At 32.4% G+C, this 107,488-nt stretch overlaps 4 protein-coding genes across 8 annotated transcripts; 2 read left to right on the forward strand and 2 right to left on the reverse strand.

The window, feature by feature from the left end:
* Positions 1–849: 849 nt before the first annotated feature.
* On the forward strand, positions 850–15,903 carry LOC113523299 (probable phosphorylase b kinase regulatory subunit alpha). Of its 4 annotated transcripts, none has more exons than XM_026909201.3 (18): positions 850–1,216; positions 1,342–2,327; positions 2,638–2,851; positions 3,334–3,443; positions 4,323–4,470; positions 6,525–6,689; positions 6,836–7,000; positions 7,464–7,596; positions 7,674–7,744; positions 7,944–8,123; positions 8,694–8,950; positions 9,733–9,861; positions 10,184–10,322; positions 10,904–10,948; positions 11,615–11,719; positions 12,444–12,559; positions 12,852–13,109; positions 13,400–15,903. In XM_026909201.3, the coding sequence occupies exons 1-18, from the start codon at positions 958–960 to the stop codon at positions 13,619–13,621; spliced, it is 3,702 nt and encodes a 1,233-aa protein (XP_026765002.2). In that variant the 5' UTR covers positions 850–957; the 3' UTR covers positions 13,622–15,903. The 4 variants fall into 4 exon arrangements, with proteins under 4 accessions (XP_026765002.2, XP_026765001.2, XP_026765006.2 ...); XM_026909200.3 differs by lacking the exon at positions 4,323–4,470 and adding an exon at positions 5,496–5,643; XM_026909205.3 differs by lacking the exon at positions 10,904–10,948.
* Positions 15,904–16,961: 1,058 nt separating this feature from the next.
* LOC113523371 (39S ribosomal protein L28, mitochondrial) lies at positions 16,962–21,052 on the reverse strand. Its single transcript, XM_026909318.3, has 5 exons — positions 20,872–21,052; positions 20,515–20,782; positions 19,897–20,216; positions 19,466–19,647; positions 16,962–17,115 (listed from the first exon to the last, which is right to left on the reverse strand). Exons 1-5 carry the CDS (start codon positions 20,890–20,892, stop codon positions 17,058–17,060), a joined length of 849 nt encoding a protein of 282 aa, XP_026765119.1. The 5' UTR covers positions 20,893–21,052; the 3' UTR covers positions 16,962–17,057.
* Positions 21,053–21,621: 569 nt separating this feature from the next.
* LOC113523396 (protein lava lamp-like) lies at positions 21,622–37,811 on the forward strand. Of its 2 annotated transcripts, none has more exons than XM_026909354.3 (10): positions 21,622–21,958; positions 22,186–22,327; positions 23,193–23,309; positions 23,721–23,884; positions 24,710–24,908; positions 25,298–26,476; positions 26,571–26,678; positions 27,320–33,923; positions 34,926–35,080; positions 36,636–37,811. In XM_026909354.3, the coding sequence occupies exons 1-10, from the start codon at positions 21,836–21,838 to the stop codon at positions 36,716–36,718; spliced, it is 8,874 nt and encodes a 2,957-aa protein (XP_026765155.2). In that variant the 5' UTR covers positions 21,622–21,835; the 3' UTR covers positions 36,719–37,811. The 2 variants fall into 2 exon arrangements, with proteins under 2 accessions (XP_026765155.2, XP_031763296.2); XM_031907436.2 differs by having other exon boundaries at positions 23,196–23,309.
* A 77-nt stretch (positions 37,812–37,888) lies between these two features.
* On the reverse strand, positions 37,889–62,116 carry LOC113523364 (G1/S-specific cyclin-D3). Its single transcript, XM_026909307.3, has 5 exons — positions 61,723–62,116; positions 56,432–56,653; positions 48,252–48,414; positions 42,145–42,266; positions 37,889–41,067 (listed from the first exon to the last, which is right to left on the reverse strand). Exons 1-5 carry the CDS (start codon positions 61,948–61,950, stop codon positions 40,882–40,884), a joined length of 921 nt encoding a protein of 306 aa, XP_026765108.2. The 5' UTR covers positions 61,951–62,116; the 3' UTR covers positions 37,889–40,881.
* Between the last annotated feature and the right edge of the window lie 45,372 nt (positions 62,117–107,488).

Genomic DNA, 107,488 nt, shown 5'->3' on the forward strand with positions numbered 1-107,488 from the left:
AATAGTTTCTGATTCCAAGAGTGTATTGGAATCTTTATGTAATTGTAATTACTCATATAAGCAAAATTATTTACTTTATGAAATTAAAGATCTGTTGCGAACATTGAGTCAGAGTAAAAACATAGAATTTGTGTGGGTACCCTCGCACAGTGGCATACTAGGGAATGAAATTGTGGATCGAGCAGCTAGTCGAGAACACGATGAGGATCACTCGGAAATGTTGAAAGTTCCGTTCACAGATTATTACCGACTACTTAAAAGTAATTTAGCAAAAATATGGAAAGACCATTGGGATATAACAACTGAAACTAAAGGTAAATGGTATGCGGAGTTACAGAGAGACTTACCAATTAAACCTTGGTATAGCAAATTTAAATACTGCGGCAGGAAGTTTATTACGATCATCAATCGTTTTCGTTTCGGGCATTGCTTAGTTCCAGTTCACCTCAACAGACTCAATATTATTAGTGACAATAAGTGTAAATACTGTTTTCAAGACAATGCAGACATAAAACACATTATATTTGACTGTCAAAATTTCAACATTCAACGGCTGATACTTGTTAGTGATATTAGTGACATTGCGAAGGAACATTCACAATGCGTTCCCCGCCGCGTTCAAGATTTATTATCCAACGAAGCTTATTTTACGTCTGTTTTTAACTTCATTACTAATACTGTAGATAAAGTCTAAGAATTTTTTATGTTATCAATATTGTTAATTGCGTTTATATAGTAATTTGTTCTACATTCCTTTTTTTTGTAAATATCATTTATGTCTGCGACTGAAGGACTTGTATCCATGGTCATGAATAAATTAAAAAAAAAAAAAAAAAAAAAAAAATTGACATTCTGGATGACATTGATAAATGAAAATTAAAAATTATTCTTTTAATTTTTCATTATACGTTTATTGTTATTGTTTGAAAGTTATTCAAATGAATATTTAAATTCAAAATGAGAACCCGCAGTAATTCTGGGGTTCGACTTGATTATTATCAAAGAGTCGTACATAAACTAATTTTAGACCATCAGCAACCAGTAACGGGATTGTTTCCAGCTAGCCCACATAATGATCATGCTTGGATCAGGGATAATTTATATTGTATATTGGCAGTATGGGGACTATCGATGGCCTTCAAGAAAATTGCTGATCAAGACGAAGACCGTGCTAAAACGTATGAGTTAGAACAAAGCTGCGTTAAGCTAATGAGAGGTATTATATGTTTCATAATACATTAATAAATTAATATTAAGTAATATACCCTCTTAGACAATGAAGATACTTTAATTTTTTTGTAGATGTTCGTTATACACAATTTTTTTATCCTATTCTTGCAGGGCTTCTAATGGCTATGATGCAACAAAAAGATAAAGTAGAGAAGTTCAAAAGCTCACAGAACCCACTTGATTCGCTTCATGCCAAATATTCATCAGCTACAGGCCGTACTGTTGTTAAGGATAATGAATGGGGTCATTTACAAATTGATGCCATATCACTGTATTTGTTAATCTTAGCTCAAATGACTGCTTCAGGACTGCAGATTGTTTTCTCACTTGATGAAGTTGCATTTATACAGAATTTAGTATTCTACATTGAATCAGCATATTGTACACCTGACTATGGCATTTGGGAGAGGGGTGATAAAACTAACCATGGCCTACCAGAATTAAATGCTAGTTCTATTGGAATGGCCAAAGCTGCTCTTGAAGCTATGAATGAATTAGATTTATTTGGTGCTCGAGGTGGACCCTCTAGTGTAATTCATGTACTGGCTGATGAAGCTCAGAAGTGTCAGGCTGTGCTACAGTCCATGTTGCCAAGAGAATCCAATAGCAAAGAACTTGATTCTGGCTTGTTGTCAATTATTAGCTATCCAGCATTTGCTGTTGATGATCCACAGTTAATTGCTAGGACTAGAGAAACAATAGTGACAAAACTCCAAGGCAAATATGGGTGTAAAAGGTTTCTTCGAGATGGCCACAAAACTCCTAGAGAAGATCCTAACAGATTGTATTATGAACCATGGGAGCTAAGAATGTTTGAGAACATTGAGTGTGAGTGGCCATTGTTCTTTTGTTACCTTATTCTTGACTACTGTTTCCAAGGTGATAAAGCTAATGTTAGTGACTATAATCACAAATTAGAAAAAATCATGATAAGGAAAGATGATGGAATAAAACTGGTGCCAGAGCTATATTCTGTACCACCTGATAAAGCTAATCAGGAGCAATGTGACCCAGGTAGCCAGGAGCGCATACCTTTAGGTCGATGCCCTTTCATTTGGGCACAGTCATTGTATATTCTTGGGAAATTGTTACAAGAGGTGAGTTTATATTTATCTATTTTAAACCTACTAAAAATCACTAAATTTAGAAATAAAATTAGAAAATGATATATTTTAAATATGATGAGATCAACTCTGATTTGACATTCTATAAAACATTCTAAAAGTAATCTATGTTAATCATACTTAATACAATTTCTATGCCAATTTTTGTGGAAATTGGTTTAGCCATTAACAAAATAAGGACAGGTGCATAGTAATATTGTAAATGTAATAATTTATAATAAATTAACTTTCAAATTTATAATACTAGTAGGAAATAAAAATCACAGATTTTTACTTGTTTCAGGGTTTCTTAGCTGTAGGTGAACTGGATCCACTTAACAGGCGACTTTGTTCAGAAAAAAAACCTGATGTTGTTGTCCAGATAGTAATATTGGCGGAGGATAATGAAATAAGGGATAAATTATTAGAATATGATCTACATGTACAAACTATTAGTGAAGTTGCACCTATTGAAGTTCAACCTGCCCGAGTTTTAAGTCACCTTTACACATATTTGGGTAATATCATTATTTTGTTTACATTAACTGCTAAGCTATATAAAAACTTTCCTAAAAATTTATATACTATAATTATTATCATATATAATTATAAAAATAATATATTACATAATTTTCTTGGGTCATGTTTGTTAAAAGGAAATTAAAGATTAAATTAGGAAGTTAAGCTCTGAAATCATTTAATTGATTTTAATGAAATTGTTTAAATTTAAATTTTTTTATAGCACTAAGGTGGCAAACAAGCATACGGCCCACATGATGGTAAGCGGTTGTATGAGTTACTAACACAAAGAAAAAATTATAAACAATAAATTCCACATAAGAATTGTTGAACTGATTGTGATACAATTATTACATTATTGTAATAAAATTTTTAGTTTAAAATATATCTATGAAATAATCCTTAAAGTTTTATGTACCTGTGCCACATTTTAAACTAAATATGTTTTTTTTAGTAAAATTTTGATGTTTCTCAATTACAGGTAGGAACAAAAAATTGGGTTTATCTGGAAGAAAGTCTCGTGATGTAGGAATACTCAGTACTAGTAAATTGTATTCAATAAATGATCGCATATTTGCTTTTACGCCTCAGGTATGTACTATTAGATTAAACATATGAAACCTTTAGTTCCTTATGAAATAGTTACAGAAACCAATTTTTTACATATATGGTACAGGTATGTTTGATGTTGTTCTTTTACTAAGCACTTTCATCAAATATTATTAGAATTCAGAGTGTATAGCAATGTTAGGAAGTCGTATATTGTTAGGTAATAACTATTGAATTAACAAAAGATCTAATTGACAGATTGATAGATGTAGAAGGTATACAACTTTCAAACAAGCAATACTCACTTCCACTTATTACTTCATTTGTAATTACTCTGGCTACAAACATTATTATCTGCTTAGTATAATATAAAAAAAATATTAATATGAAATTTATTTTTCTTTTTATAATTTGTTTATTATTTTATTTTTTGTTTTTTATTTTGTTTTTTATTTTGTTTTTTTATGATTAAGAATATGATGTGCTTTATCATTTCTATCTACACTCGAGGATTAAATTTTAATTTTTTTCTTTGCAATACAATCTTTGGTTCTTTTAGTATAATTAATTAATCTTACAGATATGTGCATATATATATTTGTATATTTCCCCTTTCCCAATCCCTTTTGTAATGATGAAAGAATCTTTCTAATTTTTTTTAAAAGGATTAATAGGTATTGATAAAAAAATTATATTGCAGACAGTAATGTTACTAAATTTCTTAATCTTAATTGCTTTAAGGTGTTACGGTTTTACAAGGAACTAATTATTTTTTCATTTTCAAAATGACTTTCTTGTCATGTGTTAACATTTCTAATTACATAGTATTTTTTTTATACTTTATTATACGCCTTGTAAATAATTTATATTTTAACACAGCGTTTCTACTTACCTTATAATAATATTGTTTATTTTTGTTAGTTTTCTGATATGAAACGTTTCTACATTGCTTCTGACTATGAATTGATGGTTGATATACTCAAAGCAGAAATTAATTTCTTGAAGTCTTCTTGGCAAAACCTTCTTGGGCGGCCTCTTGTTGTTTTGACATTGAATCAAACGTATTTAGGTACCTATTAATTAATTTGTTTTTTTTTTGCTTGCTGGTTTGTTTCATTCTTTCTTGTATTACATATTAGTTATACGTGTTCCTTCGACAATTAATATTTATTTTTTACTAATTATTAATGGCAATACTACCTATTACTTAGATTTACCATGTTTAAGTTATGACGATATATACGCATTTGCCTAACAGGCATAATTGATATATTTTTATAGCTGGAAAAAAGTTTTAATTTACTATAAAACTTTTAGCTATTCTTCATGTGCCATATCGTAATTAAATTTCCTTAGAATATCTCAAAGAAACAATAAATTTAGTAACTTTATGCCGCCCTTTGTATAAATAAAAAGAGCTGTATAATTTGAGTTTAATCTAATTAATTTTAAAATTATTTTAAATCGGCTTTAGTTTATCCCTTTCTGCGAAAACATTGTTTATCGGTATAACTTATAACATGGCCTAACTAAACATAGATATTTTATTAAAATACATAAATGTTTTAAGTTTTTTTTAGGTACTTATAGCTTCTTCTTTTTTTTGTTATATATATTTAAGACTATTTGGAAAGGGTAAATCAACTCTAAACTATTAATAGTAAATATACTTACTGATGCACTGAACATTTTCCAAGGAAAGATAGTCGAAATATGGAATTTTTTTTCAAACCTTTTATAATAATTCGATTAAGAGATCATATCATTTGTATTTTTATAAGTGGTTCAAAAATTATTTAATTCGACTGTTTTTGGAGCTGAGTGTTTGTTTTGTTAATACTATTACTGGGCTTCTGATTATTATGCTCTTTCCAACTAAGTCTATATAAAATTAAAAATGTTAGATACTAAAAATACAATATATTATAGGATCACTTCCATGTACATTTTATTCACACTTTGTATTTTATATGTATTATGTTATGAAAAAACATAGACTAGTATTGAAATACCATTCTAACATGTACAATGTAGACTCATTACCCGATAGAAATGTTCCCCCCTGGTATGATAACCTGCATGGGTGTGCCATAGAACTTCGACTACGAGGAGTACTACATGTCTCGCGACCCGGCTCTCCTTGCGAGCACGTTCATGGCCAACGTCGCATTCCTGGGCATGAGCTGGAAACAGATGTTAGGCCGTCCTACCATCACATTACTCGCGACGCAGTACCTGTTAGGTAAACAGACGCTATTGCCATTATAAATGTGCAATAACAATTTTTATATTAATATTAATTAATTTATAATAATATATTATACTAGCAATGATTGATGTATTTCGCATAGCGGATTTTTCTATTCCCATGGAAATGAGATATTTAACTTTCTTAAAATTTCCTATATGGTCACAAAATAAGAAAAAATGGTCCAACAGTTTTTCGCGATGTGTGCACAAACACGGATATACCTAGTTACGGTTTTAATATGAGTTTTATTTACTACATACTGTTTCATTTTAATATCTAAAATTAAGCACTGATTACATCAAACTCAGCAGAAGATTCAATAGTCGAATAAAGTATTTGAACGCACCAAAAAATTTATTACATTAAAAATTCAAGCAGTCTGTTTGATTGATCTGGTGTGTTTACTGTGTGGAAACACACTATATTTATTACGTTATATAATAATTATATATATTAATATTAATTTCCGCCTTTTTATCACCATCTTCAACTGATAATCGATTACTTTGTCTGAGTAAACCGTCACTCAGGCAAACTTGGGGGATTTTCACATTACATTTTCTAATTATGTTAAAACAACATCATAAAACGTTCATTCAATTAATTTCGTTAAAGATTTATTAAGATACCGTTTTGCTTAGTGTTCGTGCACAACTCTTTTTTTATTCAGCCACTATCTTTAAGGACTATGACATTTATGGGCTATACACACATATATTAACTATGCTTAATAAATATTAACTTTCAAACAATGTATCATTTAACAAACTACTAACAAAATATCATGCTATTTGTTTTGCTTATAAATAAATAAATAAGACATGCGATTATTAATATATTTACATTCTAACTATTATTTTGTATAATCTCAGATCAAGGCAAGATACCAATGGCTATGATAACAACTATGAAGAAACTGAAGTCGGGATATATTAACGGCACTCGGGTAACACTCGGGAATCTGGGAGATTTTCTCAGTACGTCTGCCATAACGAACTTGAGTTTCCTCGGCAGCCAAGAGGACGGTTACCCTGATAGTGAGTAGACAGTGAAAATTTGAATTTATTTTGTTTGTTTTTGTCTCACAAGTTTTGAGCTAAAATTAAACGTTCAGTTGTAAATTTTCAATTGCCAATAGATTGCGTTATATATTTACTTGTATATGTACTTTTTGTTGTTATAGAGCTCAATCCTCAAGTGCAGAGCTACCTAGAAGAACATCTGTTGAAATCATTCAGTAACAAGGTGTCGGTGCTATCAAAACCGATGGCGGCGCGCGGCCGTTCTATGCGTCGGCGCATGTCCGTCCGGGGCGCCATCAAAAAGACGCGCTCTATCAACGTCGATTGTACGTATATTTCCATCAAATTAAATTTACTAAAAATGCAATGCAATGTAAACTCATATTTGTCCTGTAATTTAAAAGTAGAATGACCTTTTACTTCGAAACATGGCTACCAAGGAGGTAACTAATAAAAGGTTTTATTTAAATTTCGAACTGGCTTGCGAATAGAAAGCTGTTTATTAAAAAAAGCCAAAGGAACATTATGGCGCGTGAAAAATTATTATTGTTGGTTATTCGTCATTGAACTTAAAAAGCAAAATTGTGTTTTTGATTACCGCGCATTGTTTGAGAAAACTACTATACAAGCCTTGGCCACAACTAGCCGTTGATGGACTCACGTATGTGTGCCTCGGCTACGCCTTGGCCCACATTTGCACGTTCGTCTATCAATGCCTCAGTTGCTGGCCACTGCAGTAATGTGCTATTTATTACATTTATTTCATATTTGTGAATAATGTTTATACAGCGGAAACTCTTGGCATGGAAGGCGAATATGTCGGCCCACCAGTCGAGAGAAAACCATCATGGCTGGAAGTGGACCCCGCGCAAGCATTCGGACGCAGCCCGTCGCCAGAGGATAAGAAAAAGGCCTCCACCAAGTAAAGATAAGATGGTTTAATATCTTTTATTTTGAAATTGAAAACCGATATATATAATGTAGTTTGTTTTATTCCAGTGACCCATCAACTACAATTTCGGGCGTCGAATCCGGAATGGAGGAGAAAGCTCCATCGCCACCAAAAGAAGGTAGTTTTCTTTTTTATTCCTTAATAGACTAGAGAAAGCATTGGTAATATAATTTTATTATGAATAATACAATATAGATAGACGGATTTAGTTATATACTAAGAATACAATAGGATGAAATATACCTATATATTACATACTATGTTAGTAATTTTTTTCTTTGCAATTTATGTGCGATAATGACTATGGTTAATTTTAGTGAATAAGAACATCCCCATAATAGTTCGCAACCGTCCTACATCTGAATCTCAGAACTTGTTGTACGCTGAGGCGGAAACCGACGAACTAATGGCTATGCTCCGAGAAACGGAAAGCTTGGATGAGCAGGGAGATATCTTGCAATACTTGGTCGACACGCAGGGACTTGACTTCAACACGGGTATATATGTATTTAAAATCTAATATCATAAAAGCAAAATCACCACCCTGTCATATAATAATATCATAACTTGTTTTTTCTTTATTTGTATATTTAGTAATAATTTTGTCTTTTTATTATCAAAATTAGTTACTTAAAAATAAGACAGAAAAATATATAATTTTGTAGAAAAAATTTGTCATGTTGTGAATGTGAATGTGAAAAGGACTCCATTTTCCGCGCTTAGCCTCTCATTTGGGCCATAATTTGTCATGTTATAATTAGTTAATTCTTTATATTTGTGACTCCCGTAGAAATGAAACGGTTATCACATGATTGAAATCGTTGTATTTTCTTATAGTTATGTATACTACAATGTATCCTTTTTTAATCGATAACTTTTTTTTATGAAAGCGTAAAATTCTCGAAATGTACAAAAAAGTGCACATAAAACTTTTCTAAATACTACATTGTAATAAGCAAATCTCTTATAATTATACATTAATATTCTAAAAAATAATTTTAGTTTATGTATTTACTGTTTATTTACTGCTGACACCACATTTGTGACCATTCAACTCCTTATTACAGGCATGTTAGAAAACGGCAAAGTGGTGACTGTAAAAGACTTACTAAAGGCTCTATATGAGAAAGCGTGCACTCAAAAGTTATGGGGACTAGTCAGGCATACTGCTGGCATGCTTGGCAAGCGAGTGGAGGATCTAGCTAAAGCTGTCACCGATCTGCTTGTACGTCAAAAGCAGATTACCGTTGGAATGCCACCCAACAATGAGCATACAATTACAGCCCCACTGCCCGAGAACGAGTTGAGACAGCTTATTCACCTGGTGAGTCGAGATATTTAAAAATACATGAAACCGAACGATTTTAGGAGAATGATTTGAAAAAAGGTTTTAATATTTTATTAATGTTATATCAAATACAAATCCTAAACTCTCAAGCTATTTATCTACAAAATTTCTTATAAATTAGTTCACTCGTTTCACTCTGATAATATAGAAATTCGTTTTCATATCTTCAGAGGTATTATGTATGTAATTCAACATATATAAATTTTATTAGTTTCAACTTTTGAAGATTTTTCTTAATAAAAATTGTCACAAACACTTAAATCTCCTTATATTATTCATTTATAAATAAATATACATTTAATATTTTTTACATGCAGTCATTTAGCCGGCAAAAGTCTGATCATGAACAGAGAAAGGTAAATTTTAATCAATAATTATAACAATTGTCAAATGAAGACTATAGGACAACTATTAGTAATATATACTTATTGAAAAATAACTTACTAATATTTTATGAACTACTGAATATTATAGGAATTTAGAAGATAGTTTATTTAACAGCACCCTAAACGTAATTGCAGAGAAGCCACAGGAATGGGAATGCATAAAGGTATTATAGACGTCACAGTGTACTCTGTCCATAGTGTTGTTCATGTATATAGGCGACAGTTATCACTCTCCATCAAGTGGAGCAAAAGCTAGTTTCGCAAGTTCCAAAAAATTCTTAGTATAATAATAAGGATATAGACTTTAGTTCTAATTTTTATTATTTGTATACTTGTCGCGTCGACTTGTTATAAATGTTATGTTTACCACAGGCTTACGGAGACGACGAGAGCACAGCGATGTTGACGCAAGAGTTGTTGGTATATTTGGCCATGTTTATCCGTACTGAACCTCAGTTGTTCCTAGAGATGTTACGTCTCAGAGTTGGCTTAATTATACAGGTATAATTTATTTATATTTTATCAAGTATTCTAAGTTTAAAAAATATGTTATATATTTTTTCGTTATTCATAAAATAGGAACACTTTATTACCTTTATTATCTCTTTTTTTATTTGGCATCCATTATCAGCCAATGTTTAAAATATCGATAAATTTCAGTGAAATTTAATAGATTGGAAGGTCATACCCTAAGGCTATATAAAGATTCTTTATAAATTAGGATAAGTTGCACGGGAAAATCCATTGTTTACAATTAGGGTTGCGTACATGAATTTGTATGTCACATTTACATTTACATTACATCCCTAAATTTGTTACACAGGTAATGGCGACGGAGTTGTCACGAACATTATCGTGTGACGGTGAGGAGGCGTCCGAACATTTGCTCAATCTGTCGCCGTTTGAAATGAAAAACTTGCTGTACCATATCCTCAGTGGAAAGGAGTTTGCTATTAACAGTGGTAAGTATAAACAATTTAACAATATATCGACAAGAACAGAACCACTCATCAAAAACTATTAAATCTGTAAAAATTCTGTCTTTACCATATTGGATTGTAATATGCTCGGCTAAATATAGGCATGTTTAGTATTATGTTCACTACAATAGCAACAGTTGACAAACCTCTGACTATCCCACAAAGGATTTAGTCGTGAGTATATTTTATTTTTATTAAAATAAATTCAAATTAATACTCTCCCACTATACATTTTATCTAATAAACAGTTATTAAATAAAATGTTTACAGATACAAGTTTGCTTCTGAAAATCTAATCATTTATCTCTCACCAAGTTTTTTCTGTTTTTTCTACACAATTAGAATAAACTATGTATTTATTTAATTTACTATATTACACTAAAATTAAAAATATTTTATAATTTCAACCACTATCGAGTATCTCTGCACATCCTAAAGTTTGACTGGTATAGAATGCCTATAGCATTAAGCCCGTCTTTTGTACCACATTTTATTAGTCAATAAAAATACATTACATTTCAAAAATTATTATTTTTATATAAAATTAAATGTTTTCTTTACAGTTAATTCACTATATGTAATAAGGGAAAAGATCAGTAAAAGTAAAGGTTCGAACATTTTGCTTTGCTATATATTTAGTGTACCCTGTACAATCCTGTGTTGCCTGTTTATAACAACATGCCCCTCATATGTATCTAATTGATATAAAATGGGGATTTCACATTATATGTTTCCGTCGTATTATGTTAATACTGTTTCAGTAAGAAGCTTGCTTTCAATTATAATTTGTCTTTGTATATGCAACTTCAGAGCATTAGTTTATGTTGCTATGGCCATATTTTATTTATGTCCACACACCTATTAACTTATTATAGTCTAGTCATATATACATCGATTAATAGGGCTAAAATTATTATTCAATTGTTATTATTTATTATATTTGTAATAATTTTAATTTGTTTTGGAAATATATTTTTGTTTTTACGTAATAACTATGTATTTCCTTGGGTTTGTTTTATGGTAACATCTTTAGCGTTAATGTGTTTCTTTGTATACATTAAGAATACGAAAGAGCACTTTTGTAAAGTATAAAGTTGATGGATATTCAATATATCAAACTGGCTCAATCGCCATTTTGGTGGTTTTTTTCAAAATGATTGTGTTCGTCAAATTCCGTTGTATGAAAAAATAGATATTTGTCTGTCTGTTCATGCACTTTATTGTTGTATTAATATTAAAAAAGGAATGTTTTTAATTAGTATTATATTTTGCAGTAGGGCGCGGCAACTTTTCAATAATCAGCAACAAATCTAACAGATATGGGAAGAAATCACAGATTATGTTAGAAGGACAATCACTTCAAGGGACCATTGACGATAGTAAGTAATTCTGAAAGATATAAATTGAAAATAATTTTTAAAGAAATTCTATTTGTGTTTGAAAATATTGAAACTTCAAATATCATCAATATGTTTTGTTGAATAAAGAGAAGAGTTTTACCTAGAGACTACAGTATGGGGTTCTTCAAAAAGGGTATATTAAGGTTTCTTCAGGGTCAGCTTCCCCTACTGTTGCAGACTTCCATAGGCTAGAAACCGTTTACTATCAGACATGATAGTAACCATCCTTATTTGCCACTAATACTGTAGGTATTCAATATGTGTTCGTATTTCACTCAAAATACCCAACACTTATGTTGATTTGCTGTTGTTTTATAAGATGATGCGCTGAGATCGCGACTGATCAAATTGTACGTAATTGATGGTGATTTGTTATGAGATTTTAGCAGGCTTTGGTCTGCTCGACATGCAGTTAGACGACAGAGCCATTGTTTTATTATTTATTATCTACCTCCAGATTTGGTGGGAAAGATGCGTAAGGAGGGAAGAGAAGAGAAAAATATTACAGCATTACGTTCAGAAATGATTTTATATTAACCATGTTTATTTTATTTTTTAATTTAAATATAAAAGGAATATATATTAATATAATGCAATAAAATAGAAGATTGATAAACAGTTCTTATTGTATAATTCCCAAACATTGAAGTATTCCTGTTTGTTTTTTTTTTTTTTTTTAATTTATAAAAATATGTTTTTGTAGCACCAATAGTCGAACCTGACCGCCAGGGGCAATGGCTCCGTCGGCGAAGGTTGGATGGCGCCTTAAATAGAGTTCCACGTGATTTTTATCCACGTGTATGGGGAGTGTTAGAAAGGGTACGTAATTAATAGTAATAACAGTTTAGATGTTTCTATACAAATATATAGATTAAAATAAAAATAATTACCATCGTTTTACAAAAGGTTTTCTAGTAAAATTAAATGTTTTTACAAAGAAACAAGTCCAAAATCGACAATGTTGAAAAATTTTACCTATTAACTTGACAGCCAAGATGCTCTATGTAAATAGATAGCAATTTTTTTTAAATCTCATACACTTGGCTGATATCGCTTATTTACACTGTTTTGTCTATAAACTCAACCTTTAAGATATATTTATTATTTTCAGTGTCAAGGTTTAATAATCCAAGGCAAAGTTCTCCAGCCAAATTTGACTCAAGAGATGACTTCTGGAGAATTAAAATTTGCACTTGCAGTGGAAACAGTATTAAATTCGATCCCGCAACCGGAGTACAGGCAACTAGTCGTAGAAGCATTGATGGTTCTGACCCTCGTGGTGGAATATAAAGCAGTCAGCCACCTTGGTGAAATGATCGGCGTCGAAAATTTAGTGCACAAAGCTAACCAGATATTTTTGGAAGATCAAGTGGGTTACTTGCTGCATTATTGATATTAAAATTTATATGTACCTACCATACCAAAACAAAAAAAAACTGAATTGACAATCTCCTTTTTGAAGTCGGTTGAAAATATTACATACTTTTTCTACCTCTACTAAATTTATAAATAAATACCATTGGATATGTTAGATAATATCATCTAGTTCTAAACTGAGTATTTATACTGAGTACTTATTAGATGTTAATGAAGATTAAAAAATATAAGGTAAGTTTGCAAACCACTGAGATAAACTTACATAGAGGATGTTGTATGCAGATGCGGTGTAACGGGGATGCTACTCTGTGCTGTGCCAAGAATCCATCGGAGTCAACAGGCGGAGCGCTCGTGTGTGGCGGCGCGGCGGGCGTGTGCCAACATTTATACGACAGTGCGCCCAGTGGTAGCTATGGCACCATGACCTACCTAGCACGAGCTATCGCCGCGCTGCTTACTGAACGTGTGCCTGATGCCCCGCCCGTGCAGTGTGCCATTTCGTAATATTTATTCTCTCAGCAGCAGCTGCGGCACCATGATCTATTTAACATGTGCCATCGCCGCACTATTTGCGAAACGTGTTCCTAACGCCCCGCCTTTGCAGTGTGCCATCTCATAATGTACACTTTCTCAGCGGTATTAACGGCACTATGAACTATCTAACACGAATCACGTCATACTACTTGTTAAACGCTACACCCGTGCTGTGTCATCTTGTATTGTTTATTTTCCCAGTGGCATCCACGCCACTGTGATGCGTCTGGCATTCTAGGTTCCTAGAGCTTATCATATGCCTTATAAACAGAGGCGACAAAATGCATACGTGACGTGGACCCACGATCTTGCAATTTGAAGGTCCTCATGTTCCATGGACTTCTGTTTTTTCTTTTATTAGAATTTTACACTTAGATTTTTTAAACCGTCTTTTAGCATCACCAAAGGGCCTCGCTCAAAATGTATCTTTCTTGCATCTAATTTAGGTTTTACCCCACCACTGCTGGTGGGCATCAGGCACGTGCCATCTCGTAATATTTATTCTCAACAATTACGACACCATATCTAATACGTTCCATCACCGCGATATTTGTAGAACGTGTGCCCCACCCGTGGTATTTTGTACTTAAAATAAACCGAAAACGATATAGTACCGAATTTTTACTAAACACCGAGTTAGTAGAAACTCGGTACTATATCGTTGTACATGTAGAGGCTTAATACTAAGCAGCACACATTATGAATGTATCTTAAACTACGAATCCATCTCTTCTATAGTTATGAATTGGCGTGGTTCCCAATTTGATGTTTTATATAATATGAGCGTCTGTCTATTCGTCCTTATATATCAACATTATAAGTGTTTATTATTTAGTCATAGGTCAGCATTATTTAAACTGATTAGTAAATAATTCATATGCCGAATCGTATTATGTCCTGATTTGGTTGATATAAGTATATTAATATTTATTCAAATGAGTGAACAATCCTTAAGCTGATGTGTTCAGCGTGTGCGATCGCCTATGGCAAACGTGGCACGCATATTTACGATATGGTGGGGATGGTCCAATAAGTGCCTCACGTTCTGACTCATACATGTTATTACATATATATAAACTTAGTGATTTTTTATCAATATTATTTTAAGCGTCTTCAGGGCTATGACTGCGTACTATAATACATTTTTATAAGTACCTACTTAATACTTCTCATTTTTATTACCCAACTGTGCAACGCAAAATAAGATATTGAAAATATTGTTATATATATTATTGTTAATATTCATTAATTAATAACAAAATAAGTACTGACAAAGATTAAAATGTAACAGTTGTCGATACCAATACCGATATAATAGATACGATCCAGAAATTAGTAATCTTGAAACTGTATAACTTTCTAAAATTAACATAGACTGAAGTGTAAAAATATTTAAATCGTTCATACAAAATGGATCAAGTATTCGCATAGTTTGTATGGTTTTAATTTTCGTTGATTCTAAATTTTCTTTGTTAAAAGTTGTTTTTTAAATACTATTAAAGCCATAATAGAATTTAAGAAAAATGATGAACATTTATACTATAGTCTGTTACAAAAAAAGGTAATTAGCTTTTATTGAAATTGTCAACAGAAATTATCCCTAAATAAATAATAATAATATCAGATTGAAACATTTAATTAATAGATTTTAGATTTGTACAACTATTAGACATTAGTTTTCATTGAGGTCTTTTGAAACATACTAAAAATCAATTAGTTTCCAGAAAAGTTCCGTTGTTATAATCCCATTTTTCTATATTGCTATATTTTGGATTACTGTACTCAAAAGACATTAAAGAGTGAAACTTTTCAATATTATGATAAAAAATAATTGCAATTTGAAATAAAAAGAGATAGAACGTTGTTTTAGTTGATGTATTATTAAATATATTAGAATTTGAAGGATTTAGTTTAGGCTATATGTTTTGTCACAAAGTTATCAGATTATTACTATTAATACAATTTAATAATATTACATAATAAAAAAGTATATTTAAATAAAAAAAAAATATTTCATAACAATTCTTTACAAATATCTCAAAATAATTAGAAGAATGCACAATTTCATTAAATAGGCTCTATTTTCAGTTTTTAGTCTCTTGATTGTACATCTGAGATATTTTTATAATTATTAAAACAAAAATATTGACAATACAATTGTTTCTCGATTGATAATAATTGAAATTGCTGTTTGTCCATCTTTTGGGAAGAATTAATTTTATATATGTATATATAAATAATAATTTAAGACATTTGTGGTTTCAATATTGCAATCCCTATTCCCTAAGCACACGCTTGATTAGCCTTTCTGTTAATATAACAAACCCTAAAATATGACGGCTGGCATATCACTCATACTCACGGGTGATGCTTATGAGATACTGGTCTACTCATATTTACTAATGATTAATTATGAAATTTTACTCGAGTATTCTGATACTTCCCTATGGTTGACTGGGAGAGAATGCTTTTAGCATTAAGTCCGCCATGTACACATATTTGTACTAATAAATAAATAATTAAAACAATGTCAATTATAGGCATTAGGTACAATACAAATATAAAATTCTGTTGTACATAAGGTCATTGCTAATGCTTAGTTTCTGGCAAGTTTTCACTAAATAACAACATTCGGAATCCAGCTGTAGAAGCATAAAATATTTATTATATATTTTTATACAGGCGTTCCAGGTAAAGAAATAGTAGATAAGGCAGCCAAACAGGCTACCGAGGATGGAGCATAAATTATATGTAACCCTTATACAATTGAACTCATTTGTAAAATTAGGAATGATTGTGTTACGAAATGAAGAAACCACTTTGAAAACTACTCAGATTCAAAGGGGAAATGGTATAAAACTACAGCAAATGCCTTCATTAGTACCCTTGTTTCAAACAACATGTCTCTCGACATCCAATTTAGTTACAGCATTCAGGATGCGATCTAGCCATGTTCCACTTATCAACAACAAATTTTATCATCTTGTGGGATTTAAGTAATTGTATATATTATATTAAAATAGAAGACCAATATAGTTGCTCGTGGAATGTGGTCTGAATTGCAACCTGAAAGTGAATTCTGGAGGATATACCTTTATATAATGGTAATTAAAGTAATACTCAGTCAACCTGGTCGTTGCGCTGTCTATATCTGTGGGTAAAGATGTTCCTGACGAATTTACAAGCCAAATCAGACATTCCCTATAAGGCTAGCAGTCACCCAGGTGTACTAAAGCCTTAACAAAAATTAGAAAAAAAAGATAGGTAACAAACCAAGGAAGAAGAACGCATAATAATTAAAACGACAATATCAGTAATTAAACACGTCTATCTACTTTAAATATTACATCAAGTCTAAAACAACATTAACAATTAGTTTCTCAATTTAAATTCACTACCTTTGTTACTAAGCTTCATCTTTTTTGCCAAAGGGGTTCATCTTTGCTAGCCAAGATGTTGTGTTTCTGAAAATAGTTCAAATAAATATTAATATTAACAAAATAAAATTTATAGTTCACAAATAAAATAAAAAAAATATCTTGAATTATGGTATTGGACAGATTCAATCATTATTTAGAATATTCATAATGTTTTAGTAATATGAAGGAATAAATATGGTATATTATTCCCAGATTTTTTTTTATAAAAATTAAATTTTGATTTTGATGATTTATAAAAAGTAAATATTGTCTGATTACAACTTGCATTTTTTATGATACTTAGAATGTCAAGCTGATGGCCCACCCAATGGAAAGTTGCAATTGTCACCCATAGACACAAACAGCACTATGGACATCATACATACATTGTGATGGCCATGGTACCTCTCTCATTAACTTTACTGCCTTTCAAAGTGATCACATACATATATACTGTAATTGTAAAAGTCTTATTCATATTTTCTATATATATATCACACATATGTAAATGAAAAATAATAGATATAATATATTTTTTTTATACAACTTAGAATGGCAAACAAGCTGACGGCCCACCTGATGAAAAATGGTAACCGTCGCCTATAGACAGGAGCAGTACCATGGACATAACAGAGTATACTGTTACGCCAATGATACCCCCCATGCATTGCCATTCCTGAGGACTCAGATGTTATTCCCTACTCTGTAAATTCACGCCATATTCCACCCTTCAAACCGAAACACAGCCATGCAAAAACAACTGCTTCACGTTAGAAATACGAATGGGACAGAGGTACCCAAACAATCGACTTTTTTACAAAGTCTCCCTCTGGTAACATGTTTAGTACATGATAATTATGCTCATAGTCAGGATGATAAGTTGTTCTTAAAATTGCACAAAAAAATCTAATACTTACACATATAAAAATATACACACAAGGTATTATGATGAATCCAGTAAAATATTACAGAAGAAAGAAAAAGAGTAACTACAATTGACTTGTTCTTTAAATATAGCTAAATACTAAATAAGCTAAGACTGAGCACTCTGTACAGACAGCAGCAATGAGTTCCATAGGCACACAGCCTTAACAGAAAAGGATTTGGTATAGTACATGCAGGCATGTCAGGGGGTTTTTAGACAAAGTTTACTTAAGATATGCAAAGCATGATTTCACTTCACCAAGAAATATGAATTTGAGTTAGTAAAGTGTGAGAGGATTGAATAGAATACGAGGTTTGTCCGGAAAGTACGTATAAAAGTTTTTTAAAAATTTTATTTTACAATTATTCAGGTAAATCAATTTTATCCCCTTCAAAGTACTCCCCCTGTGACATAATGCACTTGTGCCAACGCCGTTTCCACTGTGAGAAGGCTCCTTGAAAGTCCTCTGGTTGTAGGTTTCTCAGCTGCCCCGTCGTAGCTTTTTTTATCTCATTTATGTCCCCCAAATGCCGCCCCCGAAGTACCAATTTGGTTTTTGGAAACAAGAAGAAGTCACACGGGGCCAAATCCGGCGAATAGGGGGGGTGTTCGGTCACCGTAATGGAATTTTTACTCAAAAACTCACGGACAACAAGAGAGGTGTGGGCAGGGGCATTGTCGTGGTGAAGAATCCAACGCCCCTCTCGCGCCAATTCTGGACGAACTCGTGCCACACGAGCTTTGAGGCGTCTGAGCACATCGACGTAGAATTTTCCATCAACTGTCTGGCTTGGAGGGACGAATTCTTGATGGACAATCCCCCGAACATCGAAAAAAACAATCAACATTGTCTTGACATTTGAGCGGGATTTTCTTGATTTTTTTGTTCGTGGGTCCCCGGATGTCTTCCACTCTTTGCTTTCACGGCCATTCTTGCCGAGTTTCGAGAGAAACTTGATTACGACGCGCTGCTCTTCAACGGAAGCGGGCTCCATGCCGACGGGGTTTCGTTAAGAGGTAACTTCACAGATGGCGTGACAAGCCAGTTCGCACCGCACGGCGGTCAGACCAGAACTGAAGCATTGTTAGGGACATAAGGAAGGGGTCCTGCGCTTACCTGGCCTCCCCACTCCTCTTTCTCGCATTCCAGAACACTTTTATACGAACTTTCCGGACAGACCTCGTATAGAAGAGGAAATATATGCAAATCACAGTATCGACATATTGGGAGCTACTTGAGCTGAGTGCAAATATTAGAGAGTTCAAATATAAATGCACATTTTAGGGATACTGAAGTTTATTAAGTTGATCTTTTATATATTTATATTTGTAGTATATTTTTAGTAAGTTTAGTATGATAAATGTAGTTTTTTTTTAATTTATAATAAATTACATAACTGATATTTTTAAAGATTATTAAAATGTAGCATTAGCCTTTATAATATTTAATTAAAATAATTATTAACTTACGATATTTCATCAAGAGAAGCTTTTTTTCCTTCAATGCCTGCTGCTTTAAGTTTTTCAACAAGATTTTTTCTATAGATATTTTTTAAAGGAATTGGTTTGTTGGCTGCTTCCTTTTGTTTAGCCATTTTGTTTAATGCTTCGTACCAAGTCAAACCATACCATTCAATTTCCTCAGGAGTATACTATAAAAAAAATGATGTATAATATTTTTATTATTAAGTTTAATGATCAATAAAAATGTAATACCACAAAATGGATAGTGATATGTGTAAGTACATCAACCCTCTTAAAAAAATTTGAATTTTGTAAAAACTTTGCAAAGTATACTCCAACTGATAAATATGCATTAATTTAAAATGAATTAACTTAAATTGAAAAAATTTAAAAACATTATAATATAACCTTAATATTTAAGAGAAATTGATACTTACTGATGATAAATATGTCTTATATTCATCATAAATTTCTTTCTGTTTCTGTTGATCATGAGCATATCTTGGGCATCCGTTCATAAGCTCAGTTAGTATTTGTTTCTTTAATTTCAAAGCAAGCATAGACACTAAGTCACAGGCAGGTGTTTTGAGCAAGTAGTGATCAAATCCATAATGATCATGAATAAGTTTAATAGTTCTGTCAGTTACAGTAACAGAAAGGTGGGTGTTCAGCACCTCTGATCTTACAACAGTCCTCTTTAAGACTGGCACCCAGTAATGTGGTACACGGCGACGTAATGGATCACGCTTTTGGAAACCTAAAATGACATTTAATGTTTGTTAAATTATTCATGAACCAAATTAATTATTTATACATTAAATCAACAGAATTAATGTATGGATAAATAGCTTTGGCTCTTGATGTATGCATTAACATATATATAATTTATTTACTGTTTAAAAGATTAATTTATATTATTTAGTGAACTTTATACAAAAATAATACTATTTTGTAGCAATTTTATACTGTAATATTTTACGAAACTAAATGATGGGCAAAAAAGATAATGAAGTATTAAGTAATGTAATTAATACAGGTAAAAACGGTATTCTAACCTTTCACAACAGCTTCACCACCCCATATACCTTCGTGAATTTCATCTGGATGCTTCAATGGTATGGGGATATTTTGAATTGGCAAAGTTTCCCCAGTAAGTTCGTCACGTTTCCACTTTCCTTCTTGAGGGATAAAATGAACAGCAGCTGGTTTCAAAACTTTCCATTCACGCCAAAATTTCTTATAAGCTTGAGGTAACTCTGATGCTATGCCAATTTCAAATCTACTTTTTTTCTTGTATGTTTTAGATAATTGTCGTGCAGTAGCCTGTAAGTAATGACGCGTAAGGTCGTAAGCAAGATAAACTTAGGTAAAAGAATTGAAACAGTAAAACGGTAAGTATTATGTTATCATACCTGAATACGAGACGAAGCCATTTAATTATATTTTAAAGATTTTCATAAATGAAACTAAAATGACTCAATAATGTAAAAAATTTCAATCCTGAAATTCAATTTAATATATATGTAACTAATTTGACAATATGCTGCAAATTTTTGACGTCTTCACTTTTTTTTTCATATTCCTAGTTTTAGTTACTGTCACATTGTCAGAAATGTTTAGTGTTGCAAGGCATGTAATAGCAATTAGATAAACCTTTAATTATACATACGGGATCGAGGCTAGTAAACTAACGATTAATAGAATTGAAATAGTGTGTAGTTTACTAATAAATTAAGATCTTTGCAATGAACCCTAAAAACTCACACTTCACTCTTTGGACTTTACATTCCATCATTTTCAAATATTTGTTCATTCATGTTGGCACCTAAGAACAAGGAATTAGATAGAAGGAATGATAAAATAAAAATTGTACATCATTAGTTGCCTCCTTTCTTCACTAGCCTGCTATGAATTGACAAAAATTGCAAGTGATGGTCTATCTTTCGCCCTCTTTTTACTAATTATATTTCTATAAGAAAAAAGGAGGCAACCATATAATTTTCAGTTTTTATTTTATCATTCCTTGTATGTAATTCCTTGTTCTTAGGTTGGCCTAAAAATGTTCTATTTTTTTTATTTTGGTCTATGGCAGACATTGCTTTTATGCATGACATACGTATACGTTTGTCCATTCTTATCTAAAGCAGTAAAAATAAAAAAGAAAAGTGAAAAAGAAAACAGGTGACGTGGCAAAAAATAGCAAATTTGTTTGTCTGTCATAAAGATAGTGCCAATTGGTGGTGGCAAAATATTATGTTTATTTCAAATCAATATTTAACACTGTTCTGTTTTTTGTTAAAAGCAGACGATTTGGTCTAATTTATTCTCTATTACATTTTTTTTTTCAACATTCATGTTTGCAGTGAATAAAAAACAATGTCTGACAATAAAAATGTTAAAGAATCCCTTGAGGGGGATCAGTTGGATAATATTGACAGCAATATAGCAGTACCAGCTAGCGACGTATCCAGCATCGCAGGAAGTGTTAAAATTACTAAAGTAATTATTAAATATCTTTTTCTATATTACACTGGTTGACACCGTGCTTTGTTATTTCAGGGATACTTTTTACTTAAAATTTGTTGTTTATTATTTGATAATTGTAATATTTCTAATGAAAATAGTCATTTAACACCGTATACAATAATTGCAGTTTTAGTCTGTAATCAAATACAAATACAATATTAAATGTTCGATAATATTAAAACCATATGGCTGTTTTGCAGACACCACATCGCGTCTCCTCTTCTTCCGAAAGACAAATAAAAGTTGAGCGAGCACAGAGAGTTTTAGAAAATGCTGCTCTTGTCTCTAAACATATTAAAGAACGCAGAAAAGCAACTGCAGAGTTGTTGGGACGACCCTTTGGTAAATTTGATGTATTATTATATACCCATATTAATAATGAATGGATGAAGGTGATATATCACATTATTAGATTTTCACTACTATTTATTTTTTTCTCTATATTTGCAATTAGCTCCTCTATAACAGCTTTAATCGGCTAGTATCTAGTTCTAAAAACTGTAAAATAATGGAGTTGCTGTGCAGAATCTCCTAAGTTGTATCCTGTAAACCCATTTTATGATGTATTTATCATGCATCATGTTGTTTAATGATAATGTTAAATTCCTTTCCATTAGTCGATAATTTTTTGCATTCCATATTTGCCTGAGTGTTTAAGCTTTAATATGTTTTATCCAAGAAACTCTTCATCTAGATGTATTCCTATTTATTTGAATCTTCTTAGTATTGGTAGATTTTGCCCCTTCATTTGTATCAATGTTGTATCACCCTTTCTTGTGAATACAATGTGACTTCTCTGTGCTACTACTATATACATGGATGAAGGTTTTTTGTGCATGCTAACAAATATAAGTAATGGTAATGGGGTATAAGTTTGCCCATAGTACCTTTTAATACTGTCATCCATTCACGTCTTCAATTATGAAATATGACATGTGGATTACAATTCTATAATTTATAATAGTACTAGTCATATAGATAAGTGGTGTATAATTAAATTATTATTGAATATGTCCATAAGGGCTGAATTTTTGTATTCAATTGAGACTGAAACATATCTTCTCATTAGGTAACTTTAATTCTCTTATCTTGAGTTTCTAGGAGCTATATGTTTCAAATTAATTAACCATATAATATAGCATTAATAAAGCACTACATAAAAGATTTTATTAATTATTGGGCTTAATTAATCGGTTTACATTTACAGAAGAAGATGATGTTGGAGATAGTGCTTCTGAAGTTGCATCCACCATGAGCAAAAAATCAGGCTATTCAGTAGCAACAGATACTTCAACAACTTTGTCTGTGAAGGAGGCCTTAAACAGTAAATATTTTATATTTCTATTCTATAACATTATAATATATTTATTTTCCTATATTCTTTTTTTAATATTTAATCTATTACTTATTAGTAATAATAGAAAATATAAGTATTAGGAATACCTAATACTTATATTTGGAAGTTTATAAATATGTTTACACTTTTGTTATTCACCCTTGTTTATAACTATCAACTGATTTTGATTATAAATATATTTTTTTTATATTTATATAAGAATTTGCATGCAAAAATAAATTAAAAAAATAGTCATCAGTAACTTATTTAGTTTTCATTTTAGGTAGAACACAGTTACCTGTCTTCCATATTATAGTACTTATAATATTACTAATAATAGTATTATTAGTTATAGAAATACTGAGAATCAATTTAACTTCATTTAATAATTTATTTCAGTACCTGGTATCAGTGAAAATTTAGCAAATACACTGAAGCAAAAAGAATTGGTCATGGAGAGGATAAAACAATATAAAGAAATAAGTAAGAGACCATCATTAATAAAGTCATCACCTATTAGCAAAAAAGATTATATTTCAGAAATGAAGTCAGATGTTAAAAAGGTAAGTCTATTGATTTATAAGGTAGTCATTCAGAAGCTATATTTGTATGTTTCCCTCATTTATTGTATGGAGTTTTAAGAGTTCTTATTATGTTTTACTATCAAGTTTATTCCAGAAGTTAACCAACCAAATGCTTAAAAGGTTAAAGTTAAGTAAAATAAGGATTATCTTAGTTTGTTTTTGTTTGATTGTTTTTATTTGTAACAATTTATTGTACAGTAAAATCTTAAATTAGAGGATACAAGAATTTCTTAAGAAAAGTTTGAGTACAATGGTAGCCTTTTCCATAAAAGGAATTTCTTTCAGTCAACCTTTGAATGTTTGATAGAAATTGTGAATTGGTGGAGACAAAACCAAAAATAATATATAATTAAAAAAACTTCAAAATATAAAGATGTTACAGTTACAACAACATAACACATTATTAATTTATTTTCAAAGATAATAGTGGAAATTCTTTTTTCACCTACCTGTGGTCTATTTGCCATGAACGTATATGTTAATATGTATAAACCTTATGTATTGTCATTCCTGAGGATTAAGGTGTTATGTTATACATAATAATTTTACTGCTATCATAATTCTTATTTTTTAAATCACAGCTGCAAGCTCAGTGGGCTTTGTAGCATTCATTAAGTGCATTCTATTTCTCTAATTCTTTAAAGAATACATATGGCTTAACCAATTTATGAGATTTATTCATAAGCATTTATTTAATTCAATGATTAATTTAAAATATTAGCTATATAAAATTATTAATACAATAATAATATAGTAATTGTCATTAGATGTACATTTTATATTGTAAAGTTCTTTTTAATATAGATTTCAGATACCAGCAATGTATCACAACTTATAAACTCAGTTAAGGAGAAAGAAAATATGCTTAGTATAATGCAAGTAAAATTAAAAGCAATGGAAACAACTATATTAGATTTACAAGAGAAAATTAATGAAAAGGATCAAATTATTGAGGCTAAAAATATGGCAACTAGTTTGATGTCTGATAGTCTAAGTAAAAAAGGTGAATTCTGTAACAATATAATTTTTCTTTTATAATATTAATCAATAACAATTAATCTACTAGAACAATCTGTTATTTTTTTTTATGCAATTTAGAATCTCAGACAAGCTAACATGTAGAATGTGGTAACCCTTACACAATAACAAAAAAGCTCAAAGATCTGTTGTGTTTAATACAATAACTTCCATTTAGTAAGTAATAAACATGCTTATCTCATCAAGTCCGACTATGCCAACATGTACAGTCTACAATATCTTGTTGGAAAATACAAATCTATATAAAAGATTTAAGTGATTTTTTTTCATTATACTCAGATCATTTGTATATTATTTACAAATATTTTTGTTGACTGAGTAAAAAAAAAATTTCATTGAATTAAATTGTTTCAGAAAAAGATTCTATGGTATTGCTTGAAGATACCAAACAACAAATGACCAAAATGCAAGAAAATTTTGTAATAATGGAAACAGAGTGGAAAGAGGAAAAACAAAGATTACAAAATGAAATAGATATAAGAAATGAAAAAATTAACAATTTAGAAGAAGCTAATACCATCCTTGAAAATTCTAGATTTGAAATCAGTGTAGCACATTCAAAATTAGCAGAAGAATTAGATTTAAAGAATAAGGAAATTATAAAACTCCAAGTTAAAATTGAACAGCTGTCTAAGGAGCATCTTAATATTTCTTCACCTGAAGAGAAAAATGATAATGAAAATGAAAAAGGGTCTTTAGAAGTATCAAATATGATTGAATTAACCAAAAAGATAGAACTGTTGGAACAATTGAATTGTCAAATAAGACAAACAAACAAAGACCTAGAAAACAAACTTGCTACTATGTCTGACCAAAAGCCTGCTTCTACTGTTTCACCAGTTAAAAAACAAAGTCCACTTCCAACTCGTAAGGGCAAAAATACTGGTAAAAATAAATCTCCTTGGAGCAAATTGTCTTCAGAATCATTATCGCAAGAATCAGAAAAGAAACCACAAAAAAATGAAATAGAAAAATTTGAAATGTTAGTACAGTCTCTGAATAAAGAAATTTTAGAAAAGGAATATATGATTTCACAAAAAGATACTTTAATATCTGAGCTACAATCAGCAAATATAGAAAAGGAAGCTACTATAAATATTCTTAAAGACTCACAAAGAGAACCTATCCAGGAAACAGAGGATATTGGAATTTCAACAAATATAGTTGATAGTATAAAGACTGCACTGCCAGACCCAGAAGAAATAAATGTAACTGATACTGCATTATGTAGGGAACATTGTGTTATTATTAAAGAGCTTGAAAATAAATTAAGCGCTGCTCAACAACAAATTGAAGTCCTTAATCAAGATATAGATACTGCCAATAAAAATATGATAAAAGTGAAATCTAATCATAAATTAAAAATTAAACAGATGCATAAAACAATTGAAAATTTCAGTAAAGTATCTGATACAAATGCAGAAATAATAAAACTTAATGAAGAACTTCATCAGCTATCACAAAAAGTTGCTGAGTTAGAAGAAGAAAAGGGTAATTTGCAATTACATCTTGTAGATTATGACAGTGGTAGATGTAAGTATATAATATATAATCAGATATATTATTAATTAAATTATTTTCTGATAATACATAAATCGGCTATAAAAATATATTTCTATATTTGCAGTAACTGAGTCAGATATTTATAAGAAGATGATTGAGATGGAAAATTTGGCAGAAGTGAGACTAAAAGCTATTAGTTTATTAGAGACTCAAAAGTTTGATTTAGTGCAAGGTAGGTTGCAATCATATATTATTATTATATATTATAGTCAAAAACATATTGAAGTGCACAACTATTTGTATTATTAATATTATGGGTTGGTAAAATAACCTACATTTTTATATTGTTATAGTCCTGAAATAAATGTATATTATAATTATCTAAATGTGTGTAGATAAAATAAAAAAAATATGATAAAGGATTGTTATCAATTTTTTTGCAGTAATGTAATAGTAGTAAAGATCAATAGATTTACTAAATACTTTAGAAATTTCTCAACACATTGAAACAGTAATGCTATGCTTCGCTACTTGCTACCAGAAGAATTCACAGGGTACAGAAGTATAACACTTTAGTTCTCAAAAGTGGCAACACATGGAGAGTATCATGGATAAAATAATATACTCTGTTATGTTCATAGTACTATTCACGTATAATATTCACGCAGCGACGGTTACCACTTTCCATCAGGTGGATCGTCAGCTTGTTTGCCATTCTAAGTTGCATAAAAAAATTCATGAGCTAAGTAGAAACATCCACGTATAGATGACTTTCTCGCTGTTTCTCCCTTTTTAATAGGCAATTTAAGGAACATAGCCTATTAACAATATAAATTTAACTTTAATATTACTAATGACAAAACATCTTTGCAGAATTACATGTTTTACAACAAAAATATGTAGAAGTTGAGGATAAATTAGCAGATATGTCTCAATTTCAAAATGACCAAGTTTGTTCTGAAATGAAATCTGTACAACTTGAAGAACAGATTGATGGGCTTGTGGCTACCAAAAATGAATTAGAGCTTGTTATCGAAAACCTGAAATTAGATAAAGATCAGTTAAATGGAACCATAAAATTATTACAAGAAGAAAAGGAAGAACTTATACAGAAATTAGAAAATTATATTCAAGAAAATATTGAATTGACTGATAAACTTGAAAAATTAAGTGCTGAAAAAGTGAGCTCTGCAGAATCAATTGAAATTGTAGAATCATTAACAACACAAGAAAAGTTAGAACTTGAAGAATACAACAAAGGCAAGATTAGTGATAGTGTTGGTAATGATTATGAAAAAGAAGTAGCTCAGAGTAGTGAAAAATCACAAGAAGTTTTAATGGAACAAATTGCTGAATTAAACAGAAAAATTGAATTATTTTCTCAGGAAAGAGAAGAAGTAATGGAAAAAATGAATAAAATCAATTCTGAAAATCAACTCTTACATAAAGAAATAGAAATACAAAGTGAGCAATGCATGGTGTTACAAAACAATCTAGATGAGCTGAATAACGAAAAGAACGAGATACAAAAACTAAATGACATTCTTAACAATCAAATAGAAGAATTAAAGAAAGAGCGTATAGAAATAATGAAAGAAACTGTAGAAATCACAAAATCCTCAAACATTGATGATATAGGAGACACGATAGGAATTTCAGACTTACCTCACGAAGATAAGTCTGTAGGAGACAAAGGAGGCAGAAACAAATCTGTTAAACAATTAACAAAAGAAATACTGAAATTAAAAAACATCATTAAAGATAGAGAAGAGGAAATAGCAGATTGTCAAATGAAAATACTATCCTTGGAGGAATATCAGCAAAAGCAAAATGAATTAATGCAAGACAGTACATCTTTTGAAACAAAAATAAAGTTGTTAGTGGAAGAAAATCAACAATTAAAAGATAAGGTTGATAGTTTAGATAAAGATAGAAATGCCGAAAAAGAATTGTTACAATTTAAACAGGCAAATGAGCAAATACAAGAAGAATTACATAATGTTCGACAAGAATATGCAGCAACAATTAATGCACGTGACACTAGAATACATGAACTGGAAAATCTTCTGTTAGAGTATGAAAAGCAAATATATAATTATAATAGTACATTACAATTAAAAGACAAAGAACTCACAGATTATGTAAATCAGGTTACAAAGTTAAATGATGTTTCACAAAAACTAAAATCAACTATCGTACTCCTTGAAGAAGAAAAATTAAAAGATCAAAATGCTGAAATTGTGAAATCTTTAAATAAGCAAATTTCTGTATATCAGAAGAAAATATCAGAATGTGAAGAAAAAATAAGAAATATGGAAGACGAAAAAGTCCAATTACTTTCTTTAAAAACTGTGCTAGAGAATAAAAATATCAATTTAGATACTGAATTGAAAAAATTACAAGAAACGTTTGCTGAAAAACAAAATTTGGTCAAAGATTTACAATCTCAACAACAAAAATATTTAGAAGAGATATCTAATACCAAGTTACAAGCTAAAGAACGCGACGAAGAAATTCACGAAATCAAACTTCAGTTAAGAAAAGAATCTATAGAGAACGAAAAGCTTCGCACAAGTCTCTCCCAGAAAGATAAAGCTTTAGAAGACTTTACAGTAATATTTGAAGAAAACAAAGGAAAGTTGGAAAAAATTGAATTGGAGAAATCTCAAATTAATGAGCAATATATTTTATTGGAAAATAAAAATAAAGAATTAATGGAAAAATTGAAGAAGTTCGCAGTTAATATTAAGAAAAAGACTGCGATGTATACTGAATTAGAAAGTCAATTGATGGAAACTCAAAAGCAGCTTGAAGCAAAAAATGTAGATATGGAACAGTTATTAATACAAGTAGAAACGCTACCAGCATTACAAGAAAAAGTGAAACATGCTGATGAAGAAATTAATCGACTTCTCTTGCAAAAAAATACTCTGGAAAAACAAAAATCAGATGAAACGACACAATTACAGTTAGATGTACAATCCCTTGAGGAAAAAGTAACGATAGCTTCAAGAGAAGTTTTCAGGTTGAATGATTTACTTAATGTCACACAAAAAGAATTACATTTAATGTCTGAAGAAAACAAAAATCTTAAAAATCAAATAGATAGTTTACAGAATAAGTTAGTTGAGCATGAGATAGACCAAAAAAACAGTTTAAATTTCATAACAAAAATTTCTAGTTTGGAAAGTGATATAAATCAAAAAGAAAACCAAATTGCAGATTTGTTATTTAAACTTGAAGGTCAAGAACAACAGTTAAATCAATTACACTTTGGGCATGATGCCAAAGTTCAAGAAAGAGATTTGTACATAGAAAATTTAGAAAGTGAGATACAAAAATATAAAAATCGTATTTGTCGCTTGGAGGAAAGCGTATCTGTTATGGAAGATAGAAGACATTCATTAGAACGTAAAGCAGATCAGTTAGATACGCAATTGCAAGAAAAACAAAAAGCTTATAATGACTATACAAGTCATGAGGATGAGTTAGTTAATAGACTAGCGGTTCTTATGGACCACGATCGAGTTGTTGAAAAACAACTGCATGTTATAGAAAGTGACAATAAAGAGTTACATCATAAAATTCATCATTTTAGTGAAGAAAATCAAAAACTAAAGAAAGCTCTTTCCGACATACAGGAACATTGTAATACTCTGGTAGAAAAAGCTAGTAAATGTGATTTTGCTGAAGCAGAAATAGCGAAATATCAAGAACAAATACGTGACCTGGAAACAAATTTAAAACGTGTAACACATGAACATCAGATATTATTAGTGCAACGAAAACAAGATATAGAAGATTTGGAATCTGAATTTAATACTCAAATTGAAAATGCTATTAAGGAAAAGAAAATTTTAAGTGAAAAATATGAGAAAATCAGTGATCATGTTGGTCAATTAGAATTCAAGCTCCAGGAATATAGAAATAATATTGAAAACCTTAATCTGAATTTAGAAGAACTTAACAAAATAAATCACGATCTCATAGAAAAAACTGCACATAAAGACAAATCTGTTTTTCCTGATTATACAGAACAGTATGTTAGTGAAATAAACAAATTGAATTCTATTATTAATAATAAAAATCAAGAAATTCAGGACATTAATAGTAAAATACAAACAATACAAAATAACAACATCGCAGTTGTATCCAATTTGGAAAGTAATATATTAGATTTGACACATAAATTACAGCAACATTCTGTGGAAGCAGATCAGCTCAATAAAGAGATACATATTTTGAAAAATAGTAATGAGCAACTACAAATTCAACTTCTGAATAAAGAAGAAATAATAAAAGATTTAAAGGACAAGAAAAGGGTAACATTTGAAATGAATATTCCAAAAACTGAAGGAATGGTAATTTCATCCACTATTGAAGCCATCAATGAAGATGATCCTAAATTGGACATATCATCTGTTCAATCTCAAATAGTTTCTGATACAGATTATATGGAAGGTGAAGACAAATCTGCTGCCTTGAAAATATCTGAATACTTTCAAGCAAGTCACGAAGCTAAAGATGATAAAAAGTTCGATAGTTCTATAGAACCTGCGATTGTACCTAAAAAAGCTTATATGTGTTATAAAAGCGATAGTAAAGAAGAAGATGGTAATATCGGTATTGTCGAAGATCCATTCAATTCAGATGAAGGTTGGGGATTGGGAGAATGTCAAGAAGCTGAAGAAGTAACAGTAGATTTGTCTCATCTTAATGACCAAATATTACAATTAAAGAAAGATAAGGATGTTTTAAAGACTGACCTTGATATAACTAATACTAAACTTTTCAAAGCTTTAAAGAAACTAAAAGAATACAAGTCAAGTAACGAAATGCTTTCTAATGAATTAAAATTATCGAAGCAATTGTCACAGTGTTCAATTTTGGATACTGCTATTGAAGATGAGTTGCGAAACAACATTCAAGAGTTAGAAAAGAAGATTGAAGACCTTACTGCAGAAAATAATAAAGAAAAACGTGAAAAAGAAGCTATTAAAAAACAAAATGAAGTTTTTAGTAGTGCTAATGATAGATGGACAGAAATTAAAGAGAAAATGGATAGTGAAATAGAATTATGGAAATTTAAATTTAAAGAAGTTAATGATAAGTTATCTACAGTACAATGGGATGCTAAGGAGTCTCCAGGACCTAAAATTCCTGAGATTCCATTAAATACTAGTGAACAAGCAATAAAAGATGAAATGTTGAAGCTTGAAAATGAAAACGATGAATTACAATTACAGCTTGATCAGTTAACTTCACAAAATAAAGAATTGTCTTCAAAGCAAGCTCAAATGTTAAACGAAATAAATGATTTACAACTTCAAGTGCAAAAACAGTCTGTTTGTAAAGATTGTGAAAGTATGAACTACCGTTTGTTGCAATTGCAAGACAATAACACAGAATTGTTAAAGAATATTGAAATTTTAAATGAAAAACTAAGTCAACTTGAAGATAATTATAATGAAACAACACGTAATTATGAAAAGTTAAAATTACATAAAGAAGAACTGGAATGCGGATTTAAGAGTAACATTAAAGATTTAACGGACAATTGCACGTCTTTGCAAAATGAAGTGCAGTCTTTAAAAAATCTGGAAAGCGAAGCAAATAAGAAAATAACATCACTTCTGGAAGAAATTGAAACTATTAAACTTCATAAAGAGCAACAAACTGATGCTGAATCCCAAGATGCTGATATGTTATTATTATCTGAAAAATATAATGTTATGGAAAATAAGTGCAATCAATTAAATTGTGTTCTTGAGGAAGCTAATAGTAAAATTGTATATTTAGAATCTCTCAAACTCGAGTATGAAATAAAAATAAATTCTTGTGAACAACAAATACATGATTATGAACAAAAGCTTGCTGAATTTGAACAGCATCTAATTGAGTTTAATTCTCAAGCAGAACAAAAATCTGCTACAACTAACAAATCCGAAAATTATGAAGAACAGATTAATGAATTGAATTCCAAAATACAACAATTGAATACTGAAAATGATCAGTTACTCTCAACCGTAACAGAACTTCGTTCATCTATAGCAAGTGCTGTAGATCAACGTGGATTTGAAATATCAGAGTTATGGAAACAACATTTAGCTCAAAGAGAAGCCGATTTCCAAAAGACCGAACAAGAACTGAGGTCTGAACTAAGTGCGTCTGAAGCAAAGTATGAACAATTATTAGATAATGTCCAGTCATCAAGCCAAGAAGAAACTAATAAGTTAATAACTATGGAACAAATTAATTCTTTACAAATTAAACTTCAAGACAAAGAGGAACATCTACATAATCTACAAAATAAATATGCAGAGGTAATGAATCAGTTAGACATTTTGCGGTCTGAAATAGAAGACGAAAAAGTTATTCATGATAACAAAATACTTGCGCAACAAGATGAATATGAAAAATTAATTCAAGAGTTAACAACGACAAATCAGCAGAATACAGAAAATTATGAACAGAACCTAAATAGTATCAAATCTGAACTAAATGAAACCAAGAATAAATATAATGAATATAAAAAACAATTTGAAGAATTGAAAGAGGAATTGAAAACATCTGAGGATAAAATTGTAGAATTATCGAATCAGATACAAATAAAAGAAAGTGAAATATATCAGAAAACATTAGAGTACAGTCATACACTAGCACAGAGGAATGAAGAATTTGAAAACATTAGAAAGCAACTAATTGAATATGAAAAGAAAGTAGAAGAAATCAGTTTTGAAAAGGAGTCTGAATTGGCAATTTTGAGATTAAAGATACATGAAAGCAATGAACATTATGAGAAAAATCAAAAAGATTTAGAAAATGAGAAATTAGCTTTAACTGAAACATTAAATGCTAAAATTGTAGAATGCACAAATCTCAATAAAACTATTACTAAATTAAATCACCACTTAGAAGAGCAGTCTAAAATGGCTATTGAAATGCAGATAGCGTTAGAAAGCCAAGAAGTAGAAATAGTGTCACTTAAAGATGAATTATCTAATTTACAAAATAATATAAGAGCATCAAGTAGTAAAATTGAAAAACATGTTACTTTTGCGTCAGATACAAAATCGGAAACTGAAGTAGAAACGACTGATGGTGCATTGAATAAGGAATTATTAGATGCAGTCCCTAGAGCTGAATTGGATTTGGCATTATACATGTTGCATCAAAGAGATGTGCGATGTGAAGAACTTACGATGGAGCTTACGCAACTATTGGAGGAGAGGGATACATTACAACTACGCTTATCAGATAGTTTACGGTCTAATGAGGAATTAAAATCAAAATGTAAAATAGGACAAGACAGAGCGAGTCTGGACGAATTGTTGAGTTCTAGTCAAGAGACTGTGTCAGAATTACCAACGTTTACAGTAGAGAAAGAACAGCAATTCATAGACATTCACCGTTCTCAAACATCACGAAGTAGCAGCATAAGTGATCCTGATGGAGATAAACCCAAGTTACAGGCAAAGTAAGTTTATATAATTATTTGCCCTTTTACCTTGCCTATACTAGGCACATAGGATACACTATGTACTAATTCACGTGTACATTGTGTAATAATTTAGCTGTTATTCGGTTTGAAGGGTGGGATATGGCAATGAATTTACCGAGGAATAACACCTTAGTCCTCAGGAATGGCAACGCAAGGGGGGCATCATGGGCGAAACAGTATATTATCTATAGTACTACATAGTAGTGTATAGTATGTAGTACTATAATAGTACAGTAGGTACTGTTTATGTCTATAGGCGACGGTTACACTTTCCACCAAGTGGGCCGTCAGCTTGTTTGTTATTCTAAATTGCATCAAAAAAACGTGGATAAAGCCGCGGAATACAGCTACTATTGAATAATGCTACTGATATATAGCTGCTCCCACAGATGTCATTATGTCAAAAGCTGTTTGGTCTCTGACAGTCCGTCCTACACATGGAACAATTTATATGTGAAAAAAATTGATCTTACCAAACAATTTTTCCAATTTTTCCCTTTAAACATTCCTCGGACTACAATGAATATTTAAAAAAAGAACTAGTCCATTTGCTTCAGCCGCTTTCAAGTTTTGCGCTTAGTAATTTATTTTTTACAAAAATTTATATAGATAGATGTGAAAGTTTGTGAAGAGGAAGTATGTTATTCCAATCACGCTTAAAAGGTAAAATGAATTTGAATGTAATGTGTTTCATGGCTAAGTTATATGCTAACTTAACAAATAGGATACTTATATATTATTTAGGTTAATTTTTTCTTATCTAGTAAAGAGCTGTCCTATTTGTCAATTTTTTACACAATTCACATTTACAAAACTTAAATAAAATCGGTAGTGTTTGGTTCCAAAAATTAGCACGAATGAACATTGTAAATTCCCCATCATCGTATAAATATTTCACGACATAGCAATTTCGGGTACAATGTGTAAATTTGAAATATGCCGTAGTATATACATAGTATATACCCTTCGTATTTTTAGATTATCAGAGCTGCGCAGCGTAAAACATAGTCGGGACGTACGGCTGAGACACGAGAGCGAGAAGCGGCAAATGGATTTACGGCTACTACAACGTGATGTCGCCAACCTGCCCCCTGAGGCAGTAGACCAGCTGGCGCAGGCTCACCATACCATTTGTAAGTGTATTTATGCAATATTTTGAACATTTCTTTCTTCATTTTTGAACATTTGAGGGGGGTAACCTGGTTATGGTCTGTTTTAATAGAATTTAATGGAAATGTTTTCATAGTGTAAATAGTTCTTTTTTATAGTGTATCAGAATACATTGAAATTAAAAATTTATCTAGACATATTCTGTAGTTTAATTATATAATGGTATATAAATGAAAATTTATTTTTTATTTTATTTTATTGATAACTGCATTAAATTGGTCAATTAAAATGTATAAATTTTCATTCCTTTATACGAGTTGAATTCGTGTGGCTTCGGCATAGAATAGGCCACCCTTTCCTTTCCCGTAAGTCGTAAATATAAAATAAAATAAAAATAAGTCATGTCGTAAGGAAAGGCAAGGGATGGACAGCAGCATCCCTCTTAAAACATCTCCAAAGCCTAACTTCGATTGCCATTTCGCCTGCCAACCGTGGCAACCATTGACAAGACACCCCCCCCCCCCCCTCCTAGCTATATTCAGTAGTGGTCAGTTAAGGGCTAAGTATGAGGATGATACGAGCTGAATACACTGAACAAAATGTTATTAAGACCTTTTTTAATACTATATTATGCACATTAATTTGATTTGAATGTAAACAAACAAATAATTGAACAAATCCCAATTTGATTAATCGATTGAATGTTCGATTTGCTACAAATGTCATTTCGTGTCAAAACATGTTTACCTTTTGGTTAAATTTTATTGAAAGATTATAGTGTAGAAGATACTAGCGACGCCATTACCACCAATATATAAGTCAGATCGACCGTCTCGTGGTTGCCCCTGGAAACCATCGTGTTTGTTGAATTTATCACTGCTACCTAACCAGATTATCTGTTGATCTAGAGGTGTTACATACGCTGTGCCGATTCTGATCAAATCTTATCACGGTTTTAGCAAAATCTCATAGTTTTTAGAAAAATCTCGTCAGGAAGATAATTCTGCAACCAAAGAACATTTCTTTGAAGACGCTTTCTTTAAATCTTTTGAATTCTAATATGTGAGAATGTGTGGCTAATATTTTGATTTCAAATTTTACAAGGCAAATTTTATTAAAAAATAATTGTAAAACGAAAAGAAACTCTAAAGAAAACCAGCGCACATACATAAAATTAAGACATACATAGTGCGTGGTGTTTGTACTCGTAGGCAGAGAGATAGGTTAAGTTAGGTTCAGTTTACATTTATAATCTTAGTAAGGTAACCGATGTAAAAAATGGAATTATTTGCGAGTAGGAATAACGGTGTTTGCGAAAAGTTGAGAATGTAACTTAATCGAATTTTATATATTAATAATTTTTTTTATTACAAAATTAGTAACAAACCGAAAGTTTCAATCAATTATTTGGTTTTATTAGACATCAGCAAACTGTCTTATGATCGGATTACTTATTCATTTGTTTACATTTTCATTAAGTTCTATTGACATAGACTACGATATATTGTTACTGTAGACAGAAACAGTTACTGTAATAATATAAAATTTATTTATAGTTTTTCATTTATTTATTTACAGCACGGGACTCACAAAGCACTTCCACTGTATTGCTAAACTGGCTTCGAGGAAAAAGCACTCCGAAAATAGTTCACAATATGTGAGTTCATCAAAGAATATTAGGGTATGATATACTATATCTAACAAAACGAGAAAGTTAAACAATTCAAATATTCAATTCGTTTTTATGGAATCTATAATATTTCTGTCTAATTGTTTCGTTAGGAACATCAGTTTTTGCATTTATGACATAAATTTTCCACCCCCAAAACGACACAATTATCGAATGTTTATAGGAACATTTTATTAATTGTGCTTATATTTAATAAACACTTGCCAACAGACATTAATTTCATTATGATATTTATTATTTACTTTTATGTTTAAATATACTTAAAAATTTAATCATATTTTTTTTTTACTATTTATAATGATACTACTAATATAGTATCATATTACAGTTGGTTATATTAACAAAAAGGTTTTAAATCTACCTGCATCAGTTGATCTTGCATTGTATTCGTTGTAGTGTTTTCTTTTTACAAGCTTTTATTTTCTTTTTCAATATAAAATGTTTTGTTTTGTATATTCGTCAAATTCTGTTAACATTGTATTTATGCTTAATTTATTAGAATCTTTTTTTTTGGAGTGACATCGCATTAGTATAAACCCATCAAATACTTATCGACAGGTATACGAATATTAATCACGTTTTCTTGATTTTTCTCATAGCAATTTTTATTCTTCATGTCTGCTTTGGCAAGTACGAACGAACGAGACAATGATTTTAAACGCAATGCATTCCTATCACAAACTTAGTTGTTAAACTGAAAACCTTACTTAACGGCCACTATTTTGTTTTTCATCTCTTTTACATTACTCATTTTAAAAATTTGGTAATTACCTAAAAACTGTTTTATTTATTCAGTTTATATGCAAAGAAAGTAATATCTTTAATGTACCAAGTTGAAACTTTTCTAAAGCCAATGGAAACACGATTTCAAGGTGTGCCTTCTCGTTCATAAACCAAATTGTAAATGTTATTTTATTCAAAGTTGTTAATCGTTTATTTCTAGTTAAATATAAAATGTGTATAATTTAATGTATATATTTATATATTATTATCAAGTTCACATATATGTGAATATTTGTATATGACATTGTAAATTTGATTTTCATTAAATGGAATTTCATTAATATGAATATTTTATTTTACTATCCGTGTTATTTATACAAATATGGTAAATATGATGGGGCAAGGTAAACAAGTGTCATATAATTTCGAATAATTTTATTTCTTTTTCAATATTTACATTTCAGCCCAGCAACGAACATACATTCAAAGACAAACTTATAATAGTAGTAATCGCATATAAAATCAAAATATGCAATTTTGATTCTCGCATGTCATATGTGTTTCTTAAAGACTACACAATATTGTATAATATTTAGTACGCACCTTCTGTGCTAGAAAAGTAACATAAAACACCTAAACTCTGGTGCGATTCTAATAACACTATTTACATCATAGGAAAAATCAATATAATCCTCTAATTTTGACATTAATCCTAATTTACAATAGAAATAACTAAATTTCTTAACATTATATTCAGTAAGCCAGTCCAAAAGCCGCTTAATAAGCATTAGATAAGACTAACCTTGTAATGCGTATATTTTCCCACATAATTTTACATAAAAACTAACAAATATCTACTTCATTAAAGTCAAATTCTGATGCCTAAAATTTTAGGCAACACTGTTCGCCACAACCATAAACTGTACTTACTTCTGTAATATATTACTAATGACAATATAAATAAATATATGTGTAATAGTATCATTTGCTTATTTTTAGATATTTGATATAGGTAGTATTGTAATGGAAGGAGGTATTTACATATAACTGTATATGTATATTTTAGATTTATTGCTTTATAAAATATAGTAGTGTAGTTTCTTTATGGCACCACATGCTTTTAGCATTATCTTAGTATATGACATTATTTACAATTAATTCTAAATTATCTACAAAGATCCCAGATCGCGTAATATATCATTCGTTACTATTCACTAAGTCTAAGGTAATCGGGCATGTCATGTTAATTATTGTAATTACTCCCTGACTGCCTTATAAACTAATGGAAGACATCGATCTACTGTTTTTTTCTTCTTGTATATACTAAGCAAAAAAATTGCATAGTGGCATACCATTGTTGAATATCTAAAGTATGTCATTCGCGTGCTGAATATTTGGAAACTCGTCTAATTTTGGAACGAAAAATAATACTATCCTTTTCATTTCTTAATATGTAGTAACCAAGGATAGCAATTCTAAAATCTTTTATTTTTTAAAATTTTATTTCATACTCGATAGGTAGTTCAGGTAAGTCATTGACATCTAAATTCAACTCGCCCACCTAAATATTAAGCACGTGTTGGCTACTTTATATACTTATATCTTGTATTAATATATTTTCTGGGCATGTACATTACTTACGTCTATAATTATTAGTATAATGTGCGTAAATCACCCGTACTTATTATAAAAAAGCAAGACACTTAAATTTTATAAAACTATCACAATTTATTTATGAAATTAATGAACCCCGATTTTTTTTTTACTAAATTGTAGATATTAAGTACAAAGTAATGGAACTTGACTATTGTATATTATTTCCAATGGATGCAAATATAGGAACAATAATATGAAATTAAATTACTAATTACTATATCATAAACATCTTATCCGATACATACCTAAATCACATTTTTTTTATATTTTTTCCTAATATCAAACAAACCTTACATAAACTTGCTTAGTTAACGTATTATGACTGGAAATGACTAAAATATGAAGTCCGATCAACTTTTAACGCTATCACATTCACATTAAATGTTAAACTAAAAATGTTGGTATTTTATAAAAAAAAAGGAACAAACAATTAATTTTCCTATACATAATGGAGAATCATCAATAACAAAAATATACAGCCCTTTGTCTACTTTCTTAATAAAATTAATAATTATACATATAGGTAGGTTGCATTTGAAAAGGCATCTAGCTAATACGTGCATTTATTTATAACTGATCTGTAATAAATCATAAATATAATAATATATGAACAAAATGTTATATTTTTACAATACAAAGCGTAATTTATTGCCTTCCCCCGATATAAATTGGAACAGATAATATAAGTATTTAAATAAGTTCATACGAGTTCTGTGTAATTTTACTATTATTTAGATTAGTAGGGCACATTTTACAAACTAATGAATTTAAATTATGTCATTTGAATGATTTACATTAGTCTCATTTTTAGCAAACTTAATGTATAATATATATGTATATAATACGTAATGTAAATTATTGTGTATAAAAAGGATTAAACAGTATATCCGTGGCGAGAAACAGGTGTTCGCAATTGGTCATGGTACCTATCTGGAACTGCTTTGCTAAAAACACGATTAATGTAAATCAAGAATTATTTTAAGAGACTTAAATAAAAAGTAATAAGAATTTAATCAAATTCAAAATGAAATGTTTTGACTCAAAAACCCTAATGTGCATAAATTATGCACGATATTATATTTTTTTTATAAATTATGACAAATAAATCAGTTCATTTATCAATCAAGTAGTAAAAAGCTAACTTTGGTCCCTTGGAGTCTGGATTAAGTATTGACTTATGTACTCACTTTAGTGGCAGCATCGTTAATAAATGTGTCGGAAGTTTATTACTTATATAATTAAGAGGTAGTTTGTAATTTCAAGAACCGCATTAACTAGTACTGAAAAATGTATCTTAGGTTAACTCCTTCAATGTAATGCCTCCGGAAGTATTGTGTTACTGTGTGGACTGGTAGGACGAGGCGCGGTCGGGACATATTTATATCTATCTGTTATCAATGAGGAAATCGAATTACTAAATAAACTAAACAAAAACGACATTTCGAATCGAAAATTAAGAGTCAATAACGTGTCGGGCATCTTATTGGGGGCAGGTTATCTAAATTTATCTTGACCGCACCACACATACAAGTAGCACATAGGGCTTACATATCTTATTTAATAAAATGGCTTATAATAAAAACTACATATGTAAGTAGTTATCTAGACACATGCTTGTCAGTCTTGGTATCAGTCCTCTATCACGGATGCACTCATCAAATAAATGATCTACCTAGTTTAAAGTATTTTCGTACTGCACCGTAATTAAAGCAATTTATAAGAAATGAGTTCGTACACAGCACAGTCAGGCCGCCGTTAGAAGTGCACGTCTCTGACGTCGGTGGGGGTGGCGGCGTTACTGTGCGCCTTATCCTGAGGAGGGGGCGGGGGCGTCCACCCCGCCGCCTCCCTGCGCTGCCCGTTTGGGACAGTGATGGCTCGCTCCACAATCATGTTTTCCACCATTTGTTCGATTTGCTCCAGGCATGTTTGGAGACAATCCTAAAAAATAATTTTTAATGTCAGATAATAGGTACTCAGCATAAGTCTTGGTTAAACTATCGTGTTATTAGCCAAGAAATCAGATACCCATACTCTTTGATTCGTGTTTTTTTTTTAATGGGTAATAATGGAATGCAACCTGCGCTGTCGGTATACACTGGCGGGATACTAATGAGAAACTGAAGGTGCAGATGAAAGTAGGCCATTTTTTAAATGATGAGAATGGAATGGTAACCCCATCTGTGCGTATCGTTGTTAATTCTATGAGATTTAACAACGATAGTTTCCAGGGTGAACCGCGTGGCAGTCAACCTTATAGAGTACATTGCTACCATGGGTGACCAAGAGTGGGGCCACTAGACCCCACTAACCACTAACAATCCCTTCCCCGCCAGGCAGGTACGTTAGCCCATCTTGACAAATTCTATTAGAATTAACTACAATTAATACCTAATTTTCAGGGAGAACCGCGTGGAATATATTGCTAGTAATGGAGTTACTTATTCCCATTATTAAGAATCCTCTTTCCCTCTAATTAATTTCATTCAGAAGTGTAGTTGTCAGTTTTTCAATCTAGGGAAACATTTTAGCCCGAGGAGAAAGGAATTATTAATAATGGGATCTAACAAGCCCATTACTAGCTATAAAACCTAAGTCGATCTCCACTCGGTTTCCCTCGGAAACCATTGTGGTTAATTTTTGATGAATTCGTCACGGATTAGTCCAACCGATCTACTACATCCTCATTAACAATACTACAATGATGCCCTACCAGCGTATACCGATAGCGCAGGCGGCATTACCATTCCATATACAACCATAAAGAAAAAACTTCTTAGTCCTTGAGAGTGGCTTCCAAGTATGAGCAATCACATCGTATATAAATATTATGAGACGGATATCACTGTATTATTTATGTCGTCTTGTTTGCTAATTTCAAATATTAAAAATAAAAGTACAGATCTGTTGTCATTGTATTACTCTATTTCCATGCTGGCTAGACGTCTTAGTTCTCAACAACATTGTAAAGTTTAACTTTGTAATTCCATGGGTTACGGCAGTGGAGAAATTATTTACCAAGTCTATGCGCGTAAGTTGGTGCAGCCGCTGTAGGTGGCCGTCGAGGCCGAGACCTCGCAGGGCGGCCGCGATGCTACACGACGCCAGCGTACTGGCTGAATATAGTGTAAACTCGTAATCTGTAACAAACGAAAACAATGTCAGGAAATAGGTATTTACAGATATAAAATTATATATATCCCCACTTTATATGAACACCTACACATTCGTCAACTGGATATCCCGCTATTTATGTACATACCTAACAGAATAAATACTTATCACAATAAGTTTAACGGGGTACATAATTGAAACTAGGATTCTTTCCTGTTTGTTAATTATTTCAGTGTTCAATAATAATTGGAACTGTAATTAACGGAGTATTGGAGCCTCTATCAATATATAAGTAGTAGATATAATATATACTTAACTAACATGTGCTTAAAAAATAGATATACGTAATATAAGTTATAAAATCTGTTGGCATCTACCTCATATCTATATGTGTACGTATAATATTGTAAGATATATCCGGTGTGTAAAGAAATGTTCCTTTCTCTCTCCTGCGGTACAACAGTCCCTCTCGGGAGAGGGCCTCAAAGGAGCCGGCACCCGCCCTCGCGACCGCATTCCATAGCCTGCGCTTGCGCGCCCGATTCACTCGAATATTTCTCATGGTCTTAGTTAAGTAGACCTTTACATAGGTATTTTAAAAGTCAAAATATTACCGTGTCTTATTAAAATATACTTTCCTATAATACAATAATAATGAACTACATTAGAAAAGACGTTACCTTTGTAAGCTCTTTATGAATTGGGAATATAGTATATTGAAAAATATATATTTATATGTCACACTTCGTAACTTTTGTGTCCTTTTCTATGAGAGACAAAACCTATACAAACAGAAATATTTTTTAATGTATAAACTTTTCTACCGTTTATAGACATGAACAATAACCATGGATATAATGTAAATAGTGCTTTGCGGCGTCTCCTGCACTGGTTTACAACTAACAATCTTATGTTAAACGCTAAAAAAACAAAATGTGTTAATTTCTCTCTGTCTAAAAGTTTTAATACTAATTGCAATATTAAATTAAATGACGAATCTCTCGAATTTATAGAATCTACTGTCTTTCTAGGATTCACACTAGATAATAAAACACAATGGGGTGCACAAATTCAAAGCCTTGCAGCGAAACTAAGTTCAGCAGCTTTTGCCGTGCGTAAAGTTAGACAGTACACTGATACTGATACTGCTAGATTAGTCTATTTTAGTTATTTTCATAGTTTACTCTCTTATGGAATATTACTATGGGGAAAAGCGGCAGATATTAAGAATATATTCATATTACAAAAACGTGCCGTTCGAGCGATCTACTGTATGAAGAGTCGTGACTCATTAAGAGAGAAATTCAAAGAGGCAAATATTCTCACCGTTGCTTCTCAATTTATATATTCAAATATCCTATATGTTCATAAAAATCTTGACTTATTTCCAAAAAACAGCAATATTCATAATATTAATACTAGATTTAAAGACAAACTTGCTGTCCCCAAGTATCGTTTAGAAAAAGTTAATAGGTCTTTTATGGGAATAGGTATAAAAATTTACAATAAGATACCAAAGGATATGTTGGAATTACCCTTAAATAAATTCAAAACATCTGTTAAATCATATTTACTGAGCAAAGCCTATTACTCACTAAACGATTACTTGAATGACGAGTGTGCATGGCAATAGTTGTTCATGCACTGAATTTTCATTTAATGTTAGACATAGACACCTATATAAATATACATTGTAAATAAACTGGCTTTAAAAAAAAAGTAATTCAATTGAGTTTCTTGCCAGTTCTTCTCAATTGTATCTATATACCGAACTGGACGGTAGGGAAAAAAATAAAATTATAATGTAAAAATTTGACGTTCATAAGCGGCTAAAATGTCCTACATGAATAAATGATTTTTGAATTTTGAATTTTGAACACAAGTATACTGTGACGCTCATGTTACTCTTGCGTTACCATTCTTGAGGACTAAAATGTTATGTTATGTTACATCTATGCTGTGAGGTATTCATAAATTAATAGTAGACCTACACAACTTCCCAATAATTTATTGTTAATATATAAATAACATTTACCTATTGACATTATTTATTTATTTGCTTTAAGTATAAACTCATTTATCATTGCATATACCTAGGAGTTTTATAGTGATAAATTAACAGGAAATTCTCCTGAATGGCCGACCTTGTTCGTAATTCGTTGTATATAGTTAGAAGTAATAAATATTATAAAATACATTAAATGAATAATTATATTTTTTTTTATTAATTATAACTTTAACTATATAGTCAGGCAAATATTTTTCCCACGCTATCGCAAGAATTATGGACGAGATGAGACGTGCAAACCACAAGTACCTCCGCACCAGACACGAAGTCGCAGACAAAACGATTGAGGCCTTCAAGGGCCCCCTATTCATCATTAAGTAGTTTCCATTATATTGGCCAACGTATGGATATCGAACACTCTTTCAGCTCATTTAAAAGATTTATTTTAATTTCTTTTTTATTTGCATGTCGGCACACTCGAGATAAAGAGAACGGGCAGAAGGAACGCACAAAACGAACAGGACGAAACAAGGAGAGCGGCCGCTTATTCGAAGTATTTGCATAATCTGATGTTAATCAAACATCGGAGCCTACTCTCTGAGCTGGCGACCGCTAATTCTGTGACGGTGACTAAATGCAGAGTCGTCATAACCTAGCTTCTAGGCTTATTTAAATTAGGACCAAAAGAATTAAGAGTACAAAGCGAAAGCTGACCAAGAACTAAAACATGGGACTGAATTGGATTACACTAAAGAACAGCTTACAAAATTGTTGACGAACGTAATTGATCAACTAGATCTAGAGTAGTTTTAGCAGTTCCTCGGCATGTATACAGTAGGTAGACTAAACAAAAATTGAGGAGGTAGAAGAAAAATGAGGTTTACTCAATTGGTCTAAATCTAACTTTCAGATGACTAAGAAAAACAATGACAGTCTTTGAGTGAATTCTACACTGCGAATTTTATTATCATAATCTACTCGGGCTAATAGGACTTACGAACTTACGAGACACAGGGCGGATGTTTTGCTTGTAAAATATTATTATGTATCAGCAAAACTTTGTGTATAAACATTGTTAATATTAGTTCTAGAGTTATAACCTACACTTAACCTAGAGTTATAGGGGGAAAGGGATTGTTAGTAATGGAGACTGAGAATCCCATTGCTAGCAATATAACCAACCAGGTCGGCCTCCTCTAGGTTCTCCCTGGAAACTATCATGGTTAATTCCTGATGAATTCATCATGATGGGCTAACTGACCTGTTTTCATTCTCATCTATCACCCTTCACTGGTACTCCGACAGCGTATCCCGTTAGCCCAGGCGGGGTTGCCATACCATTTTCACCCATCAAAAAAAAAAAAACAAAACCTAGAGTTATAATATGTAGACTCTACGAGCACTTTGACCATAATTCTGTTAAGTATTATTTGGCAACAATAGAGTGATATTGACTTAAGGAATTAACAATCAACCATACAATTTCTTTACCAGGACTTCTATATATTTTTACCTATATACCAGCATACCTACCTATAATATAAATATGTATAAATGTTTAATTCTATAATGCATAAAATATATAAATAAATAAATAATGTAAAATATATATTTGTATATTGTAAATAATATGAGTTTAATATTATATGTATGTTATTTTTTAATTATTGTTTGAATTTAATATTGGCTTTATCTATCAATCGACCGTAGACAGGAATAACAGAAAATTGACGGTTTAACGATGACGACGATTGAATTATATTTTCTGTTATTCCAGTATATCTGGTGTTAAGTCCGCCATTTACACTTTTTAGGTGTATTAAAGTTTTATAAATAAATAAATAATTGTATTTAATCAAATTATCTGATTGTGTGCCGAACTGGGACTCATGAAAATCATAAAGAAGGCGGAGTAGCCATCAGGAGTGCGGGTGGTGACATAATCATCGTACTGCCCTTGAACGTGGAGCCAGTAGATGTGGTAACAGGCGGCGGCGGCAGAGCGAACCGCCCGGCTTATTTGCGAGGTGAACGCTCTGACGAGGCCGCGCCGTCGCCGTAGTAAGCGCCGCGGTGCCCACCGGAACAACACCCGTGCTGGCCCCCACAGATATACGCTTGCCATTCGGCACCACAACTCGCTACTGTAGTCTAGAAGCCGATGGAAGAGTAGACCGCGCTACAATATCTTGTGTAGAACGTTCGCCGACGAAAAGACATCATAATGTCAAATCGCAAATAGCTTGATCCATAGCATACGTAAATACAGAAGAGAACTTTATTATGTGTATGCATCAGACAAATCATCAAGATGAATTTGAGTGGGAAGCAATAATTTTATACCTATCTATAATTCATCTACTTTGGCTGGACCATCAGATCCATGTCAGTTTTAAAATAACCCATTACAATTTAATATCCCAACGAGTTATGATTCCAGAGTAAATTGTGCCATTCAAATAATGATACATAATGCGGGCTATCTCGATACCGCGAAATATTCGCGCTCTCCACTTGACGATCTTTTGCCGCTCAGGGGCAAATAGGTCTTTTTATGAGTTTTAACAAATGACCTTTGAGACTCCTTGAGTTAAAAATAATTATAACAATTTGCATACTGTAGTACACTAATAAATATGTGCCAAATTATTGCCATTATAAAAGAAATTGCATTAGATTTCTCGAACAAACGAGATGAGATTATTACATTACGAGTGAAATAAAATAACTGATGCGTAAACTTCTTTTACAAAAATAAAGCAATATGACAGCGGCGGTGAACAACAAAAACCGTTGCATAAAAACATATGATCCCATGAGGGTATGGGTGAGACGAGAGACGGTGGTGCGGGGCGGGGGAGTCCCGAGGCGTGCTGGAATGCGCTCGAGCGAGCGGCGTGGGAGGCGCCGCAGCCGCAGCCGCCGGCGCAAGCAGCACAGGCAGAACACACACACAGCCCGCCGCCCTAGTACTCGCACTCTACTCTGCCCTCATTGTAAACAAGCTCACAGCAATCTTAGCCAACATCCTCAATGTTTAGTTCAAAGCCAATGAGATGCCAAATACATCTACACCTAACTAAACCTCAGCAATTCACGACAAATGAATGCTTTTATTATTATATCCCTTATACCACCCACGTAAACACAACATTTTGAATGTTATTGAAAAAAAAATTAACATGTTAGATTTTAGATTCAAATTCTTCTCATTTATGCAAAGCATTTTTTTATTATCCTATTTTAGGTTTTGATCAAAATTTACTTAATATTATTATTGATCGATAAAAATTTTCATGTGAATTGCTAATATTGCTAGTCATTAATAGGTATGTTAGGTCATACTGGACTTAGCAAATGAATGGTAATTCTTCCTTTATTACTCCATTTTTTTTAAATATAAATGTAATAAAACTATTTTAAAAGGTTTTTATTAACTGCTATTGTTAGTTTAAACCTACTTAGTTTTATTTGTTCTATTTCTTGCTCTAATATGCCTCTCGTATTATTTTTATTCTTTTAGTCTAATGCGATATTCAGCTTACAACTTCGTCTGATTTTGTGCTTTATTTAATTTATTACGTTTGTTTCATTGCTCTTTATTTCGGTATCTATTTAAATATTAAGTAATCAAATCTAGCGATATAAAAATGTTAGATACCTACCTACAATAAAATAAGACTGATATTCCGGATGATGATTCGTTTCAGGGTAAACGTAGTTTTTGTGGATTTTATATTCTTATTATTTCTTATACATTAAGGTTCATTGACATGTGACAAGAAACGCGAACAAGAGGCAGAGCGCGACTTGGCTCTACATTGTCGTGACGTGACGTAGTATCTAGATGCTAATTACTGTCTACTGCGGCAAACAACACATACCTATTTCTCATTTATCTAGTAGTAAAATAAATTAACATTAACAATGCAACATATTATTATCCATTCATTGGTATTAGCAATTGTGTCGGTAATGTCTGGCTAAATAGATAGGTACTAACCTCTAGCGGCCAACGCAATAAAAGTCTGCGCATGTCTCTGAACCATCTCGGTGTTGACGAGACCCCTAAGCGGTAACCTTGTCAGCAGCAATGGTAGAAAGTCGTGTGCTGTCACACCAGCCACGTCCCATTTCAGTTTCGACAGCACCAACAATTCCCAGCTCTGTTGACAAAATAAAATATTATTACTTATTTAACAATAATTTCAATGTTTCTAATGTTAACAATGTCATATATCATCTTCCTTATACAAAGGTACAATATTTCAGTTACTCGAGTCGCAATTTGTTTATTTTTAATTATTTAATTTATGGTTACATGAAAATGCCCTTAATAATTTAGCACTTTTTTTGTTATCTTCTCGATGATATGAGTCACCATTAATTTAATAAACAGCTGACGGCCGCATTGTGATGAGAACTCAGTTGGTAGTCCTATAGTGTGGCGTTTACTCGGGTAACGATTCGAAGAAGAAATGTGACATTCTTGCTGCTACATCCGTTGTTTAATTGTAAACAAGCAAGGACCGCTTTGACTTCCAGGAACAAGGGATAGGTAAAGTAGCTTTGAAATGCGTGTAGAATCCATAAACTGTACGATTTTTAGTTTGTTTATTATGAAATTGTTATGACTGTTCAATTATGATTCGGTCTTGGAATATTCAAGAAGAAAAGTCACAACATTTTCAAATGCATCAAATAGGTATTAACTGATTACTAAAAAGCGTTTCTTTATCATTTTGTCAACTATTATGTTTTTGTCAACAGCTGACCCAGATTAAATTAATTGACATTAAATAAAAGTTAAATGAAAAACGTAATTGTGACTGATATCTTTGTCAGTTAATTTTATGAATAACTTGATTATTTAGTATACATAGACACACACACACTTATACATGTAAGTGGTGCATGTCCGTTGACAGATAATACTCATGTTTACTTAACTCAATCGGCGGGGTCGACCGCGGCCGTGCTCCACCATATATCTCTCCCGCACAAAATTATTTCTCATATCGAAAGAGTTAGAGTCTGTTGTCGTGCAGCAGTGCCTGGTATTTAGGGCCTGTTGGTTTTCAATACGTCGCATTTGTGAATGAATGAAGTCTCATCACTGGGAGTTGAAATCAGACCGTATGTTAGTGTGGGCCATAACATCGTAGCGTCAACACAGATGTGATGTATATTGACAATATTATAGTAGGATGTCCATAGGTCTTTAAAATATAGTTTAGTAGAGAGAATAAAAAGACTAGTGGACTCAGGCAGTTAACGACGTGGTGTTATGCGGGTCGACCGCGAAATGAAAAGATTCGGTCTTTCGCAGAAGTTGCAACCGGTTGAAAAACTACGAAAACAATGCGCTCATAAAGCATTCACCGCAGATACTGCTGTACGCGATGGCAGACGGATATATTATCGATCGTTATTTATTGTTACTGGATATATTGAATTAAATTCGTTGTTTATAATATTATGTCACTTTGTGTTAACTGTATCAGTTGTAGGGGCCGGTTTAAAGCTATCGAACGCTCGTTCTGTAATGTACACACAGTTTAGAATCCGAGACGGATGGAATGCAGCTCGTAAATTTTCAGGCGGGCATTCATTAGAGGTAGGTTGTGCTTACGAGCTAAAAGGAAGGCGAGCGGACGCGGTGCGGGTCTGCAGTACCCAGCAGTTATCGGGCTACGTTACAGCCAATAAAGCGAGCTATGCAAACAGCCCTCGACACACTCGTCGAATTCCTCACTCGGTTCCCATGCTTTATCCAATTTCATCGAACGGTGTGACTGCACCGCTGTTAGAATCAAACAATGAGCGCGGTGTCGTGTCGCCGCTTCGTTCCTGTGAGACTAAACAACTATGGAATTTTCCAGATGCGAATATAACATGTACCTAATTTAATTAACTTATTTCAATGATACTTATGAACTTAATAATTTGAATATACGTAAGTTATTTTTGTCTACATAGTAATGTGCTTTAATATGTAATCATATAACGTGATGTTGAAATAATATAAAATTTATAAAGCTTACTATATAATTATACAGTTTCTCTTTTTATAATGTGAATAGTTATAATCAATATATGCATTTATTTATTCTTATTTTAATTAAAACCCTGTCACTTTTGTTGGAAACGTTACAACCGTTTTTCTCACTACTACGATAGTTATCAGTCGGAAGCCTAACAGGCAAGCGTTGAATACTTATGCCAGTGCGAGCGAACAAAACGTGTTAAGCCTGCACAATTTCGCAACACTTACGTAAGTCGTTATCATCAGCAAATTCCTGCAAAACGTTGACATTGACGTCTATGAATCGAAGGCATTACATTTATGAATGGCAATATTAGGTACCTACTTACACAATATTTAAAGCACTTATTAATAATAATTCTGTTAAGCAATAAATTAACCAATTTATTTATATATTTATTATAGTTACTGATTTTATATTGATCATATTTAAAAAATATAGGATGTATAAAGTGTAAGTGCATTCTCTAACAGTCTCAACTTTCGGAAAAAAATATTGTACAATTTATGTAGTTCAAATATAAATACTTTAAAAATTTTATCTATTTACTTATTAATTCAATTCTTGATGGAGGATACTTATGAACTTTGACAGCAAAGGCAAGAAGGGTAAATAATACGACAGTTAGCCGTGAAACGACCGCTCTCCGCATCGCGTCGCGATTGTCCTAACCACAAAATTTTCATTTTTTTCTTCCCTCATGGTCGCCGCCCGCATAGGGGGACTCGTTTAACTGGTACACGTAGGAATTTTATTATCGTTATTCCAGCGTTCTTTTATGTATTGTAGATAAATTGTGGAATTTTTGTATCGTAAATATTTTATAATAAATATAGTCATGTAAAACAATCAGTAAATGAAATATAATCAAATCGGTGCCAGTTATTCAGACTTGGTTCCAAAAATAAGTTGTAAGTAAGTTGTAAGTAACAACAAGAAATTGAAAACGAAATACCTTATGTCACAGTATAGCTCAAAATAAAGTTAATTAATTATCAATTGTTAATATTTATTTCCTTTTATATCAACGTATACAAATTTATGCTTAAAAGTTTAAACACTATTTTCTCTCGATGCTAAAATATGCTCAAAATGCAAATAATTACTTATAACATTAAAGCAGTGCCCAGAACTATGCAAAGCATGCTTATCACTAATATAAAACAGGTCTGTTTGTATAACCCACCCTACTAGCCGTACTCTACCTTTATTCTGAGACAAGATAGGGATAATCACTAAGAAGTTTAATATACAATTGTTACACCTACTCGTTATGAGTATGGAGTGTAATGTAAACGTAAATACAGCTCGTCTAGTTGTAAACAGCAGTATTCATAATTCAAACTAATTTTTTTTAACGTACCTAGTAGATAGTTGTTTTTAAACAATGTTATACATGTGAATGAGAGAAAAAACGTTTTCTTCAAAGTGTTAAGTGTGCTTTGTTTTATACTATTAAGTTTGCGGGGAAGTTTCATTTGCACCGGAAACAAGCGGACTGCGGCGTGAGATCAGCAAACAACCGCCGCGCCACCCGCGGTCGTGCTAATATGCTTATTGCTCACATTCTAAACAATAGTTTTCATTTCCTTTTACTGATATGTTATGGCTAAGTGAGCTCTCAATAGTTATTTAATTTAATTGTTTAAATTCATGGAATCAATAATGTAATGTGATATAATTTCAGTAATGTGGTAAGTACTCATTAAAAGGTATGCAAGTATTACACATTCCTACACTCCTTGAATGGAATATTTAATGCCATAGAAAGACGTCATAAAATCGTAATGATTAAGTACTTGATAACTGTAAGTAGGTAAACAATTGAATTCGCTACTTTCTCATAATAATTCGCACTGTAAACTAACGTGCATTTTTACAAAATGATGTCTCTTTTATCTCTATAAAACAACTTACATCCACATAAACCTTTATAATGTGTAAAGGTGGTCTTGTTGTTTCAGCTGCTTGATTACATGACTTATCTCTGGCTGGCACATTTATGACTATTGCTAGTAACACTAAGTACAATAATACCTAACTAGATATAATAAATCGTTGTTCATGTTCAGACAATGAACTGTGTCGCTGTCGGAAGGTAGGTGTGCGATCTATCAAGATTATAAATATAAATAGTCAACAATTGATTGATAATATAACTAAAACGTTAGATAATTTTATCAAAACACAAATCGCAGTAATGTCTCTATACTGCGATAAATCAAATTTAACTTTACAACCTCTTACCACTACATATATTGACTTGTCGATTCATAAAAGTAAAAAACTGAACACGGACTTAGATAATACGTAGCCGTCAGTTTTTCTACTACAGCAAAAGAAATAATTTCTACACAACTTATTTACTGTACTTATATTACATTAAAAATGATAACTGATAAATACACAGCAATAAGTACTGCGCAATACAAATTTAAAACTGTGAGAATCACAATTCGCATAATTGCACAAACGTAATGAATTTCTCGGCTCCCTCATTAAACATAAGAGTGAGCCGAGGTTGTGATATTGAATTTTCTCTTTTGACAAACTGACACCGCTAGTCGTAAACTTATGCTTCAATTATAATAAACCTTTACGGTGGTAGTGTGGATGTGAGAACGCGCAAGGTTTTATGGTCGGCGCGGCGAGGCGCGAGGGCGACCGGCCGACCGCGGGAACCCAGCATTAAACCCGCCTCGGATGCCAGAGCTCTTTTTGCTCGAGGCTGGCCGCAGACGTGGCGTAACCAGACTAGCAGCCCAATCAAACCAATCACCCGGTCATCTCCTTTTATGCTATATATATAAATACAAACGATTTATTAAATCAAGGCCAATCTCAGTCACCAAAAAAGGTGAAAAGGAATAGCGCACTGATATGGAGAACTTATCCAGAAACAATCGTCCTTTTTTGTATCTAATACAATAGAAATATTGGTTAAGGTTGGAATACCATACATTAGTATATTTAAAATTATTTCAATTCGTAATTCTGTGTAATATAATGATGGTATGTTGTTATTCAACACAAATAGTCTACGGAGAGTCAATATCAAATTTAACAACACTCACTCTTTTGGAGAAAAGATATACTAAGTGTATTTCTTTTACTACTTATCATCTCGAGGAAAATATGATTTCAAGAGCAAAATTGTTCGGCCAAGTTTCATATACAAAAATTTAATATAATTAAATTAACTAATAATTCGGTAATATAAGTATCTACGTAATATCGTAGATGCTCTACGAGGGCGCTACGAAAAATTGATTATCTCGTTTTAGCCTATAAAGTTAACGATATGTTTCTCACTAGATGACAAATAAGTAGGTACTTCAAAGCATGTTAATATAGTTCATAAATTTATCTAATTAGAGCTATATATAATCCATCTTTACATATAGAAAAATAAAAGATTAAAGTGGTTTAAAATTTTTACCTATATGAATAATGGTTATGGTAATTGACTTATAAAAGATAAGTGCACTTTTTGGTATCTGAATCTCAATAATGGAAATTAAAAACAAGGTTATGACATTAAAATTAAAACAAATGAAGAGGTAGTTCATATAACTTACTATTAGGCAACAATCAGTTTATTAAAAAAAACATGTAAGAATGGGAAGAATATTTGCATTCCGTTATTTCTGCTTATTTTGAAGACAAAAAATATAAAGGATACATTAAATCTAATACAAAAGAAATATATACTACTAACGACTAATCAATCAATGTAAATTGATTGTTTGACAACAAAAATCACGGGGTACAGACACTTGAAATGCTGTGTGTATTTTAAGTTTTCCTATATGATCACAAAACTCAAAGTAAATAAGAAGCTACAGAATTTTCTCTAAGGTATTTGTACGTACGTAAATACAAGCCCAATATTGCATTTTTAAGTTGACGTATAATTGACTATGTTCAAAGTCCATGCAAGTGTATAGTTAAATTATATTAATATATATAAGAAAAAACAATAATATAACATTCACACAAATATAAATGCATTAAATTTCTCATATTTCAATTGAGCTATTATGTCTAAATAATTTATTTGTACGATGTAGTATTGTAAATTATTTTGGGGAAAAAATAAAACGGTTATTATTATTATAGTTAAGTTACGATAAGTATGTACCTACATATAACTCATAAAAGCAAAATTAAATGTATGACTCAAGAGTCTATAGGTATAGAACATAAGTGGCAAGTGTGAAACATATGGTCTAATAGTTCAATCTATATACTACAACATGAACAGAAGATAAATAATGATAAGTAGGCACATATTTTGATATTAGTTAACCTTAGCTTGCAAGAGCAAGACCTCATTTTATTGATACCTATTAGTTCGAAAGTAAGAAGGCCCGGGCGGCGGCGGCGTGAGAAAAAATAAGCGGCATGCTTCGCCTGTAATTGGTCTGATTGAAACGCGGGATTCGTTCGGCGATTCTTCCGAGAAGCCGAACCGCTCGTTATGGAAAACTGTCCTCAGGGCCACAGGATAGTATTCCACACCACAGCCATCTATAATACATTCCGTAGTCATTATCTGACGCGAAGCACAAATGAATTGCTAATTACACCTATTCAAAAGTTTAAGTATTCTGCTTTTTTTAATGGAAGAAATGAATGAATTATTTGCCTACTGACAATTTTCTAATTAAATTATGCATAGCATTGACACGTTTATTGTTAGTTAATCGTCGTGGCACGGTATCATACAGTTACGCCTTCAAACAAAGTTAAAGCCCCAGTGATCGAGCATTCGAATCCTATAAATATTTTTACTTTATGTCCTCTAATTTGCACTCTATCTCCAAAATATACTCAGTGTGTCTAATACAGCAGGGATCCCGCCACCCGTATCAAATAGCAAGGACGGGATGCCTGAACAAATGCACCTCCAAGTATAAAAAAAGACACGTTTATTATCCGTTATAATTAATATAAGATACCACCTACATAGGCAATTGAAATCAAACGATCGTTATCAAACTGTGAAAGTATAACTGCATAAGTGCATGGAATGCGTTTGTAGGTAAAAAAAAAACAGGTCGAGTACAATATGCGCTGCGAAGATGGCGTGCACTTATTATCTACGGGACGGAGGCGACGGTCGGGGCCCCCGCGGGTGGCCGCAGCCGCACCGACCCGAACTGCAACGACCACATTTTACATACGTACACTAAATGCAAATATTTAAATACATTTCCACATAAACGCTTCAGAACTAACAACTTGTTGACACAGCGATGTGTCTACTCGCCGAGAACAATGTCGCGAATTATACATTGCACCTCTATATGGTTTATAAAGACCAAGTAAATAAACAATAATGCAATTAAATATATTATTAGGAAACGTGTGTGAATCACATAGTCTTAAGCCCGAAAACATAATCGTTCCACCCACACTGCACGCGGTCCTTGTGAATGTCGTACTAAAATAGTGTCGAGTAATTCGAGTATCGAGTACAATCTACTAAGCGAATCTTGCGAAAAAGATTCACTTGGTGTATATATATGAATATATTTTCGGTATTGTAAGGCAAACCAAAGTCTTAGAAAAAAGAATTAAATCCTTTACCAAACGAAACACAGTTATATCTAAGTACTGATATTTTATTATTCGTTTTGTGAGCCTGGTTTTAATTTATTACATTGAAATAAAAATTTTATGTGATACCTGTGTGACAAACTTATACACGTACACCATATTATTCTCGCATGGGCTGACAACTTACGTTACATAATATAATACTTACCGCGATAATATAGCTTTTTACCTTCTGCCGTTTTTGTTGTGTATCAAACATGAATAAACGTTAACATAAGTTCAAAAATTATATTCTTTGGATTCATTAATATGCCATCGTAAATCTGGAATTCCAATCTCTCACGGATGTTCAGACCGCGAATGATTTAGAAATCAGTGGAGTGAACGACATGAACGCGTTGTGCAAAATCAGTGCTCGTGTACAATGCAAAAAGCGTTTGTAAGAAATTGCACGAGTAACAAGATCAGCTGTTTCCGTAGACGCATGAAAGTTCATTAGATAGTCTGACAAATGGAAATTAACATAACGCACGTGATTAAAAAAATTATCATTAGCCTATATATAGGTACTTACGCAGAGATCTGCCAGGGTTATGCTGTTTGCTGTGTAAAAGATAAGCAGCTCGGCAGGCAGACACCGCGAACTAGGCTCCCGTAGTTTTGACGCCAGTAGCAGGCACGCTGTACCCAACAGCTGCACTTGACTCTTGCCCACCGTGCACACGCTCAAGAAACGGTCCAAGTATGATATTGCCAGCGGGAAAACCTCTTCCTGACAGTTCTGATCTTCGCATATCTGCAATAGAGTACTCGTTAAGCTTTCAAATAAATTAACAGTTATGTTAGTAAGAAATAGGTAGCTGGTAACGCCGCACCCATACCACATTAAGTTTATCGTCCGGAATTCCCGATAACCCATATATAAAATTATTGCGATAAACACGACGCGCATTGCTTTCCTGCAGTTACAATTCTTATCAGCGGGAATGGTAAACGTATGTTGTAGGTAGCAAATTCTAACTGGAAAAGAACTTTACGCACGTTTAATCTAACTACTTAAGCACGACAACCTACATACTATATTTCAGACGACAAAGTAATGATTGATTTGACTGAATTAAGTGCCGTTGAGAATATTGTTTAAACACTTTTCCAGTATGACCAGAAATATGGTCCACTTATTAGACATGTTAGATTTAATTAGATTGTAACCAATTTAAAAAACAAGAAACTTCTAAATGGACTGTATTAATTTTATATTAGACTATCTTCGTCAATTACACTGATTTTGATGATCGGTATTTTTGCAATTTACAGGAATTACTCCCGTATTGTTCCCCCGTTAATTTTGAGACGAATGAAACGGGTGTTTTTGTATAATAAAATCTTATATTATTAAGGTATCTATTGAAACAGAAAACGTTGGAAAATAAAAAAGCACAAATTTTCGTAGCAGTCAATTTCAATTGTGTATATGAAGAATGTTAAGTGAGACGATTGGATGTCTGATACTGTTCGTCACATAGTTTCGCACGCTGCTGTGTCGAATGTCGTTGCAACTGCGGCTCATATCGCAGTCATCGTGAAAACATGTATCCCCTTATTAGCTACCTACATGTAACTTGGTTTAGCCGACTGTCTCACGCTCTTCGCTAGGTACTTAGTCAGCTGATTAACGGATGTACCGACCGGCCTAGCAGTTGCAATTCCCAGACAAACAATGTCGAATGAAGATTAGAATTCTCTGTAACTTGGGAACTTTTGTGCAAATCCCATGGCAATCAATATAATAAGCTGAACGGTATAGATAAATTCATACATGACAAATTACTACAACGCTAAAAACTATATTTAGAAGCTTGTTCTGTGATTGCAAGACCGGTAATAAATATCAACATAATAGGTTGGTGGTAAAGTTGTAGTAATCATGATAGGTTAATGGTCAAGTATTTGTACCTAATAGTAAAGAGGGCACTCTAGTTATGAACGAATCGTACGGATGAGGGCCGTAATTAAATTAGAACATACATATATATAATATGAGTTTTATAATATAAACACTATATAAAGTAACGCCATGGGCAAAGTGTTATATCTTATTTAAACAGTTTTTTTAATACGCCGACACCATAGATTTTCGCCAAGAAAAGTAGTCGAAATTTTAACTTCGATCGTTGAAATTAAATGACTATTCAAAAATATATTTTGTCCCATATTCGTAGTTCAATTTCACGGTGGCTAATAACTGTATGTTACATAATTATACTGTATTTACTACAGCCTATATTCAGGAAAAAGTAAGCTGGTGCCCCATCTGATGAAAAGGCTGACGGTTTGTCGTCTTATTTGCTGTAATTTACGAGACACCACTAAAAATAATATGTTTAATTATAGTGCATGCCTTAGTATTATTAATGAATAGATACCTACATAAGAATACGACACAGCGATAACCCGTAGATATAAGTCAACCCTCTAATTCATAAAAACGTCAAACGTCTAATAAACCTACTTTTGCTAATTGAAGGGTTACGTATTTATTTAGACATGAATTCAAAATTAAAAAAAAACAACGACAACCTTAAAGCTGCGGTTTAATGAAAATATCTTATTTTTTGATGAAATAATGGAATTACGAATTTAAAGATAGGTACTTCGCTTAGAAAATTATTCAGTGAAAAAGTGAATAATAAACATTTATTTTTTATTTTTGTTTAACTCGAAAAGAAGCTCTCAATTGATTAATATTTACACGTTTGAAAAGTTTCTTCTTATAACTAATGATTTCATTAATAAACTTATATCAACGAATAATTTTTATATTAGTCACACCTAAATGGAGGTCATTATTGGTTTCAATAGATAATAAACCTTAAGCTTAATCTTATAATAACAAGTAGTTCTAAATATTAATTTAAATTAATTACTACTCGTAGTATAAATTAGTATAAATTTTTCGCCCTAAATTAGGCGCCATAGAACTTAATTAGCATCAATTAATTTTTGTAATTTTTAGCCAAGTAGTTTAGTAATGATAAGTTTAGTTTTCATATAAAGTGTTCATATGTTAGTAAGTTTGGTTCTATATCTTCAGATAGTTGAACAAAAAGGTTAAAAATGTCACTTTTCGCGTATCATAATATAATGGACGATGAAACAGTACCAACGCAGTATTGTGTCTAATGTAAATAATACTATCCACTCGAATGGGAAAAAGTTTTGTAATTATAACTACTGTAAATTCGCTAGTTTAATGACATCTCGTTTGATACCGACAGATTTATGAGTCAACGTATATACAATGTAATTAAAATTGTCAAATAGTACCTACCATATACATAGGTGTATACCGTAATAGCAAAGCGGTCAATTTTAAATTTGTTTCAAATGAGAATTATTAGCAAATATCATAGGTAACTCAGCTGCAGTCTAATTTGGTAAAAGGGCCTCGTAGGTATGTAATTTAGTTTATCAAATAAACATGAGTGGAGGGAGTCCATTAACGGAAATCCGTTAACGCTTCGGTTTAGATACCTATCTAAAGATAGGTTTATAAAATATTTGATTTAAGTAGGTAGGTACATAATATTATCTTTTATCAAAAGCCAATGAATTTTTTTGGAACTTTAATAACTACGTACAGACAGGACAGAATTATTTGAAAATGATAATGTAAAAAGTGCCCACTTTTATAACGAAAAAAGTTAATGATGTTATTACTTTATTAACGACTAGTGATCCGTCCTAGCTTTGCACAGAAAGATAGAAAAATAAATCAAAATTTTATATTAACTTTCATAGGAAAATGTTTGATACGTTAGAATATATTATTGTAATTTTCATAAGGTATGATAATTATTTTTTTTAAATAATAAGTTAGCCTAGCACTTATAATAATATCCAATGTTACTCAATGACAATGTAGCTTTCTATAAGTGAAAGAGTTTTTAAAATCGGTTGGGTTGTTTTGAGTAGTCCATTACAAATAAACAAATATACAAAATATTAAATCTTTTCTTATATTAGTGTAAATTTATATAGTTAAGATTCATGGTAAATTTTTTTTTTTGATGGATGAAAATGAAATGGTAACCCCGCCTGCGCTAACGGGATACCAGCTAGCAGCTAGCGGAGCACCAGTGAAGGGTGATTGATGAGAATGAAAACAGGCCAGTTAGCCTATCATGATGAATTCATCAAGAATTAACCATGATAGTTTCCAGGGGGAACCACGAGGATGTCGACCTGGTTGGTTATATTGCTAGCAATGGGATTTTTAGTCTCCATTACTAAAAATTCCTTTCCCCCGGTAAAAAAAAATTTAAAATTAAATAAGTACCTAGTTACTTATGGGCAACTTTTATGATTAATGATTTAGAGAAAACAAAGGCAGGCACTAAGGTTAGGTGTCTATTCTTAAATAGTCAATTGATTTTTCTTTATATATATTAACAGATGTGACGTTGCCAGATCTTGGTGAAAACTTATAAACATGATTCATATATGAAACACCGATAGGTAAGTTTAACGTAGACATACATATAACTACAGATATGAATTTAAAGTACCTAGAAATTTACTTAACCCAATGAGAAAAGATTGACGTGAGACGGATGTATGGTCGGATATATGACAAGAGCGTTATACCTATCGTAATCAGTGGATGCGCTCAGTGATTATGTATGTAGGCAGGTACTGTAGGCATAAAAGTTAATGTATGTTTAACGTGTACACGTTAAGATGTCATTGACCTTGCAGCCGCAGAGGAACGTTTCGGTCTGCTTGTGCTGAAACGTGGTATGCGACTGGTTTGGAAGTGTACTCACGAGGTGTCGGTGAAGAAGGATCGTGGCTGCGTGGCGCATGCGCCGCCATCAGCCCATCGCACTCAGAGCATGACGTCAGCGCGCGATGCCGGCGCGCACTTCGTGCCGGCCGGCTGACTATGACTACCACGACCACGTGGGTTCAACACCATTTCTCACAGCTGACTACTTTTACCTACATTTTAGTTTAGCTACTCATTTTAGTAAATAGTAATGATATTCATCTGAGTCTAGATAGCTAGGTACTCACTAGGCATATCAATAGTTAGGCACGTGAAACGATAATAAAGCTTATACCTACCTACCTCTACCTATTATTAGACATAATTTAGGTCATGAGCACGTAATAACTATGAGCTAGTAATTATTTGCACTATGTATTTAGGTATGTACCTAATAGAATAGCGAGAGATAATAGCGAGCGTCCGACCGGCGTCAGCTGTGTGTCAAAATCAGCTGATTATTCAAATAGAACGAGCGACTCACATCGGTCGCCGACCGTCGCCACCGCGCGCGCGCCGCGACATCGGGGGCCTCTCGTTTTTATGGACACTAACTATAGATACATTGCAGATTTATATTTTTGTATAATTAATTTTTTTTAAAGATAAATAGCCTATTTATGAAAACTTTTGTATAAAAGCTTAATACAGTAGGCATTGGAACTACAATAAGCGACGACTATTCTAACAAGTCTTATTAGATCATACTCGTAATCAGCTGATCATGTAAACAATGTCGCTATAATCGGCTTATCAACCTACCTACTATTTATGCAACACACAGAAGACACAAACTGAACATATTTTGACCACAAATGGTTGGGGCTGGAGAATCACGGCTAGACATGGCATGGCATGGTGTGAAGCAGCTCGCAGTGGCATGGACATACGGGGGCCACTGGTGCTGCGGTGGACAAGGTGTGTACCTACACGTGGCCGGAAAACGCGACAAAATGGCGAACGTACGGGTGGCGCGGGTGGAGCGGCGGGCGGTGTGGGTGCGGCCAGCGGCATGCATGCGGCGCGGGTGCGCTCACCTCTAGCATCCACTCGGCGACTAGCCGGCGCATATGGCTGGTGATCTCCGTCTGCACGGTGCTGAAGTAGTTGGCAGTGACGGCGTAACGCTCTTCAGTGGCCAGCAGGTTGTCGAGCACGCGGCGCCGCAGCAGCACTGGGTCCGGGACGGCGGACCGCGGCGCCGGCGCAGCCCGGGGCGCATCGCTGCTACCGGGACTCACACGCTCCGCACACAGCAGCTCCATGTCACACCGCACCGCGGCTTATTGATGGCTCGCTATGCAGTGTCGGCGGCGTGTTGGTACGCGGACAGCTGATCGTGCGCGAGCGAACAGCGTAGATGCCAGTCTACGTTTTGATGTGAAAACGGCAACAGCCCGAGTCGGAGTGAGCGGACACGGACACTGTGGTGTGCTACTCCGCCGAACATATGATCGGCGGGACGCGGGGGGAGGGCGGGGCGTTGAGGCCCGCACGCAGGTTTCTCCCGATGCGACGGCGCGTTCAAATACATAATCTTTTTACTCGCTCACACTCTTCCTTTCCTTTCTATTTGAGTACATACGTACCTATGATTAAAAAATAGATGATTTAATTAAAATACACATTTCTGTCTACTAAGTAAACTTTAAAATAATAAAATATAGAAGCTATGTTGTTTACATACGTAAATCAAAAAATAATAAAGTATGCATTAAGTACCTACCGGTGCCTACATACCTGCCGTATACCTACCAAGTTAACGTTCCGATTTGGATTTACGTAGGTATAGTAGGCACTCATTTATAATACCATATGAGAGGGGAAGGATTTGTTAGTATTGGGGTCTAGTGGTCGCATTGCTAGTAATATACCTTGCTAGGTCGACCTCCATACGGTCCTTTCTAGAAACCATTGTAATTAATTCTTGATGAATTTGTCACGACGGACCAATTGAACTGCTTTCATATTCACTGGTGCCCCGGCAGAGTTTTTTTTAATGATTGAAAATGGTTACTCCGATACGTTAGGCTGGTAGGTATTGTTCGTATATCAATATAGAAGATCGTATGACTTAATTTAGATATGATGAAAATGAAATAACAATGACTCATGCCCCAGATCAGTTCAGTTTAGTTAGCCCATCGCGATGAATACACTTGAAACTGGGGTCTATAGTTTCCAGGATAAATCACGAGGAGGTCGACTAGCTTAGCTATTGCTAGTAACGGGGGGGGGGGGGGGGAAGAATAATGGGTGATAATAGAATGATAATTGCACCAGCGCTATCGGTGTACACTGGCGGGGCTCCAGTGTGTGATGTTAAATGGGGATAAAAAACAGATTAGTTAGCCTATCGTGATGAATGCACCTAGAATTTTGCACGATGGTTTTCAGATGGGACCACGTGGAGGTCGACCTGATTGGGCATATAGGTAGCAATGGGACCCTTAGTCTCCATTATTAATACCATTAATAATAATCCTTATATATATATTCTTAATTGCGCTAAAACATACAGTAACAACAATAAATTAATAACAATGTTAGCAAAGGCGAACTTATCTTTAAAAGAGATTTGTTCAGGTCAACCTAACACAGTGGCAAAGGAAGTAGTGAGTGGGCAGTAGTAGTGCAAAACAGAAATTAAAATAAATATTTATATATCCTTCCCCAAGTATGGAAGTTGGGTCGACCTACATGCGGTTCTCTTGTAAACCATAGTGATTAATTTTTGTTGAATTTGCCCAATAGGCCAACTGACCTGGTTTCATCCTCACTTATCACCATTCACTCGTGCCCTGCCAGCGTGCAGCGTATACGTTTATCGCAGGCGGGGCACGAATAATTGTCATTCCATTTCAACTTGTATATTGATGTCCTTGCCGGAAATATATATAATACCTATTAGCTTATCGAATTTAGTACCTTAGATAAAAGATGTCCGTTTCGAAAATCAAAAGACAATCTCCTATTATAGGTTAAATATCGGATCGTATTACTTTTGGCCATAGTAAATATTCATCCAAACTTTTCCAAATAGGGAATGATACAGTTTTAGAAATAGTAGATAGAATTTAAGACATTCCGTATTTCATTAATGATGACTCACAAATTATCTTTAACAAATAAATTAAGAGCTAAACAATGACACTTTAGGATAGATGAAATAGATAAAATAAATGTGGAAAAGTTGTTTAATGGAATGAAAATGGAATTTGACCCCGCCTGTGTTATAGGTATATACCTACTCGTATAGGCAGGCGGCGTATTAGTAAAGAATGATAGGTGAGGGATTGAAAATGAAAGCAGAAACCACGTGGTTTTTCGGAGAACTACGTCGAAGTCGACCTAAGTCTATTGTTAGCAGTAGGGCTTTTAGACCCTATTACTAACAATCCATTCCCCCCCCATTGGAACAAGATGTACCAAAATACCTATGCAACAGCTGCATTACCCACGCAATAAAATCCAAGAGAGTCTTACGATTTTTATATATGAAAATATTTGTATCCAGTCACAGGTTGGGAAGTCTTTAGCTGTTTCTGGGGAACAATATCTTGACATATATAAAGATTTCGAAAGATATTCGAATTTTGTTAAAATAAAAAAAAAAGAGAACAAATATGTGATAATTAAAAAATCTTGATTTAAATTTTTGTTAAGTTCCAAGGAAATAGCTAATTTTATTCGTTTAATTGAGTAAGAAACATTACCATATTTTTAGAAATTTTCACATTTTTTTCAGTAGAATGTATGTAGTGAATATAGTAAGATACTGTAATGCTATTATAGGATATTGGCTTTGACCACTACTTCTTAAGCGTGATTTCAGAAATAAAAAGACTAATGAAATAGACCACTACTTAATGTCATATCAAGGACCATAATTGTGAATACCGCATACTATTCAATGCAGTAGTTTTTGCATGATGCCGGAACAAACATACAAATAGACATACAAAATTTCTAAAAATTATGGTTTTGGCATGTATTGGTTATTATGACCTCATAATATTTTTTTATCTCCTAATACAGACATCGTCTATTGATTGTTTTATTATATTAGATTGCCATGTGGCCGTGTAGTCCCGGTATAGAATAAGCTACTACTTCCATTCCTGTGGGTACGACCCCCGCAGAAAAGCACACCACAAGCAATTAAGGAAACTTAATGTTAGAGGAATGGGCGGCAGCGTCCCTCTTAAAACATCTCTCAAAGCCTAACTGGGGTTGCTAACCCGCCTGCCAAGCGTGGCAACTACATGTAAAACTCCCCTCATGGGGAATGCTTGTTCTGCAGTGGACAGTTAAAGATTGAAATTATGATGATAGTGATTATATTAGTACCTAAAATAAATTATATATCTGTCTATTCACTTCCACTTGCTACATTGAGTAGGTAGTTATTTCGTGATTCGTCGAAATAAAAGGTTCCGGTGTTTGACCCGAATAAATCTGTGGTACCTACTCTTGAAATAAATTTTAGTGTAAAAAACTTAAAGCTTTTTTACGTGTCTGCTCTATCCAGTCTAATTATGAACACTTCTAAATTGTAAACGTGATACAATTTGATTTAATGGCAATGGCTACATAATGTGATAATCTTTTAATTTCATAGAAGAAGAATAATACTAACGTACCTAATTTATTAGCAAACACAAAATAGGTAATTCACTCAAGCACTATCTGTTATAAAAAAAATATCCCGTATATTTATTTATTCATAATTTTTCGCGTTATTGTAGGTACTTAGGTATAGATGAGCAAAAAAAATTGTAAAAAACCACTTATTTAAAAAAATAATTACTGAACCGATTTAAATAAAATTTCTATGGGACTAATAAGTATGTCCTTTCAGGTAAATAAATAATTTTCTAAATCGATTTACAACTAATGGATTTATAAAGAAACAAATAAAAGTAACCGAATTGAGAGCCGTCTTCTTTTTTAAGTCGGTTGAAAAGACTTTTAACGAAGTTTCTGTGTAAGTAAGAAGACAGGTATGTAGGTGTTTATTTTAATAATTTTACAAGTGATATTAAGGTAAAACCATCTTGTTTTCAGTATTCATACTATAGTAGTATACTACTTATTATGGCTTTTTATACTACTGATATTACCAAACAAACTAACATCCTGTTTTATGGAAAGTGGTAACCGTCATCTGTACAGTAAGATCATAAATTAACAGCTAAGAGAAAGGATTTGATTCTTTGTTTATAATGGATATATTTAATAACAGTACTTGATATTTTTAAGCAAATAACATGGCTTGTATTTTATTAAAAAAAATGTGCAGCCCTTGGTTATAAAATCGTCGATAGGGATATACGAATTTAAAAATTAAAAATTAAATACATTTAACATGTATAATTTAACCTATCTACACACTAAATAAAGCAAAATGAAATATTTTAACCGTTTACTATCAACCTGGCTATATGCTTGTTTGCCACGTTTGTAGTATAAAAAATTTTACCAGTTAATATAAATTCAATTATTTGCCTAGCAACAGATATCTATACTTAAGTCTCGTTATAAGGTGGAATTATATGAAAGTTATCGACAAAATACTTGGGTAAACCCGTCACGGTTTTAAAAAAGCTACAAGAAACTGAGTTGTTTCATCAACCGTTAATTATTTTGGTCTATTTGTTACTTCAATTAAGTAAGTATCACAAATGTGTATTATTATTTTATGTGTTTATTTTATTTGTAAAATTGTAGTGCAGCGCCTTGTTTAATAAACTGGACCGATCTTCTGTACAATCGATCGTGGCCAATTTGCATTCTATAGATTGGCGATTTGTTTCCATTGTGCCATTAATGTCAACGGCCATATAAAACGCCCGCTTGTGGCAATATGACCCGCGTGGCGATCAACTCGTTCGTGGTCTTTTTTGCTAATCCAAATTGGAGGTGCGCGGGCGCAGTGCTGTTGTGCAGCATTGCGCAGGAAGTATGCTATAACAGCGCGCAACATTAATCACCGACTGGTCCGCTTCCTCCATCGACTGTGCTAGCAAACATAGGGGTGACACTTTTATTGTTTCATTGCGTAAGTATTTTTTCGTTTTTGCATTTTGCTCTCGGCTCCGGGTGCATAACTCGCTTGTGGTTGGAATGCTCTTTCCATTTATGGTCTTTACACAATTAGGGACTGAATATTGAGAGAGTCTTATCTTAAACCCACTTAATTTTATAAGGTTTAGTAACGTCGATTTGAAATTAAAATGACTTGAAATTAGACTTATTAATATCTAACAAAAATATTTTTAGCCCTTTGACCAGATACGAGTTTAACGTTTCCTTACGTGCATTGAAATGAGCTTGGTGTGAGCGCAAACAATGAACAAAATTCCGAAACACAGGCAATAACACCGAATGCTTAGTGCGAGTGGGACATCAGTCTTTCTTGGAATCCCGAGGCTGCGTAATGAAACACGGCTAAGTGGAATGCAACCGGCACCGTTCACTGGCCAGGCCGACTATATCCACATAAAGTATAAATACTTATCTGTTTTAAAATCAATTACAATTTAAATAAATATACCTACTTGCTTATTAATTATAATATGTAGAGACCGCGGCAAAATAAGTACAGAGAAAAAATAAATAACTAAAGACTTCTCAATAGTTTAATTAAATTAAATTTATTACTATTAATTTTAAGTTGATTTTTCATTTAAAGTTTGTTAATATGTCCTTTTCTGGTTAAGTCAGACTTAAATTTTATTTATAACGTCATCTAGTATGACAGTACCGACCATATCAGTAGCTTATATTACCATTAGATGGCGCTGTATAAATAAATTTATCAAAATATAGCAAAATCCAACACATAGAGACTGTAGTGAAGATACTTTTACTTACAAAAAAAAATAATTAAGTTTGGATATTAAAGAAGCAAATTAAAAACAAAGGAATAAAAAATTATAAACGAATTATTATTCTTTAATCGTTTCTTGTGGTTTCAAATACTTGTGGCCTATTAATAAAAAGCATCTTTTAAAATAAATATTTTACTTTATTATTATTCATTTATTTTATTAAGTCAAATATACCGTTTTAACAGCATCTATGACAATTATATAATAGAGTCAACATGTTAAGTAAAAAATTAAGTCGCCTTTTAAACAGATAAAATTACAACTACCAAAGATTACAACTAAACAAGTAAAATAAGGCAATTACGATTGTTATGTTACAGGTTTTGACTAAGAAGCGATTTTCATAGTAGTTAATTAGTTTTAAAAATTGGAATTGAAATAACGTGTTTGGAGCGAGCACTCAATTTGAAGTATTTAAACGAAATTATTTCTTAATAAGGACGACTAATCTGTGATATTATTAATAATTCATAATTCTCATATAAAATATTTGATTTCTAAGCTCCCGGTGGAATTCTAAATTTGAAGAATGAATGTCAGTAAAACAAAGCTCAATAAAAAATATTGTTTAATGAATATAGCCAATAAACAATATTTATGTATCTCGTTGATTTTCCGGTATCGATTAGGATAAAAATTATGCTATAAGTTATCCTAGAATATAGTTCATCTGTATATTAAACTTCATTCAAATCCGACCAACCATTTTAATGCGATTGAATAAAAAAAAAACATTCTCTCCACGTCTATCAATTTCAAAATATTTGTGATAGGAAGTCTACGAACAGAACTCTTATCATCTTTAGGGCTTCTTTAAACGATATAAAAACCTTTTCACACAGCGGTTACCCAGGATCTTTTCACATGAGCCTTGGGGGGTTAAAATAACTACTATATGAAAAGCGATGATGGCGTAACATTAACACAATATCAGTTTCATCAGCTGGTTTATACAATCTTTATAAAGTTTTTTTAACCTCCCGTAAAATGTTTTTTTATATTTTAATTTACAATACCAACATAGATAAAGTCTCACAAAGTAAAACAGATCTTAAATAAATAAAAAAGAATAAATAATTAACAATTGCGATATATTGTATAATTTAAATCTTAAATGCACATTTAAAGTACTTACTAATATACAACAGTTTTAAAGTACTAGTATTTGAAATAGATATTCAGTCGGTGAGGTGTCACTCGTCGGGGATTTTTATGGCCTAGTGTGAAATAGGCCTTATTTAGAAACCTTTACTTTAATATGGCATTATATAAGGAAAAAATAAAATTAATTTTTGACTAGCAACTTCGGCCGCGTCCTTATAGTAGACAAAATAGATAATTAGTTCGTAAAATACGCAATGACTGGTGATTGTTTAATTTTGCATAATTATTACTTTGCAATTAACCTCCACAAGCTACGCGACTTTATTGAATGGAAGGGTCAAATAAACTTTATCACTTTCGCTCGATCGATTCTGAGAAACGATAGAGAGACATAAATTCTAAAAATAACTGGTTTGTGTTATATTAATATAAAAAGCCTCCCTAGTTTATTCCAACGATATGACGTATTCAAAGTTTATAATATTATTTGGGCAATATATGAAGTATACGTAAGTCATGATGAAATTATGCATTTAGAAACATGTAACGAAACAAAGCATCATTCGTCATCGTCACTGTAGGATTCCAGTAGGAAACAATGCCGCCACTAAACCAAGCTCCAATGAAACGCATGAATTTAACGTACGCAACGGCTATAACGGTTACTAAATATGTGCTTATAACAGCTTTAAAGTTAAAATAGAACTTTTGCTTGGTATGTAAATATGTAGGTACTCATTTCATCGCACCGGTTTTGATGTGGTCAAAATTTTGCTCTTTAAATTTATATGGAACTAAAACGGAAGTTTTGTTGAAATCATCGATTTCAAAAAAATTATCGAAATCGGTTTACAGTCGGTGTAGATATCGTGTATATTTACTAGAGGAAGACTTTGTACAAAAGTCGATTGCCTGGGTATCTCTGTCCCATTCGTGTTTCTACCGTAAAGCAGTTGTGTTTGCATGGCTGTGTTTCGGTTTTAAGGGTGGGATATGGCGTGAGTTTACAGGGTACAGAGGAATAACACCTAAGTCCTCAGGAATGGCAATGCATGGGGGGGGGGGGGGGATCACGGGCGAAACAGTATACTTTGTTATGTCCATGGTACTGCTCATGTCTATAGGCGACGGTTACCACTTTCCATCAGGTGGGCCGTCAGCTTGTTTGCCATTTAAGTTGTATAAAAACAAGATAAAAAATAAAAGCGAATTGAAAACTTTATGTTTCGTTTCAAATAATTGATTAATATAATAAATAATAATGAAGAAACACATCAAGATTTAATGTAGGTAGAATTTATGAACCACACAGCTTATGAACGCAACTTAAAAAAAAATTATAATTTGACAGTTTCCTATTTTCCCCCGTCATTTTATTACCTTTTACAGGTTTATACTAAAGTCATCGAATTCGGAAACATTTTATATGTCAAGAGGTTAGGAGTTTAGTAATTAAATATACACAACCTTTTTATTACTTAGAGTTGACATAATAATATTTATTTGTAATTTTAAGTGTTAAAACTGAGACTGTTATAATAAAATAATAATATTAAATAAAAAAAGACAATTTTTACGATACTAATGGTAAACAAACTGACGGTCCACTTGATGGAAAATGGTAACTGTCGACTATATCGTATATGGTATATGCATGAGTGCATATACATGGTGCTACCATGTACATCACAGAATACATTATTATGTCAATGGTACCACTCATGCGATACCATTCTTTAGGACAATGATGTTAAGGCTTTGTACCCCGTAATTTTACTGCCATATCCCACCCTTCAAACTGAAATACAGCCTAGCAAGCACTGTGAACTAATTTAGTAAGAAGTTTCCCTCTGATATTTTATTACCGTAAATAAGATATAATAATATTTGGTGTTACTTTAATAATCTGGTGTAAAATGCAACAATGAAATTGTACTCATTAATATGAGTTTCATTTATTTTTAATAACTTATATTAAATTTATTTTATTTTATAAATATTATAACAATGGATTTTGGTTTTAGTGTCGTTTAGATTTTACAGGTTTTGTATGTTTAATATAATTTTTTTTTTTATATTTGTTGCCAACAAGCAACCATCTACTCAGATAGCGGCTCGCTAGTGTAAACTAAATGATCTAAATTTCCAATAAAGATGGAGGTAAATTAAAATTGACATAACCAATTAAATATATTCATCAGAGATTATATATTAATTACTAGAAACTGTTTTAATAATATAATGATCACATTACTGGGAAACATATATGTCTCTGTATTGGTGTAAAACCATTTAGAACTCGCACTACTAGCTGGAACGCAGATAGTAACCAAACATTACGTATACAGAGAACGCATTGTTGCGTTAGTTGTACGTTTGTTTACTTCTCGAAGCGGTGGCACGGTATGCGTCGCGGTTGGTTGCCGATGCCGGTCGTCGGATGCAGCCGGTGGTGCATCCCACTGCGCTCCGACTCCGGCCACTCACCTGAGCCCAGTGCCGTACTCAGTGAGTCTAATAATAACTAACCCGTGGAAATAACAAGATGGCTCATTGATTTTAAAAAGTATGTTTTCTGTCAACTATTTATAAATCTTAACACTTAATATAAAAACGTTTAGCATAAAATATTATCCCATTTTTATAAAGTTAATTTACGAACAAAGAACAAATGTACTTTACAAAGTATTGAAACAATTTGGAATTATGTAAGTTCATAAAACAAGTAGGTACCTATTTGAGAATAGTTAACTTTAAAAATATATAATAGTTTTACGTATTAGCAATCAAAATTACTTGGTCGCAATATTATTTGTAACTGAATTCGTCACTGTTCTGCTGTGAATCTAAAATTTATGAGTAAACCTACCTATTCATTACTCTGCGATTCACATAGTTCTAACACAGGTCTAGTACATAGCCGTTAATTCAATATTCGCAATAAAAACTTCTGTCGCGATAAAATTAATAAGGGATACGGAAATTAACGCTATCGATTATAAAATTATCAAAATTGGATCAGAATTGCCACAGATACCGCATAATTTTCACTTCAAATTATCAAAGAAGCGAATTGAGAACTTTATTGTTATTTTAGTTTAGGTTAGGGTGTCTTATAGAAAAACTTAGATAATGTTTAATAATTATTTAATAAATAACATTACAGAGTACCAGGAACAAGACAAGTGATAACTAGGATCGATCCCCTGAAATCGAGACAAAGGAAAGCCATCGAGGTTTTTTTCTTCGCTTCGCCTAATCCTAGGTGTAGAAGAATCGATGATAATGACCACTGACAATCTATTTTTTTTTATTAATATGTATTTATAATTAATTTACAAATACATACTCATAAATACAAATATTTATATTATAAAGGCATTGAACTTACGACCATTGGAAAATACCTCACTTGTTTTTTTTTTTTTACTACGAAATAACTACTATTGTTTCCAGGGGGATCGAAGCAGTGAGGATTAATCCTCTCCATTGCCAACAAATCCCCCCTGGGGCAGTAGTAGGTCAAAGTGATGACGGAGTAAAGGAATACAATTTGTGATTACTTGGAAATACTTTGTATTTTCCGTATCCCAGTATTTTTATTTCCAGTAAAAGAAGACACTAAATAATTTATTTATAGAATCGAAACAAAACTCGAAGTAATACCCTATACTAAACCAACTAGCCAATGTAAGTGGGGGAAAGGGATTATTAGTAATTTAACGTCCTTATTACTAATAATTATCTTTTATCAGGTCGACGTCTACGCAATTCCCCATGAAAACCATAGCGATTAATTCTTATTGAAGCCATCACAATGGGCTAACTGACCTGGTTTCATCTTCACCTATTACCATTCACTGGTGCCCCGCTACCATATACCGAGGGCGCGGGCGAGGTTACCATTTCATTATCATCTATTAAGAGCCAGTGTAAGTAGTTAACTATCATCTGTTACTCTTAATGGGTTATTGGGTTAAGGTTATACAATGGGGTCAATTCTGTAGTGCTGCTTCTCTAAACACAGCTCTAAAATTAAAATTTCAATTTGATATAACAGATGATATAATTTTTATTATAGTAATCAATATGAATTAATTTTCTAATAGATGTTTTTTAATGGATGATAATGATATGGTAACCCCACCCACGCTATTGGTATACACCGGCGGGGCACCAGTGACGGATGATAGATGAGGATGAAGCAGTGACGAATTCAACAAGAATTGTTCACGATGGTTTCCAGGGGGAACCACGTGGAGGTCGACCTAATAAAGCATATTGCTAGCAATGGGGCTGTCAAACTCCATTGCCAACAATCCCTTTCCCCCCAATATTTTCTAATAGATTTAAATGACACCTAATTTCAATTTATTTTATAATGGTCCTTAAAACAGTAATATCACGAAATTATCACATTAAAATATTAGGTTAAATGAAATGTCGCCAGAGATTCGTCCCCAATATAATATTACATTGTACTTGTATGTATACACGAGTAAAGCATATTAAAAGTGTGAATCCAGTGGTAATTATAATACAGCTGTTTATTAAAACATAAAAGTGCATAAGAGTTTTATGAGTTCGCTGGCGTAAAGGCTGTTATTATGTTGGCATTGTTAATGAGATATGGTAGCCCTTGTTCGAATATTTCTTTCGCATGGTATAAATAGGTACGAAACAATAGAATCGATTGATTGATAACAAGTAGTAGACAGTTTGCGTTACGGGATTTCTGGGAGTTTGTGTGCGAATAATAAGAAGACTACAGTGGAAACAATGGTGTGCCGGTTCGTAAAGAACTAGAGTTGATACAGGGTTTGTGAAAGAAAGACGGCTTGTAGAAATAATGGACAATCTCCGGGTACAATTTTGTTTGTTATTATACACATTGAATGTAAGCATTTTTTTTAACAACGCTATTGTGAAATTATTGTCTACCAAAAAAAAAATGTTATCACCCTCCAGGTACCATCAGGTGAATAACTTACTTATGTAAGTATGAACTTTTTTGTGTTAGTATGCTTCAATGTTAATGTAAACCTTTCAGAATGATCTTAAAGTGCTTAAATATAATTTTACTTATGTGATTTTGATTACTACATGGGGCCTTGCGGCCAAGGCTTTCAAGTCTATCAAAATAGCTACGTTTACGTAACCGTCCTTCACTTCTTCCGTAGTGAGTACTTAGGTACGTGTAGTACGGCCATTAATGGGCCTCTTTGGACAGAATGAGTTTCACGGCTGTTGGTAGAGCAGTCATGGCCGAGTTAAAAAAAAGCGAATAGAGACAGCAGCGTGCGTTGACCTGGTAAATGTTTACTGTCCTTGATCGGCCGCGCCTGGCGAGGCGGCGGCGCGGGCCGGAGACGCCGAAGTGACGTCACCGGCGAGGTGCCGATGGGTTTCAGCGGAGGCCACACTCCACTTGACTACTTCTGTTCTTTTTCATATAGTAACCCACAAAATAATTTTTGAGCATTTTATTTGTGAATATTTCGTATAAATCTGTCATAATATAATTTAAATTAATGTTGCCGTGATGTGTACCTACAGGGACTAGCCTGTTCTAGTTACTACGGCTGCTTTATTTTTTTAGAAAATCATAAATTTTTGAGAAGTATCAGCCGAGTTTTTTAACCATTTTTCTCAGCTAAATCTTTTATTAAGTTTCAAATATAATTAAATATTTTTCAATATTTCTGATTAATTACTTAAACAGTTCTCTGATAGTGAAGTACGAATAAAATATTATTTATGCAATAATATTTTTATAAAACTGACACTGCAAATATTGATTTTGATGGCAAGTATGGAATAAACTTCGTTTTCTAAACTTTGAACGTCAGTATATCAAATATGATCAAGTCAGTGAAAAATTCAAAATTATTTTCATATCTGTCATCCATATTCTTTGCAGTTTCGTTTATCAGTAGTTCGAACATTGTTGCCAATTTCGGATGTTTATGTTTTTATCAATAGGTATACCCTACTTCTTAGTATAACTGGAAGGAAACACCATGGCGAAATCCTATGACTCTTGTACAGTTCAGAGTTCCTCTGAGTACAGCATTGATACTTAGGTATATTTAGCCGTTAAGCCCCGACATAAAATGGGCCACACCTTCCTTTCCTGTAGATGTCATAAGAGGCGATTAATGGAACTTAATGGTCGAGAGATGAGCAACAGCGTCCCTCTTAAAAAATCACCAAAGGCTAGCTGTGGTTGCCAACCCGCCTGCCGAGTGTGCCATCTATTGGCAAAACTTTATGGGGAAGGCCTATGTTCAGCACACAATGAACGATTAACATAATGATGATGATGAAATAATAATAGATCATTTGTATAAAGATAAATACAAGAAGAATTACGGAAGAAATTTCTCAAGCATGAATAAATGGAAATGTCGATAGGAGCCGCCTTAGACGGACGTATATCGACTGAATAGATGGCGTACTGAAGAAAAGCCAAATTAAAAGTACCTGTAACCGGCAAGCGTGTATAAACATATTGATGAATGTGGAGGTAGTGAAAGAGATGTGTTTAAATCGGAGCATTTGACGTTCTGTTGTTTCTGCCTACCTAAATGGGAGACAGGCGTGACGGATATGTACGTATGTATGCAAGTAGAAATTATGATTGATATCTAGGTAAATATATACGCTTAGAGCACTCTTGCCTTATAGATTTCACAAGTAATCTTGATTGACTTACAAAATTAAATTAAAAAATGGTTTCAATTACATTTTAAGCTAATCAATATATAAAAATTTTTACTATCAGATCATTAAAACTGAATTCGAAACTAGTGGCCTAATAATAATATACATAGACATCGTTAAATTTCTATTCACAAATATCTGACAATAATGAGGTCAGTGGCTGTTCAAACAACTAATTATAATATATACACATATCAAAATTTTAATATTTGTATATCTAATTATTATTTAAAAATTACTAATAAGTATTTTTACCTAACCCAACTTGTGCTGGTTAATGCTGGTGGGGTATCAGTGAGGGCGAAGTCATGAGAGTTGGCCCATCCTGACAAATTGACTACATAGGAATAACCATCTTCTAGAGAAGATCGTGTGGAGGTCGACCTTACATATATAGTGGCTGAAAACTAATTATACTATTTTATTCTTGTAATTAACTCCAGGAAAAATATTGCTGAATAAACATCAGCCGTGAGTAGTCATCAATAGTGAGTAGGTGATCAAATAAATATATTGTTTGGTAAAGAAATTGATTTAAAAGAGTAATTTATTGTGAGAATAAAATTATTATATATTATACTACATAATAATATATATCGTATATAATGTGGACAGCCGGTGCTCATATTATTTTATGATGTCATACTTATATCATACTGGAAACGTCGCAAGTGGCGACCATTTTGTTTTATTCTTGGGAGCCCATCTAAGCGTCTTTTCTCAGAACATGTAATATAAGTATAAATTCTATTCAATAGCAATTTCATACCAAACAAGCATATAACTAATGTGAAAATATTCGTTGAAATATTCCTTGTCGTTAATCAATCCTCGCTTTATAATACACCGTTAAATTCAAATTTCTTTAATGGCCTAACGACAGAGCTCCACGAAAAACCTGCTAATACAGGTTCGTTGTCGTTCTGCAGTTTCTTATTATGGTATTATATTCTAGTGGAAATACCACTAGAATATATTTTTAGAAGTAATGCCAATGTGTAAATAGATAATGTAACGTAAGGAGATGTAACATTTAGGGGAAAATATTGCAATAGGCGACTAATATGTATAGACATACATTAACGTTATCGAGTGAACCTCTTAGTGGTCCACATAGTTTTTGCAGAGGCCGCGGCCAGTATGCCTTCGAAGGTCGGATGACTGGACGAGACGAGCCACGAGCGCTCAAGCGGTCTAGCAATCCAACCGCTATGAATGAATAGTCGCCTGACTGGTCTCGTGCCGCATACTAAATAACTTCAGATTAATTTGACAACAAACATATAGGTAAGTTCGCAAAAACCGGAATGTTTACCGGCACTCGCCCCGTGGGAAATGCGACCGGACCGAAACGTTTGTCTCTGATGATTGTCCGTTCAATAATGTAACCAAAGCGGATATAAATCACTATGAATGTAACTTATCTGCCCATTTAATGTTTCTTTTGCTTTACATCTTTTGGTAGCGTGATGTGCGGGCAATTGCTTTGAAATTAAAAAAAAAAAACATTCGAGCACACAATCGCAGTTAAAGTAAAATAATACTTAAAACCAATTGATTCATCTCTTTCGTTAAATTTACATTTATTACATTTTATTATTGAAATTATATCACTTTATAATTCAATTATATTAGATATTTAAAAAATATAATTTATTTGTATTTTTTGCTACGAAATCTTTGGCAACAAGAGACCTACTTATTGTGAATTTACAGTCCGGTTAATGTAGTGCCGATAAAAATTATATACTGGTATTTTGACACTTATTTTAAAATATGGAATAGAAGGGTTTATAGAATAAGTAGTTTATCTTCTAAAGATGAGCTTTTAAATCATTGCAATCCCGCTCAGCACTTATTTCTCAGTATAAGACTAATGTCCTCCATATTAGGCATGTGCCTCCGATCAAACCATTTATAATTACTTCTCTCTATCCAAAGGTTGCCTGGAAAAAATCGTTTTTAGCGATAAGGTCGCCCATTGTTTTATCATTATGATCTTTTCTTGTAATCGTTTGTATCTATAAGTTTACTATTGTAATCTTTTAAAGGAAACAATAAAGAGTATCTATCTATCTATTAGTTTTACCACATAAGTTAAGCGGCTTTTAAAATAGGATATAAAATTTTACAAAGTTTTCTTTTTGTTGCTTTGTTCTCTTAATGATAAAAAAGTGATACCTAGTTAACATCATAACTTTATCACGACTTCAGACAAAGCGGAGAGAGAGAAAGAATTATTAGCAATACATATTGTACACATAAAAGATGGAATAGAAATTATTAGTATCATATTAGCTGATTTTTTAGCTGTGAAACTAAACAATTTTTCCAAAGAATGCTAAAGGTCGGAAAGTGACAAAAAATGTACAGTACCTTCTAATATTTATGCGTTGCTAACACTAACAATACAATCCCTTAAAGGTTTATTAAGCATGAAGCAAATTTATTCTGTAAAATATTTGTTGAGAAGTACCTAAAATAAAAAAGCGTTTTCTACTTCTGCTGAAATGAAATAAACAATTAATATAACACAATTAATATAACATAAATGGCATAGGTATTTTATAAATGGTTATTTCACAGATTTACGACTTGTATAATCAAAAACTAATTTGATTTTGATGGGTGAAAATGGAATGGTAACTCCGCCTGCGCTAACGAGATACGCTGGCGGAGCACCAGTGAAGGGTGATAGATGAGAATGAAAACAGGCCAGTTAGCACATCATGATGAATTCATCAGGAATTAACCATGATAATTTCCAGGGGGAACCGCGAGGAGGTCGACCTGGTTGGGTATATTGTTAGCAATGGGATTCTCAGTCTCTATCACTAACAATCCCTTTCCCCCCAAACTAATTTGATTAGCTAATTTTTATTAAATCTAATGATAGCAGAAGTTTACACATCCACTACGAAATCTAAATTCTTTTAAATTTTGACTGTAACTGAAGCATACAAAAGTCTTTCTAGTATTTCAATTTGAATTAGCATTTGGTAATGAAAATTCATCTTTTATTAACGTATTCCTATACAGAATAGGTACTATTTTAGGAGTGCATATACGAGGTCTGTCCGGAAAGTTCGTATAAAAGTGTTCTGGAATGCGAGAAAGAGGAGTGGGGAGGCCAGGTAAGCGCAGGACCCCTTCCTTATGTCCCTAACAATGCTTCAGTTCTGGTCTGACCGCCGTGCGGTGCGAACTGGCTTGTCACGCCATCTGTGAAGTTACCTCTTAACGAAACCCCGTCGGCATGGAGCCCGCTTCCGTTGAAGAGCAGCGCGTCGTAATCAAGTTTCTCTCGAAACTCGGCAAGAATGGCCGTGAAATTTTTGCCGATCTCAGAACAGTTTATGGGGATGATGCTATGAAGGAACCAACCGTCCACAAGTGGCTAAAAAGGTCAAGACAATGTTGATTGTTTTTTTCGATGTTCGGGGGATTGTCCATCAAGAATTCGTCCCTCCAGGCCAGACAGTTGATGGAAAATTCTACGTCGATGTGCTCAGACGCCTCAAAGCTCGTGTGGCACGAGTTCGTCCAGAATTGGCGCGAGAGGGGCGTTGGATTCTTCACCACGACAATGCCCCTGCCCACACCTCTCTTGTTGTCCGTGAGTTTTTGAGTAAAAATTCCATTACGGTGACCGAACACCCCCCCCTATTCGCCGGATTTGGCCCCGTGTGACTTCTTCTTGTTCCCAAAACCAAATTGGTACTTCGGGGGCGGCATTTGGGGGACATAAATGAGATAAAAAAAGCTACGACGGGGCAGCTGAGAAACCTACAACCAGAGGACTTTCAAGGAGCCTTCTCACAGTGGAAACGGCGTTGGCACAAGTGCATTATGTCACAGGGGGAGTACTTTGAAGGGGATAAAATTGATTTACCTGAATAATTGTAAAATAAAATTTTTAAAAAACTTTTATACGTACTTTCCGGACAAACCTCGTATAAAAAGGTTTTTTTAAGCTAACAAATATTTAAAGACCATCGACTTTTGTACTTTTTATCTAAATAATATGCAGCTATTATTGTGTCTGGTAAAGTATACATTACATTACTTACACAGTAGTTTTACCTACTGATTAGGTAAGAGTTGTGATCATTTTGTGGATAAATTAAAATTGAATAATTAGTAATTCCGATTGTTCAACTACAGATATAAGAGAAGTAGGGAGAGACAGTCATTTTTGTACATTATTTGAAAAAAAAAACACTTACGTATTTAATTATGTTAATAAAAAAAAACTCTTATCCCATAAAATTCTAGGGCAAGAAATTCCACAAATTATAAGTCAATAGCGTTTATTGATGTAAAGAAAAACAGTGGTAACGTATAAACGAGAAAGAAAGAAAAAATTACATTATAAAAACTAACATGAAAGAATTAAATGGAAATATCTTCTACGCTATCGATACATGCTGCTGGGGCACCAGTGAAGGATAATAGGTGAGAATGAAAGCAGGTCAGTTGGTCCATTGTGACAAATTTAAAATGATGGTTTCTAGGGGGAACCACATGGAGCTCAATCTGATAGGGTATATTGCTAATAATGAAGCTGTTAAACTCCATTACTAATAATCCCTTCATTATGAGAAATCGTGTAGTTATATAGTCATAAGATCTATACAACTATCTAAGGTACTAAATCTAATATATAAAATTCTCGTGTCACGGTGTTTGTTACCAAACTCCTCCGAAACGGCTTTACCGATATTTATGAAATTTTGTGTGCATATTGGGTAGGTCTGAGAATCGGCTAACATATATTTTTCATACCCGTAAGTGATAAGGGTGACCCAACCCAAAATATTTTTTTTTATTTTTTTGACAATTTTTTTATTTTTATTTTATTATAATTTAGCATTGAAAAATACATACAACTATAAATTTTCATCGTTTCACGATCAACCCCTGTATTTGAATTGCGATTTTTATATTTCGCAATAAGTGGTAAAACAACGTTTACGGGGTCAGCTAGTATTTGTATAATATCATAAGAATTCCTTTTTAGTTTTTAATAGTTTCATATAAAATCTTTTCTTATATGGTAGAAATATTGGACTAAATATTTTCATTTGCCATTTTTTCTTTGTTTTTATCTAAAGAATCGATAGGAAATTAACTTCTTAAATGTTTTGATTCACAAATAGAGATTAATAATCAAGAATGCTTCACTGGAAATAAAAGTTTTATGGATGCATATTTGTAACCTCACCTCGACAGATACACGTAAAAGTTAACGTGATAAGTTTTATTAAATAATTATTATTAGTATAATTATTGACTATTATGTAGGTTCGCTTCCGTTTAAGACAATTCTTCGAATGAGAATATAATAAACTTGTACTGATTCTTCAAGTCAAGAGATATTAAAAGATCTAGTGACCGGAAACAATGTGATATAAATTCTTTATATGTATATGTCGTGTTCATGTGGCCTTGAGTATCATGGTCATTATGTCACAATCATCGGTAAGGTATTCTATAGACGTACGCCATAAAATTAAGTTGAAATAACTCAATAGACCTTCGACTTTTCCTGGCATCGGTATGGCTCGTGTTAATACACCCAAAAGGCATGGTTGTTATTATGTACAGAAATTGCACTAGTTATCGGCAAAACAACAATACATGCATTGATGTATGGTGCAAACAGATTAGACATTAGTTATACACATATAGATATCAATACAGTAGGTTACATAAAATTTAGTTACTACATCTTACTAATTATTACAAGTATTCGTTCAGTCCATGGTATTGTTAATTTTCATAGGCGATTGTTACCACTTTAAGCAGTTGGCTAATTGGCAATATTGATTAGCTATGTCTTTGTATGTTCCATAATGCATAAGGTTCTTGTTTTCATACCAGAAAAATCTTTGATAATAATTCTTAATCTCATTTTGTTCTAATATTTCTGCTATATTCTTTTTGATCATGACAAGATACGAGTATAACAGAACAAATAACTTGAATACTTTTAATATTTAGTTCCGGGTTCGATTACCGTGACGGTACATTTTGCTTATTAGTATTCGTATAGCGATTTACTCCTTTTACAAAATGAACATTGCTACGTTTTTATACCCTTTATACATCGGGTGTATAATAATATAACACAACAAAATTGCGTTTCCTTTTATTATATCATATAATTAGTAATTTTAATCACAGAAAAGAGATTATGGTTTTCTTCTGAACACTGACAAAAACAACGATAAACGGTAGTGTAATATTGAAGAGCATACAATAATGTTAAAAGTGCCCTGTGAAAAGTGGAAATGCCGTCCGTCCGGGTAGCATTCCAATACACCAACCAGCCCACGCAAGGCGCGAGTACGTAGCCGTACGAAATGCTATAATTATTATGTTCGTATACCTACGTTCTATGCGAGATTTTTAAAGGATTCTCAAAATTATAATTAATAACAATTTATTGTAATGAATTTATTTAACTTTCAATGAATCCATTAGTTCGGTATTGAAATAAAAATAGGCGATTTTGGAAACTTTATTTTTGCACTGAGAAATCTAATAAAGGTTGTTTATAATATATATATATATATATATATATATATATATATATATATATATATATATATATATATATATATATATATATATATATATATATATATATATATATATATATATATATATATATATATATATATATATATATATATATATATATATATATATATATATATATATATATATATATATATATATATATATATATATATATATACCTACCCCAAATTTTCGTGGGAAGATATCAAGGATATACTTACATACTGTTTGTTAATTATTTAATTACAATTTAGATACATACATAAACATATGATTATTACTTCAAACAAAATTAACTTAAATTGAAATCCTATTACAGGATTTACATACTTTGTGATTCATCATTATCATCATTTTTGTGATTAGTATGTACATATTTATATAAATGTACAATAATATCTCGACTCTAATCTGGATTTCATCCATTAATTTGTAGCTTCGATGGAGATAGGTAGGTCTAGATAAAAACCTACCATCTATTATTAAGTTAATTCATTACCTCGTGAAATATAGTATACTCTACTAATAAAGTATTGCAACATTGTATAGGAGTCATACCTGTGCATGCGTACTGGATACCTCACGACAAAAAGTTACTGCTGCGTCATTCCATTGACTAGGTATTTTAATTTGTTTATTGGCTATTTTGTATATTGAATGTCACAGACATTTAGTGAACTGAAGGCCTTCCAGGATTCACTATTGTATTTCTGAGAATTCAATTCATGTATTAATGTAAATTTATTGATAAACAAAAAGGGTTTTTTCTTATATAAATGTGCTGACAAATATGAAGTTATTTATGGGTTAATAAAAAAACATGTTCCAGTTAAATTCACAAAATCGTCTCGCTTTCCGCCTTGGTTTACATCTTCTTACATATTTTCAAAAATCATTAAAGAAGTTTTTTAAAGAAAATGCAAAATTAAAGATTTTGTACATATTTTTGAGCATTTACACCGCACTGGGTTCATTAGAAGCACATATAAAGTTAATTAAGTCAGAAATCTAGTATGGATAAGTTAGCTCGACGCCAACTATTACTAAACAATTGGATTACTAAAATGGAAATACCTAGACTATTTTAGTGTATATACTATATATATGTTATTCTATTATTCTATAAATTAAGAAATTATTCGAAAAATCCATCTATCTATTAAATAGTGTTTATCTCTCTGCTTCCTTTTCACGTTCGATTCAATTGATATCAAATATATTGTAGGTATATTTAAACTCTCAAAATTAGTATTTTTATAGTAATAGTATACTTAGTATAGTATTCAATGTTCTTTTTTAAATCAACACTTCATAGTGTTAATTGGTGCATAGGAACTCATGGATATGACATGATATCTTTAGAAATGCCCACAATTCGTATTAAGATTAATATTATAATACACAAGATTTATATAATATGACTTAGACTTACAAAAATTATTTTTAAACTATTGAATAATAAAGTATGAAAACAAAAATGGCCGAAGAGTGGGAGTGGTATTGCTGTGTATAGTTGTAGTCATAAACCACAATGTAAATCTGGATATACAGCATGCCAGCCAAGACTAGTCTGTAGTGTATTGATGTATACATTATCTATATTCTAGAATATCTATAGTAGATAATCAGACAATGTTAGATTTTTTTTACCTGTGTTCTCTTTTAATAAATATTGTACTTTGAACCATGAATTCCGTCATAGTTTGAAATTTTTCCAATTCGAAGAATATGACAAACATAATTTTATAATAATTACAACAATATTCTGCAGGGAGGAATAAGATTGTTAGTAATAGGGTCTAACATCACCATTGCTAGCAATATACGCTATCAGGTTGACCTCCACGCGGTTCCCCCTAGAAACCTTCATGATTAATTATTATTAAATTCGTCACGATGGGCTAACCGACGAACACCATTCCATTTTTACCCATTAAAAAAAACTATATTCTGCATAATACGAGTATTAAAGCAGGTTATTTCCTACTTTCTGTCAGAAATTTGCTACAGATAGTGTTGAATACATTGAAAAGTGACTATCTTTGTCCCACCGACCAACCGGTTCGTAATAGTTAATAGTTTTTTGACGTGTGTACGTTTGATGGCTCTGATCAAATTCTTCTATCGAACAAAGCCGGATGACGTAGTGTAAGTCATTATGAATCGCTGGCCTCAACAATATTGTGGGAAAAAATTAACACCTTATGTTCATCATGTTTCTTTCTGATGGCATTTTTTTTAACTATTTTTCAATCATTTTCAGCAAAGAGGGCGATATCAATTAAAATTTTACTTTTATGATATGGGATATATATAAACATTTGCAAAAGTCTTTCTGAAATTGAAAGGTTTTGAGCTATTTAGCCCGTAGTTATCACGCTTGGTAGGCGGATTGGCAACCACATTCAACCTTTGCTAATATTTTAAAATGGACGCTATTGCCCACCCTTCGCTCATTAAATTTCCATAGTAGGCTCTTAAGACGCCCACGGGAAAGGAAGAAAGGAAAATGTGTATCATTTACCAATTCGCTTCGTTATATGTAATTAACTACGAGTTTTTCATATAATTACTGGTTTTAATTGGACTATTTACTTTTTAAACGCCATTTTATAAAATTTCTATTTAGACATTACAATCTGTGTGAAATATCTATGAATGCGTGTTTGGATATTTGTTACTCAATCACGCTTAAACTGGTGACTTATAATAAAATAATAAGTAGGTATGCCATATGATAATAATCTTAATATTTACATAGAGTCCAACACAGTGAGTTCATATGTTCTGGACGAGCATACGCTGAAGCAGATGATAGTTATTCAGAATTGCCCCCACAGCGCGACCGTGAACCCTAAGGATAACGTATCAACTGGTAGGTATCAACTCATAGTTTCGGCAGATGTACGCTAAAACACCACTGATAACTTTGTACAAGGACTTATAAAAACTTGTTGGCACGCCTGACTCGCGCGATATTTTTAGACGATTTTGTACTTTAAATATTATATGAAGAAATTCAACAAGAATTTTGTAGACAGTTGCTACGCGTGATTATGGAATATAATCACGTAGCCTATGTTGTTACCGCTGTACCCCTATCATGCTATCAAGATTTTCAAACAATTAACAATGTAAGCATATCTATAACCTTGTAACCTAATTCTAAAATGTTGAACATGGCGAGGATATTTTTATTTTAGGCAAGTATTTAAATAACTAGTTTGTTTTGTTACCACTGAATAATCCATACACATTATTTTTAAAACTATTTATTTGTGCTTTTTAGTATTTCATTTATACAAAATATATCTTATTCTTTTATTTATTATACCGACATAAAACCATATTGTCTACGTGACCTCAATATCGATAACTAACTCTGTAATTTATCTATTCAACTCTTCCAATTATTATAACAGTTATTTTGGGAAAAATTTTAACGCCTTTTTTCACAACCATAAAACCAGTTCGAGTCGGTTCGTCGAACAATAAAAACCTTTATTTCGGGAAGCCGTGCCCTTATCGGGCCTCTTAGCTCGGCGTTGGGAGCGGACTCTCCCTGTCGTACCTCAATGATGTGGCGAGACGATTTTTGAATTTGCATACTGTTTACATATCATAATCTTTTGAATTATTTACATATATACATTTGTAAACGTGTAAGTATTATAATTTTAATATGTGTCTCACTTTTTCATCACCTAATTTCACATTATAGCATAAATTTATTTTTATACTAAAATTACGTAGATAGTTCATACTTCCTATGACACTGTATTAGGTTGACAGGATATATATATATATATATATATATATATATATTGGAATTTAATCAGAATTAAGATGTTTTCTGTATCTACTGTTATGTTTTATGTCTATGGTAGTTATTTAAGTGATATTTGGGATTAGTTATTGCATTAAAGAAACAAAAACAACCTATTCTTTTCCTCTCCTACCATTCACTGTTTGTCTGTTTTATCTGGATCTAGGTGCTTAATATTGTACCATTCTCTTTAATATTTAGTCCTACTGAACTTTTATTCGGTATTTCTAGTAATAAACATATTGCGCTTTAACAAATTCCTGGTTGAAGTTCAGACTAGAAATCCGGTTTTTAGAATTGGAATACATACCTATCTAGATGAAGTAAGAAGCATATTAAAGCTAAGCTACTCTCTACTTACCTCATAAGAAATCTGGTATGGTATTTGGAAAAAGTATAGAAGTTATTTCTTTCAGTTCAAGAGTCCTATAAATAAATATGTCAATTTATGGTGGCGAAAAGAGCGGCGTTTGTGACTCGGTGGTACGACGAAGCGACGACGGCATGAATACGCGGACGTGCCAATGACATGCGGGCCTTGAATCGATGGTAGACAGAATTCGCGGGCCTCAAATACTCTATTTTTATAAAAACATCAATATTGTACCTATAATGCCCTAAATGAAAAATCTTAAATTGATGAATTCAAACTAATCTGCAAGAAATATATATTTTTTAATTTATTTAGACATAAATTTTGTACTTAGAGTATAATTCTGCAGAGGTAGCTGATTTTAAGTTTGGTGAGATGTTAGTCTCCATTGCTAGCAATATACTATACGAGCCTATCAAATCAAGCTCCACGCGGTCTTCCTAGAAACCATTTTAATTAATTCTTGATAAAATCGTCACAATAGAACAACTTAGACTTGCTTTCACGCTCACCTAATAATAAAAAAAATCGGTTATTAATCAAATGTTTAGTTATGTTCAAAGATTTTGGTGAAAACAAAAGAATTGTTTAATAATTCCTTAGTATTTCAAAGCTTTAACGTGAATTTGGGATCAGAAGTGAATGGTTGGTCGGTCTCTCCGAAGCACAAATACGGTTAAGTTTATAAACGGTAAACCATCCAAGGGATGATTGCACTGGCATTGGATGTCAACTACAGTGGCATTCAAGTTTTATTGCGACTCTCCTTATTCAGACTTGTCAACGTCGCAACGACCTGATGAATTTTAGTTTTTTTAATATTACCCTTTTACATAACAAAAAATATTTCATAATCTATTCAGGAAATGCTACAATTGTATGAAGATTTTAATATAAGTATAAAAATAATTTATATCGACTTTACTCTTTATAATATGATTATTTTAAAAGTTTGTTTTTTAAATTGCTACCATATGGTATAACCATAACAAATATACTCGTACATATTCTTTCATAGATTTAGGATAATAATTGCGCTTTTTTTCATCGTGCCTCCAATCAAACTGTATATAATGATTCCTCTCCATCCAAGTATTGCCTGGAAGAGATCCCTTTTAGCGATAAGGCCACCCATTGTTTTCTCAGCGTGAATATTTCTTGTACTAGTTTGTATTTATAATAAGTTTACTACTGTAATCTTTTTGAGAAAACAATATAGAGCATCTGTCTTGTCTATCTCATTTTCAGTTTCAATCTATAAAACTACACTGACAAGTTTAGTCAGAATATTAGAAAAGAAGGAAAAACTCAGAGGCTTCATAAAATTTTAATAATACTTTACAGACTGGATAAAACACTTGAGAATGACTTACAGATAACGTTAAAATTTCCGCATATTATAATAAGCACATTTAACGTCCCGCTGCTGGGCATAGATTTCTCTACATAAGGAGGATGTTTTTCCAGGCCCACCACAAAATTGTCTGATACCCACCCCAAAATGTGAGCAGAGCTTTTAACTATGCACAATAAATGTAGCTGATAATACATATGCATCTTTTTAAAGGACTTAAAGGGAGCATTATTGCCTTTCGTACTTCATAAGTGTAATATATCTTTGTATTATTCTTAAGGTGATGCAATAGAGTAAAGAATTTAGCCTGCTAATACCATGGTGACCACATGGCTCACTGTAGGAATTTATTTTGAACTTTCCTTTATTTTCACTGGTATATTATATTTTTATATTTTGTATTCTAGTTTTCATTGCACCCAATTATTCAATTAATATCCATAATAACATTATTACCTATTAATAGTAACAATATTTTAATGCTAAAAACTATTAAATTTGAGATTTTCACATTACAGAAAATCTCGCACGTCACAACATTTATTTTCTATAAATTACGAATCTATTATTGTTTTATATTAGTTATTAGTTATAATTATATTGTCCGAAATACTGTTAGGACCTTATCAGGATTGCAATGTCGGTCATACTCAAACTCGATTGAATTACATATTTATGTCGATGAGTAAGTACTCTTTCAAAGCATTCGATAACGCCCCCATCAGCTATGGGGGCGTTATCGGCAACACAAATACATATTATATGAATAGCTTTGATATGCCGAATAACATAATCGCAAATAACTCAGTTATGATCTGCAGATGTACAGTATAAATATAGAAATGTACATACAATGTACAGTAATTTATTTAAAAGACGCAATATTAAAACTGAGAATGGATCAGATCCGTATGGATCTGATCCATTTCAATACTACCTGTACCGATACAATGCAAAAAAATACATTTGTTTGGTTAATGATACAGTAATTAATAAACAATGATCACCATTATTTCTCAGCCCTAGGAAATCGTTAGAAGTAACTAAGGGAACAAATCATAATTTGCCTTAACTAACGATATCTAACATCTACTTCCTGGACAAGCGAGGAATCTAACCGTAACAGTTTATATTTCAAATTGATCAGTTTTCTAAGGTATGAATGTTAAAACTTTCATGGTAAAATGATTTCATGTATAATCATGAAGTGTACACCACAATCAGCTTGTAAAAAGTAACGCCAGAAATTCAAATTTTACTACATTTGACTAAAGTTTGAATCCTGACGACATACATACAGATTTATCTAGTAAGTGCGTTGAAATAACTTTAAAAATATAGAGTTTATTGACCCAAAACGAAGATATAACTTAGACAAGCACTATTTCCTGTGGGCTTGGGGGAGATGGGCGCTGACGACGGAGGCCGGTCACTTCGCACGCCCCAGCAATGAGTTTTAATTGAGTCAGACCGCAGGAAGCAACGGGTACAGCCGTCGATGGCGTATACGGTGACCTTTCATAATAGGGTTGCCAAAACTGCTAATATGTTTCTTTTGTTGCATTTGATATATATATCCCATATATGACCAGTAATAGTGGCAATAATGTTTTTAACATGTATTAAAATTTTTGCACATCATAATACATCAGTAGTAAAATAAATATATATATATATATATATATATATATATATATATATATATATATATATATATATATATATATATATAAAATAAATTTTTATATATATAATGTAATCAATAATTTGGAGCGGTAAACGAACATATGCTGCAATATAATGTTCGAGGTCTTTTATTTCTATATTACTTTTCTTTTTAATGCAAAGCCTAATTATTTCTAAATCTAAATATTTACGTAATTAGCCATTCACAGACTAGCTAAATAATTTCCGAAATTTGCTGCTCAATAAATGCTTTTACTGTCAAATTATTTTTTATTTTCAATTTAGTTTAATTAGCGAGGACAGATCGCTCTGTCAGTTACGCGACTATTAAAAAAAATCAGTTTAATTTAACTTCATAAAAATGCAATAATATATATTACATAATTTTGTCGACTTACATGTATTTATTATAAGCAGAAAATATATCTTTAAATAATAAATGTATATGCCTCTATTGAATATCAATGTGAATTATTTTGACGCATTTGTCATCTATTGAAAACGTATAGTTGGAACCGTATACAAAGGTAACAGATTCCATCCTTTCTATGTTCTGTGAAGATGTCCGAGGTGACACTCGCGTGAACCATTGCTGCTGTCACCAACGACAAATTGTTTTCTTTATGGATGTTAACTACTCATTGCTCATTCGAGCATGCTCGAGCCCCAGTATCTGACATCATTCATCCTAGACCCGCTAAATGCTTCCCGGAACAAAAAATGTCTTCAATTGAACCTACATTCGAATAGATCATAATTGTTTCTTACCCAACTTAAATTTAAAATTATTAGGTAAATAAACGTAATGTCCTGAAATATAAAGAAACCTTGAGATCTAAAAGGACGATGAACTTATAAAGCAGATGACAGATAGCGAACAGAGTTAACAATTTTGCCGCTTTGTAAACTCGGGATAAGAACGTAGATATATATTTATAAAGTTGTTATGGAGATTGGGTTATCCCAAAAAGCTTTAAGTACTTATCAAAATATTGTCAGTTGATTCGTTTATTATATTATCCTTGAATTAAAATTATATTTTGAATAGATTTTTATTTGGAATTTGGCAAATATTGCATTTGTAGTTAGATAATTAATGGATGAATATTTTATATTACTACTACTTCACAATGCAGTAGACGATACAATAAGTCGCTTGCTGAGTTTACATAATCGACTACAGGACATAAAATAATCACATGTCTTTTCTATAACATACTCTCCATTAGGATTTTAAAACTGTGGATGAATAGCTAAATTACTTACAACTCGATTATTTATTTGTTACCAATGGTTCCTAAGTCCTGTAGTACTTACGTTTACTAACTGTACTGAATTTGTACAATTTTGACAGCGGTCATACAATGTTTTGGCAATAGTATGGTTGTTACTACAATAATTATTTATTTGTATTTATGAACTTGCATTAAAATTGTATTATATTGAATGAATTGTATTGTATTGAATTGTATTGAATTTGTATTGTATTGAAATAAAATAAAATTACTAATTATAATCATTAGTTTTTAACTATTTACCGGGATCTACTTAATTTTTTTATATTATTCATCGCTGTCTGGTGTCGGTGTGTTGATACATCAACGCGTTGCGATCCCCGCCTGACCGTCGGGCCCCCAAGTCGTGACAATCGTTTCCGAACAAAAAGAAAACGGTCTTCTATTCTTGAATTAACTGTGCGAATGTTGACTCGATCAATTTGCACGCGCGAATAGAATTTGTCTTAAGTGTCTGCTCTATTGTGCCTGTTTTTATTTCCATTTTGGTACAAGACACGACAGGCGTCATTACACCAGACGAAGGCTTTTAATGTCACTTATTCGGCTCAAATAATTGTTCAGTCTGATTAATACCCGATCTTATGGCTATCATTATTTTTGGATTAGATACGTGGTCTATTCATAGATAAATTGTATATTTAAGGAGGTGGTTACTCCACGATGAAGTAATTAGCGAAGCGGGCGCCATATGTTACATCGCGGGGGTCGTGCGATCAGCACATGTAGCCCACGCGACATATCGCTCGAAAATGTTGCTGCGATAAAAAGCAGTCGATGTCGGCAGTCGGTGTCGGAACTCCGCAAGCGTGAGAACGCAGACACGTGGCCAGACGCGAGCTCATTCATGCATTTGATTCATAAATTGTATGCGCGCTAGGACACATGCAATGACCTTATTTATATGACATGAAGTAATTGAGATAATATTGTAGCCGTAGGTACCATGCCAATCTTGAAGAATTGCACTTATCTATGATTAATTAGATAAATATATCTTATAAAGTGGGGAAGACAATTGTTAATAATGAGGTGTACCTATCATGGGGTAGTAGCAGTATAAACCCTGCTTGCAGTATAAACCCTGGAAACTATGAGCATGGTTAATTGCTAATACATTTGGCAAGATGAGCCAACTGACATAGCTTCATCTTCACTTATTATTGGTATCCTCCATTTCCATAAAAAAAGTCCTCTAAATAAAACAGACTTATTACATTACGGTAGGTGTTGCTCTTTTCGAATTATAACTTTCAAATAACGTATTTAACAATTTAAATATTAGATATAAATTCGAAAATATGGATATAAACTCAGGTTAAAGAATAACGAAGTCGACTGATCTGTTTGAAAGACAAGTATCCAAAAAGGTTTTTAACATTTGGTTCTATTTGCCTGTCTCATAAGACATCCAGCAGGAATGTATGCATTTTTAATGAAATATCCGTATTAATAATAAAAATGTGAAAATGAGTTTGTTTGTTTGTTTGTTTGTTACTTCTTTACTCCTTAACGGCTCAATCATGAAATTTGATACACATAATACAGTATTTGAGGTGAAGAAGGACATAGTCTTTATTTTATCTTGATCAATCAACAGATTCCGGTCACGCTGACGACGTTAAAGATATAAACTGGTAATATCAAATTTAAAAAAAAAATGCTTTATTATGGCTATCTTTCAAGTCGGTATTATAAGATAGATGAAAAAAGAGCATTTAAGGTTATTTGTGCAAGGAATGCAATCTCGGGCGTGTTGCGACTGCGGCGGCGCGGCGAACGGCACCCCGCTCCTATAAATCAACAACGATTGAGGTCGGCCCGGACGCAGGTTATTTTTAAAATTGCGTGCACAATATTATGTGTTTAGGTGGAATATGATAATTGCGGCGAGAGGCGCCGTAAGCCGATACCGCCTATGGGATTACAGAGCGCTCGCCGCAACCATCGCCCGCGCGAGGGCAGCCGAGGCCCGCGGCCCCCTGCCTCGCCTCGTCACGCCTGGTTACGTCTATCAGACCTCAAAATGCATGATTAGCTTTGGTAAGTTCAGAAAGATTTTTTTTTTGTTTTAATACCCACTTGCCTGGTGAAATAAGTAAAGACATTTTCCAAAATACATCTAAGTTGCTAAAGGACATAAACTGTATAATTACAGAAATTAAATAACCATAAATATTCTATATTTTATGCTAACTAAGATGATGACTAAGGTCCCAGCGACAAGTATGAAAGTGCACTATTCTTTAATACCCTCTTATTACCATCTGATATGGAACCGGCGAAACATCGCTGCCGGACCGCCTACAATTACAACAGAATGTTACCGAATAATGATAACAAAGCTATTATAGCAACTATGAATAATATACCGATATTAGGAATTAACATAATATTTTTTGTCGCCTCTTTTGGAGGTGGCCGCGGACAGGTACAAGCTATGAGGGTGCAGAATTCTTTGAATGGGTATTCTATTTATGATCTCACGATTTTGATAGAGCACCGTCTGTAGTAGAGCACACGTTTCAAAATTGTTTGTAAATATTTAATCTTCTTTGAAAGCGTGAAGAAAAGAGAAAATAAACTTTAAGCAATGACCTTTTGGTTTATTATTGTAGAGATTGACTAAAAGGTCGGCTAAGCTACTATCAATCAGCAAGGCGCCATTGAGGGTTAACCGAGGCTCGTGAGAAACCGTAAACACTTACCCGCTTTATCTGATAGAGGTTTTTTTCGCTCAGCAGCGGGTCCAGTCAATTAATGGATTGCGCCGTTACTTGCTTTATTTTTGGTACCGATGCTGCTTAGCATTAGACGCGACTAATTTATTTGGAAGGGTTTGACAGGTAAGGTATTAGGATGATGCAGATCGCCCTCACAAAGGAATGCACCGTCTTATCACTAATTTATTATAAATGTATACATATTACAAAAAACGCCACGGAGTTCCTTGTAAGAAGTTGTAATTATTTATTTATTTATGTTATAACAAAAAAAAAAAAAAGAAATTGCAAATGTATACACATTCGTAAATGTTGTATAAATTTGTAGATCCATAATGCTTTAAGCGGTTTAGAATTAGGGCAAATATTTATTGGAGGTTGTATGTAGTCTGGGCGGGCTAGGACCATGCACATGTGCATATAAAAAAATGTGTAGTGTGTGTAGGCGCTGTATTGACATTGCGCATAACTGCGTCTCGTCGTGCACCGACCACCCTCCGGGAAGTCTGCTCGATGTTTTTTTAATAATGTGACGGTCACCACTTAATAAGTCAAATAAATTTAAACATCGGTGAATATTTTTTAAGTAATACTGATTGATATGTGTAAGTACCTGTTTATACAATGTATCATCATTCGAAGTAATACATATTAATATCCTATGTCAATTAAAGTACATGTTCTAATTACTTAATTTTATTGTAATAAGTTTCATCGGAAAATAAATACTTGTTCTAACGTGACAATTATTTTTCACGAAAGAGCGCAGTATCAAACTATGTATTTTTCCATTTGATATTTTCATAATGATTAGCAAAATTGCAATTATTAAGTTTGTTTACAATATTTACGTAGGTGTTTACAGTAAAATGTAAACATGTCCAGGTTAGTATCAGCAACAGTATTAGCTTCACCGCAACGGCAATAAATATAAAAAATTCCGCTGACTCTTCCTCTCATCAAGAATTATGATCGTAAATTTATGTTAATACTTAATTTTTTTTACATAATAAAATAAGTATGTTTATTGAAACATTGACATTGGTTAATTACTTTTCTTATTTTTACACAGGTACCTACATTTTACTATATAACTATCTCGAGTAGTTACGATTCTATTATCCGAAGGGGGTATGTGGACATCAATTATCATTGCGGATGTAAGGCTGTGGTGTACAGTGCCGTAGTATCAGTTCTCGTGAGAATGTCTTATCCAAACGAAGGCATCTCCGTACCGGCAATGTCTTCTATTTTAATAAATATTTAATTTAGTCGGAAAACGCGTGAGAGACGTTATATCCCATGATATTAAAGCGCAATCGTAATGATGTGTAAATCTCACTGATTAGATACCATCCCTGGGAACTGACAACAAAATTAAATAGTGGCCCGCATTTCCCCGGTGTTCTACATTCTTGTTGACGTTCATATCAACGTGACACCCACGTAGTATGTGTGTTCAACAGTCGGTATGAAAGTATAACTAATGTGTAAATGATAAACAGATTTTGGGGATTAGAACCCTCTGCACTGCACACGTCCCTGTTATTAGTTATTAGATGTGCTATTGGTGGCTGAAGACAAACATATACTAATTCTGTTTACCTAATGAGACGTGTTGACTGCACGCGATGCATTCTCACGGCCCGACACCAGTAAAAAAGGAAATTCCCAAAATTTTAAAGCAATAGATACATTGTCTCTACGTAAACAGCGGTTGAATTTCACCAAAAAAACTGAGGCTATATTGTATGGAAGTATTTCTAAATATGGCTATTTAGGATTATTTTTATAGTTGTGTGTGAATATTCCTACAGATTTTGATTTAATAACATTTATATGAAAGTGTTCATATAAGTGTTATTGATGATGATATTTTTGGAGGTTTGACATTAAAAAAAAAAACCACTAGTGAGTCGTAGTTAATATCAATACAATTTAATAAAAACGTTAAAGTTTTGCTTAAATTATCACTTTAAGTATCTGTTATGTCCATGGTACGGTTCATGTTCATCAAGTGGGTCCCGTCAGTTTGTTTGCCATTCTAAGTTACATAAAAACAAAAAACACTAAAATCATAAAGCACTTACTAAATAAAAATTGCAACAAATTTAAACGTTCAATTAATTAATTGATTTTTATTTATACTACTATTGGACATCAAGCAGACTGTCTTATTTAACATTCGGGTCAATTATTCATTTATTCACGTTTTCATTAAATTCTACTGAAATAGGTTATAGTAAACGACATTACTACCCACTGTCAGTGGTAATTTGTTAAATTTTCTCGGGTTAAACAAAGTCAAATGTTTCATTATCTGACCTCCAAAAAAAAAAAAAATAGGAAATATAAAGCCAATTCCATATTAACCTAACACTTCCATTAGCAAAGGAATGCCCATTCGTTGGCAGGCTGCACTTTACGCCTCCTTTCAAAATCGATTGTCCCATTTTTTGGTTTCGGTCTTTAACAAGTGCAAGTGAATACTTTGTAATCTCTTTCATTTACTGGAAAGAGAAATTGAGTTTTAACGAATAATTAGAATTACTTTTTCACACTTTGAAACTTTTAAACAATTTACATTACAATTCTAGAGACTACTCTGTGCAGTATAACAAAACACAAAGTACTGGATTTTTTATACACTGAGGTAGCAAAAAATGCATGTTTCCGTTCCTGCATTACCAGCGGCATTACACACGCATTACCAACTCTAAAGAAACCTTTTTAGAAGAAAGAAAACTCTGAAAAACAGGGACAGGGAGCTCATTCTATAACCTGAGCATTCGTAGGAGAAAACATCTGTGAAACCGCGCTGTACGCGACCATTTCGGCTCTAAAGTATGGGGGTGAACTCCATGTGGATGACGAACTGTACGATGGTAGAAGGTGGCCGAAAGCATCATATTGAACAATTCCTCTAAGCACAATCCATTGTAGAAGCGTTAGAATACGCAGAGTGAAGAAAAATCTCTCCTAAAACTTAAGGATTCGATACCGCTTGTAAGCCTGGGATCATTGATAACTCATAGCTCGTCATTGCATTGAGTGAAAGGGTTCAAGCTGGTATCTAAATACTCCTATCCATTTGCTTTCAGTCGTACCTAGTTTTAAGCTGCAACTTCGCATCCGAGGCATAGTCATTATCAGGCCTCATTAATCCCAAATATAACGTGTATGTTTGATTTCATTAGTATTGGTTAAACCGTTATGGCGCAAAGAAGAAACCAACACTTTCACACACTACTAATATTGCAAAATGTGAAAGTTTGTAAAAATATTTGAATGTTTGTTAGTCAATCACGTTTATAAGACTGAACGGTTTTTTTTTATTAAATTGGGTTCATGGTACGTTATATCTTAACTTATAAAACACTTTATTCACTGTGATTATTTCTTATAATTGTTTGTATCTATAATAAGTTTACTACTATAATCTTTTGCAGGAAACAATAAAGAGTATTTATCTATCTATGCCTGTATACATGGGCAAAGACTTCTAAAAAAGAAACTAACTTATAACATTAATAAGGACTGTTTTCTGAAAGTTTATCAGCATTATGAAACTTAGGGTAGGTTAGGAGAGGTTAATTAAAATAAGAATAGCTTTAGAGATAGAAAAATAAAATTCCGTTCGTGACAAAAAACTACAATGAACTAAAACTAATAGGAATAAAGCTCTATAAATTATATTATATGATGGCACATGGTTCACATAATTTGTCCCACACAAGCCATCTGTTCATCAGTGGAGACTGTACAAAATTGGATGAGTCAATGTTTGGCGCTAATTAGCTGAGGCGTCATGATGCCCGCTGAGTAATAATCGTTGACCCTTAAGTTTAATATCTACAAATTTACAAGGCACGCTTATTAATCTTGAGTTCATTGTTCACATTTGAACCAGCATACCTACATTACTAGATTGCGAGATTGTCAGCAATAACCTCTAGTAGCTATATCGCTAGCAACATGTCCAGCTGGGTCGACCTTCATATGGTTTTCCCCTGGAAACCTTCATAAATTAAATCTTGATAAGTTCGCACTTTTGCACCATTTTATTTGTCTTCATTTTCATTTATCATTCTTTACTGGTACTCTGCCAACATATAGCACAAGCGAGGTTACCATTCGATTATTGTATTTTAAAATAATTAGGATATATGAGGTATAACACCTTTCTCTTCGCGAGTGGCAACACAGGTGCGCCATGGCGCCACGACATATTTTACGTTATTCATTCCAGCTTTCTATTTTTTTTTTTTTTACAAATAGAAATTTAAAGGAGAAACAAGTGAAGATAAGAAAAAAACATCATTAATCATGACGAATTGGGACCAACTGGGGAGTACAAAATTTTGAAAATATTTACCAAAATTTAAACACACAAAAGAAGTAAATACGAATTGAGAACCTCCTCCATTGAAACTCTTAAAAAATAAGCGTAATTTCTTAAGTTTTCTCCTCTCGTACATTTTGAATTTGTTATTCAGCTTTAAACTATATAAATGGATGGTTTGAACCTACCAAACTAAGTAGACGCTACCGTTGACCTTGATCATTAATATTCATTAGACAAATGCCAGTCAGTTGTGCATCATGTTCTTGTGTCGTCGTAAGTACAAAATCTAAATTCCAATATAAGAAGAACATTACCGCAAATGATATTGTCTACATGGTGTGCAGTGGACACAATATCGTTCAGCAACTCGCATATGCGTGGAGCTGCAAAAATGTCGTTCCCTGGTAATTAGCACTAGATTCCCAAGACATTACACAAATAGAATTGTTCTCTTTATACTCGCTACTTGTGTCACTAAGGGCAATGTTCTCTATACTAAATAAGTGCTTAAAAACAAATTTGCATATTTCATAGTATAAGATTATGCTTCGCAAACAATAGCCCTTTCAATCCTGATGGAATTGTTAACCGACTTATTTTTGATGTCGCTTAAATACATAGATCTATAGATTAATTTTGAATGTATTATGGCCACGAACAATATAAGTAAATACATTATGTTTGTAAAACCAACAGTTTTGTTTATTAAATGTAAAATAGCTAGTTATGTAAACTTTGAAATTTAGATAGCTATTAGAAGATGTTAAAATGACAACAACGGAGTAGAACACTTGATCATATAATATTATGATCAAATTTCTCGTCGTTTCATACCTTTAGTGAAATAAGTAAATTTATAGTGATCAATTTATATTTGGGGAAAGATTGACAATAATTAAAAGTGTGAAATAATTACATTCTGTAATATTAAATGATTGTACTACTATAAGTAGGATTATGCCAACGTGCATTTAGATTATTCAGTGCACGAATTTCTTTTTTTTCTACATATGAATCACTTAAGTATGGTTTAATATGATATTTTGAATATTTACATATATGTATGTATGTTCCTAAATCTAAACATTCAATTTAACATATTTATAATATTGGCAGGATAATAAGATATAGGATTATATATTAACTTCTGATGAAATATTAACTAACTCCGCTAACGGTGCAGTCGTAATTGGACATAAGAGAAATTGTTTACTATAACAGTTGCTTACGGATGTGCCTTTTTAACACTCCGACACTCTGCCATTCTTCGTTGGCAGATTAAACATCCTTGGTTTGGCTGATAAAGAAACATTTATTTATTTACCAACACAGTCGTTTATAATAACGGAACAAGCAAGATCAATAAATAAATCCATTCCTTGTAATTCTCACAGTTCGCCCGTCAACTGTGCTGAACCTCATTCCATTCAGCAGAGGTCTTACTCGCACGTAGTTTGGGTCACGTAAGTGTGTCCTTGTCGCCGACTTTGAATAGAACCGCCCTCGGGAGATGTTTCTCAGAATTGAGCTCGTGGCATTTTTTAGAGCGCATAATAATTTGATCGGGAAATATTTATGGAAGGGGTGGCCGGACACGGAGTAGTTCGACGAGTCAATTATCAGTTACACTCTCTCCTGTCGGTGCCTTGTCGGCCTGAAACCCGCGCAATGGGTGGCTGTCCCGACGTTAGCTCACAATTTATGATGTAGATATCCGAAGGTAGGAATTTCACGTGATTCCATTCTTTTTATATATATAATTCACGGAATTATCTAATGCAACAAATGTTACGAGCGATTATTATTTTTTGTGAAAGACGTGTTAATTGAACGTTATTGACAAATATCAACAATCTTACTAATAGTGGTAATGTAAAAGTTTGTAAGAATATTTGGATTTTTATTACTCAATCACGGTTTTAAACGGTTGAATGGATTTGATTGAAAATACAAATGAATCATTATAGTATATATTTTTTTTTCTAATTCCCGCTGGAAAAGTCATGGGTTTTTTAAGTTTTCTTACTAGTTCTATTAAATCAAACAAGTTTAGTGTTTTATCTATAACCAAATATATTACTAAGAACATTATTTATACTGAAATTAAAATTTTAAAGATATGTATTGTATTATACTAAGCCGTGTGACTAGCATAAATACTTATCTAATTGTAGGCTAATATTTGCTTCACACATGAGATACTCATGCCCAGCAGTGGGACACTAAAGTTTTATTGTAATAATATATTTATTATATTAGTTATCATTACTATAACATACACAATGATTCACTCGTTATGATAAAAATATGACTCTTGGAAGTACCAACAAGATGCATCAACTATTATTTCGTAGCACTAGTGCTACGAGAAACAGCTACGAGTGGCGTAGCATAGTAATAGGGTATTTGCTAATATCTCCACTAACTTTTACTGATAAACTTAATGTATATTTTTTCAAATTATTATTATTTATTAGTAAATTTTCAAATATAAAATAATTTACATTTTAAGTGTATTATTTATCCAATTTTGTACTGTCCTACGATTTCACACACCTCAATTTATAATTGTAAGAATTATATTTACTTATAAAAACATATTCTCGCATCGTCTGTTCAAACTATATTTGTAAAATTGTTTGTCCTGGCTGATTATTAATGCATAGTTATAATTATTAAGTCTAGAAAGCTAAAATTTGGACCACAGATTTAGGAGAAGGAGGAATTCTTGAAAATTTCAATTTAAAGAAGAGTCACTACACACTACACTACGCTTGCAAAATCATGGGCAACAGTTAGTATAACACAAAGAGAAAAAATTAAATACCCTCTAGAGATAGGTTAGGCAAGGATATTGGAGACATCTAGAGATTTTTGCCCTGAGGAAGGGGGGGGGGGAGAGGATAATATGATGAAGTATATCTAGATTTTCAGTACAATGTGCAGCCAAAATAACTCGATAAATTAGTGCTAATTGTGGGAGTACTGTAAATTATTTTACTATATTATAAATAAATGTAATGATAATAAAGTAACAAAAAATTGTTTTCTTCCTCGAAAAATGTATTTATTTATTTATTTTATTGTTGTTTATTTCCTTTATTATATAATATAACAATATACTGTGGCTTTGATCGCGATACAATAAAAGTATCACTACGAATATATATTAACTTACGATTACGGTCTATCTGTATACAAAACTTCCATCAAATTCGGTCTGCTATTTAAAGACCATTGAAGAATATACATCCAAAGATCTTTAATATTTGAGAGTTTGCTTTACATTAATAAGTGGATATCAAAAATTTGATTAGAAAATTTATTGGCATGTTCTGTGTCTTTATTTATTATTCTTAAAAGTTCCGTAAGTACACAACATATTTTAATCTTTGTTGGAACCCTTAGTCATAAGCAACTGTGACTCGAGCGCGCGCCTGAATGTACTGTCTACTAAATTTTAGCACATTGAAAATTAGTTTGTTAATGAAAACTCATATCGACAATATATCTAAAAAACTAAATAACTTTTTTAAAAAGCATGGGTTAAAGTAATTTTATAAATATAAAAAAATCTACTGCATTTTTTTTGTATTGTATAATATATGCGCCAATTTTGCACCGGATTACATATTAAAAAATATACAGTATTACTTTCGTATTGGTACAGTACAAAATTTAATAGTTTTATAGTTTTTTTTTTTGTCCAAAGTGTCACATTTGTAAACAAGTTTAAGTACCTATTGCTGTTTAAATAACAATTGCCATAATATCAAACAACCTGACGGCCCACCTGTTAGAAAGTGGTAACCGTTGCTTATAGAAATGAGCAGTACCATGGCCATAACAGAGTATACTGTTTCGCTCATAATACCCCCCCATGCGTTGCTCTTGTTGTTCTTTGAGTAACTCAAAAGTTCTAAGGACAAGTACGCCATTGTCGCCTCTTATTTAAGGTGTATTGTGTTAGTAGTTAGTTCTAAAAATAAACACGTATTCATATTTTAAGAATATATGTACGCATCTATATATCTATTAAAGAAATAGCTCTATTCTTACAATTACATATAACTATAATATAAATTAAAATATTTTTATCTTAAAAGATGTCGCTGAAATAAGAAACAGCGTACTACAAATATAATTAACTAATTATGTTCATACATAATTTCAAGCCATATCTATCTTCGTAATATACTACTACTACTTATCAATTAATTTCCATTCTATAGATAAAATGTAAGAATCATAGTAATAAAAAGGTAGGAACAACATTAATGGATTTTGGTTAATTTTACAAGTTCATCAAAATTGGTAATATATGTAGTATGGAACATTGGCTTCATTACTATATGTACAAGTAAATTCATTAATTGGGTTACACATGCAAACTGTATTTATACTTTACTAATTTTATTATTTACTTAATAACTGCGAATAACTCACACACAACACAAATTTATTTTTATTATGTAATTTATCGAAACACAAATTAGTTACTTTCATTATTTTTTTACAAAATTTACTTAAAAGTAAAGCGCTGTTTTTCATTTGCGCCATGACTTCGACCGTCATAACTTGTTGACGGAAACCTGCATCCCCATTTCTATTATACCCTATTAGGTTTGCATTACTGTCTTTCTTCATACTGTGTTCTTGCATTACTGAACTAGGCATAAGGCACCTTAGTTCTCAGAAATAGCAACGCATGAAGGTATCATGGGCAAAACAGTTATATCCATGGTTCTAGTTTATAGGCAACAGTTACCACTTTCCATCAGATGGGTCCTCAGCTTATTTGCCAAAAAAAACTTTAACATTCAACATTCAACCCCTCTAGAAATCATGATTGTTAAATTCGTCAGGATAGACCAACCTACCTCACTCTCACCTATTACTACTCACTGGTTCTCGATCAATGTTAAGTAATAACTTGTTTCTATTAATACCTAAAACTTTTGTTAATTTTGAAAAAGTTCAATAGTAAAAAAAGCAAATTATATCTCTTATGTTTCCTTCTAATCTGAATAAATAAACTTGAATTGAGTATGTTTTTTTAAATCTCTTTAATAAGTGAATAAATACTTATATGATTATATAAAAGGAAAAAATCTTACTATACCCATTAAATTCATAATCGACGCAACAATTGATGCAAAAAATTTAACTATATATGCTCCACTGCCCGTGCAAAGCCGGGGCGGGTCACTAGTATAAATTGTATTATAAGATTTTTATAATGTAGCGCACAATATATTAGTGATATTAAGCAAATTGTCATTGCACAAACAAAGCCAAATATTAATATAGGCACAGCAATTATATCTGCTGATTTGTCATGGTATGTACAAAGGCGTCTGAAGCGATGTAGTTTCCGGTGCATATGCAAGACAATGATGTTGAATGGGACCATTAATAGCAGAAATGAATGAGTGCGTAAAGACACATGTGCTGGTCATGAATCCGCTACCCCCAACACCGCCGCCTGCCGCCCGGCCATATGGCGCACCGATATACATTGTCTTATGCAAAAGGACACAACTTTACGTTCATTCACTAATTTGTGTAGGAATTCTGAGAAGACCTTTTTTACGAAATACAACGATTCGCCGAAACAGTATATTTACTTCCTCGAACGGAAATACGTATAACAGATTATCATTAGAGTACATTCATATGTTGTTATCGTATATAAACACTAAAATAATGTGACATTTAAATATAATGAAGGACAGACCAATATTGGCACACATTCTTTATGACTCAAATTATAATTTGGAGTACAATAGAAAATATGAAGTCATCAATGAGCATTATAGTAATTTCTATTCAATTATTGAGTTTATTGCAGAACATTACAGCTTAAACTTCAACCCCTTATTCATGAAAACATCAAATCTTTCAGTAAATTTTTTCTTTATTGAACTCTTTTCTATCTTTCATTTATGTTCAATTCTCAGTTTGAAAGAAAGTGACAAAACCGTGTAATAATTAAAATAAGTTTGTAGCTGGTTTTAGTTTTAATGAATTTAGGGAGTAATTTTTTTGTTATCTATAAGTGAAACGAAATCTGGGATTGTTAATAGGTCTTTCATCCTTAGAGAAGATTACATAAGATGAAACATAAAATTGTCATTGAAGGACATTTTCTTGAAAAATTAAAAGAAATAAATATAAGTAGTTAGTCTAGTTGCTGTCTTATACTGAGACGTAAATAGAAAACGTACTAGACAGGAAATTGTCTTCGTATAGATAGACTTATACGAACATTATTTTAAATTGACTTATTTAAAATGTAAAGTAGGTGTATAATAATATCAAATAATACTAAAGATATCTAGTGTATATATATCATGCGTGACATGTGACTGTCCATCGGCTTGTTTCTTTTTATGTATATTTAAAAGTATAACCTATTTACTTATCTAAATATTTGTTGATGTGTCATACGATATATAGACTCGATTCATTATTTAAGTTTATATAATTATGTTCTTCAATAGGTACTAGTGCGAATTATCGATTTATTGTTATTTCTAAAGGCACACCCTTTTGGCTTTAGTAATTCAGAAAATTATGAGTTTCATATTTCTTAAGTTTCCAATGTCTTATCATATTAATTCTTCAGATCCAGATATTTTTGATTTCATTTTTTTACGTTCTAAATTTAATCGACCACTACATAACAACATTTCAGTCTTACAGTCTACATAGTTTACTTCTATTCATTCATTCAACATGTAGTAACAACGAACTTCCCTTTTTTCTGTCTTAGACAATACATCCTCTACAAAATTCCATGCCTACTTACATAACAATAAAATTAAGGGGAATTACCGTAGTCAAAAAGTGCTTATAGTAGCCAGTAATACAAATCTATACATGAAAGGAGCGGTTGTGATTTCGCTTCCTGCACTTTTTCTAATTTATTTATTGAAGAATAATAAAATAAACTCTTTGCAAAGTGTACCTGCAATACAACGAGCAGGTACCACGACAATTGTTCGACTCGAATCATGAGCCGTTATGTTGTTGTGACGAGGCGACGAGCTGGCGCCATATCTTGGGTTCTATTGTTAACAATATCTATTCTTAAATGTCCAAAGATGGACAGTATATTTGAGATTTTCAGAATAGAGTTGGTCAGTAATTGTCGTTCTTTTACATTCTAGGAGATTCTTTGTTAATCACTCGACCATTACGAATTGTGGATCAATTTTAATTGCTATCTCCTAGGAGTCCTCCTAACTACCATTATTAAAAAAAAAAACAAAAATATACTCATTGTGGTCTTTTAAAGGATGTTTGGCAAGATCGTCGACTTCAAAGTAATGTTAAGAATTATTAACATTTTCTCAGAGTTGATTTGCTGATAACAGGCACTAATGTTTGTTTGCTGTTTGGTAGTGACTTTATCACTATATCGGCGGCCGGATATGAACTGTCTCGCCGCCTTCCCGACTCTTATCGACAGACTCAATAGAGTCTATTCATATCCCACAAACTTTGTAAGTAATATATATCGTGTGATTTCGCAAACAGCTAATTCGGCTAAATGCTAATCAAGCGACCCGCATGGGGGAGGAACGAGATGACTTAATTGAGGGCATAAATAAACTCACAGTAATCAGCGGTGGTGATACTTTTATGCCGTCAAATAGTGGTCACGTGCAGGGAATTCGCTACAATTGGATCGTCATGCGAAATTAAGGGTGCCCTAAACCAGTGAATGATTATACAATACGACGTGATTATTATGTTACATTCAATATGTGATGTAAAATTAGAACGATCTTATTCATATGTACTTTGTAAACTGAATGTGTACATAATTAAAATGAGAAAACCATAGTTTTATTTATGTACAAATTTATGTTATACTATTATTTAAGTAAACTAATGGCCCATGTGACGAAAGGTGGTAAATGTTACTTAAAGAGCTAATTAGGATCATTGGCATTATGCATAAGAATTATTTATTCAATTTATTTAACAATTTATTATTTTACAACGGAATTCAAACGGCTAACAAGGGCTATTACTAATTTTAAATGGTGTAAGTTGTAACAAATTAATTACTATGTTCGTAATATTTTTATCATTTCAAATGAGAGCATAACTGTATCTTTATTTATATTACACGAAATTAACCAACTTTAGTGCTTTGTGTAGTAATACAGAGATGTGGGTGTTTTGAAGAATGAAAAACTTCTAGCTCTGTACCTTTTATGAAGAGTTTTTTTATGAGATTCTAAGGACAATAGAAAAGTTACTTTGACGATTTTCTTTTTTTAATTGAAAAGGTTTATTCACATTACGTTATGTCAAATTTCTTACTTTTTTAACAGTCACATTTATTGTTGTGGAAAAAAAAATTCATTTATAAAATTCATCTCTACCTATCTATAACAAAATTATATGATGTCGATACTTAGCAGATTTTTAAGAAATATCGATATGAACATATAGATTCTCATGTCGATTTTTATTAATTATTGTCTATGCCTGAATGTTTATTCTAGTAGCACTCAACAATTTCTGCACCAAATTAGAAGCGGTTTTCACTATTGTGCTCTTGAAGGTCGAACTTAAAATTTAGTTTAAGTTATATCTTAATATTGTAATACCCGTGTGGTCCCAGCATAGACAAGCCCGCTCCTTCCTTTTCCGTGGGTGTCGTAAGAAGCGACTAAGGGAACTTAATGGTTGAGGAATGAACAGCGACGTCTCTCTTAAAATATATCCAAAGCCTAACTGCTGTTGCTAACTCGCCAGTCAAGCGTGGCAATTACTAGCAAAATCCCCTAATAAAGGGAGGCCTATATTTTGCAGTGAACAATTAATGGCTGATATGGTATGGTATATCTTAATATGTCACCTTGAAATTACAGTTACCTACTTACAAATACGCGCGTACGAAGTCGCAGGCAAAAGCTAGTCGCAAATTGGTACACACGGTATGCTGCAGTATAAGATCAATTACTATAGATGATATAAATATTAATTTTTATTTATAAACTGTATACCTATGCAAACATAAATAGATGTATGTATACAAATATTTACAATTGAATTGCCTTTCGCGAAGAACTATATAAACTAAAATAGTTATGTACAATTTATAATTTCAGATTAGGTATTACACCGTGGGAATGTATGACACCGTTATCGCATGGGGCTCATTGTCAATAACAAAATTAAAAATAGATAACTAATAAACAATTTCGTCCGGAGTATCTAAAAATTAAATAAAACTCACTAACTTCTGTACACCAGAGGGAGACTTTGTACAAAAGTCGTTTGCTTGGGTGGCATACCTCTCTCCCATTCGTGTTTCAACTGTGAAGCAGTTGTGTTTGCATGGCTGTGTTTCGGTTTGAAGGGTGGGACATGGCGTGAATTTACAGGGTACAGAGGAATAACACCTGAGTCCTCAGGAATGGCAACGCATGGGGGGGTATCACGGGTGAAACAGTATACTCTGTTATGTCCATGGTACTGCTCTACTAAGGCGTCGGTTACCACTTTCTATTAGGTGGGCCGTCAGCATGTTTGCCCTCCTAAGTTGTATAAAAAAAATACACCAAATATTTATACCATATATATTTAACAGCTAAGAGGCTATACAATGTAACAAATAAATTCACTTAGATTTTTTATATTAGTCGATCAAGAAATTACCGCAGTTGCCATATGTAACACTAATGAGCTAGCAATTCAAAACTCAAATTAATTACTATACCGATACCTCTGGTTATCTCAGACGCTTTGATCTCTATGTTTGTATATAACATTTCTACAATAGTAATTTGACATTATAATATTAATTATCATTAAAAAGGACTCTCGTAAACAAAATCTATAAAAGAAATATTGAGTCAGTTATATTTTACATT

Source organism: Galleria mellonella, unplaced genomic scaffold (genome assembly GCF_026898425.1).
Source record: "Galleria mellonella isolate WM207_F2 unplaced genomic scaffold, CSIRO_AGI_GalMel_v1 utg300, whole genome shotgun sequence".
Lineage (NCBI taxonomy): Eukaryota > Metazoa > Arthropoda > Insecta > Lepidoptera > Pyralidae > Galleria > Galleria mellonella.

Excerpts from the sequence above, each read along its gene's own strand:
- LOC113523371 (XM_026909318.3), bottom strand. The coding sequence starts at position 20,892 with ATGGCTTCGTCTCGTATTCAG. Across the intron at positions 20,783-20,871 it reads TGGCTTCGTCTCGTATTCAG|GCTACTGCACGACAATTATC; the intron begins GTATGATAACAT and ends CATTACTTACAG. Across the intron at positions 17,116-19,465 it reads GCTTCTCTTGATGAAATATC|AAACACAACATCTTGGCTAG; the intron begins GTAAGTTAATAA and ends AACTATTTTCAG.
- LOC113523396 (XM_026909354.3), top strand. The coding sequence starts at position 21,836 with ATGTCTGACAATAAAAATGTTAAAGAATCCCTTGAGGGGGATCAGTTG. Across the intron at positions 23,310-23,720 it reads TGTGAAGGAGGCCTTAAACA|TACCTGGTATCAGTGAAAAT; the intron begins GTAAATATTTTA and ends AATTTATTTCAG. Across the intron at positions 24,909-25,297 it reads TGATAGTCTAAGTAAAAAAG|AAAAAGATTCTATGGTATTG; the intron begins GTGAATTCTGTA and ends AAATTGTTTCAG.
- LOC113523299 (XM_026909201.3), top strand. The coding sequence starts at position 958 with ATGAGAACCCGCAGTAATTCTGGGGTTCGACTTGATTATTATCAAAGA. Across the intron at positions 1,217-1,341 it reads CTGCGTTAAGCTAATGAGAG|GGCTTCTAATGGCTATGATG; the intron begins GTATTATATGTT and ends CTATTCTTGCAG. Across the intron at positions 11,720-12,443 it reads TCAAGGGACCATTGACGATA|CACCAATAGTCGAACCTGAC; the intron begins GTAAGTAATTCT and ends ATGTTTTTGTAG.
- LOC113523364 (XM_026909307.3), bottom strand. The coding sequence starts at position 61,950 with ATGGAGCTGCTGTGTGCGGAGCGTGTGAGTCCCGGTAGCAGCGATGCG. Across the intron at positions 56,654-61,722 it reads TCGCCGAGTGGATGCTAGAG|ATATGCGAAGATCAGAACTG; the intron begins GTGAGCGCACCC and ends ACTCTATTGCAG. Across the intron at positions 42,267-48,251 it reads TATTGCGTTGGCCGCTAGAG|ATTACGAGTTTACACTATAT; the intron begins GTTAGTACCTAT and ends CGTTTGTTACAG.